This window comes from Procambarus clarkii, chromosome 6 (assembly GCF_040958095.1).
Source record: "Procambarus clarkii isolate CNS0578487 chromosome 6, FALCON_Pclarkii_2.0, whole genome shotgun sequence".
In the NCBI taxonomy this organism is placed as follows: Eukaryota; Metazoa; Arthropoda; class Malacostraca; order Decapoda; family Cambaridae; genus Procambarus; species Procambarus clarkii.
The window spans coordinates 14,603,538-14,737,554 of NC_091155.1; the positions used below are offsets into that span (position 1 = coordinate 14,603,538).

At 42.4% G+C, this 134,017-nt stretch overlaps 3 protein-coding genes across 6 annotated transcripts; 1 reads left to right on the plus strand and 2 right to left on the minus strand.

Annotated features, from left to right (window-relative positions):
* Positions 1-33,106: 33,106 nt before the first annotated feature.
* On the minus strand, positions 33,107-45,695 carry LOC123753936 (uncharacterized). The gene is made up of 5 exons (XM_045735931.2): positions 45,398-45,695; positions 42,016-42,208; positions 38,632-38,796; positions 37,401-37,571; positions 33,107-36,421 (listed from the first exon to the last, which is right to left on the minus strand). The coding sequence occupies exons 1-5, from the start codon at positions 45,538-45,540 to the stop codon at positions 35,819-35,821; spliced, it is 1,275 nt and encodes a 424-aa protein (XP_045591887.2). The 5' UTR covers positions 45,541-45,695; the 3' UTR covers positions 33,107-35,818.
* Positions 45,690-77,802, plus strand: LOC123753937 (protein NipSnap). 4 transcript variants are annotated; one of them, XR_006772336.2, is made up of 7 exons: positions 45,690-45,825; positions 46,424-46,600; positions 47,887-48,061; positions 49,022-49,162; positions 51,528-51,654; positions 64,903-65,111; positions 76,327-77,802. XR_006772336.2 is itself a non-coding variant. In XM_045735933.2 (7 exons), exons 1-6 carry the CDS (start codon positions 45,752-45,754, stop codon positions 65,049-65,051), a joined length of 843 nt encoding a protein of 280 aa, XP_045591889.1. In that variant the 5' UTR covers positions 45,690-45,751; the 3' UTR covers positions 76,327-77,802. The 4 variants fall into 4 exon arrangements, 2 of the variants coding, with proteins under 2 accessions (XP_045591889.1, XP_045591890.1); XR_006772335.2 differs by having other exon boundaries at positions 64,903-65,106; XM_045735933.2 differs by having other exon boundaries at positions 64,903-65,051.
* A 2,347-nt stretch (positions 77,803-80,149) lies between these two features.
* LOC123753599 (SET domain-containing protein SmydA-8) lies at positions 80,150-102,267 on the minus strand. The gene is given in 5 exon segments (XM_045735574.2): positions 80,150-81,868; positions 84,296-84,495; positions 98,846-98,941; positions 99,528-100,817; positions 102,021-102,267. Coding segments are annotated over 4 exon segments (1,686 nt in total). The 5' UTR covers positions 100,816-100,817; positions 102,021-102,267; the 3' UTR covers positions 80,150-81,766.
* Positions 102,268-134,017: the final 31,750 nt, after the last annotated feature.

The window sequence follows — 134,017 nt, forward strand, 5'->3', positions numbered from 1 at the left end:
GGAGCTCGGTAAGAACAAAGCAGCTGGCCCCGATGGCGTTTCACCATGGGTTCTGAGAGAATGTGCATCTGAGCTCAGCATTCCACTTCACCTGATCTTTCAGGCATCCCTGTGTACAGGAATCGTAGCAGACGTGTGGAAACAGGCTAACATAGTTCCAATCTACAAAAGTGGCAGCAGGGAAGACCCCCTCAATTATAGACCTGTATCATTGACAAGTGTAATAGTGAAAGTATTGGAAAAACTAATCAAAACTAAATGGGTAGAACACCTAGAGAGAAATGATATAATATCAGACAGACAGTATGGTTTTCGATCTGGAAGATCTTGTGTATCGAATTTACTCAGTTTCTATGATCGAGCCACAGAGATATTACAGGAAAGAGATGGTTGGGTTGACTGCATCTATCTGGACCTAAAAAAGGCTTTCGACAGAGTTCCACATAAGAGGTTGTTCTGGAAACTGGAAAATATTGGAGGGGTGACAGGTAAGCTTCTATCATGGATGAAAAATTTTCTGACTGATAGAAAAATGAGGGCAGTAATCAGAGGCAATGTATCGGAATGGAGAAATGTCACAAGTGGAGTACCACAGGGTTCAGTTCTTGCACCAGTGATGTTTATTGTGTACATAAATGATCTACCAGTTGGTATACAGAATTATATGAACATGTTTGCTGATGATGCTAAGATAATAGGAAGGATAAGAAATTTAGATGATTGTCATGCCCTTCAAGAAGACCTGGACAAAATAAGTAGATGGAGCATCACTTGGCAAATGGAATTTAATGTTAATAAATGTCATGTTATGGAATGTGGAATAGGAGAACATAGACCCCACACAACCTATATATTATGTGAGAAATCTTTAAAGAATTCTGATAAAGAAAGAGATCTAGGGGTGGTTCTAGATAGAAAACTATCACCTGAGGACCACATAAAGAATATTGTGCAAGGAGCCTATGCGATGCTTTCTAACTTCAGAATTGCATTTAAATACATGGATGGCGATATACTAAAGAAATTGTTCATGACTTTTGTTAGGCCAAAGCTAGAATATGCAGTTGTTGTGTGGTGCCCATATCTTAAGAAGCACATCAACAAACTGGAAAAGGTGCAAAGACATGCTACTAAATGGCTCCCAGAACTGAAGGGCAAGAGCTACGAGGAGAGGTTGGAAGCATTAAACATGCCAAAACTAGAAGACAGAAGAAAAAGAGGTGATATGATCACTACATACAAAATAGTAACAGGAATTGATAAAATTGACAGGGAAGATTTCCTGAGACCTGGCACTTCAAGAACAAGAGGTCATAGATTTAAACTAGCTAAACACAGATGCCGAAGAAATATAAGAAAATTCACCTTCGCAAATAGAGTGGTAGACAGTTGGAACAAGTTAAGTGAGAAGGTGGTGGAGGCCAAGACCGTCAGTAGTTTCAAAGCGTTATATGACAAAGAGTGCTGGAAAGACGGGACACCACGAGCGTAGCTCTCATCCTGTAACTACACTTAGGTAATTACACTTAGGTAATTACACACACATACATACATACATATATATATATATATATATATATATATATATATATATATATATATATATATATATATATATATATATATATATATATATATATGCAATAATGATCACAAAAACACTGATTCAATTATGCAGAATAACCACATGTGAAAAATAGAGAATGCTTAACGCGTTTTCGGTTAATTCGCCTTCATCAGAGCATCTCAACTACTTTACTTTCATCTTCATTCTACTTTGCTCTGATGAAGGCGAATTAGCCGAAAACGCGTTAAGCATTCTCTATTTTTCACATGTGGTTATTCTGCATGCATATATATATATATATATATATATATATATATATATATATATGTCGTACCTAGTAGCCAGAACGCACTTCTCAGCCTACTATGCAAGGCCCGATTTGCCTAATAAGCCAAGTTTTCCTGAATTAATATATTTTCTCTAATTTTTTTGCTTATTAAATGATAAAACTACCCATTTCATTATGTATGAGGTCAATTTTTTTTTATTGGAGTTAAAATTAACGTAGATATATGACCGAACCTAACCAACCCTACCTAACCTAACCTAACCGATCTTTATAGGTTAGTTTAGGTTAGGTAGCCGAAAAAGTTAGGTTAGGTTAGGTTAGGTAGGTTAGGTTGTCGAAAAACAATTAATTCATGAAAACTTGGCTTATTAGGCAAATCTGGTCTTGCATAGTAGGCTGAGAAGTGCGTTCTGGCTACTAGGTACGACATATATATATATATATATATATATATATATATATATATATATATATATATATATATATATATATATATAATGTCGTACCTAGTAGCCAGAACGCACTTCTCAGCCTACTATGCAATGCCCGATTTGCCTAATAAGCCAAGTTTTCATGAATTAATTGTTTTTCGACAACCTAACCTAACCTAACTTTTTCGGCTACCTAACCTAACCTATAAAGATAGGTTAGGTTAGGTTAGGTAGGGTTGGTTAAGTTTGGTCATATATCTATGTTAATTTTAACTCCAATAAAAAAAAATTGAACTCATACATAATGAAATTGGTAGCTTTATCATTTCATAAGAAAAAAATTAGAGAAAATATTTTAATTCAGGAAAACTTGTCTTATTAGGCAAATCAGGCCTTGCATAGTAGGCCAAAAAGTGCGTTCTGGCTACTAGGTACGACATATATATATATATATATATATATATATATATATATATATATATATATATATATATATATATATATATGTATTATCTTCCGGCATAGGTTTGACCAAGGCCTTACTGGATGAGGTTATTTCATTATTGTACTGCACTACAGTTGTTTTATACTCAGCACTTAAATATATTTTATTCAGATTTACAACAGATCCTTGTTATTCATAGGTTTTAGTTATTTACAGTTAGCAGCACTACTTTAACTTACAATTTGCATAAAAGGTAGAGATATTTTATTTTACCATTTTATTAATTACTTAACAAATCGGTCAATGAATAATATTAAACAAAAATATACCACTATATCAGACATCACTGTAAATTCTGCAGCTGCACACCACAGGGCTCTGTGATTCCTACATGATCCATTCACAATCTAACCATGTTACAACCATGCTTCAACCATGTTACAACAATGCTTCAACCATGCTGCAACCATGCTACAACCTAGTCAGTTACATAATACTGTAGCATACCTCATGTTCTAACATAGTTATACACATTCCCCTCCTCACCTCCCCACGCATAACACCACTGTGCAGGAAGTTTGTATCGTCAGAGCTTCCCAGACTTTAGTCTTAGACATCTTACCTAACCACTGCAGTGCGCAAGGCATTTTTAGGCGCTCTGAGAGTTGTACTATTTTTTTTGTTAGGTTTTATTTTAATGGTTTTTAATGTTTTCATTACTCTTTGTGTTTTAAAATAGAAATAGTTGAGTTTAGGAACATTTTGATATTAACTTTACCTGAACATTTATAAAAACAACAAAAATATGTCCTTGACAATTGCACTAAGAAGTTTTTGCTGAAAACAGGTGCACAGTGCAGTGGCTAATAAAGCAAGGCAGGTATTTGGTAGTATGTTGGTCATTAAGCTAGAAAAGTGGTAAAAAGGGTACAGAATTAGCAAAAGCAATAGGTTAGTTACAGTTGGACCTCTTTGACAACAGGGCAGCCATCTTTTTGTATATTGGTGCAGCCAGACCAATCATGGATCAGTTACTGTATCTTAACCACTGCACTGCACAACACGCCCTGAGGAGTTCGACGGGTGGTGCGCAACGCGCCTCAGGGATCTCATAGGTACAGGTATAGCGTACGATTCAAAACTGACGTGTGGTGACGTGGGTATGAAATGGATGCCTAAGGCCTCCAGTGATTGTCCACCATTTTGAAAAAAAAATCCCAGCATGCTTGGCAAAAAATTATAGGCCAGTTGCACTAACATCACACATAATAAAAGTTTTTGAAAGAGTGATTAGAAATCAAATTTCTTGTTTTATGGAAAATAATGAGTTACACAACCCAGGACAACATGGATTTAGAGCGGGAAGATCCTGTGTCACAGTTACTCAACTACTATGACAAAATCACAGAAGCTCTAGAAGAAAAGCAAAATGCAGATGTAGTATACACAGACTTTGCAAAGGCATTCGACAAATGTGATCATGGAGTGATTGCACACAAAATGAGGTCAATGGGAATAACTGGTAAAGTAGGATGCTGGATATTCAATTTCCTGTCAAACAGAATACAAAGAGTAACAGTCAATCAAATCAAATCAAGTCCAAGTGCAGTTAAAAGCTCTGTACCTCAAGGTACAGTCCTTGCACCACTGCTGTTCCTTATTCTTATATCAGATATAGATAAAAATACAAGTCACAGCTTGGTGTCATCCTTTGCAGATGACACGAAAATCAGTATGAAAATTACGTTTGCTGAAGAAGGGGAAAAATTACAAGCAGATATCAACAAAGTTTTCGATTGGGCAGCAGAAAATAACATGATGTTTAACAGCGATAAATTCCAGGTACTCAGGTATGGCAAAAATGAGGACCTGAAACATAATACAGGGTACAAAGCACAATCGAATCTGCCCATAATAGGTAAACAGCATGTCAAGGATTTGGGAATAATGATGTCCGACGATCTAACGTTTAGGGAGCATAACCAAGCAAATATTGCGTCAGCCAGAAAAATGATAGGATGGATTACGAGAACTTTCAAATCCAGGGATCCCATCACGATGGTTGTACTCTTCAAGTCACTGGTGTTGTCCCGTCTCGAGTACTGCTCAGTACTCACTTCCCCCTTCAGAGCAGGAGAGAGTGCTGAAATAGTGGAAATACAGAGAACATATACGGCACACATAGACGCGATAAAGCATCTAAATTATTGGGATCGTCTCAAAGCTCTCCAAATGTACTCACTAGAAAGGAGACGAGAGAGATACCAAATAATATACACATGAAAAATACTGGAAGGCCAGGTCTCGAATCTACACAGTAAAATAACAATGTACTGGAGTGAACGATATGGAAGAAAATGCAGAATAAAACCAGTGAAGAACAGAGGTGCCATAGGCACAATCAGAAAACACTGTATAAACATCAGAGGTCCGCGGCTGTTCAACATCCTCCCAGCGACTATAAGAAATATTGCTGGAACAACCGTGAACATCTTCAAGAGAAAACTAAACTGTTTTCTAAAAGACGTTCTGGACCAACTGGGCTGTGGTGGGTATGTGGGCCTGCGGGCCGCTCTAAGCAACAGCCTAGTGAACCAAACTCTCACAAGTCAAGCCTGGCCTTGGGCCGGGCTTGGGGAGTAGAAGAAGTCCCAGAATCCCATCAACCAGGTATCAACCAGGTATGCCCCAGGGCCATGGGGACCCTCAGGTTTCAAAGGAAGCAACCATGTCTGATGCATCGTCTACGAGCTCCGGTACACGGTCAGCTGCGGTCCAGCAAAATGACTCTCAGAGGACCACATTTGGGATGTATGATGATGGACCCATGGATGACGATTTAGACTACAGTTCTGAAAAAGACCAAACACAGAGGTCGGACACGAGTGAAGGGGAAAGTCGAGGTAGACGATGTCGCGAGCGTGTACAGTAAATGCGCCTCGCCTGGCCTGCCTTGCCGCCCTAGGTCAACACTGCTAGAGTCACCATTACCTTGTGTGTCCCCTGATGTGAGTTTATTTGGTGATACTACACGTGATGAGTCATTCTTGGGATTCAGTGACATAGGTGCCGATACAAGCAGTGTTGATGACCCAAATACAAGCAGCGATGGTGTTACTAGGCGGGGTTTTGCTGCCCCAGCAACACGGCGAGGCAAGCAGCAGCGTGTCACGCGGCCTGAGGACGAAAACGACAGTGTTCCCTCAACATCAGGTGTTCGTGGTAGGCCTACACTGCGCAGAACACACTCATCTCCTGGAATACCCATACTCAGCTCTAGCACAAGACGACGGAGCTGTGTTTTTGGTGCTCGTGGTGGTGTTGGCGCCAAAACCAAACCTACAGGTGTACTTGTGTGGGAGGAGTGAGACTTTTGTCCCACAAATGCCAACATTTGATGATACCGATGTTGGCGTGACACTGTTATTCCTCTATACAGGGGGATGATATGGCAGAAATAAATTATTTTATGGCATATTTTGATTAGGAATTCATGGACCATCTTGTTTACGAACAGATACGCTCACGTCCTCATTGACTCTGGCATTTTACCTGCCTCTTGCATGACACGTTGGAAAGACACGACAAATGAGTTAATGTATGTGGGTTTTAGTGTAGTGCATAATGATGAGGCATTCAGATAAACACGTGATCCAGGATTATTGGAGCAAAGACAGCCTTGTTCCATCCCCCGTGTTCAATAGGTACATGTCACGTGATAGGTTCCTGCTGCTGCTTCTCAGGTGCCTGCACTTTGAGAACAATGATAATGAAGACAGACACGACAGACTGTGGTAGGTGCTGAAGATATATAATGATATGAGAGGCAAGTTCCATGACTATTCTGTACCAGGACAGAATGTCGTGATTGATGAATCGCTAGTCCTCTTCAAGGGAGGACTGGCATTCAAGCAGTACATTTCATCAAAGTGGCACTGGTTTGGACTCTTTTTCGTGCTATGTGACTGCGAAACTGGTATCGCACATAATACTGGAAACTGGAAACTGGTATGGACATAATACTGTATTCAGGTACAGATGTTGACATACTAGGTCAAGATCTACATGGCTTCTCAGGGAGAGTCGTGAAAACACTCATGGAACCGTTGCAGAACAAGGGGCATATCCTGTTCACAGACAACTACTATACCAATGCCTTGCTGACAAGATTCCTCCTTGACAACAGCACTGGCGTATGTGGCACTGTCAAGGCCCACAGGAGGGAAATACTAGTGTTTGGCATTGGTATGGCAGTGGGTGATTGCCAGCTGCGAAAGTGTTAACAATTGTTATCAATGCGCTGGAGGAACAGACGCGAGGTGAATATGTTGACCACTATTCACATCGGTGCCATGTTGGACAGTGGCAAAGTGCATTTTGCAACATGATCCCCAATATATAAACCTAATTGTGTCATTGACTACAACGTAAATATGCGGCTAGTTGATAAATTTGACATGAAGGTTGGTGCTGTCAAATGCGTCTAAAAATCTGTGGACAAAGAAATTTTTTTCCACCTCATTGACGTTGCAGTGCTGAATTGTTTCAACATGTATCTTGTGAAATCTGGCAAGAGACCCCCAATACGTACATTCAGTGTTGCTCTAGTGTCCCAACTTCTCGTGAAGTATGGGATGGAGGACTGTGTTGGAACGCGTGGCGTGACAGCAGCAATGCCTCACACAGATCCTGACAGACTCAGGAGTATAGAACACTTTGCTGTACACAAGCTTGGTTATATGCCAGGCACAGGTTCACGGGACAAGGGTAAATGTGCCTGCGTTGTTTGCAAGAACACACAATGTAGGGAATGCAAGCGAAGATGCATCTGCACCTGGTGCGTTGAGTGCAAAGTTCCCCTATGCTCCGTTGACTGCTTCACTGATTATCACACACTCACGCAGTTCTAAGTGTGTTCATAGGAGCTGTATATAGTGTGTGATAGTGTACAGTGTGTAAATATGTTATAAATGTACATAATTGAACATAAAATATTGTAAATATGAACAATGTTTATGGACACATTTGTGATACATGTAACAAAGAGTCTTGGAACAGTACGGATGTTCTACTGCCAGAATATTGCAAATGTGTTCAATATACATAGGATTAGCCAGAAAAAACAATATAAATGCATTTGTAATTGTTCTGAAAAAATGAACAATAAAATATTTGTGGCAACTCGCGCTTGTTGAAGCTGGTGCACGACTGCCTCCAGGTGTCTACGGCACAGGCGCTCACAGAGCTGTGATGTCACACATCATTTTCTGGACACCACTGTGGCCAAACTAAGTACATTTGTGAATTTTTTTTTACATATATGTGATCAGGGAAGGGTATTTAACACTTTCAGAAGAACAAAAAATTTTTGCAAACAATTTATTTTTGGCGCACCACGGGTTTGTCATATTTAAAGGCGGAGCAGTGCAGTGGTTAACACTTAAACTGCGCAAAACATCATATGACGTGTTGAGTAACTTACCCAAAAGTGCACATCACGTCATATGACGTGCTGGAGTACTACGCAAAATTTAAATGTCATGCGGATACACGGGGTTCACCTCACCTTCATCAGGGCTCTTGTAAACAGACGCCATTTAAAAAAAAATCATGGGAAACATTCCCGGGTGTGAGGGCCTCAGTACTGAGTGAGCCACCAAGGCTGGTGCACACAGCATGAACTCACAGCACTGCTGTTCAGCTTGTGACCACAGTATCGCCTAAAAATGTCAAAATATGTATGTACATGCTATTATTTAGCGATGATAGTATTACAGAAGACCCCTGACTGATAAAAATGACCTGGATTCTGATAATAGCAGGATTGTTGTGATAATTAGCGCTGTAGTGGGAGGAGTAATCTTGGTGGGGAGGGAGGTAGCATTGTCTGATGACTCTGTGTGACCACCTTTTACTGTCTGGACTAACTATACCAGTTTAGTTGTTCGCTGTGGTAAACAAAACATGCAGATACTTATATATAACATCTGTATATAGTGAATAAAAGCAAAAACAATATGGTGGGAGGAGAATGTTGGCGAGTCAGGGGAGGTGAGGGTGGTAGCCAGTGACGGGCTGCTACTGGCTGCCACTGCCACTGCCACTCAGCATATCAACTTAATGGTTCGTTATGGTGAACTTGATATATTTGTACTACTTGAACAAGATATACTTGTACATACTGTAGTACAAAATATAAGTAGTAGTATATATATAATATGTATTTTTAAACTAATATTTTTGGGTGTGTGCAATGGATTAATTCAATTCACATTATTTCTTATTCAAAAATTTGTTTCAGTTTACGAATTATCGGTTTATGAACTGTCTCCGGGAATGGATTAAATTTGAAAACGGAGGTACCACTGTACTAAAGGATTGAAAACGTGTAAAGAAGAATAAAAGAAACATAGGTGCACATTGTAAAGGAGACAGAAACAATTAAGGAAATATGTTCTGTAGTCAAAAACAGAAATGACCAGTCAGGAACTGACAATAGACAAACAATCAGAAAAGAACTAGTCATATGACAAATAGTACCTGGAAGATGGGACACCATTAAAGTAGCTCTCATCCTGTAACTACACTTAGGTAATTACAGATATAAACTAGTACCTAAATGAATCTTAGAAATATTAGAAATAATAACTCATTGTGTCGGGGGACAGGCAACCATTTTATTCATATACCTGTAGTACATATTAGTTTTATATTGCCCCCCCCCCTCCCCAGGTCGAACTGCTGACCCTTTCCAGGATGCAACCCCCCCTCCCCCACAATAAGCTGACCAACTGGATACCTATTTACTACTAAGTAAACAGGATCATTAGGTGATAGAAAACATGGCCAACCATTTCTGTCCCCGCCCAGGATTCAAACCAGGAATTCTTGATTGTGAGTAGAGAACAAACCCGACTGTACTAATAGATGAACTATATCAGTGAAATAATATTTTCAGTGTCATAGTGTAGTGCAGAAATGGAATGCAATTTAAGTGAAGTGTTTAAGACATATACCATACACAGATTGAAATGTAGATATGACAAAGCTCAATAGACTCGGAAATTGGTATAACAGTTGATCAAATGCTGAGAGAGGGACCAAAAGGCTAAAGCACAACCTCAGCAATCACTATTAGGTGAGTACTCTCGTCAGTGCAATTCTATGAGCCGATTCAACCATGCATCCACCAAACCCTAACCTCCCCTGCCCCTACCCATTCCTACTCACCTACTTCCCTTCTCATACTTGACCCCACCAACCCCCCCGTCCCTACCATTTCTACATGTAGCCAAACAATGAAGTGGATATAGGCCCAATTTTACCAAGTCAAAGTAATAAGATTCTAGTGACATTGGACATGAAAGGGGAAGATGGAGTAGCTTTTAATTAAAGGCATTGCCACGTACAGTGACACTTCGGCTTACGAAATTCTTTACAAATTTTTCAGGTTAAGAGCCCAATTTTTTCGTAAAATTTGAATCGGGTTACGAACTTTGCCTCAAGTTACATAGTTCGTTGATATGCGTATGGGTAACCTAGTGTGTGGTTTCTGGTGGTACGGTCACCCGCGCTTCAGTTTACTAGTGCTTCTCGCTTAGTGACAATTGCGCTTGAATTCTTTGTAAAGAATTTCAGTGTGTTTCTGCTTTTTGGGGTTTTGAACAAAAAAGTAATTATTATATATCACGCCATTGGTCCTAAGAAGTCAGTGGTAAGGTTTAACCTAAGAAAACACATGTGAGGATGGTCATAGAGGAAAAACAAGAGAGCATTCATAAACATGAAAATGGTACACAGGTTGTTGAACTAGCAAGGCAGTTCAACAAATCTATGTCAACGATATGCACTGTAATTGCTAAGAAAAAGGACATTATAAGTGCTAAATGGGCAAAAGGTATATCAACAATCGCAAAACAAAGAACACAAACACTTGAGATTGTTGAAAAGTTGTTATTAATTTGGATTCATAACAAGGAGTTAGCAGGTGATAGCATTTCAGAGGCCATCATTTGTGAAAAAGCAAGGCTATTGCATGAAGATCTTATAAAGAAAACCCCTGGAATGAGTGATGCAGATACGAAAGAGTTTAAGGCAAGCAGGGATGGTTTGAGAAAGAAAAAGAAGTGGCACCAGTGTTGTGAGAGTTGTGAGTAATTACCTAAGTGTAGTTACAGGATGAGAGCTACGCTCGTGATCTCCCGTCTTCCCAGTACTCCTTGTCATATAACGCTTTGAAATTACTGATGGTTTTGGCCTTCACCACCTTCTCACCTAACTTGTTCCAATCATCTACCACTCTGTTTATAAAAGAGAATTTTCTCATATTTCTCCCGCAGCTTTGTTTCGGTAGTTTAAATCTATGACCTCTTGTTCTTGAAGTTTCAGGTCTCAGAAATTCTTCCCTATCAATTTTATCAATTCCTGTTACTATTTTGTATGTAGTGACATATCACTTCTTTTTCTTCTAACTTCTAGTTTTTGCATATTTAATGCCTCTAACCTTTCCTTGTAGCTCTTGTCCTTCAGTTCTGGGAGCCACTTAGTGACATGTCTTTGTGTTGTGTGTTATGAGTTGGTGGAAGAACACAGCGAAGAATTGACCACCAAGTAACTCCTAGCCTTTCACAAGGAGGAGCAGCAACAAGAGGCAGCTGAGGAAATTTTTTCACGGAATGAGAAGGCAGTACAGAATGTTCCTTCCTCAACAATTAAGAAGTGGTGTAGACAGGAAGAAATGCAAACTTTTGTTGAAACGACTCGCCCGTTTCAACAAAAGTTTGTTGAAATGGCTGTAGTAGGCTGTTGCCTTAACCTTTTTAATGACACTGAGATGCCTCACTTCAGACAAATGTTACAACTTAGGGAAAAACAAGTCTGTATGGAAAGTTTTTTTTAGGGAGAAAAACAAGCAACGAGCCATAACCAGGTCCTAGTGGTATGCAAGGAAAATGTAAGAGAGAGAGTACCCTAGAGAAGTCATCACTGCCTAATGTTATAATGGAAGGGGGATTTCCCTTCCAAACACTAACACCTCTCCTCCTTCCTCCCCCTCCCTTTCTCACTGTCTTCCATACGCCAACAAGTGTCATCAGTAAAGGTAAGCTATAACTTGTACATAGTATAGTATTAAATATTTGTGTTTATTAGGTATGAAAAGTATCTTGAAGTTAATATTTTTGGGACTGTGGAAAGATTTAATTCAATTTACATTATTTCTTACCGGAAAATTAGTTTCGGGTTGCGAATTTTCGGGTTACGAACTGTCTCTGGGAACGGATTAAATTCGTAAACGGAGGGGGCCATTGTTAATGACAAAGTGGTAAGTCCTATCAAGTGCTAGCCAATTTTTTAATAGTATTGGAGTACTGTACTATATATGGAAAGTGGTGTTATTAACTATTGTTATTATTTATATGATGCCACTGTTAGACTGTGCGGTGGTATAATATCCATAATGTATTTAAAAAATGTTGAATCTAAACTGGAAACAGTTCAAAGGCAACCAGCAAAAGGGATTTCAGAACTTGGGCAGATGACCTATGAAGCAAGGTTGGAATTTCTTCAGCTGCCTAAACTGTAAGATAGAAGAAAATATAGGGGCATGATCAGCACATATAAAATATTGTACTGACATGGTTTGGGAAAGTTGATAAACATGATTTATTATCAGCCCAACATAGAGCAATAGGACATAGGTACAAAATCAATTGACACTGATTTAAAGGGAATGTCAACATTTTCTTCAGAAGTAAAATAATTGAGGGTTATAAAAATGTTTAACATAAAGTTGTATGTGCCAAAACTACTGCTAATTTTAAAATTGCATTTGATTAAACTGACAAAGGGGAAATCATAACCAAAGCCATCTTCCTGTAACAGTAAAGTTACTACATTCCCACATATATTTATTTCTTATTCTTTCCATATTTACATTTTCAATTGTTTATTGTTTGTTTCAAACAGTTGTATGGTTAATTTTGTGTTCTGGCAAGCCTATCCCACTTTTTCTTATTTATTCTTAGTCTTTGGATTCACAGTTTTACTATTCATTTATGTCCCATGAATGTATCTGTGAATAACATTGATTGCTCCACTTACCTTAAAATGTGCAATAATGTATCTAACAGGGCATTATACTGTACCTAATGTGCATTACAGTGCAGTATAACTTGGTGGCCTAGCTACTGGAGATAATGATGGTTTATTTAACTTTTTCATACACCACTAAAAGGGGGGTTGCTTCTGCAGGTTTTCTTATACACGTAAATGATCACACCTAGGCTAATGATCTATGCTTAATGAAGCTGCATAAGTATATATTTAGGTGGGTAAATATGCCCTTAAATAAATAAAGATGAAAACATGATATAAATTCTCGACTGTTTACCCAGTTGATTGCCACAGGTGATCAAATTATATACTGTACTTATACAGTATATAATAATACACTATATGTTCAAATATTCATATACACTGAGTGTTGATAGTTTGTATAAATAAAATTTTAGGACCTGGAGCAACAGCTGGACTGGGGGAATAAGGTACAGACACCCCCAGCACAACCAGTCCAGCTGAAAGATTGAGGGCCTCGCGATCAGGGAACAAAGCCACACAGAGTGGAAGGGGACTAGGAGCTTTGCCCTCTTCCCCCAACTAGTCTGTGCTTGTTTTGAGAGATTCTACCATTTTATTGGTGGGGGAGTTCATTTGGCAGTTTTTGAGGATTCAGTCTCTTTGAACCCAGCAGTGATTTGTATTGGTTCCTCTGACTTTCTGGATGCTTTCCCATGAGGCAGTGGAGTGTCACCTGCTCTCTGTGCCTTTTTGAGGGGAGCCTGGTTCTGGCTCTGATCTCTGGCAGGCCAAACAAAAGTCTGCGTCTGATGTGACCTAGTACAGCAGTTGCGAGACATCTCGGAGAAATTGCTTCTGGGAGCCACTGGGGCTCACCCAGAAAGAGGCATTTCATTGCATTCAATGCTGGTGTTTTATCAGTTATGGTGATTGGCTGAGCAAGCCATACAAAGGATATTGTAATGTTTTAGTCTTTATTTATTATGTTTTTACCCAATGAAATAAACAATTTTGCAATTGAATTAAGCATAAATAGTAGAATAGGAAGTGAGATGCAACTCTCTTTGGCTTTAAAAATCCATTGCACCGCAAGATATTGTGGGTGTGGCTACACCAACTTGGTCATTGAAAATGGCGGAGACAGCAACAGATGTTTCCTGCTTGTACTGTTTCCCGAAGCACAGGTAGCATTCCGTGGTAGTAATTTATTGCTTGACTTTTCTAATGCCATGATATTAGTGTACAAATTAATGCTGCCTGTGATGGGCATCTTGCTATGATCAAATTTTTTTACCAAATACTAAGTAGACACTTTCTCTTGTATTATTAGTGTCATTAGAGGTTCTCTGAAAAAAGATTGTAATGATTTTAGCTGATGAAACTTTTTCACTCTTAAGATACCAAAGCTACTACTTGACCAAGAGAATTTCCAGTGCCTTCCCTTCTTCCTCCACCACCGTTGTGTACCATTTACTGGTGAATTAATTTCTGTCTGTTTTTACCAAAATCCCTGCAAGTGATAGCTGGTATGGGTTACTATCCACTCATATTTGGCTCCCTGGTGGTCCCAGTTTTAGATAGATCAGGTTAGTCCATATACCAGTTTGTAGCCCCTAGCCTAGGCTATGCCTGATCCATATTTTAGGTAGGTCCATAGAATTACCCAAATTTACCCAAATCTACCCAAATCCTGCTAGCATTACGTAAGTAATGAAGAAACATGGTATATTTACTCCCTATAATGTTGGTGCTGAATGCAGAAAATGATCAAACCAATTTTTACTATGAAATAATCAAATTTCATAACGAAATTAGAAGTAAATATGTAACAGGTGATGCCATGGGAAGTCGACAGTCCAAGCTACAATGTTGTGAAGCGACTTATCCAAGATATTATTGCCAATGGGTTTGAAAAGTTGCCTCTAACATTACCTAACCCAAACTAACCTTACAGTATAACCCAAACTAACCTTTCCTAGCCCAAACTACCCTTGCCTAGTCCAAACTAACCTTAAATAACCCAAACTAACCTTACTTAAATTTGTGACAGTTTGAGCAAAGAAGTGAGATGACTGGATCACTGTGTACAGGAGGCTGATATGCTAGCAAGCACTCTCCAGGCAACAATATATCTTGGATAAGTCGTTCCACAACATTGTCGTTTGAACTGTCAACTTCCTATGGCATCACCTGCTACATATTTACTTCTAATTTTGCTATGAAATTAGATTATTTCAGACTAAAAATAGGTTTGATCATGTTCTGCATTCAGCACCAACATTATAGTGAGTAAATATACCCTATTTCTTCGTTACTTACATAATGCTAGCAGGATTTGGTTAAATTTGGGAGGATTTGGGTAGATTTGGGTAATTCTATGAACCGCTTTAGGTTACTATGTACTGTATCAATTTTTGAGCAGTGTGTATAACCAAACAATTGACTTTGCATTAGTGAATGTACCAACACCTGTACATGGGTTTCTCAACCCATGCATGTTAGTCTGTCACACCTAAAATATGTCAATAAAGATACTATGAATACAATTCTTTTGATAGTAAACAGAGAGTACAGTACTGTATAACCAAAACATATTTTCAGTATAAAAAGAGAAATATACAAACTATTGGAAATAATTTAATTTGTTCTGTGTTTTAATAATGGATTATTATGCTTTTAGTATGAATAAATTTGATACTTTAAGAGAAAAACCTTATGTTTAGCAGTCAGAGAGGCACAAAATGAAACCAGTAGGAGAAATTGGCCTACATAATGGAGATTTTTAATTGAGATCCTATCTTGAGATGATTTCGGGGCCTTTTTTTAGTGTCCCCGCGGCCCGGTCCTCGACCAGGCCTCCACCCCCAGGAAGCAGCCCGTGACAGTTGACTAACACCCAGGTACCTATTTTACTGCTAGGTAACAGGGGCATAGGGTGAAAGAAACTCTGCCCATTGTTTCTCGCTGGCACCTGGGATCGAACCCAGGACCACAGGATCACAAGTCCAGCATGCTGTCTGCACGGCCGACCAGGATATCTCATAGTTTCTGAGATATCCTGGGATGGCCAACATTGTGAACTACACCAACTTTCTACTGAATAGTTCATGTTGCCCATTACAAAACACTGAATTTGAGAGCATTTTCTCTAAATAAATATATATACAGTACAGTATATATGTATATATATAATATATATACTTCACAACTGTGTTACCCAAATATCCAAGATGTTGGTTTTAGGTATGTTTGATAAAATTTAGTTTGACTACCTGAGTTATGTGTCCGCCTTTAGGCTTGGTGGGTTAGGGGTTTGGATTATGTTACACCCTGTGGCAGCTATACTCCATTTAGCATGTCTTAAAAGACTTGTAGTAAAAATCACTGTACAATAATTCTTCAAAGAACTCATCTAATAACACTAATAATATTGTAGTTCAAAAAGTGCTGTAAGATGCAGTACCAGCGAGATAATGTGTATTGTAATTAGTAGTATTGGAAGAGATTAGAGATTGTTAAGTGAACTGAATAGTCTCACTGATCCACTAAGTATGAATGAGGCCCTCAGTGCCAACCTCATCCTTCATGTCTTGGCATACGATGAATCTATACTACCTTCTGGCACTTGATGTAAGTAGAAAATATAATAAACTTTATACAAATTATCAGAATTTTTATTATACAGTATAGTATTAACATTTTTACATACAGTATAACTGAAAGATCAGTGTTATGGCCTTATATTATAGGCCATAACACTGCAACACCCAAGCCCTGAGACCCATACCCCCAGTCGAAATGCGATGACGAGTCTAAGGTTACGTAAATCAAATGCAATATAAAAACTTCTAATTGTTAATAATTAAGTGCAACTAAATACTGTATATGGTATAGACACTGAATATGGACAAAATCACAAGTCCAACAAAAAAGGGAGGAGGAGTGTCCACCATTGCCAGTCTCTTATCCAGCACTTCACTAGTACACTCCTGTTGAGGCTGTCATCCAGCGTTCCACTAGCACCTTCACTAGCACACTCCTGTTGAGGCTGTCTTCCAGCGTTCCACTAGCACCTTCACTAGCACACTCCTGTTGAGGCTGTCTTCCAGCGTTCCACTAGCACCTTCACTACCACACTCCTGTTGAGGCTGTCTTCCAGCGTTCCACTAGCACCTTCACTAGCACACTCCTGTTGAGGCTGTCATTCAGCGTTCCACTAGCACCTTCACTAGCACATTCCTGTTGAGGCTGTCTTCCAGCGTTCCACTAGCACCTTCACTACCACACTCCTGTTGAGGCTGTCTTCCAGCGTTCCACTAGCACCTTCACTACCACACCTTCACTACCATAGAAGAAGCAGTAAAGGAAGTCAAACACTGCAGCAACCAAGATAAAACAAACATTAGGCTAGAAGTGAGGAAAGAATTGGCATCTAACCCGAAGTTGGTGCAAAACACAGTTGATCGGAGTAAGTCCCTGATCATTTTTGGCTGCAAAGAAAAGGCGATAACATCTAGGTCAGAAAGAGCTGTAGAAGAAGCTAAAGTAGTAGATAAAATTGTTGGCCTCGTGGAAGGTCTTACAAACAGAGAGAATGTGTGCGACTACAGGAGAATAGGCAGGTACGTAAAAGGGAAAGATCGACCTTTGAGGATCACCCTAAACGGTGCCAAACAGATGGAAGAAGTACTAAGGAATGCTAGAAAATTGCAAAGGGATGAGGATGGGAAAGGGTGGTCATTAAGACGAGATCTTTCAAAAGAAGATAGAGAGAAGCTGAAACTGAACCTCGCCGAGGCAAAACATTTAAATGAGAGCAGGAATGAAGAAGAAATAAATTCTTTTTTCTACAAAGTGATAGGGGTAGGCAAACCAGTAAAGTGGTACATAAAGGCAAACCAACAAAATCAATAGAGAGAGGGGGAGTGAAGAATAAGGAGAGGGGGAACAAGTTCCTGAAGATTGCATACACCAACATAGATGGAGTGAGATCGAAGATACTGGAGTTAAGTGATGTAATACAGCTGCAGACACCAGACATTGTTGCACTCACGGAGACAAAACTTGAAGATGTAATTTTAAATGAGGTCATATTCCCAAGGGGCTACTCAATTTGGAGACGGGACAGAAAAATTAGGAAAGGCGGTGGCGTTGCTGTGCTGGTAAAAGAACACCTAAAGGTGAAGGAAATAATGACTGCCAATCCACAAGAAGTTGACATAATAGCACTAGAGATCTGCTATGAGGATGATAAACTAATGATGATAAATGCATATAGTCCACCGCCAAGCAGCACATGGTCAAAGGAGGAGCTAGATAGTAAACGTGAAGGTCTTATAACAATAATGAGAGAGATTATAGCGAGAGCGGATAACGATAGATCACGACTGTTGATAGTCGGTGACTTCAACTTGAAATCCATAGACTGGGAAGCATATGAAGCTAAAACAGAAGATTTTTGGACCTGTAAATTTGTAGACCTCATCCTGGAAACATTCTTGTATCAACATGTTAAACAAGCTACGAGGATGAGGGAAGGGGACGTTCCCTCCATGCTAGATTTGATATTTACCAGGAAGGAGGAAGAGATATTTGACATTCAGTACCTTCCTCCCTTGGGTAAAAGTGACCATGTCTTTTTGGGAATAAAGTATGCAATGCGTTATAAGCTGGAAGAAAATAAGGAGGTTGAAGCAGTTGAAAAACCAGACTTCAGGAGAGGACATTATGGTGACCTTAGAAATTTTTTTAGTGAGTATAATTGGACAGACTTGATGCTAGGCAAGGAAGTGAATGAGATGTATGGCAAGTTTTGTGAAATATATGATAAAGGCACAAAAAAATTTATACCAAAACAGAGATGCAGAACTAGGAAACAGGATTGGTTCAATAGAAATTGCGAGAGGGCTAGAGACCGAAAGACACAAAAATGGAATCAATACAGGAAGAGGCCGAACCCCCAAACATACCAGCGATACAAAGATGCGAGAAACAACTACACGGCAGTGAGGAGAGAGGCAGAAAGAAATTTTGAAAAAGGGATTGCTGACAAATGTAAAACAGAACCAGGTCTATTCTATAAATTCATAAACAACAAATTGCAGGTAAAGGATAATATTCAGAGGTTGAAAATGGGAAATAGATTCACGGAAGATGAAAAGGAAATGTGTGAAACACTAAACGAAAAGTTCCAAAGTGTGTTTGTACAAAATGAAATCTTTAGGGAACCAGATACAATAAGAATTCCAGAGAACAACATAGAACACATAGAGGTGTCTAGAGACGAAGTGGAAAAAATGCTCAAGGAGCTCGGTAAGAACAAAGCAGCTGGCCCAGATGGCGTTTCACCATGGGTTCTGAGAGAATGTGCATCTGAGCTCAGCATTCCACTTCACCTGATCTTTCAGGCATCCCTGTGTACAGGAATCGTAGCAGACGGGTGGAAACAGGCTAACATAGTTCCAATCTACAAAAGTGGCAGCAGGGAAGACCCCCTCAATTATAGACCTGTATCATTGACAAGTGTAATAGTGAAAGTATTGGAAAAACTAATCAAAACTAAATGGGTAGAACACCTAGAGAGAAATGATATAATATCAGACAGACAGTATGGTTTTCGATCTGGAAGATCCTGTGTATCGAATTTACTCAGTTTCTATGATCGAGCCACAGAGATATTACAGGAAAGAGATGGTTGGGTTGACTGCATCTATCTGGACCTAAAAAAGGCTTTCGACAGAGTTCCACATAAGAGGTTGTTCTGGAAACTGGAAAATATTGGAGGGGTGACAGGTAAGCTTCTATCATGGATGAAAAATTTTCTGACTGATAGAAAAATGAGGGCAGTAATCAGAGGCAATGTATCAGAATGGAGAAATGTCACAAGTGGAGTACCACAGGGTTCAGTTCTTGCACCAGTGATGTTTATTGTGTACATAAATGATCTACCAGTTGGTATACAGAATTATATGAACATGTTTGCTGATGATGCTAAGATAATAGGAAGGATAAGAAATTTAGATGACTGTCATGCCCTTCAAAAAGACCTGGACAAAATAAGTATATGGAGCACCACTTGGCAAATGGAATTTAATGTTAATAAATGTCATGTTATGGAATGTGGAATAGGAGAACATAGACCCCACACAATCTATATATTATGTGAGAAATCTTTAACGAATTCTGATAAAGAAAGAGATCTAGGAGTGGTTCTAGATAGAAAACTATCACCTGAGGACCACATAAAGAATATTGTGCAAGGAGCCTATGCTATGCTTTCTAACTTCAGAATTGCATTTAAATACATGGATGGCGATATACTAAAGAAATTGTTCATGACTTTTGTTAGGCCAAAGCTAGAATATGCAGCTGTTGTGTGGTGCCCATATCTTAAGAAGCACATCAACAAACTGGAAAAGGTGCAAAGACATGCTACTAAGTGGCTCCCAGAACTGAAGGGCAAGAGCTACGAGGAGAGGTTAGAAGCATTAAATATGCCAAAACTAGAAGACAGAAGAAAAAGAGGTGATATGATCACTACATACAAAATAGTAACAGGAATTGACAAAATCGACAGGGAAGACTTCCTGAGACCTGGAACTTCAAGAACAAGAGGTCATAGATTTAAACTAGCTAAACACAGATGCCGAAGAAATATAAGAAAATTCACCTTCGCAAATAGAGTGGTAGACGGTTGGAACAAGTTAGGTGAGAGGGTGGTGGAGGCCAAGACCGTCAGTGGTTTCAAAGCGTTATATGACAAAGAGTGCTGGGAAGACGGGACACCACGAGCGTAGCTCTCATCCTGTAACTACACTTAGGTAATTACACTTAGGTAATTACTCCTGTTGAGGCTGTCATTCAGCGTTCCACTAGCACCTTCACTACCACACTCCTGTTGAGGCTGTCTTCCAGCGTTCCACTAGCACCTTCACTACCACACTCCTGTTGAGGCTGTCTTCCAGCGTTCCACTAGCACCTTCACTACCACACTCCTGTTGAGGCTGTCATTCAGCGTTCCACTAGCACCTTCACTACCACACTCCTATTGAGGCTGTATCCCAGTGTTCCACTAGCACCTTCACTACCACACTCCTGTTGAGGCTGTATCCCAGTGTTCCACTAGCACCTTCACTACCACACTCCTGTTGAGGCTGTATCCCAGCGTTCCACTAGCACCTTTCAGATGGCTGTTGTTGTGAACAGTAGCCATCTTGGAAAAAATTACTGATATCGTTACGTATATCTCCCCTGAGCAGCATCTGGTTGCCCCGTTTATGCAGCATGACTTTTAAATCTAATGTGGTACTTTAATCAATATATTTCAAGTTCATATTAAGTTTTCAGCACAAAAAAAAATAATAAATTTTGACTTATTACATCAATTACAAATAGTTTTACATTATTCTTATTTTAATTTATATATGTGATTAAAACTAGATATTTATTTGCATTGTATTAATTAAGAGTTTGTATATACTTAGAGCCAACTAGCTGTATGTGTAGACTGTATTATTGATTTGGAAAGTTAAACATAATTAACTGTTGGACATTTTTGGGATCCATAAATGAATTGCTTGCCTTCGGAAGGTATTACTAAATATCAAGAATTATGTAATAATTATAACATTATCTATCTGTTGTTGATGTACACAAAAGATATTGTTAGTAATAAAAGTACTGTACCGTATTGCTAAATGTGACACATGTTGGACCAGTACAGCATGAAGTTATCACTGCATTGTCAAATCTTTTATACGGTGAAAATGTGCAAGTGAATTTTGCTAGCATGCTTATATTCATATACAGTACAGTACTGTATTTTCATAATAATAGCTTTAGATGTAGAATGGAAGGTAATTAATATCATTATTATACATTAAAGTAACAATAGGTTTACCTGATGCTGCAAGGCCCCCAATATCTTTTCTCTCTTCCTTCAGGCAGTTGATGTGAGAATAGGATCCAGCATTGTTACTTTACAACCTCTTCGGTCACACCCTCATACCACCCACACAAATCAAACTTCACTGGGAAGCGGCACAATGGCAGATCATATGCACAATCTGTCAACCCCAAGATCTCTTGATGGAAGAGCTTCTCCTTCATCTGTGTTTTCAATTTCACCAAGCAGCAACATATTTGCACCATCCATGATGGGAGGCAGTACAACTCAAGCACTAACAGAAACATCAGATGAATTTTCTCAAGATTTTCTGAAGTCTCTTCAGCAAGGTAGTGCAGCTTCAATGGAAGGAACATCCAATTTAGTGTGTCCCTATTGTGGTAAAATTAGCCGTTGTTTAAGCCATCTTCAGACACATATTAGGATTCATACTGGTGAACGCCCATATGCTTGCCATTATTGCGCTTTCAGAACAACACAGAAGGTTGCTCTGAAAGAGCATATCTATACACATACTGGTGAAAAACCACACTGTTGTCCACATTGTGACTTCAAATGTGCAAAGAAATGTAATCTAAATTCACATATGCGGAGACACCATACTTCACATAGTGTGAGCTTAACGTTGTAGGATTTACCGACGTAGGATAAATATTTTATTTTAGTTCAAATCATCATCACATCATCACAAGGTAATTACTCAGTTTTTGTTAAAATAGAGAAGTTTGTTGAATATGAAGACAGTGTGAACAGTCATAATTGTTTTATATCCATTGAATAAACTTGGTTATTATTCCATAATACTGTACACGTACTGTACATAGTTTGCCTCAGTTTGCATCATATACTGTATATACATAATTACTTAAGTGTAGTTACAGAATGAGAGCTACCCTTGTGGTGTCTCATCTTCCCAGCACTCTGTCATATAACGCTTTGAAACCACTGATAATTTTCGCCTCCACAACCTTCTCTTTTATTTGTTCCAACCGTCTACCACTCTGTTTGCGAAAGTGAATTTTCCTATACTCTACATGTTTTTCTACGGCAACTTTGTTTAGTTAGCTTAAGTCTATGACCTCATATTCTTGAAGTTCCAGGTCTCAAGAATTCTTCTTTATCAGTTTTGTTAAATCCCATTACTATTTTGTATGTAGTGATCACATTGCCTTTTTCTTTTATCTTCTACCTTTGGCATATTTAATGCCTCTAACCTCTCTTCATATCTCTTGTCTTCCAGTTCCAAAAGCCATTTAGTTGCATGTCTTTTCATCTTTTCCAGTCTATTGATGTGCCAACGGATATGGGCACCATACAACCGCTGCATATTCCAACTTTTGTCTCACAAATGTCAGGAACAGTTTCTTTAGTATTTCACTATCCATGTATTTAAAAAAAAATGGAAATTGAAAAGCATAGCATAGACTCCTGGCACAATGTTCTTTACGTGGTGACAGTTTCAGGTGACAGTTTTCTGTCTAGAACCACCCCTAGATCTCTTTATCAGAATTTGTTAAAGCATTTTCACATAGTTTGTAAGTTGTGTGTGGCCTGTTTTCTCCTATTCCACATTCAATAACTTTGCATATATTCATATTAAATTCCATTGAGACAATGAACATTACCGGTGCATGAACTGAACCCTGTGGTATTCTACCCATGACATTTCTCCAGTCCGTTACATTGTCTCTGAATTCTACCTTCATTTTTCTGTCAGTTTGAACATTTTTCATCCATGTTAGAGGTCTCCCTGTGTGTGTGTATAGCAGTTCCAGTTAACAAAAACAAGATTATTTAAAAGTTTAGTCAACTAAAAGAAAAACTGCTCTGGATAATAGTCCCAATTATTGATTGATTGATGAAGATTAAGCCACCCAAAAGGTGGCACGGGCATGAATAGCCCGTAAGTGGTGGCCCTTTTGAGCCATTACCAGTATCAAGAGATACTGGGGAGATCTGTGGAGGTGCGATTGCACCCTGCATGACGGGAGATGTCTCCCCCCAATTATTCTAATTCCACTTTGAGTAATTGGGACATCATTTTAGATATTCAAGATTTAGGTAATGTATGAAAAATTTAATGAAGGTCTTTTGGATATTTAGGATATTTTATAGATATTGAGGACTAAAAATTAATCTGTATTGGAAATAAATTTAAAATATTTAAATTAAACAATACACTAAAAACATATTAAACATTTAAATATTTATAGAATTTTAGTTTACAAAAATATACCAAAATGTGTTCCACCACTTGTTATTTATTTATTTATTTATATATATACCTCGCTAGTGAGGCCTCGTAGCCTGGTGGATAGCGCGCAGGACTCGTAATTCTGTGACGCGGGTTCGATTCCCGCACGAGGCAGAAACAAATGGGCAAAGTTTCTTTCACCCTGAATGCCCCTGTTACCTAGCAGTAAATAGGTACCTGGGAGTTAGTCAGCTGTCACGGGCTGCCTCCTGGGGGTGGAGGCCTGGTCAAGGACCGGGCCGCGGGGACACTAAAGCCCCGAAATCATCTCAAGATAACCTCAAGATATATACAAGAAGGTACATTGGGGGTTAAGAGAGAACATAGAGTTTAAGTTGAAATTACAATCTCGTAAAGTCACTAGCACGCATAGCGTTTCGGGCAAGTCCTTAAACTAACAGAAAGTTTTAGAGAAATGAGAGTAAAATTGATAAAAAGTATTTAACAGGTACTTTACAGCTTTACTTTACAAGTACAAATGATTTTAAGTGGAATAATTACAGTAAAATTGTCAAAAAAATGTTTACAGGTACTTTGCAAGAATTTTTGACCCAAAAGCAGATCAGAACAATACACAATAATAACAATACACAATAATGAACAAGGAATCCTAAGTACAATTAGGAAAACATCTCAGGGTTATACATTGGATCACTGAAGCACAATATGGGGATCATTACAAGGAGTAATGCAGTAGAATATGCGCTCAATACAACAACCATGATAACTGATGATCTAAGATTACAATGTTGAAGAATATGGCTTACGTACAAAGAATGGGGGATTGGGTAGCACTAGCAACAGTGTGAAGATAAAGCTCTAGGTAGAAGACTATGAAGATGAAATTAGGTACTTTTTGGTTTTATTTTTGAATAAGGCAAAAGTTTCAAAACTTGTGCTAATACAAAAAGTTGGGTGGGCTAAAAACAGTCATAAATTAAAGTCTAGAGTTTCCAAAAACAGTTCAATCTTAATTACTGTATTTCTAATACAAAAATAATACTCCATAATACTAATTATGGAGTGGACTGTATGCATGTATACTGTATGCATGTATACAGTATACAGTACTGGGCAATACAGTAGTATGTACTGACCTGCTCGAGGCAGTGTGTACTTATGGTGTACGGCCTGGGTGTGTGAGACATGCCAGTTGCCGATACTGGAGTTGCTAACAGGAAGTCACCTGCATGAGAAGGAAGCTGCTATGGCTCTTAAGTCTAGCAGTGTCCTGTGGTGTCATTGCAGCTTCTAGGCATGTGGCAGTCACTCGGTCTACAATGGGGCCGTCCCAGCTGGACTGCTTGTGGACTATAAAAGGGGGTGCAGGCGATGAGTCACAATAACGTGGCTAAAGTATGATGGCCAGACCACACACTAGAATGTGAAGGGACGATGACGTTTCGGTCCGTCCTGGACCATTCTCAAGTCGATTGTAAAGACAATCGACTTGAGAATGGTCCAGGACGGACCGAAACGTCATCGTCCCTTCACATTCTAGTGTGTGGTCTGGTCATCATAAAAGGGGGGTGGTTGGAGTGCTGCTTATGTGAGAGAGACCCATTTGGTGGTGCAATGTATAAAACTGAGATTGTGTAATCCTTGCCTGTTGACTTAGGTAATCTGGTAGGATTTCCTTCACCAGGTTGTCAGATGCCACTGAAGAGGACAGGAACGCATGTACAGTTGAGGCTTTCCGAGTCTGAAAGATAGCATTTATTAATTGTTTCAAGTGGGAAATGATATTACATCTGAACAAAATTCTTTCACACTGGACAACTTTATCTAATGTTTGGTCTTGCGGTGATAAAGTCCTGGGTATCAGGGTGTTTCCAAGCATTGGGTTTAAATCCCACTAGAGTTGAGATTTTTACTTGCAGTATAAAATTTGTACCAGTAAAATTGAAGTAAAGGATTTACTTCACCAAATTGAAGTAAAGGATGTGTATATACATGAGTTGTACATATGTGTAATTATGTAAATTTTCCAAAAAATTTTAAGTTGCAGGCAAGAACATGCTCGTTGATAACGGAAAGTGTTTAGTAAAACTTTGTATCCAGCAAAAATGGTTCATGAATTATTATCATTCAACTTTTCTAACATTACTAACATTTAAATAGATTTGTGACACAAAGATATCTAAACAGTCATAAATATACAAAGTTTGTACAGTGTCTTTGTTGAATGTAAGCTCATTAATGTAATTAAAAAAAAGTACTTTGTGTAAAATATGGTGTTTAATATACATACTGACCCATTAATTTTTTATGAAATCAGAAAATTAGCCTTTAGATTAATATACTGTATCTCATATCATGGGCATTATTGTACTAGTATGTGTACAGATATAATACCATTTTATTAAAATTCTACTTAATTTCATTATAAATTTATTACTCCATGTAAGCTATATTTTAATTTCAGCCCTTCTTGGATGGAGGATATGGTGACATGTATCACACCTCTTTTCTGGGGGGAGCCCCGTCGGCTCCCCGGAGCTTTACCGGCTGATATGCTAATGTCAGACTTTGGCATCAGTCATGTGTATGGAGTTCTAGGGCCTACCGGGGACCACGAGCCAGAACCTGGCCCCCTCAGAGAGGCAAGGGGAGCAATGGCCTATAGAAACCCCCGTGTGGTTGGAAGCATTCTATGTCTGCCATCGACCGGGTCAAGCATCCAGAAAGGTAAGCATTCCAAAACAAACCCCTATTCTGGTGAAAATTGCTACCTAAGCCGAACTAGTGAATAGAACTCTTCAACAGAAAACACGGAAACTAGTATGACGTCATACGTCACCGCGCCGCTGTCTGCGCAGCTCCCCCCTCCCCGGGAGGGGGAAGGGGGAGCCCCAGACCTCCCACGCCGGCTATCCACCCATCAGTTCTTCGGCTGATGCTATAGGCAATGGTTATGTGCTCCGGCTCCAGTGGTTGTTTCAGCACTGTACCTAGAGTGTGGTGTCTGTTTTCTAGGTGGTGCGTGAGCCAGGTGTGATTCTTCAGTACTCGGGCTGCATGCGCCTAGGGTTCCCTTCCCTAGGTGCCCTGTAAGTACTGCCCTTGGGGCTTGGGGCCACCTTCCACAAGTTCCTTGGGTCCTGCCCCTGCTTGGCCGTTTACCGCTTGGTTTTCGGCCGCTCTTTGTGTGCTCGGGTGTTCTGTCTCCCTTGTTCGCCTTAGAGTAAGGGGCAGTGTTTGCACTGGTGGGGCGCGGGGTACTGTGCAGCTTGTCTTTACCAATCATAGCGGCCGGCTCTGTTCCGCTTGGGTACGCTGTCCTCTTGCGGGGTTTTCTTTTTCTTTTGTTTATATACCTGGTGGGGGGGTCTGCCTTCGTTCTTGCCCCTTGTGTCCCTTGTGTTCTGAGTATTTCTGGTGGTACCCCCTGCTAGGTCCCCGTGAGTGTACACGTCCCGGGGGTTCAGCTCTTAGAAAGTTGTTTGGTAGCTTGGGTGCCGGTTAGCAGTACCCTGCCTGGGATTACCTGAGCGCGAGTCCTCTTAAAGTAAACGCTCGGGACCCTGGGAAACCCCTGGGGGCGCGCGGGTCCGATGGATGTGACCCCAGAGCCCCCCCCTCGCTTCCAGCGAGTTTGAGGGTTGCTCTCACCTTTTGTCTCTGGGTGACTCTCTGTTTTGCCTCCGTCTGCTGCCTGTGGGGTCGGTGACACCTTCGACCCGGTGTCCTGCGAGTTTGGTTGCTCGTTGTGGCTCGGTTACCCAGTTGTGCTAACAAAGCGGGTGCGGGCAGCAGGGGCGTTGCACTTGAGCCTTGGTGGTGGCAACGTTCTCGTGGTTTTCCTCCCCGGGAGCCCCGGGGCTGCCCCGTTGTATTTCGTTTTGGGACTTGGGGGTGTTGGTTGCTTCGGTTCCATCCACGCCCCCTTGTCTTTCCCCTGGTTCACCCTTCCTGCCTGTATCCGGTTCCTTACCGTCTGTAGGTTCAGGGCGGGGTGTTTGGTGGTGTTGAGACTCGGGCAGTCTCGGGGAATTCCCCTTCCGGGGTAGTGACGGGGGCATTTGGGCCTGTTCCTCCAGCCGTGTTGTATGAGTCTGCCAGTGGGCTCCCTTCCTTAGTGTTTTCACGGCTGCCCCGGTTTTCTGGTACGGCCGGGGCTTTGGGGGAACGGCTCGGCCCCGGGGCCTGTCGTGTAGGTTCCCGGGGCTGGGGAGGGGCTGACTTGGGGGGGCCTAGGCCCCGTTAGACCCCGTGGGGGGTTTTATCCCCCTCTCGGCGGGGCTTGTGGTTACGCGGAGTGGGGTCTTTCCTCCCCACTCGCCGTACGTGCTGTTGGACGTCGGCCCCTCCCCGGGCTCGGTTCCTTGGCCTTTGAGTCGGTTGGTTCCGTCCTGTGGGTGGTTGTTTCCTCCCCCGCTTTTTGGGACGGTGTTTTTGTCATGTTTCCCCGTTCGATGGGGTTCTGCGTGACTTTTGATCTCGGGTGCGCCTGCGCCTTCGTGTGCCTTCGGGACTAGTGTTGGCTTCTGTGTTCTCGAGGGTACGGGAAGGTTTTTCGCTACTTCCCGCATTATTGGAACGTCTGTCGGCTCCTAGTACTTGTCGCCCTGTTGGGCTACTTGTCGCCCTGTTGGGCTACTTGTCGCCCTGTTGGGCTACTTGTCGCCCGGTTGGGCTACTTGTCGCCCGGTTGGGCTACTTGTCGGCCGTTTGGGCTACTTGTCGCCCGTTTGGGCTACTTGTCGCCCGTTTGGGCTACTTGTCGCCCGTTTGGGTTCCCTTTTTTTTTTTGGGGCTCTTTGCTTCTTTGGCCGGTTTTATTGTTCCTGCTTCCTCTTTTGGCTCTTTTCTCGTGCAATAGTCCTGGCTGGCGCCTTCCCACAGGGAGGGTGTGCGGTTCGGCCAGCGTGTTATGCGCATGCGCCGTGGAGTTTGTTTTGGTCTGGGCGATGGTTCAGTGCTGGGGTTTTGCGCCCTTTTTTGCTACAGTGCTTCGCCTCTCGTTCTTCTCCCTGGCTGCGGTATGTGCCCCTTTGCGCCAGGGGTGTCCTGGTTCCCAGTTGTGGGGAGGACACCGCGGTTTTCTGTGTCATGGGTGTGGACCGCTTCCTTCGCCTCTCCGTTCTCCTGCGGGTCCGGCTCTGGCGTCTTCACCTGGCGGTGCTCCCAAGTTCTTCTGGGCACGGTTGAGTCGTGTCAAGTTCGAGCCACCATTCGCCAGGTGAGTTTCTGCGGTCTGGCGTCTTTTGGCCGGGCGCTGGATGCGGCGGTGTTCATATACCTGTCTTTATTTAGGTATAATTTTGTACGACTGAGACCGTTCGCACACCAGTGACTGTCCCTTTTATCACCCCTTCCTGTCCCCCTCATGTGCATGTCCAACCCATGCTGGAGTCGTTCAGGGGACCCTCCTTTTTTAATGTGAGGTGTGGGGGTTGTAGGGTTGGTTCTGTACTCACCTGGTGAGGCTCCTGGCTGTGCTTGCAGGATTTGAGCTCTGGCTCTTGGGTCCCGCCTATCTGGTAGAACTTGCGGGATAGTACCAGTGGAGTGCAGTGGTGCTATTGGCACTTTTGGGGAACACTGTATTACCATCAGTGGTCTGTGCTTGTTACACGACCTACTTGCGAGCATAAGCCTTCTTGCTGGTTCGTCCGTGGACTTCCAGGGCGCACTGGCCTGTTTTCGTATGGCAGTTCCGGCCCGTCCTGGTTGTGGGGGTATGTGGGCCGGTGGACTGCTCCTAGCAGCTGCCTGGTGGGCCATCCTCTGGCCGGTCTGGCCTGACCTTGGGCCGGGCTTGAGGTGTAAAAGAGCTCCCAGTACCTCATCCAGCAGGTATCGAGCGGGGTTTCTCCGCCGTCGGTCGCCTGGTGCAGGTTTCTGGGCCTGCAGGGTTTTGTCGTGTCTCCGTTGGCCCTGTCTGGGGTCTGCCTGCTCCGTTCTCTGCCTTTGCAGAGGGGAGTTGCTATTTACATGTTGCATGTTGCAGTGGTGCCTGTTGCTGCTGCTGCTGCACGTGAGCATTGGTACCGTGTTTCACGGTGGCGTGTCCTTGTTCCTGTGTCCGGTTGTGGAGTGGCGCTTTGCTGCCGTTTTGTGCCTGGGGATTGCGTGGGGTTTTTGTCCCTGCCTGATTGTCCACCCCTGGTTGTTCTCCTGGTTTTTTTTTTTTTTTTGTGCTTCTGCTCTTTCTTCCTGCCTCTTCTGCAGCAGGAATGTTCTGCGTGTGTTCTTAGGCGTTGGTCAGCCTGTGTCCTGTGATGTGCTTCTTTGTCTCGGTCTGTTGCAGTTGTTCGTGCCCCTTGGTTCGGGTCCTGTTCTGGCGGCGACCCTTCCGCCTTCTTTGGTTTTCCTAGCTTGCCCTGCCGGTTGTTGTTTTATTTTTTTGGGGGGGTTCTTGCGATGTCTCGCGTCGGACCCGTCGTTTCTGAACTCCTGGCGGGCTTGCATGCTTCGGAGTTTTTCTGTTCGGCAGACGTTCCATCTCCTTGTGCCGCCTGGGTTTCGGTGGTCGCGCCCGAGATCTTCTCGCGGCTCCGCCTTTTTCCTGGGCTCGGGGGGGCCTTGTCGGGGCTGCTTATGTTCTGCCTCGTGGTCTCGCCTCCGGTTGGTGGTCGGGTGGCTTCGTGGTAGGTGTCCCACCTGCGTGCCTTCTTGGCGGCAGTATGGGGTATTTTGGCGGTCCTTCCTTTTCCTGTCCCTTCTTCGGTGGGTCCTTCTTGTTGGCTTGGTTTACTCTCGGCTTGGTTTTCTAGTGGGGGTTGGGGGCCGTCGTCTTGCCACATACTGTCGCCTCTTTTCGTGCGGCGCAGGCGGAGCCGCTTCAGCTTGCTTTCGGTCTTGGTGTTGCTTCTGCACCGTTAGTCAGCTGTCTTGTGCGTCATTTCACCTCCGGCCTGTTCGTGCGCCGCTTGCACCATCCTGGTCTCTGGTCAGCGTGCTCTGTCTTCTCCTCGGTTGGTAGTGCCCCTTCGGTTCCGGTGTGTTTTTTCGTCGGCTCTTTCCTTTGGGCCTTTGCCTCTGGGGGTCGGTTCGCTGTGTTTTCTTGCTCCTTCGGTTTTAGCGTTTTGGTTGTTTGATGGCAGCAGTCTCCATCTTTTCTGGCGCGGGGTGGGGCTGCTGCATTCTGGAGGGGTCCAGGGTTTGTTGGTGCTTTGTTGGTCGGGCCGGGGGTGTGTCGTTTTTGTGTTCAGTGGCGGCCCTCTGCTGTTGTTTGCGTGCCACGGCGTTTGGGTCCGGAGCGCGTTTTGCGTTGATCCGGTTCTGTTCTTCCCGGTTCGCGGGTGATGGTGTCCCGGGTGGTCAGCCGTGTTCTTGCGGCTAAGCTGCCTGTGTTCTTCCCTCATGCCTGTGGCGTTCGTGGCTTCGCTGCTCTCGCTGCCGTCTGGGCGACGTGGCCTTGCAGTCTTTCGGGCATGGATTTTTGGTGTTCGTGCAGGGGCCTTGCTGCTCGTGGTTCTCGTGTTGTTCCCGGGATTTTCGGGGCTGTGGCGCCTTGGGTTGGCGTTTGCTGCCGGTTGTCTCGCCTCCTTGGGGGGTGCGTGGTGTCCGCCTCCCGGTTTTGTCCCTTTGACCTTCCTCTGTGGGTAGTTAGCTCCGGGGAGCCGACGGGGCTCCCCCCAGAAAACCAGCGTTGAATGTAATGAAACGCCATTTTCTGGGTGAGACCCGGAGGCTCCCCGGCAACCCTCCCTCCCTCCGGTCGGCGTTTTTCGCGTGTTTTGACATCCAGCCTCAGAACTGATGGGTGGATAGCCGGCGTGGGAGGTCTGGGGCTCCCCCTTCCCCCTCCCGGGGAGGGGGGAGCTGCGCAGACAGCGGCGCGGTGACGTATGACGTCATACTAGTTTCCGTGTTTTCTGTTGAAGAGTTCTATTCACTAGTTCGGCTTAGGTAGCAATTTTCACCAGAATAGGGGTTTGTTTTGGAATGCTTACCTTTCTGGATGCTTGACCCGGTCGATGGCAGACATAGAATGCTTCCAACCACACGGGGGTTTCTATAGGCCATTGCTCCCCTTGCCTCTCTGAGGGGGCCAGGTTCTGGCTCGTGGTCCCCGGTAGGCCCTAGAACTCCATACACATGACTGATGCCAAAGTCTGACATTAGCATATCAGCCGGTAAAGCTCCGGGGAGCCTCCGGGTCTCACCCAGAAAATGGCGTTTCATTACATTCAACGCTGGTTATTTTCAAGTGTCATTGATGCTTGGTTGATACCTGGTTGATGGAGTTCTGGGAGTTCTTCTACTGCCCAAGCCCGGCCCGAGGCCAGGCTTGACTTGTGAGAGTTTGGTCCACCAGGCTGTTGCTTGGAGCGGCCCGCAGGCCCACATACCCACCACAGCCCGGTTGGTCCGGCACTCCTTCAAGGAAACAATCTAGTTTCCTCTTGAAGATGCCCACGGTTGTTCCTGTAATATTTCTGATGCTTGCTGGTAGGACGTTGCCTGAATGAAACACTGAAAATAAAATTTGGATATTCTGAAAAGATTAAATTTAAATGCAATTGCAGGCACCAATCTTCATCATGGCCATCTTCTATTTAATTATATGAACTACTGTATATTTTTATTCACATGCAATGCAATTTTCAGTAATGAAAGGCTTGGGTTTCCCTTGTTTGCCATTTGAGATGCTAAATAAGGACACTGAACCAGCTATGTTTTTGTGATCAGTCTTCCCTCGGCCAATCCTATTACACCGCAAATCGCCTGTGGCAAACGTTAAACAGTAATATAATAATAATAATAATATTTTTTATGTATATAATGTACATTATTACATTATTAAGGTACTTTATTTATATATAGCCACAATGTATGACTGAGAACAATAGATTCTTTTTCACCCACAGGGTTATAAACCCATGGAACTGCCTAACCACCGAAGCCGTAAATGCCATAACTGTTAAATTTTAAAATCCAACTTGAAAAGATCATCAGGGCAAATGGGGGGGGGGACCTTTGACAAGCTGCAGGTTTCCTGTCCATGACGAGGCCAGTAGTGTTAGTGGCCTTCAGGTAAATTTAAACACTGATACTGTATAAGATTATTTGTAGGTATACAATTAATGTAATTTATTTAAAGTCACAAATACACAGAATTTTGGTCATTACCGAACATAAATAGGGAAATTATTTACAAGTTTAATAGGATAATACTAAACAAGAAGCTAAACATTTGAATTGTTAAACAACTTTATTAAATAGTTTACAATTTTTAAGTGATATTTATTCATGAATGGTATTGACTACCTAAATATAGAACCAGTGTTGAATTTTACGAAATGCCTTTTTTTCTGGTAGAGTCCTGGTGGCTCCCTGAAACTGTCTTGGTGATATTGCTCCATTTTATTGGGTTACAACAGTTGCTGGAGTTCTGTTTGATCTTCCAGAAAAGAGAGCCAGAATCTGGCATCTTCACAGAAGTGCAAGAAGCAAGTTAAAATCCAACACCCCAACAGGAAAATCTTACAGAAACTCAGTGAAGCTTTACAAACAATTGGAAGGTTCACAGAAAATGAAACTTCAAAACTGCTAAACAACACTGCAAATGATTCAAGCAAAACAATAGATTCACTCAAAACTGTCTCAGATTCATTACTACTGATAGCCATCCCCAGGTGACCCAGCCCGAGTCCACAGCTGGCTACCCTTCTTGATTCTTGAGTTATCTTGAGATGATTTCGGGGCTTTTTTTTTTTTTTTTTAGTGTCCCCGTGGCCCGGTCCTCAACCAGGCATCCATCCCCAGGAAGCAGCCCGTGACAGCTGACTAGCACCCAGGTACCTATTTTACTGCTAGGTAACAGGGGCATAGGGTGAAAGAAACTCTGCCCAGTGTTTCTAGCCGGCGCCTGGGATCGAACCCAGGACCATAGGATCACAAGTCCAGTGTGCTGTCCGCTCGGCCGACCAGCTCCCTGATCAGTTCTGGAGCAGTTAAACTGGTACAGCCACCAGGGCTCTATCACAAGAGGTGTTTCATTCCACCAGTGGCTCCCTGAAGCCACTGGATGATTAATTAATTATGGAGAATGAAAATGCTGGACTTATTAGGGAGGAGGAAAGGTGACAGGTACCAAGACAAAAGAGACATGGCCCAAAGCAACATAAAACCGACTGGGACTAGGAACATTAACCAAATACTGAGCTGCAACAACTCTCTTAGATGGTGAAAACTCCCAAGCCCAAAACAAGTTGGAAAAAGACTGCCACAAAGGCAGTAAATTTGCGAACATCATGACCCCAAGGGTAAACTGCAGGCTGTTAAGACTTAATGACACTGCAGATGACCTGGAAAATGCAAACCTCGGAACAGGGTGTGAAGGAAGCAGGGTCAACCAACAATGTGTCAAGTGAGGCAGAATCAGTGGCTCTCGGGTAGCTGCGAAGAGCTACCACCAGATGAAACGGATAATGCATCCCTGGCTGGAGCAACAAAGCATCAATCACCAAAGGAACCCTCTGGAAGCCAGCCAACTTATCTTCGTCAGAAAAGGAGAAGGTAGCAAATAAACTAAACATCCACCAAGGCCAAACAAACCAAACCCACACTCCCAGAGAAGAACATAAAGCTATGTCAGATGTCAGAACAGATAATAATAATAATAATAATAATAATAATAATAATAATAATAATAATAATAATATGAATTCATTGTGTTGGGACAGGCAGCCAGAGTGTATTCATACACATTAGGCATATATCAAGGTCTTCCCCCCCTACGTTGAATTACTGACCCTGCCCAGGATGCAACCCCACAACAAGCTGACTTACTCCTGAGTACCTACCTACTGCTAGGTGAACAGGTGCATTTGGTGGTAGGAAATGCACCCAACCATTTCTGTCCCACTTGGGATTCGAACCCGGAATTCTTGATTGTGCATCGAGAATGAACCCGACTGTACTACCGGGACCCTTATGTCATTAATGGTTAGTGAATGTGTTTGTGTCATTAGTGATTATAGTGATATGTAGCAGGCACATTAGAGATAATTAATGTGGTATGCTAAACTGCACAGATGATATTGGACAAATTAGAGTTTGAACCACACTGTGTATGTCAACACAGAGTTAAATTCAGTTCAAGTCTGCACATTGATGTTGAGAGATTAAATTTTACTCTCGGCTACTCTTACTTCATGAAAAGGATTTGCAACTGGTCGTATGTCATCAAACCTTACAGCTTGTCTTGTCATGGATAGGGTTCTGAAGGTACCGGGTTCAATTCCTGCAGGAGAGAAGCGCTTGAGCAGTGTTTTCTTTCACCTAATACAATTGTTCACCTAGTAATAAAGGAGTTAGGCAGTTGTGGTTGTATCCTGAGGAAGAATAGGAATTGGCTTAGGGAGACCTTGATAACCCCAAGTACAGGCACCCTGACAATGGGAGTCATATCCCCATGCAGTAAAACAGGAAAATGTTGCTTCAATATTTTGCATCATTGTGATCTGTTATTGAATAAGTTGTACATATGCTGTACTGAGGCTATCTCTATGCATTGATTTATGAGCAGGTATAAATGGAAACAAAGGAGTTGGGAGTCACAGCATTAGACTACCGACAATTAGACCAAACAGCCCCTGGAGTTAAAGCTAGATTCTGCAAACTTTGCAAGGTAAGATGTTGTTAATTGGTTATAATTAATTTAGGTGATAATTGTTGTTTCTCAGACACATTGTTCTGTTCCAATGGTTCACTACCGGATAGTGCTATTATACTAACATGTGCACTAGATCTATTCTTCAATAATTTTGAACAGCAGAGCATTGAATAAATTGTATATTTGCTCTGTACTTGGTATTTTATTCAAATTTTCAGTCTATTCTGTGCACAGGACCTAATGTATGTACTGGGAATTTAGGCTCTCTCCTTCAGTAGTGTTCATGCTGGAGTACCTGTGGTACTATCTTTCAGAATGGCCATTTTGCTTTCCATCTTGGTTAGCTTGTGGACGGTCATCTCCTTACTCAAGCCCTTGCAGTCAGGACTATCCCTTGCACCGGCCTTGATTTCCACCTCGTTTCTGGATGGTTTGTTGCTGGCACTTTCCTTGACAGATTTACTGGAGGTACTATCCTTTTTGGCACTATCCTTCTGCATGACTATAGTTGGGGTGTTGTCTCTCCTTGTTGGATTATTGAGACTGGTAGCGTTGGGTCTCAGGGAAGCTGGCTGGACTGCTGTGTGGGCAGCAGCAGTGACAGTCATTGCGTCTAGTAGGAAGTTGTGGAGGTGCTTTAAAACAGTGGAAGTTGCAGCACGGGGTCCTAAAGGGGGCAGAGAGCGCTGGTAGGCCCTTGCCACACTGTAGATGTTGACCAGGGCCAGGCGCACACGAGTGAGGTGTGTATGTGTGTGTGTGGAGGCAGTTTGGAGAGCTGTAAGACGTGCTTCCATCTCACCAAGACTGCGAGATGAGGTCCACCCTGAAGATCGCTCTCTATACAACTGCAGTAGTGCCTGACCCTCGCGCTCCTTCTCACTCTGTATGGATTAAAAAAAGCATGCTCAGTTTATTGTTTAATTCACTCTTAAGTTTCTGATCGCTTATTCTATGTGGTGTTCAGCCTAGAAATGGTAGACAAACAGGTTGGATCTCCTGTATATTGTTTTACTACATAAACAAATCCTAGTTACCAGTGAAAAAGTGGCCGACATACCTCAGAAGTTATCTAGCTGCAATACACACAGAAATCACAATAGTGTGATATATCAAATGAATAAATCCACAAGGCCCGTGATGAGGATTCGAACTTATGTCCAGGATGATCCCAGATGCACCTTAATCGACTGTGCCACGACATGGTATGAGAATTGCAACCGGGATTGCTACAGCTCTCACACAGATCCCGCAATCTCTCCGAGACACAAACCAGTATTGACAGAACCCGAGTGCATGGGAGAATTGTGTAAAACCCCGGTTTGTGTCTCAGAGAGACTGCAGGATCTGTGTGAGAGCAGTAGCAATCCCAGTTGCAATTCTGATACCATATCCACCTCCCTCATCACAATCGACTTGAGAATGGTCCAGGACAGACCTAAACGTTGTCGTCCCTTCACCTTGTAGTGTGTGGTCTGGTCAATGTTTAAATCTTGCGTAGTACTGTACTCCAACACATCATATGATTTGATGCGCAATTTTGCATAAGTTATTCAACACGTCATATGATGTGTTGCGCAGTTTAAGGGTTAAGTGAGAAATTTAACCGAGTCATATTAATAGTGCGTCATGGAACAGTACATTCCACTGTGTCAAGAATTGTTGTCCTGGACTCAGATGGTGGAAGTCTGCACTCATACCCATATGCACCATGGGTATGATTGAATAATAAATGAACTAAACTAACTTTCCTTTCACCCCAGAAATTATTCTTTATTTACTTTCATTAGCTAATTATTTTCATAGCTGGCCCTTTTGATTTTTTTCAACTGATTCATTCATAAGTGACCATACCCTACCTACCTGTACGAAGACAAGGAGCTGACGGCGTGCCTGGTGTAGTTGGTGGAGAGCGTAGTTCACTCTCAGTAGCAGTTGAAGACGTAGCGTCAAAAGGTCGCGGAATCGACCACACACGCCCTCAACTGTCACTGCTTCTGTGCCAAATGTTGACACACTCCGTTCCACGTACTCCTGTAATTCAATGCAGAGATATCATAAATGTATCTTTATTATATAATATGAGATACTGTATCATATTAATTAACTGTACAGTATCTTAAATGTATAATGGGGGTTCGGAATATATAAACACTCAGACTTGATGTTCTTTCTTTCCTCTCTCTCTACCATTTTCTTCCACAAAGATTGAATTTAATTATGAAATACAATACAATATACTGTAATCAATGACATTGCCAAGGTCAATGTTATCCTTCAACTTGATCTAGTAGTTTACATGTGGGATCCATCTGGAATTATGTGGTACTTTTATGCATTAAATAACTCCGTATTATGAGGAGACTAATAAAATTGTTTTTACATTCTTTAAACAGGTGTAGAGTAAGAGGAAACATGACTGAAGAGTAAAAATACTGTAGATGAAAGGGTAGAACAAGAAATGGGATATGAACAGTTAAGGTGCTAAAATTACTGTATCATCCTAACATAGAACCTAAAATAATAGATTGAACTTTTAATTTAATTTTTATTTTTAATAGAAATTGGCAAGTACTTGTTTCGAAAGAGTTTTGCAGACCTGTTAAACAAAGCATTCTAGAAGCAATCTCAATGGAAACTATTAATCATAGAAGGGATAAGTACTGGAAGTGATTGTACTGTATATAAATAGGAGCCATTTCTCATTGTACATTAGGCTTGCATATTTTCAGCCCGTCCTCCAAAAATGGGGTGGTAAATGTAAGGAGACAAATAAGTGCAATTATGTACTATTCATAGCAGTTAGGAATTGTACTTATTTTCACTTAGTATTAAATCGTACTGTCAAATATATTGTGAATATTTGAGTTTATTTTCGTATTAAACTCTTATGTCTTGCTTGTAACAGGTGGAACCAAGAATGATAATTATGCATGGAAAATGAAAATTGAAGGAGTTGCTAACTCCATGCACAGGTTCATATGCAAACATGACCAAATGCATAGAGTTACTAATGCATCGTGTGATTAAGAGGTGGACCCACTAGAACTGAAACTAATTTTCCCCAAATTTGAGTAAAGTCTACAAAACTGACCTTGTAGGTGGAATAGGTGGTGACTTTGGCTGTGGTGGCTGCTGTGGTCTTGTGTGCAGTCTGAATCAGCTTCTGAAGGCGCTGCACTTCATCTTCCTGGCTGCTTTCCTCTTCCTGTTGGCGCCGCAGCAGTCTCACCCCCTCCTCGCGACGTTCCTCCTGAGCCTAGGGAAACGACCAAGAAAAAGAATAAAGGCAGAAAGGTAAAGAGAAGGAAAGAGATTACGTAGCTGGACTGAAAGGACAATAGGATGAGAAAAGGGACAAAGGTAAATGTGGAGTAAGAGGGCAAAGATAATTTGGAAAGAATTAATGGTAAATGTAATTGAGGAGGAACAGGGAAAGGTAACAGTGTCATGGAGGGATATAGAAACAATAAAAATTAACTTTAGACTGCTCCCATAAGCAACTTTGTTGTTGCTGTTGGTAAATAAACTGGGATACTGACCTCAGTAATATGGTTGAAATCAATCCAGGTGTACAAACATTTCTTCACAAAACTAAGCCTCAATAATACTCACAGTCTCATGTTAACTAAACAAGTCATAACCAAAAGGATTAACAACTCTTGACTCATTAAAGGGATACTTAAATTAATAAATAAAAAACATGAATATGAGAAGAAATACAGGATAGGGGTCATTTCTAGAAAATTTTCTAAGAGGTACTCCTCACTAATCTCTAAGATAATAAAAAAGCCAAGACAACCTACTATGAAAATAAATTTATTAAAATAAAGGGTAACATGAAAATACTGTATATGGAACACTATTTCCCTGATATTAGGGTTATCTTGAGATGATTTTGGGGCTTAGCATCCCCGCGGCCTGATCCTCGACCAGGCCTCCATTTTGTTACACATTCCCAGGAAGCAACCCATAGCAGCTCTCTAACTCCCAGGTACCTATTTACTGCTGAGTGAACAGGGGCATTTGGGTGACATGCCCCTGAAAAGCTGGGTGAAACTCTGGCCATTTGTTTCTGCCTCTCCCAGTGATCGAATCCGGAACCTTAGGACTATGAATCCCCAGCGCTGTCCACTCAGCTGTCAGGTCAGGTCAAAGATGATTATGAATAAAAAAATATTCTTAGCTGGAAATGGTGGAAATGCTATCAGCCACTGACACCGCTACTAAATTCAATAATTTCTTTTCATCCATTGGCACACCCCATGCAAATGACATTCTGGCTTCTCAAACAAATGTAGTCGAATACCTCTCTCTTGTAGCTATCCTGAGTCTCTGTATCTATTTCCAACAAACTCATTAGACATTAATGATATAATTCTCTTAAAACTAAATCATGGTACACCTTCTGAGATACCAACCCTAATTTATAAAAAAAACTTAAAGATTTTAGGTCCTGCCATAGCATTGCTATACAACTGAAATTTACCTGATGGCCACCATCTCACTAGTGGCCTCAATGAGGAGTTAATGGTACTTCCCTTTTGTCCTGATGATTTTATCCAGCTGGATATTGAACTGAAGTAAGGTTGTGGCATTTACAGTTTCAGCCGGTAAGCAGTTCCTTTTTTTTTTTTTTAACACAGGTGGGTACAGGAACTGATGACTTCTGACTCCTGTTCTCTTGTTAGCAGGCTGAGAGCTTTCCCTTCCTTTATCTCATGGTAAGCCTTACCCACTGTTTCCCTCTAATACTACCCACCAATTGTTTAGCAACCAGGTACCCAATCACTGCTGGGTGAACAGAGGCATACAGTTAAGGATTGGCACCTAGTCAATCCTCCCCAGCCAAGATCGAGCCTGGTCCAAATCGCTCGCGAAGCATGGGGCGAGTGTGTTACCACTGTGCCACAGGTACTGTAAATTTATAACCCTATGGGTGAAAAAGCATCTCCTGTTTCTTGTCCTTCATTGTGGCTTGTTAAGCTTGAAGCTGCTGCTTCTTCTATGAGTTACATCTGATCTTTTAATGAAGTTGTCTGGGTCAATATCCTCCAAATTGTTCAGTATTTTAAAAGTTTCAATGAGATCAGCTCTCTCATGTTTAATTTCAGTGTTGTTAGCCCTGTGGCCTTCAACCATTCTTGGTATGAGAGTCAACTTAGCTCTGGGATTATTTTTGTCTCTCAATATCGGTTGAGAGTTCAACTGGTGTTGAACCTTCTCCAAAGTAGATACTGTATGTCCTTCTGAAGATGAGGTCTCCATGCTTTGATACAGTGGTCCAAATAGAAGCACACAAGAGACTTGTACAATTAAATAACCACTTTCTTTTCCTTGAAGTCAAAAGGTTGTTTGACTATTCCTAAGGTTTGGTTAGCTTTATTACTTCAGCTCCCACTTGTTATGCAACTTTCAATGATTGGTGGACTCTAACTTTTAGGTCCTTTTCCTCATCAATCTGCTGCATGGTAATGCTGCAGATTGAGGACTAGATTAAGGACCTGCCCAAAATGCTGCGCGTACTAGTGGCTTTACAAGAATGTAATTACTATGCTATGTATCCTTACAATCCCAATGTACCTTCTTGTATATAAATAAATAAATAAATAAATAAATAAATAAATAAATAAATGCTGTTATGATAGTTGTGATGTGCACTGTTATGCCCCAAATGCCAGGTCTTACAATTTTCAATATTAACAGCATTTGCCAGTCTTCTTATCATTTGTGGAGTTCATGTAGATCTCTTTATTAGGTCTTGGTATTGTTATCTCTTCCTACTTTATCATAGATCATAGTCTGCAAATTTTATGATGTGGTTTGTAATATTCTCATCTATGTCACAGATGTACAGTATGTGTATGTCAAAAAGAGTTGGCCCCAAAATGGAACCTTGCCTTACTCTACTCACCACATTTTTTCAGTCAGATTGATTTCCATTTAGGATGACACTTTTCTGTATAATATTAATAATAATAATAATAATAATAATAATACTGTATTTCATTCATAAAAAAGGAAATACATTTGATCCGTGAAATAGTGGAGAATTTGTAGGTAAGAAATGTACTGTACATTTACACAAAGCCGCTGATATGCAGTATGTTTCGGGCATAACATGAAAATAATTAGGAGATTTATTTACAAGTTTAATAGGGTAATATTTTAAAATAAATAAGTAGTTAACAGTTTGAATTGTCGAAGAGATTTTGCAAATGAGTGATAATTTTTAAGTGATATTTAGAAACTGCAGTTTTTTGTAACTAGAAACAAAATATGTAATTTTATAATTGTAGATATGATTTAACAAATCAAATGATTTACAATTTGTTATGATATTTAGAAATAGCACTTTTTAGTAACAGAACAAATATAGTAATTAATGTCCACAATAACAGCAAAACACAGGCTGATGTGTTGGCTAAGAAAATATAAGTAAAGTTGGTTAATTACATTTCATACCACAGTGGCTTACCTGGAGGTCTGGTTCGTGAGTAAGGATGTCGTGCACAAGTGCAGTGTAGCGAGAGTGAGCCCGCTGCCTCTGCTGGTGTATAGCTGCAAGGGAGGCATTGAAGGCAGCATGGTGAGAAGCAGTGCCTTCTCCACCAGTGCTGTACACTCGGGCTAAACTCTCAACGCGACCCCCACCCACCTCACACGTCTGTCTGGTGAGGGGCGGAGAAGTTTTGTTTAGTTAATTATGCACCCTATACTCATCCTGTAAGTAACAGTGGAAAAAAGTTACAGAGGCTCAGGAACTTGTTCTTATAACAAACTTAGGTGCTCACAGCAATGTGCTGCTATCCTATTCTGTATGAAGGATTCCAGAGTACCTGTATAGATAAAACCTATGAATTCATCTTATATCCCCTTCTCTGGTTGGTTAGTCATTCATGGAATCAGGAGAGGACATGAGAAGCAAGTCTAGTCTACAAGACTGCACTAGCAAGTTCTTGGTAAAGCACAATAATATCTTCCAATATTTATGAGTTTACGAAGTAGTTACAGAGCTCAGAGTCATTAACACTCACAAATATAATGTTAGAGAATGTTCTAGCTCTTGTTCACATAGTTTACAGTTGGAGTGTTCACTGTTGGGGTATTCATTACCTACAGCCACCTGCCATAGATATCCCACCCTAATTCTGGCAGTTACAATGTCATACTGTCTAGTGAATGTTTTGTCCTGTTTGTACACTTGGTTCTAAACATATCATAACTCTTTATACTATTACTTTCTGCCCTTTGATTGCTCTTCTGTCAGTCCTAGTTTCTTGAAATAGATCCAGGTTCATTTCTTGTAGTTTCTTGAAATGGATTGCACCTACATGGTAGACTAAAGACTGAAGTCAACATTCGGTAACAACCATATATGAGCAAAGATACAGGCAAGAAGAATATATGCTTATCTTGAGATGATTCCGGGGCTTTAGTGTTAAAAGATAATGACCTGGGAATAATCTGGAAGCGATACTCTCCCCTCAAAACTACATAAGGACTAAAATAAGATTTGCCTTTGTAATTTTTGCAAACTTAAGAGTTGCCTAAAAGTAAATGTAGAGAAATATTGAAGAAATTATTTTCAATGTTAGACCTAAACTGGAGTATGCAGCTGAGGTACAGGTCTTTAACAAAAATTATGCATTTTAAGAAGTTTGAAAAAAAGACACCAAGAAAACAGACAAGAACAATTCCAAAACCAGAATTAACACAACTAGAGCAACAGTTGCGTACTCCAGATGTAGAATGGATAACATGTTTTTTTATATAAATAAAGGTGTGAATGGTTGGATTATACCAGAGGTGGTAATAGTATTCTAAAAGACTAAGATATACAATTGTGACAAACATACAATTAAGGAAAGACAGTTAAGGAAATCATATTTGTAGCTACACACACACACACACACACACACACATTTTAAACGTTTCTTCCATTTACTATTTAAGAAACATGAATGAGTGGGAGATTTTGAAAGAGAATCTGATCACTCCCACTTTCTTGAAAATAGTCCCAGTTACCTTTTGTACTTTACAGTACTGTACCGTTATACTCACTATACTGTATTCACAACATACACAATTATATTTAAAGAAATGAAATACTATGAAGAGTATATTTTATTATCATACCTCTATTGGATTTCAATACAGTATGGCCAGATACCCATAAAAACCAGATACCTGGATGGACTGCTGCTGAATCTATGAATTAGTTTTTGAATACAATACAGTATACAATACTGTATAGTGAAACCAAGATGTAACCAACCATTGATCAATTATAACAGGAGAGATCTATCTTGAGGTTATCTTGAGATGATTTCGGGGCTTTAGTGTCCCCGCGGCCCGGTCCTCGACCAGGCCTCCACCCCCAGGAAGCAGCCCGTGACAGCTGACTAACACCCAGGTACCTATTTTACTGCTAGGTAACAGTGGCATTGGGTGAAAGAAACTCTGCCCAATGTTTCTTGCCGGCGCCTGGGATCGAACCCAGGACCACAGGATCACAAGTCCAGTGTGCTGTCCGCTTGGCCGACCGGCACCTAATTATACAAGAGTACTTGAATATTTATTTGATATTCCAAGAGTGCGACCTAACCAAAGCAGAAATGTTCTACAAGTCAAGGGTCCCAAAATGTGACATGACCGCCCTAATCATGTCAAAGACTGTCCTTCCCTCATCCAGTTTAAGAAAGAAGCTAAGAACTACCTGATAAACTCAATGTATTAATATTATTAGTATTAAGTTTTAGTCTTTAATGTTTTTCCTGCCCGAAACGCTTTACGTAATAGTGGCTTTAGGCATTGTATGTACTAGCTCTATCTATAAATCTATAAATTTTTGTATAACCTCTTGTATGTATGTACTTTACCTGAATAAACATTTGAATTTTGAATTTTTGAATTTGAATGTAGCCTTCCTAAATGTCAACCTATGTTTTGCTGTTATTGAACATTAAACTACTGAACCTGAACCTGTACTGAACCTGAGCCTGTACTAAGAACCTGTACTGAACCTGAACTTGTATTTTATTTATAGTTCTTTACCTCAATTCATTACTGTTTGAAGTAACGTAAATAACTTTCTGGTACCTATTTTACTGTTAAGTGAAGATAAGCATAAGGTGAAAGGAAACGCTGCCCAAACGTTTCTATCCTGCTATGGGGATTGAACCCAAAGTGCCTCAGTTATGCCTCGACGTATTAAACCACCTTAGCTGCAGTTATGTAAATAATTCATAATTTAGTTGATATAAATAAACATAATTCAGAGTTTATATCAATAAACAAATAAATCATAGTTTCTATAACACAGTATATTTGCAAGTAAATAGTTTGATATTGTATCTTAGAGTTGTAGACTACCATAAACAAGACATATATGCAGGATAGACTGAATCACAGTTAATAAGCAACTTACTCAATGATTGAAATTTAAATTGAAATAAGTTTATTGAGGTAAAATACACACAAAGGGATGAGGTAGCTCAAGCTATTCTCACCCCGTTCAGTACATCGTGTTAATACATACATTTTGAGATATATACAAGAGTTGTTACATTCTTGTACAGCCACTAGTACGCGTAGCGTTTCGGGCAGGTCCCTGGAATACGATCCCCGCCGCGAAGAATCGCTGTTACAACTAAGTACACATTTTACTGTTGAGTTAAACAGAGGCTACAGTTAAGGATTTGTGCCCAGTAAATCCTCCCCGGCCAGGATACGAACCCATGACAAAGCGCTCGCGGAACGCCAGGCGAGTGTCTTACCACTACACCACATAGATACACACCACAAGCAATACACGTATCACCGAACATTCTGAGAGATAAACATATACATTTCCTTACTCAATGATTGTGTTGTCAATTGGAGTCTTCTTGGCAACAGCATCATCGTACACACGTGTGTAAAAATTCTCAGTCTTTTGTCGCTCATTATCGTCGTGTTTCTCTTTGGCATTCATTTTCCCTTCATTTCTCTTGCTGTCCATGATCTATTTTTTCCATATACAGTTTGTTGGAGCCATTCAATAGCCGGAATTAGGTGTTTAGAGAGGGGGATGTGGCGAGTGTTAAGATAAGGGGAGCGGTGGCTTTGGTTACCATGGTAACAGCGGCTTTAGTTACCATGGTAACGGCGGCTCTGGTTACCATGGTAACGGCGGCAGTGCATTATGGGTCTGACGTCACACCAAGTCCATCATGGCTGCCAGGGCGATGTTGTTACGGAGGGCCGCCGTCTTCTCCCCGCCTGTTCAACACTTTCTCAATGTCAGGTGACGGTTATAAGACACTCTGAAGACCAATACGATACTGTAGAAGCTGTTGAAGTATCTTGGCTTGTTATTTGCCCGCGGTTAATGCTTTTTTTTAGTGATGTTTGTGAAGTCTTGGGGGGAGCGATCAGCTGTTTTTGGTGTCGTCTGCCGCCGTCCATGTAAACATTGTGGCCGGGAAGGTCAGGGTGAAGGTCAGGGCTTTGACCTGGCTCAGGGGTCAGGGCCACGTGCTGTGCTGGTGGCTGGGGTGGACAGTATCGCCAGGGGATAGTTGACGGGGGGGTTAATAGGTCACCTAGGACGACCCCTGGTGTAGGGTGGGTGGGGGGGGGCACTAGGACGACCCTGGTCTAGGGTTGGGGTGGCCCTCCTAGGACGACCCTGGTCTAGGGCTGGGGGTGGCTCTCCTAGGACGACCCTGGTCCAGGGCTAGGGTGGCCTCCTAGACCTAGGGCAACCCGGGTCTATGGCAGGGGCGGCCTCCTAGGACGACCCTGGTCCAGGGCAGGGGGTGGCTTCCTAGGGCAACCCGGGTCTATGGCAGGGGCGACCTCCTGTGTATAACTCAAACTTAAAACATAATTTTCTCTTGCAGATATTTGTCAACGGGATGCATTGCTCAGAAAGACAACTGGCTGAACAAGCTGCTGGTGCGGAAAATCGAGCCCACCAAAGAATCTCACTCTCGCATGTTGTCCGACAAAGAGGTTATATTTGAACTGCAAGCCCATAACCTCAAACCTGGTACAGGGAAACCTTATCTTGAGAATTAGTGAGTATAATAATTCTATAATTTTTGCTACTGTGTTTTTGTTTAAAAAGCGCAGTAATGAGTATAAAGATCACAGTTTGCTTTGTATCTTTTCAGCTTGTATTCTTAAAGATGGATGAGTGTATTCAAGAGGCTTTTTGTGCGGATGAATTTGTTTCTGACGATAATTGCTTCAGTGTACACCTGGTACATAATTCCCATTGTCAGGTTCAAGATGTAAACATTGTAGTGGTAGATGACATAAACACCAAATTTTCTTGACAATATACATTTTTATATTTGCTTAATGCCTTCGTGGATATAGAAAGTGCGCATAATCTTGCTTTCAATGATGAATTTAATATCGGCATTAATTTTCTTTCTTGGAAGGAGAGAGAAATATGTGATGTTGATAATTTTCTCATTGATGATCTAACTTGGTGCAAGACTATCAGTGATGGTGACAACTTGTCCAGATATTTTCCTGTCAGGGCCATCTTCTTGAGGTCATCTTGAGATGATTTCCTCAAGAAGTATACCTTATTTACAAGTTGCTGCAGCCAATGAGAACACAAACCTCCCTAGAAATTATCTAAACTGGGAGAAAGCCACTGTTGCTAATTAGGATAAGTTTAGACACCTACTTAATAGAAAAACTTTATATTATTCAAATTTCAACTGATGTAATTGCTCTAATCTTCCTTGTAATCTGCATCAGAACAGTCTGACATTTTTATGTCTGTCTTGTTAGTGCTATTTAGGGTGGGGGGGAGGGCAGTGTGTGTCCCTTTTAAAACATATAGAGAAGAGCTTGACCTTGATGGAACGATGACATTAGGGTATCCTAAAATAAATCTTCCTTTTGGCATAACCTCTGGAAAGATGCGGGTGCCTTCCCCCTTCCCCCACCCTCTCCACCAGATTGAACTGCTGACCTTCTGTGGGTTCAACTCTAAAGCAGTTGCCTAACTCCTGGGGTACCTATTTACTGCTAGGTGAAGAGAGGCTTCAGGTGAAAGTAAATAATGTTCCCAACCATTTTAGTTATGCCTGCGGATTGAACCCGGATCAGGTCGTCGGTCAGTAAGTCATTAACATAATCCACTGTACAGTACTAAAAAGGCCCAGGATGTTTGGGAAGACTGCTTGCTGAATACTTCAGTGAACAATACAGTATTATGAATGTTTAGAATAGCAGCACTCTTTCTTGTGTATGATTTGGAATATACAGTTCACATCACTTATTGTGAATGTGTGAATACTGTATGCAACTTGAGCAATCTTAATTCTTTTAATCACTATTACAGTGAAGAGTATGTGAAAGCTGTTGTAGACAAGTTTGCGGATAAGCCCGTTCACCCAGAACTGCAAGGATCGTGGACTGTTACTGTTGGAGATCAAGACCAGTGCCTTCACTTATGGAAGTATGCTGGAGGATATAGTTCTATAGACGCAGCTAACAAACTATTTGCGTCGGATCCAGTAAGCTATATGTATTGATAACTAGATGTTTATAGTTTTTTGGGAAATTCCAGCAAGAATTATGGTACTGTGTCCTATAGTGCTCTGCAACTTTAAGCTGGTTGACTACTTGTCCATTAAATGTTCCCCAGAGCATTCAACCCATTCTCACACTTGCTTATAGCCAATATTGGCTTATTTAATAAGTGCATATGTGACATACTAATTGATTGTGAATATTTTCGTTTACTTTGAAAAGCTTCATAGAAAACACCGACCTCACCTAACCTTCTTAGTTTAAGATAAGCATCTTATTGCTTCTTAATTACAATTATTACTTAACCTATACCATTGATAGGTTAAGTAATAATTGTAAATAAGAATTAATAAGACGCTTATCTTAACATACTAAGAAGGTTAGGTGAGGTCGGTGTTTTCTATGAAGCTTTTCAAGGTAAACTAAAATATTCACAATTAGTATGTCACATATGCACTTATTAAATAAGCCAATATTGACTGTAAGCAAGTGCGAGAACTGGTTGGAGCATTGTAGGTATCATGCTCATTAAACTGCATATCAATAAGTAGTGTACATTTTGTTTACATTGGGGGTCAGAATTAAGGCTGAGCAATGTTACCTTTGTCACATAGGAAAGGTATTCCCTCTGTACATTACCTCCAGTAGATTTTCTAGGTAAAAATAAAGATACTTGTATGACATTTCTAATATTGATCTGTACTTACATATTTTTTGTTTGATATTTCATGACTTACAATGATTAAATAAATTTCTAATGAATATAGAAACACTTTTGATTTATTTTAATATCAAGTTTCATATATATTTGATCAGTTCAGATAAGTGTTTTATTATTAATTCTTCACCTTTTTGATAATGCAATTCCTGTGTGAGGCTACCGAGGGCTCTGCTCGTCAAGTAGTGTTTCATTACATTGAGTACTCTTATTTTTTCCCCCTCAGGATTTGTCCAGACTGATTCAGGATAGAAATCAGTATTTACGACAACGCTCAAATCAGTACCTGCTACCCTTCAGTTTTTGGCCCCCAGTATCACCACGTGAGGGTGGAAATATATACGAGATTCGCTCGTATTTTCTCAAGGTAGTAGAGTCGGCCAAGTAAACTTTCTGGGGACTGGTTTATTAAGGTAGTAGAGTCGGCCGAATAAACTTTCTGGGACTGGTTTATTAAGGTAGTAGAGTCGGCCGAATAAACTTTCTGGGACTGGTTTATTAAGGTAGTAGAGTCGGCCGAATAAACTTTCTGGGACTGGTTTATTTTGTGATAGTATGATTTATCATAAATAAGCCTTTTGTATTTTTATAGTTCCTCAACTTAGTCTAATAAGGTATCTTCTGTAGGAATAGTTTAAATTTGAATTAAATAAGTGTTCTTCAAAATTTACAGCACAGATGCAATGTCTAGAGACGAATTTGTGTATTAGCTTGAACCTTACAAGTTATGTTTTGTGGTGTAAAGAAGTGCTGTATCTTATTGTTATTGAGGTATTTAACCCCCCCCCCTTTTGGTAGATTTTAGAACTATTTTAAAAATCCAGTGAAAGCATTGAGGGGATGGGAGAAGTTGAGATATGCCTAGTTGCTTCAGAATGTTGACATTAAAGAAGATATCCCACTAGTCTTCAGTTGCAAAAGATAGTTTAGTTCATTTCGTATGCACCCCATACCCATCCTGTGAGGGATAGTGGAAAGGGGTTACAGAGGCACATAATGGGCTCAGGGACTGAACCCCACAATTCATTTAGGTAAGCAAGTTAGTCTTAATGCGCTAGTTACAAAAGTCAATGTAACTAGGGCTCGAGACTGATCACGAGCACTGGTTCTAAATTAAGCAACTAACGTGTGGAGAACTAGTGCCACAATTGATTATCCTGCTCACTGCCCCCTCCCCCTCCCCCTCCATCCAGTGGGCAGTGGTGGAGAAGTTACAATCACTTAAAAGATAGCATTGAAAGTTTTGCAATAGGTCCACTCATTTTCTGGGAGGACTCCTGTGGAGACTCCTTGTTGTTGATCCGCTGGCGGGGCTTGACACTGCCCCGGGGAAGCTCCTCAGACCTCAGGCAGAGTGTGCCGGGCGCTGATGCCTCGACCACGCCCGCGGCCGCTACCATGACCAGGAAGCTTCGGCTGAGTCAGCGGCGGGAGGCGGAGGTCAGTGTCATAGTAAGTTAAGACCAAAATTGAAAGGTCTTGGCTGATGACGGGTTGAGGAAACTCGCCCTCACAACCTAAGAGGAGAGAAGAAGCAGATGGAATATAATCACTGCATACAAGATCCTGAGGGAAATAGACAAAGTGGACAAAATATATGTATTTAAATTAAAATTGTGGTTGAACCAACCCGTTCTCGCAAATTTAATAAGTCAATATTGACTTATTAGTTGCGTGCATAGGTGACATACTAAACATAATAGTTTCCCTTGAAAAGCTTCATAGAAAACACCGACCTTACCTAACCTACTTAGTATGTTAAAATAAGCATCTTATAGCTTCGTAATTACAATTGTTACTTAACCTATTATAGGTATAGGTTAGGTAATAATTGTAATTACGAAGCAATAAGATGCTTATCTTAACATACTAAGTAGGTTAGGTAAGGTCGGTGTTTTCTATGAAGCTTTTCAAGGGAAACTATTATGTTATGTCACCTATGCACATATTTAATAAGTCAATATTGACTTATTAAATTTGCGAGAACGGGTTGGGTTGAACAGTGGGACATTGGTGGAAGTTAGATATGCTATTGAGTTGTGCAGATGTAAGGAAGTTTTTGTTCCCTGTGTGGATGGTCGGCAAGTGGAATGCATGGGAGGAGATTAATGATGCTAATTCCATTCATAACTGAGAAAAACATACGATGAAAATGTTAATGTTGAGAGAGATAATCAATCCCAATCAACTGTTGTTGTTGTCATAGACAACCTCCTGGTGCTTCGGAGCTCATTAACTGTTTAATAATTGTAAACAAAGCCGCCAAAGATTGAGAAAAGATGGACAGGTTTGTAAGTGCTTGCGTAACTGCTTCGTGAATCTGGCCGCAGAGCTCTCGTACTCATTGCATCATGCTGCAACTTGGATACATTTTCACAATGACTAATGCCTCAAACTTACTCATTCTCTTCCCTTGCCTGGTTTTAGACAGGGAAAATCTCAGAAATGTAATGAAAAAAGTGTCATGGAATATAGCCAAAAAATGATACTATATCAAACACATTTTCTCCAGACAGCCATTTTAAATTCATGGAGATTGATTCATGGCCATAGTCATGGGAACTAAATTCATATATGTATAGAAACCCTGCATTAGTATTTTGACCTTCTACTGTTCATCACGTTTCAGTATTTACAGTGCTGTAGTGTCTGTTAATTTGAAAATATTCACACCATTTATTTATATTTTGAGGTTTAAGCTCGGTGCAAATTTATCATTACACACTTTGTAGCCCGGCACGATGATCGAATGGGGCAATAACTGGTCGAGAGCTATTCACTTCCGACAAGCAAACAATGAGGCCTTTGGAGGGTTCTTCTCGCAAGTTGGCCGCCTCTACAATGTTCATCACATCTGGTGTAAGTATTGTTTTTACTTTTGCTTACAAATGCTTGCAACTGTTTAAACTGCTGTAGAAAGCTTGGTCATAAGTTGTTTTTATATGTGTTGATTTGCTAGAAATAATGCTTCAGGACATAAGATACACTTGCAGTCGATGAGTCACAATAACGTGGCTAAAGTATGTTGACCAGACCACACACTAGAAGGTGAAGGGACGACGACGTTTCGGTCCGTCCTGGACCATTATCAAGTTGATTGTTAAGTGTTAAGATACACTTGTATACACTGTAAAATTCTAGTTATCTTACCTGTAGATAATTGACTTTGTTAAATATTGTTATTCTGAGCTTTGCCGTTGGTTGTCAACCAAGGTGCTATGTGTACTATCTGCACGTGCATGTTTTGCTGTGGATCAGTTGTCATCTGGGGGAGCCAGTCGGCCGAGCTGACAGCACGCTGGACTTGTGATCCTGTGGTCCCGGACTCGATCCCGGGCCCCGGCGAGAAACAATGGGCAGAGTTTCTTTCACCCTATGCCCCTGTTACCTAGCAGTAAAATAGGTACCTGGGTGTTAGTCAGCTGTCACGGGCTGCTTCCTGGGGGTGGAGGCCTGGTCGAGGACCGGGCCGCGGGGACACTAAAAAGCCCCGAAATCATCTCAAGATAACCTCAAGATAGATCTCTCCTGTTATGATTGATCAATGGTTGGTTATATCTTGGTTACACTATACAGTATTGTATACTGTATTCAAAAACTAATTCACAGATTCAACAGCAGTCCATTCAGGTATCTGGTTTTTATGGGTATCTGGCCATACTGTATTGAAGTCCAATAGAGGTCTGATAATAAAACATCTCTATATAGTATTTCATTTCTTTAAATATAATTGTGTATGTTGTGAATACAGTATAGTGAGTATAACGGTACAGTACTGTAAAGTACAAAAGGTAACTGGGACTGTTTTCAAGAAAGTGGGAGTGATCAGATTTTCTTTCAAAACCTCCCACTCTTTCATGTTTCTAAAATAGTAAGTGGAAGAAACGTTTAAAATGTGTGTGTGTGTGTGTTTGTAGCTACAAATAATATGGTTATTGTCTTTCCTTAATTGTATGTTTGTCACAATTGTATATCTTAGTCTTTTAGAATATTATTACCACCTCTGGTATAATCCAACCATTCACATCTTTATTTATATAAAAAAGCATGTTATCCATTCTATGTCTGGAGTACGCAACTGTTGGTCTAGTTGCAGGCGATGAGTCACAATAACGTGGTTAAAGTATGTTGACCAGACCACACACTAGAAGGTGAAGGGACGACGACGTTTCGGTCCATCCTGGACCACTCTCAAGTTGAAACGTCGTCGTCCCTTCACCTTCTAGTGTGTGGTCTGGTCAACATACTGTTGCTCTAGTTGTGTTAATTCTGGTTTTGGAATTGTTCTTGTCTGTTTTCTTGGTGTCTTTTTTTTTTCAAACTTCTTAAAATGCATAATTTTTGTTAAAAGACCTGTACCACAGCTGCATACTCCAGTTTAGGTCTAACATTGAAAATTATTTCTTCAATATTTCTCTACATTTACTTTTAGGCAACTCTTAAATTTGCAAAAATTACAAAGGCAAATCTTATTTTAGTCCTTATGTAGTTTTGAGGGGGAGAGTATCACTTCCAGATTATTCCCAGGTCATTATCTTTTAACACATTTCTTTACAATTTTCTCAGTTTGTAACTCTTATGGAGATGTTTCCACTCTTCCCAGTTTCCGATGTGGCATTTGTTAGTAGTGTTTTAATCCCCGGGCTGTGGCGTAACTGTCATTTGGACCCACCTGTGTATGAAAATCTTAAAATGTTTGATAATGATATATACATTTTTTTTAAATGTGATATGTTTTGTTAAAATTATTTACACAGTATCCTGGATATACAACATTTCATATTTATTAAATTCTTGAATCAACATCAATTCTCGAAATTTGTATCAAAAGTTACCACTTAATTTTCTTGCTTAATCATTAGAAAGAGAGAAAACATAAATTAAATATAGGTTACTGAAAAAAGTACCCAATGTGGTCTTAAACTTATTTTTTAATAAATATCATTGGGTGTAATGTTATAAGTTTCATTTTTGTCCCATTGTCATAGTGTACCATAGATAATGCATCCTTCCTTCCACTTGGTTTGGCAAGATGTATGGTTGTCCCAAAGTGTGAACCTCTTCGTGTTGGTATGACGATGTTTACATGGACCTGTTCCCCATTGCCAGTCTCTTGCGTAGGATGCCTTTCTGTTGGACTCGGGTCAGTGGGGATTTCTTCGTCTTTTCCCTCCGGTGTGGTTATTGCTGTTCATTCTTTCTAGAATGAAAATGTATGATGGCTGAGTTCTTCTGCCACCCCCAGCCTTTGTTTCCAGTCCTTTGGCCCCAAGATTTCTGTGGCTCTCACTCTGAGGATCGGTCTTAAGTTCTTCTTTGATGTCTTGGAACTCTGGGGATTTATACACCTGAAGTTGACTCATGTACCACTCATTGTATGGTCTGCAGGGGGGGTCGATCTCTTAGTCTCACTTGCTGCTTTCATTACGGCCCCAGAATGAGGTTGCTTGGTGATCCTTCTTTCTCTCGACGTTGCTTGGTGTTCCTTCCATCTTTTTCTCTTCGTTGCTTAGCGCTCCTTCCGTCTTTTTCTTTTCGCTGCTTGGTGCTCCTTCCATCTCTTTCTCTTCTTTGCTTGGCCCTCCTTCTGTCTCTTTCTCTGTTGCATGGCATTCTTTTCGACTCTTTCTCTTTGTTGTTTGTCCTCTGTTTCTGTGCCTGTGGATATTTCATTTTTGTCTTGGTTGTTTCTAGATAAGCTTCTCATGCCAAATACTTCACTGTTACGTCTTATCATTTGGCCTTGGCAGAAGCACTGTTAGCATTTGGTGTGTGTGTATTGTTGGCTCCATTTTGCAGGTTGTCTAGGCAGTTTTTCATCTCCGGCTGCTCATGCTGCTCCTGAGCCTTCTTGATCTTTGGACAAGGTTTTCTCTCTCCTCCATGGTTTTCTTTGTCCCTTCAGTCCCGTATTGCTTTTCCAAGACTCTGTTTTTGTTCTCTCTTGCTTCAAGTTGGGGTTGTGGGACTTCATACTCTCCTTCAGAAGTGGGGGTTTATTTTCTTTTGGCCTGGGAGCCGGTCGGCTGAGCGGACAGCACGCTGGACTTGTGATCCTGTGGTCCTGGGTTTGATCCCAGGCGCCGGCGAGAAACATTGGGCAGAGTTTCTTTCACCCTATGCCCCTGTTACCTAGCAGTAAAATAGGTACCTGGGTGTTAGTCAGCTGTCACGGGCTGCTTCCTGGGGGTGGAGGCCTGGTCGAGGACCGGGCCGCGGGGACACTAAAGCCCCGAAATCATCTCAAGATAACCCAGCTAATTATCATTTGTTACCTTGTTTGGTGGCTTTTTCTTGGTCCGAGGGACCAAGTCTCTTCAAGCACCTTGCACCTCTGTAGAGGCAGCCAGGTTTTGGTCTCTGGACCTAGGTAGGCTTAATGACTTGCAAAGGACTGACTTGGATGGAGCTATCCAGGTAGCAAACACCGGGGACCTACCAAGGACCCACCAGAAATGGACGTTTCATTAGTGTCATTTTTTTTCCTCCATGCAATGGTAGAGTAACTGTATAATTTATAATTGCTCTATCATGAAGTATTAGTAGTATTTCATTATCCTGCAATTTATTTCAATAAGGGTCTTATTTATTTTTTCCGCAACACAAGTGTCTTGTCCATTTTTAAATGTTTACCATTTTGTTTAATTGTTTTATTACATGTAAATGTACAGTAAAAATACAAAATAATTGCATAAAATAGATTTCCCATGAATGTTCACAACAGATACTGCAATAACGTCTTTATCAATGACTTCGACGATATTTTTGGTACTGATCCATGATAGTTATATATATAATATCCACTATATATGTCAAGCACCAGACATCACTAGATGGTGCAGATGGTGACATATGGGGTCCTGTGCAGTACTGACATATGGGGGTCCTGTGCAGTACTAACATATGGGGTCCTGTGCAGTACTGACATATGGGGGTCCTGTGCAGTACTGACATATGGGGTCCTGTGCAGTACTGACATATGGGGGGTCCTGTGCAGTACTAAGGAGTACGGCTTGCTGAGCTCCTTGTATGCATTACGCATATGATTTGAAGAGTGCTTCATGTTTTGACAAAATGCACATTACGAGAAAAATTAGATTTGCTGTCACATGTTGCATCATTATAACTAAGGAAATACATACACATGGAAAAAGACAAAAGCAGGCATACACATAGCAAAGAAAAATAAACATACTTATTGATATGTAGATAGATATACTGTACATAAAGGTATATATATAGTCATGTAAATACGAAGACAGTAAAGGATTGTGATAGGGGTGGATGCATCAGAATGTTAAGTTGGTGATAAAGACACTATGAAAGAGGAAGTGGTGGGTATACAGAAACAGAGATTAGGCAGACAAATGTTGATTACTGAGAGAGAGAGGGGGGGGGGAGAGGAGAGGGGGGGGGGGGAGAGGAGAGGGGGGGGAGAGGAGGGGGGGGAGAGGAGAGGGAGGGGGGGGGAGAGGAGAGGGAGGGGGGGGGGAGAGGAGAGGGAGGGGGGGGGAGAGGAGAGGGAGGGGGGGGGGAGAGGAGAGGGAGGGGGGGAGAGGAGAGAGAGGGAGAGGAGAGGAGAGGGAGAGAGAGGGAGAGGAGAGGGAGAGAGGGGGAGAGGAGAGAGAGAGAGAGAGAGAGAGAGAGGGGGAGAGGAGAGAGAGAGAGAGAGAGAGAGAGAGGGGGAGAGGAGAGAGAGAGAGAGAGGGGGAGAGGAGAGAGAGAGAGAGAGGGGGAGAGGAGAGAGAGAGAGAGAGGGGGAGAGGAGAGAGAGAGAGAGAGGGGGAGAGGAGAGAGAGAGAGAGAGGGGGAGAGGAGAGAGAGAGAGAGAGGGGGAGAGGAGAGAGAGAGAGAGAGGGGGGGGAGAGAGAGAGAGAGAGAGAGAGAGAGAGAGAGAGAGAGAGAGAGAGAGAGAGAGAGAGAGAGAGAGAGAGAGAGAGAGAGAGAGAGAGAGAGAGAGAGAGAGAGAGGGAGGGAGGGAGGGAGGGAGAGGAGAGAGAGGGAGAGGAGAGAGAGGGAGAGGAGAGAGAGGGAGAGGAGAGAGAGGGAGAGGAGGGAGAGGGAGAGGAGAGAGAGAGAGAGGGAGAGGAGAGAGAGAGGGGGGGAAAGAGAGGGAGAGGAGAGAGAGAGGGGGGGAAAGAGAGGGAGAGGGAGAGAGAAGAGAGAGAGGGGGAGAGGAAGGGAGAGAAAGAGAGGGGGGGGGGAGAGAAAGAGAGGGAGGGGGAGAGAGGAGGGGTGGGGGGAGGAAAGGACAGAGGTTGAAAGTTCATAAATTAAAGAATTACATGTGGGGGCTTCATCATGGTCACCTGATGGAACTATAGGCTAGGGTAGAGCAACCAGAGCACACAACTGCCTCTATGCCAGCAATTTTGGCAGGGCCTCCAGGTTCATAGCCAAGGTAAAGTGAAATTATGTGTGTGTGAACAGCACTGCAGGAAGCAAATGATCTTTTCTGGATTTCTAAAAACTGACTTCTAATAAAGTTATCTTTGTTGCTACTGTTAAAAGGCAGTCTTTCTTGACAAGACGAGTAGCCCGCCAAACACACATCGAAACTACGACATTGGTACAACGTTCGAACAAGTTTTAACACCACCTAACCAGTTATAACAACCAATATAGCAAGTTGTAACAACGTTCTAATAAGTCATAAACACGTTAAGTCAAGATGTAACAACTTTATTACAAGTTGTAACAAGAGGAAAATAGAGACAGTCACGGTTTGTGTTTCCAGGGAGATTACCTTAGCATGGGGCCCAGTTGGGAACAATTTGTCCAATTTGTCCATATATGTTTATATGTATGTACAAACACACACAATCTTATATCCATACACTTTACATTTTGTTGAGGATTGATTTGGTTAATTTGTTTTGTGAGGAATTTATTACAACATAGCGTTAATATTAGACCTAAATGTTTAGCATTGAGGTATTTAAATAATTTACAGATATTTTAAGTGAATTTGTTTACATTTTAAAGGACTACTGTATTTGTAGTTGTATGTGCTCTGAATTTATCTTGGCAAGTTCATATTCTTCTAAATAGTTCCAGTAATTGTAAGTGAGCTTGAATTATTGCATGGTATTTTAAGTATTGAAATATAGTACATGAATATTCAAATGTTCTGTATTGCATGCATTTACATATTAACGTTACTGTACTGTATTTAAAATGTACGTGTTTGAAGCCTTGATGGTACTGAAGGAACAAGACCAAGTATTCGTATCTTTTTGTTTAGATTATTATATAAATTTGCTGGGATACTGAATTAGGGTTATTGTACTCAAACACCCTAATGTGATAAACCGTATCTTGTGTTTGTGTAATGACTTTTGCATCAATAATTTGGTCAAATGTAGAATTGTAAAATTTTACTATTTTCACAAGAGTATATCTTGAGGTTATCTTGAGATGATTTCGAGGCTTTAGTGTCCCCACGGCCCGGTCTTCGACCAGGCCTCCACCCCCAGGAAGCAGCCGTGACAGCTGACTAACACCCAGGTACCTATTTTACTGCTAGGTAACAGGGGCATAGGGTGAAAGAAACTCTGCCCATTGTTTCTCGCCGGCGCCCGGGATCGAACCCGGGACCACAGGATCACATGTCCAGGGTGCTGTCCGCTCGGCCGACCGGCTCCCTTACATAGGGTACATAAGCTGTCATAATTAATTCTAACAAGTCTTCTGGTTAATGTATTACAGTGCACGTTATCACTGTATTTGCTAAATTCAGTTGGTATAAATTATATCATTTTTTTTTACTTTTTACTACAATATGTACAGCACAAAGAATAGTTAAAATGTCAAATCAAAACATACTTGGGTCATAATATTGCAGCTAAAGTACTGTTTTTTTTATTAACCTCTCCTCATTGTCTGCACATGAACTGGCTGTAATGAATTGTCACTCTTTATGTTAATCAAAACAGTTGTTTAAATACTGCATGTGACATCTTTTATTGCTAACACTCGTGACAAAACAGGCCGTTACCCAAAGGTGGAAATGCTCGTGCTTCCAAGAAACGCCACTACAATGATGGGATTTTTGTCCTCTACCCAACACAAGAGAAATTCCTTAATAACGTTAGTAATAACTTTACAGAAAAGGTTATAACGTAATGTGTGCCCTGTATTTTAATAGTTTTGGCTCCACATTTGAAACAAATGTTTGAAAGGGATAAAATATACTCAAATATATTTAAATGCAGTAAAAAAAAAACTCTTAATAGTGACTTACATTAAAATAGTAAAAAATTACAGTAAAATAGGTACCTGGGTGTTAGTCAGCTTCCTGGGGGTGGAGGCCTGGTCGAGGACCGGGCCGCGTGGACACTAAAGCCCCGAAATCATCTCAAGAAGAGAAGAAGATACATTAGTTAAATGGTATTCCCTGTAACCAGAAACTTCTAGTCTGTTAGATAAACACTCCTAGTACGGTGAGACTTCGTTATACCGTACTATGTTTTACTCGTGCAAGATTAAAATCTTATGCAATGAAGACAAGTCTTACTGTTTCTCAAATGCTTTTCCAGTAAAAATAGTTTAGAACAGAAGTTACAAAAGACTTTACATTCTCTGATTATTTGTGTATGATGAGAATGAAACGAAAGCCAAGGCTAAATAAACAGTACTGTGTTGAATTAGAGATATATACAAGAGTTGTTACATTCTTGTACAGCCACTAGTACGCGTAGCGTTTCGGGCAGGTCCCTGGAATACGATCCCCGCCGCGAAGAATCGTCGTTACAACCAAGTACACATTTTACTGTTGAGTTAAACAGGGGCTACAGTTAAGGATTGGCACCCAGTAAATCCTCCCTGGCCAGGATACGAACCCATGGCAAAGCGCTCGTGGATACTTTACATGGGCCAGCCTTTGTGACAAGTAGAATGTGACGTGTTATCAGTAAAGTTATTAGGTACTTGGTATTACGTCTTGTACCAGTATCATCTATGATAGGTGTATTAGTAGTAGTAGTAGGCATCCATCAGTCTCGGGAGACTATGGAGTTGCGCTCTGGTTGTCGGTCTGGAGTGGCCTCACCAGGGCGCAAAGTCAGGGTAGGTTGATTAGGTATTTATTTGGTGGCAGATAACAATGCAAAATCAAAAGACATTTTAATTTGATGTGCCTTTTTTGGTCTGAGGAAAGCATGCTCATTACCATAACCTTGTTGGTTGCATGCTCCTAATATGGTTGCCCTTTAAGTAGAGGTAGGTGTATCCGTGAGTTTGTAGTAATGGTTGAGGTGGTGCTCATTTTGGATGGTAAGTAACAACAATATGGTAGTTTAAATTGTGTTATATTTACAGTAGTTATGCCAGATTGTTGCACTCTTTTTTTTTTATATTACAGTTTTAAGTTTTCTTTAGAATTTTTTAATTTGTTTATTTCTAGTTTAAGATGCATCAGATGCCAGAATAGTGGCAAGAAGTTGTTTGAACTTTATGCTTTTCTCAATCCTCTTGTCTTGAGGTTTTCACCTTTCCTTCTCTGGCAACAACCCCTTTTATAATTTTTTTATTCCTTTACATTTCCTTGACAACCATAATTTTTTTGAGGACTGGCTTCTCAATGTAGGCAAGTGGCACCTGCTGTACTTCACTGTTGGCTAAAGTAACACACAATTTTCCAGCAAATATTTGATCATGAGAGTACGGTTACCAAAACTTCAAATTGATTAGTAGTAGTAAATTATTTGTGCAAGTTGGTGTGTGCTGCTTTACTTTTCAAACAGGGTAAGGTTTCACAATTTAAACTAGTTTGGGTAAATTTTGTTTATGCTGATGTGGACACGCTGGACTTGTGATCCTGTGGTCCTGGGTTCGATCCCAGGTGCCGGCGAGAAACAATGGGCAGAAGTTCTTTCACCCTATGCCCCCTGTTACCTAGCAGTAAAATAGGTACCTGGGTGTTAGTCAGCTGTCACGGGCTGCTTCCTGGGGGTGCAGGCCTGGTCGAGGACCGGGCCGCAGGAACACTAAATAGCCCCGAAATCATCTCGAGATAACCTCAAGATGTGGCCCCAAGTCCCATCAGCATGTAGTGCAAACAGCCTAACATCCCCTACAGTATAGGGGTGGGTGGGGATTGGGCAGAAATCCATCTTCTCTATTTCTTCACCACTAAGGGTATAAATGGTTTCAGCTATAGGATTTCTTTTCTCCTTTGACTCTAGAAAACAAAGGTTGACACATGGCTTTGCGCAATGTTTGTGATTAGATAGGAAAATATGTTGGAAGTTTATGGTGAAAGCGTGTTCGTTATGCTTCGTTTATGGGAGACAAAGTTGAGAGAAAGGGAGAATGAATGGGTTGGTGTGAGGATTTTAATGATATGGAAGAAAGTAAATGTAATTGGTGAACAGCAAAAGCTTTAATAATATTATTTTTTTTTTTTTTTTGAGATATATACAAGAGTTGTTACATTCTTGTACAGCCACTAGTACGCGTAGCGTTTCGGGCAGGTCCCTGGAATACGATCACCTGCCGCGAAGAATCGTTTTTTCATCCAAGTACGCATTTTACTGTTGCGTTAAACAGAGGCTACAGTTAAGGAATTGCGCCCAGTAAATCCTCCCCGGCCAGGATACGAACCCATGACATAGCGCTCGCGGAACGCCAGGCGAGTGTCTTACCACTACACCACGGAGACTGATATTGTGATGGGGTTTCATGGTGTTCAGTGAATACGTGACACTGGGTTTTGACTGAAGGATAAAAAACAAAGAAAAGTTTCATATTATTAATGTGTATCTTAAGAAATTTGATATACATAAATATACATGTTATCGAGTTCAAGATGAAAGGTAGATCAAATCTCGTAGCATGTTTGCTCAGTAAGAGGTATAGAGGAATAGAAGAGGTGAGAAACGATGGGCAGAGTTTCTTTCACCCCTATGCCCCTGTTACCTAGCAGTAAATAGGTACCTGGGTGTTAGTCAGCTGTCACGGGCTGCTTCCTGGGGGTGGAGGCCTGTCGAGGACTGGGCCGCGGGGACATTAAAGCCCCGAAATTGTCTCAAGTTAACCCCAAGATAACCTCGAGGATATTGATCTAGACTTCTTTTAAAGGTCAAATGTATCACATAGAAGGAGCAATGGCTTCAAGCTCAACAAGCTACAGTGTAGGACAGAAAATGGGAGAAGCTTTTTTACCCATAGGGGTTAAACACCAGATTGGTTTTATACTGCTCATTTGTCACATCAATATGCTTTATATGGTAGCTAATCACAGAGCATTTCTGATCTAGATAATTTCTTGGAATTCTTGAGTAAATTTATTCCCTTATTAGATTTGGATTTTTTTTAACAAATTGAGATTCAGGCCTATCATAAAGAAGTTAGATATCTCTAGGACTTTAATATCTGGGAGCCAGATAGTCAAACTTTCATTGTACGACGTTTGCTCTGAACTAGCTAGAGGGGTAGGCATGTGAGAGGTTGTGTGAGCATGGCCTTAATGCACTTTAAGATAGTATACGGCAAGCTGAATAAATTTGCTGAAGGTATGCTAAGGGTCTGTGCTGCCTCTTAATATCCACGGTGATGGGTTGGCGTATGCCTTTCCATTGGAGACTTTCAGCGCCGTGGAGAGGGGGGACCTGCTGCCTGGGTAACAGCTTCTCCCCTGAATCAACCTACCCTAGCTTTGCGCCCTGGTGAGGCCACTCTAGACCGACAACCAGAGCGCAGACCGACAACCAGAGCGCAACTCCATAGTCTCCTGAGACTGATGGATGCCTACTATGTGATGGGTTGTCTGGTCCGGTAGCCTTAGTTTCGTCTTGTGATGGTAGTACTTGGTACAGTACATGAATGGTAGTACTTACTTCCTCTACCATCACCTCAATATTTGACAGTCTCATCTAGGGTCTGGGTCTCGTATAGGGTCATCTAGGGAAGGGCCTGACAGCTGAGTGGACAACACTTCTGATTCGTTGTTCTGAAGTTCCGAGTTCGATCCTCGGTGGAGGCAGAAACAAATTCTGCTGATTTTCTTTCACCCTGATGTTGCCTTTTCATCTAGCAGTAAATAGGTACCTGGGAGCTGGACAGCTGCTACGGACTGCTTCCTGGGGTGTGTAACAAAAATTAGGCCCGGTCAAGGACCAGGCCTCGGGGATGCTAAGCCTGAAATCATCTCAAGAGTTAGGGTTATCTCATCTCTAACATTAGGAGATGCTCAGGCTCAGTTGTGAACACTCCATGGAAACTGTCATTTAGTACCTCATAAATTTATACCCCTTTCATTTTATGTAGTCTTATCACTGTATTTGTGCGTACTTGCCTAATTATACTCTAATTGTGCTCGTGGGGATTAAGCTTTAACTCTTTGGTCCTACCTCAGAACTATCAATCAACTGGTGTATGTGTACACATATATACAGACACACACACTGCCTCATGCATAGAAGTGTGTTAGAACAATAAGATAAAGATAACGAACCTGATTAGTATACACTTTGAGACTAGATGGAATTAGGAATGGTGATACCATTGAAGATGTTCATACAAGTTGGTGAATTGTTAGATTTAAGAGTGCATGATAAACGAAATGATGTAAGAGACATATCGAGTTGAGTTGAGTGAATTTAAGAGTAGGAGACAGGAAGAAAAATGACAGGTGAATGATAGAGAGGATGTTGAGATAAGGTATGAATAATACCTAAGTGGTAAGAGAACAATGGTGAATGAAACCAGTTTGTTAGAAGGGAGAAAGTGTTAAATAAAAGGGTCCTTGTCAACTTACAAGGGTCACTTTACGTATGTCTAGTAAGCATTAGAGATGCTTCTGCTACTGTTGATAATTAAACCCAAGTGTGGTAATGCTGGTACTCTGTAATACTGACGAGTTTGAAAAGTACTGAGTAGATGTGTCACTTGCAATGTCTTCAAATCATTCTCTATATTACTTTTACTTTTTGACATTGGCCTTCCCGCTCAGTGCAATTGAAAAATAGGGTAATAATGTATGTATGTAAATGTATGATTTGTCTATCAGTATTATCTATCTGCCCATATAGTACCTATATCTATTGACATTGTCCCATACCTAGTTGATACCTGGTTGATGGGGTTCTGGGAGTTGTTTTACTCCCCAAGCCTGACCCGAGGCCAGGCTTGACTTGTGAGAGTTTGGTCCACCAGGCTGTTGCTTGGAGCGGCCTGCAGCCCCACATACCCACCACAGCCCGGTTGGTCCGGCACTCCTTGGAGGAATAAATCTAGTTTCCTCTTGAAGACGTTCACGGTTGTTCCAAGCTAAATGGGGTACAGCAGATGCACCACACCTATCCCAACAATTTGTACAAGGCTTGAAATTTTGGAAGGTGTAAAGTTTGAATCAGTATCAGGTTGTATTTAATTGGTTGTGGATGTTATTAACAATACCAAATAATACTCACTGTTTCAAACTTCTACAATAAGAATTCTGTTATTGTGTTCAATAATATTCTCCAATATTTAGTCAGTTAACTAATTATTTGATAGACAGAGGTTTCTTAGATTCTTCTGTTGTTAACTTGGGGTTTAATAAAGGCTGTGACTACAATGGTTACTTTGAAGTTGGACATAATTTGAATACTTAATATAAGAATGATTTAGTGTTGGTAATGTTTAATGTTTTAAGAAGTCATAATTATAAAAAGATTTGAAAACTAAAATTTGTAATCACGCATTATTCCTAGAATTGTGCAGGCTATTAAATTTCATTTATATATCTGGATCTGTGAATCTAGGTCAATGATCTAGGATTCTTCCAGGTATTTCAAATTGACATCTAATAGTAATTTGTTAACAGTATGTGAAAATGGCCCCAGAGTAACCATAACTTCACATGCAGGCGATGAGTCACAATAACGTGGCTAAAGTATGTTGACCAGACCACACACTGGAAGGTGAAGGGACGACGACGTTTCGGTCCGTCCTGGACCATTCTCAAGTCAATCGACTTGAGAATGGTCCAGGACGGACCGAAACGTCGTCGTCCCTTCACCTTCTAGTGTGTGGTCTGGTCAACCTAACTTCACATCATTCACCTAAGATATGCATTGCATGCTCAGCTCTAATTTTGCTGTGTGGTGCTGCTTTCATGTCCAGGCTACAAGAGTTTGGAGGATCGTAAGGAGAATCGAGAATCTGCATGGCGTAAACCTGGTTGGGACGAGGTTGTTGCCTACACTGTTCCCCTCATAAAGGAGTACTACTCTCGTATCCTCCTCCCCACCTCCTTCAGCCCCACACATTAGGTCAGCCAATGCCAAGACCCATTTGAAGTGGTCACCTAATGTAAGGTTGAAGAAAGTAAGGTTTGCACTGGCTGTAATTAAGCCTTGTCATGTTATTTTAGTACTGTTCAGTACTTTATATTTTAGTTTTTTAAGTTTTATTAGTATTATTATTTTAAGATTTAGGAGCAGTACTGGTAATGATTTTCTTTTATAATTTTTGTTCTTGAATTTGTCTACTACTTGAAGTATTTCCACAAATTGGATTATATTGGAAACATGCATATAGCCACTTGAGTGCTAAAGGAATGAACATCATCCAATTCAGAGTCTTAAAAAAATATTAAATAGGGGAGTAGTTTAAATAGTGTTGTAAACATTACTCACTCGTATATTTTTTCAGCATTATTTTCTCCTATATCTTCATTCTCGCTGCTGGTGTTAGCTATGGGATTACTCCCATAGAGGCGTGGTCGGAGATCGGGCCGCGAGGCTGTTGATCCCCGGAAGCTACACAAGGGAGAGCCAGGAGGGGTGTCTATCTTAATGCATTACAAGTGCATATGGTTTACTCATCTTTATTCTGGCTTTCTAAATGAGAGAACATAAATTTAAATCCTGAGCAGCGTGGAACAGTTTGGACACCGTTCACTGCATTTATCAAGTGCACCCGGTGATAATTGTGTACCGAGATGGAAAATGGTTATGGTTTGGAACTAACATGACCTGTTGTAGTAAATAAGTCTTTAACCTGTAAAATACAGTTAAGCTATAGAGCTGCCGTCTGTGCTCTTCAAATGTATTAAACGTAGAAAAAATACAATTAAAATGCTTATACATAAGAAAATTGGTTTATAGGCATGCTATGGCATACAACCCAAGTAACTTTTTTTTAATCTGGAACTTTGGCATATAAGAGCATACCTTGCCTCTTGTCTTTCTGTATGTTACTCATATCAGTTATATCCTTGTTGAATGTCCTGACTTCCAGGACGAGCATGTGTCTTGTTTTCCGACTGTCCTTCGCGGTCGCTTGTCCCTCGATAGAATTCTTGGCGATTCGGATACTTTTGATATCGTTCGCCTTATGCGTTTTTGTTCTCGTATTGGCATCCTTGGTGATATTTAGCACCTTCTGATTATCCCGCACATTTGATGGTGCTACATAGCCTTCCCGGTTTGGTGCCTTCTTTTGATAATTACTTACTTATCACAGACTTTATAACATAGGATAAAAAGCCCACAATTATGTATTTATGTATTTTATGTAAAAATTTGAACTACATCTTTTGTACTCATGAGTGCCTTATCAAGGTCTGAGTATACAATTTAGACAAAACCTGATCACAACTACAGTACTAATATGGTTGTTACGTACCGAGGATTAGGTCCTCTTATTGTTGTTGACCTCTTGATCATGTCTGTATTCTCAGACATGAGAATACGTATCATCCTGATCTGTATTCTTTGAATACAGATCAAAATCTGTGTTCTCTTGAGCGCAGGCAGGAGAGATACATAATAATTTACACATGGAAAATATTAGAGGGGCTGGTCCCAAACCTGTACACAGAAATAACACCACATGAGACCAGGAGGCATGGCAGGATGTGCAGAATACCCCCGTTGAAAAGCAGAGGTGCAACAGGTACTCTGAGAGAGAACTCTATCAACATCAGAGGCCCGAGACTGTTCAACACGCTTCCACTACACATAAGGGACATAACTGGCAGACCCCTCATAGTGTTCAAGAGAGAACTGGATAAGCACCTCCAAAGGATACCTGATCAACCAGGCTGTGACTCATACGTCAGGCTGCGAGCAGCCACGTCCAACAGCCTGGTTGATCAGTCCAGCAACCAAGAGGCCTGGTCGACGACCGGGCCGCGGGAACACTAAGCCCCGGAAGCACCTCAAGGTAACCTCAAGGTAAGGCAAGGTATGTCGCCTACATTCCCGACTGTCAATGTTCCCGAGGGGATGCCTTCTAGGAAATTATGATCAGTTGTCCTTTGTCTTGGTGGGATTCTGAGAAATGGAGTTGTTATTAATAAAGGCATCTCTCCGGATGCTATCGCTCATAACTCCCCTCCATACCCAAAGGAAGAGTGGCTATTGAGACTACTTGGATTCATCCATCTATTCAAATAGATTAATCTTAAGCACTGTAGCCCCATTAACCACTCTCCTTTGGGTATGGAGAAAGTTATGAGGGTATCTTGAGTATAGGAATTCTGTAATCTCCTTTGTATGTTAGTGGTCTTTCTGGCTTGGTAATTAATGTGATAGTGGCATTCTTGAAGTAAATGGGGTATATTCCGGATGTAAGAGCCATGTTTAATATTTGAGTATATTGATAGATTGCCATCACTGGAAGATTTATCAATGCCAGTTTATTTTGCAAATCCCGTGTGCCTTGTTCCTGAAACCTCAAATTGTTTTCCTTATTTCCTAAGGGTTCTTTCATGAAAGGTGTTTCCTCAGTTGAGGTTCCCCTCTTTTTAACTTATTTTTTTTTTTCGTCCTTCCAGACCTTTCATGGGTTTCTGTGATCTATTTGGATTTGGCTTATTAGATCTTTTCATTTGTTGGTGTTTTCTGTTTGGCATAAACCTTGCAGCTCTCCTGAGCCGGGGAGCCGGTCGGCTGAGCGGACAGCACACTGGACTTGTGATCCTGTGGTCCTGGGTTCGATACCAGGCGCCGGCGAGAAACAATGGGCAGAGTTTCTTTCACCCTATGCTCCTGTTACCTAGCAGTAAAATAGGTACCTGGGTGTTAGTCAGCTGTCACGGGCTGCTGCCTGGGGGTGGAGGCCTGGTCGAGGACCTGGCCGCGGGGACACTAAAAAAACCCTGAAATCATCTCAAGATAACTTCAAGATAACCTCCCTGAAGCTCCCTCTACAGTCTTTTGTACTTTTCTCTCTATCCATTATGTGGTATAATTTGTAGCATATTGTTATATTTGGTTTGTAATATTTGAAGGCCAGCAGATGGTGGTGGGTGTGGGAGTATGTGTGGGGAGCTGTACTCACCTAGTTGTACTTGCGAGGGTTGAGCTTCGGCTCTTTGGTCCCACCTCTAAACTGTCAATCAACTGGTGTACAGATTCCTGAGCCTATTGGGCTCTTATCATATCTATATTTGGGACTGTGTATGGAATCTGCCTATTTAAACAAAATTGAAAATTTCACAATTTCACATTAAGTTAACAATACACACAAATCACAATAAAAAAACCCACTAAGAAAGCTTAGGAGAAGCTTGGGGATCCTAGTGAGGGCAGTAGCACTCCACGTTGCAATTCTTGACCATGTTGTGGTACAGTTGACTAAGGCGCATCTGGGAACATCCCGTGTGTAGGTTCGAACCCTCATCACGGCCCTTGTGGATTTGTTTTTAATTCACAAATTTAATATTTCACCAATTTTTATCTTATATGCCATTCTGAGCCCATAATGAATAACGTTCATTTTCATAAATAAAACTAAACTATAGTTTGAGAGTATAGTTTACTGTAAAAAAAATAGTCAATGTGGCCCTCAAAATATTTGCAAAATATAGTTGCAACAAAGATATAACTCCTAAAATTATGGGTTTATGAATAAACAGTGTTTATGACGCCTTAGAACTAAGAACATTGCACTTATGTTTATATGAACATGTTTGCTGTTGATGCTAAGATTATAGGGAAGATAAGAAACTTAGAAGACCTGGACAAAATAAGTATATGGAGCATCACTTGGCAAATGGAAATTAAAGTGAATAAATGCCATGTTATGGAATGCGGAATAGAAGAAAATAGACCCCACGCAACCTATAAATTATGTGAGAAATCTTTAAAGAATTCTGATAAAGAAAGTAACAAACTGCGTACTCTTAAGCGTAGTGTGTCCCTGTGGCCTTCCTCCTACCACCGTAGCCTGTGGTGGGAAACAGCTCTGGCAAGGTTGCGTATTGGCCATACGCGCCTAACTCACGGACACTTAATGGAGCCCCGCCCTGCTCCTTATTGTCCTAACTGCATTGTCCCTCTTACAATTGTGCTGAATGTCCTGACTTCCAGGACGAGCGTGTCTTGCTTTCCGACCCTCCCTCCCCCCCCCCCCCACTGTCACTTGTCCCTCGATTGAATTCTTGGTGAATCGGACACTTTTGATATCGTTCGCCTTATGCGTTTCTGTTCTCATATTGGCATCCTCAGTAATATTTAGCGCCCTCTGATTATTCCGCACATTTGATGGTGCTACTTAGCCTTCTCGGCTTGGTGCCTTCTTTGATAATTACTTACTGATAAAGAAAGAGATTAGGGGTGGTTCTAGATAGAAAATTATCACCTGAAGATCACATAAAGAACATCTGTACAAGGAGCCTAGGCTACACTTTCTAACTTCAGAATGGCTTTTAAATACATGGATGGCGAAATAATAGAGATTGTTCACGACCTTTGTTAGACTAAAGCTGGAATATGCAGCAGTTGTATGGTACCCATATCTTAAGAAACACATCAACAAACTGGAAAAGGTGCAGACATATGCCACTAAGTGGCTCCTAAGAACTGAAGGAGAAGAGTTATGAGAAGAGGTTAGAGGCAATAAATATGCCAAAACTAGAAGATAAAAGAAAAAGATGCGATATGATCACTACGTACAAAATAATAACAGGAATTGATAAAATTGATATGGAAGAATTCCTGAAACCTGGAACTTCAAAAACAAGAGGTCATAGATTTAAACTAACTTAACACTTTCGCTCACCCCGCGCGCCACCCCTCGACAGGGCGATATGGGCCCCAGCGTGTCACGGAAGCGCGCGTTAATTCCAAAAAGTGTATACTCTCCAACTTTGTCACCTCAATTCTCCTTCTACGAGATTAAATTTGGTATCATTGTGTTCGCAATAAAATTCTCTACAGCACTAAATGCATATAAACTCCAAAAGCCCGGCTAATTACCCGCAGCAAACAGAGAAAGTGCGAACGAGTTACCCGGGAGCGCGCAAACGGGATAAAATGTTTTCACTATTTTCACTCTGGTCACCACAATTTTTGTCCTAGGTCTTTCATTTTGGTCTCAATGGGTTCGTAATAAAATTCTCTAGAGGAACATTAGCATATAAAAAAAAAAACCTGGTCACGCTCCAACCGCCGTCGAGTTGAAGACGGGCCACGCGTTAGCCGTGAGTGAGTGCTCAGAGGCCTTCCTGCTACACTCCAAATTCCCACCCTTTTCAAGCCTTTCTTTCGCAATTTTCTTCCTGGAAGGGCCTTGTTCATGATTACTATCCATCGTGGAGTAAGCGTAGATAGTTTCTAAAGCTGCAGTAAGAAATATAGCTACGGGAAATAGCCGAAATGTTCACACGTTTGAGATGCGAGGGGAGGCGACATTGGTCACAACAGTGGAGCAAAGACAATGGGCCCACGGCATGTGCCAAGCCGCCTGAGGACCATGAGGCTCAACAAAGAAAATGGGAAGACATCGGCGCACATTTTAAAACCAGTCCCCAAAAAATCGGATAAAAACCTGATTTTTGGCGAATTTTTAAAGTGGATGACGCAATGCTGCGTCATCCCCGAGCGAAAGTGTTAACAAAGCTGCCGAAGAAATACAAGAAAATTCACTTTCACAGAGTGGTAGACTATTGGAACTAGTTAGGTGGCCAAAATGGGGCTACCTAACCCTATTTCAAGCTGGGTATTGATTCCATTTTTGTGTCTTTTGGTCTCTGGCCTTCTCCCAATTTCTGTTGAACCAATCTTGTTTCCTAGTTCTGCATCTCTACTTTGGAATAATTTTTTTGTGCCGTTATCATATATTTCACGAAACTTGACATACATCTCATTTACTTCATGTCCTAATAGCAAGTCTTTCCAGTCAAATTCCTTAAAGAAATGTCGGAGTTCCCCATAACAACCTCTTCTGAAATCAGGCTTTTCAACTGCTTCAATCTCATTTTCTTCCGGATTATAATGCATTACATACTTTATTCCCAAAAAGACATGGTCACTTTTACCCAAGGGAGGGAGGTACTGAATGTCAAATATCTCTTCCTCTTTCCTGATAAATATCAAATCCAGCATGGAGGGAACATCCCCTTCCCTCATCGTCGTAGCTTGTTTAACATGTTGAAACATGAATGTTTACAAAATAAGGTTTGCGAATCTACAAGTCCAAAAATCCTCTGTTCTAGCTTCATATGCCTCCCAGTCTATGGCTTTCAAGTTAAAGTCGCCGTCTACCAACAGGCGTGATCTATCGTTATCCGCTCTCACTATACTCTCATTATTGTTATAAGCCCCTCTCGTTTATTATCCAGCTCCTCCTTTGACCATGTGTTGCATGGCAGTGGACTATATGCATTTATGATCGTTAGTTTATCATCCTGGTTGCAGGTATCTAGTGCTATTATGTCAACTTCTCGTGGATTGGCTATCATTATTTCACTTACCTTTAGGTGTTCTTTCACCAGCACAGCAATGCCACCGCCTTTCCTAATTTTTATGTCCCATCTCCAGACTGTGTGGCCCCTTGGTAATATGACCTCATTTAAAATAGCATCTTCAAGTTTTGTCTCTGAGTGCAACAATGTCTGGTGTCTGCAGCTGTATTACATCACTTAACTCCAGTATCTTTGATCTCACTCCATCTTGAGAGTGATGGGGCCTCGATGGAAAGAGGATGGAAAGATGGATGGAAAGGGGCCTCGTAGCCTGGTATATAGCGCGCAGGACTCGTAATTCTGTGGCGCGGGTTCGATTCCCGCACGAAGCAGAAACAAATGGGCAAAGTTTCTTTCACCCTAAATGCCCCTGTTACCTAGCAGTAAATAGGTACCTGGGAGTTAGTCAGCTGTCACGGGCTGCTTCCTGGGGGTGGAGGCCTGGTCGAGGACCGGGCCGCGGGGACACTTAAGCCCCGAAATCATCTCAAGATAACCTCAAGAGAAGAAAATCTATGATGGTCTATGTAATCTTCAGGAACGTGTGTGTGTGTGTGTGTGTGTAATTACCTAAGTGTAATTACCTAAGTGTAGTTACAGGATGAGAGCTACGCTCGTGGTGTCCCGTCTTCCCAGCACTCTTTGTCATATAACGCTTTGAAACCACTGACGAAACTGGTGTGTGTGTGTGTGTGTGTGTGTGTGTGGAGGCCAATATAATACATTGTGTTGCATTATTTTGGTCATATTAAACTCTGGTTCCACCTTGTGGAGCTTCTGTATTAATTCATTCCATCCTGACAGTGGCTGAGGGGGGAGGAGGGGAATGGGAGGTGTTGGGTGTTAGGGAGGAAGGGGAATAGTGAAGAGGGTGTGGGGATGGTGGACAGTGGGGGGGGAGATGGGAGGGACCGGGTATGGTAGATAGGCAACCCAGCCAGCCAGTCCATGAATGTTCTAGTATTTTAGGCCAGTGTGGCAGGCTTTGTCAAAGCAATGAGATGCATCTCTGAACACACTTCATTGCCAGAAACTCTTGGCCGCCTGCCTGCCTGCCCACCACTCTTGGCTGTTTTTCATCCACTAGCCCGCCTATGATTGACATCCAACGCCACCCATAAACCATCCATAAAACTGCATATAAATGCTGTTCTGTATACATTATCCCCAATACAATGAGAATTTTTTTTTTCTGGCAGCCTATGTATCATGCCTAGGGAAGGCAAATCCCAACCCTGTCAAACTGCCCAGACAAGTGGGGTTTTCCGAGTGATTCTACCTCATGCCATTCAGTTACTGAAAGGTCTTCTTTCCTTAAATTTTTTGTTTAATATAAACAGATAATTTTTTAACAAAGACCATGTCTAGTAGCAGCATAATTTGATAATGCTGCTATGAGTGATTGAATTTTGTGAAAATGGCTGTTTCTTTTTTACATTCCTGGGAAGAAACTCGGCTAACTTGAAAATATGAAAGAAACTCAATTGGGGGTGTGCTCCTATGATTCGAATTAGTGTGTAGTCAATACATCACTAGCACCTCAGACAATTCCAACACCCTGTGACTACTCTCCCTATTCCTTCACCTGAATCCACCTTACACCCCACACAAAGGTCTTCCCCCTTGAACTCACAAGACAGTTCATGATTTCCTGGGAGTATATGGCAGGCTATGCGGTGGGTTCGTCTCCTCCAAGTGCCATTTTCCAACGTCATTCCACCTGCTCCCCAGTGGTTCATTGTTTATATCATGGGGAGGGTTGCTTTGGTCCTTTCCTCTTAGTAACTGGACTCTGTGAGTAGCTTTTTGGGATTCTTGTTTGGATAGAGAGCCAGTGAAGAGTAGTGCCAAAGGAACAATCAGAGAACACTGTATGAACATCAGAGGTCCAAGGTTGTTCAGTATCCTCCCAGCAAGCATAACAAATATTGCCAGAACAAAAGTGGAAGTCCTCAAGAAAAAACTCGACAGTTTTCTGCAAGAAATGTAGGGCCAACTGGACTGACGTGAATGTGGGCCTGCGGGCCACTCCAAGTAACAGTCGTGCCGCCACTTCAAACAGTTTAGCTCTCCATGTTTCCTCACCTCTATGTGGTTCCCAATCTATCCTTTTGTGATTGAAGTCCCCCATGATGTGTTGCTTCCTTTCTGGGGGTTTGTTTCTTTAGCGAGGCTTAATGGAGCGCCGCCCTTCTCCTTATTGTCCAAATTACATTGTCACTCTCATGGTCGTGCATATCCTTGTTGAATGTCCTGACTTCCAGGACGAGCATGTGTCTTACTCTCCGACCGTCCCTAGCGGTCGGGCGCTTGTCCCTCAATAGAATTCTTGGTGAATCGGATTCTTTTGATATCGTTCGCCTTATGCGTTTCTGTTCTCGTATTAGCATCCTTGGTGATATTTAGCGCCCTCTGATTATTCCGCATATTTGATGGTGCTACATAACCTTCCCGGTTTGGTGCCTTCTTTTGATAATTACTTTTTCAGCAAGGGTTATCATGAATTCCCTGCTTCCTGTGCCTCTGAGGGGCCAGGTTTTGACCTCTGGCCTCCTGCAGGTTTTTAAGGAACAGCTAGGGCTGATGTGACTTCAAGGTGGGAAGCATCTCAATGCTGCTAGCTACAGGGGGGGGCCACCAATGCACCCCAGTCCTTTCAAGATAAGAGGCATTTCATTACAATACTGTTATTCAAATAAATTCATTTATATTTACCAAATGTTTTGCTGAGCTTGTTCCATATTATTATTCAAACAAGATTGTTTGTGATGTTATTCTAGGGCATCTAGAGCTCCTGTGAGGCACATGAACCAATCATGTGTTTTTCTTGTTTGCGAGTGCTGTCTCCTCTCATTGTTTCAGTATTTCCACTGGCTAGCTCTTGATATTTCATTTTCTGTGAGTTAAAGCTATGCTGTGTAGCAAGAGTAATGTGGGTACATCAGACAAGGGCAAGAGAGCTTGCCATAAATATATGTGGGACCTGAGGGTTGAGTGGACAGCACTCTGGATTCGTAGTCCCAATGTTCCAGGTTCAATTACCGGCAGAGGCGGAAACAAATGGGCAGAGTTTCTTTCATCCTGATGTACCTGTTCATCTAGCAGTAAATAGGTACCTGGGAGTTAGACAGCTGCTACGCACTGCTTCCTGGGGATGTGTAACAAAAAGGAGGCCTGGTCGAGAACCGGGCCGCGGGGACGGTAAGCCCCGAAATCATCTCAAGATAGAAAGCAAGTCATTAGAGAAGCATGATAGTGACTGGCAGAGGAGCATGGCATTGGAACCATGGTAGTGCTGTTTCTACTGTAAAAATACAAAGTATGCAGGTTATATAGCGTGTGAATAAAATAGAGAGCAGTGGTGGATAGAAGTGACATAAGCACATTAAAATCTTCTAAACATGAGAATTTGGATGATTACAATGATTTATGTTGTGCTATCTTGAGGCTGGTTGTCGGCGGTGAACACTTGCAGACTTTTGTAGCCGAGAGGAGGACATTAACCAGTTCATAGTGACTGCATTTTGCTGCCTCTCTGTTATCAAGACCAACAAATAACGTTTTATTGACTTAATATTCACACAATCATTATATATTATTTGTGTATCTAAATATGCATAAACATGTACTGTATCTCTTGCTGTTATAAAAATGCCGAAAATTTGGTGATAAATAGCTTTCCCCCCAAAAAAAAGGAAATCCGTACTTCACTCAAAATCTGGATCGGGTAGAGAATATGATCCCAGAAGGGAGCCGGTCGGCCGAGCGGACAGCACGCTGGACTTGTGATCCTGTGGTCCCGGGTTTGATCCCAGGTGCCGGCGAGAAACAATGGGCAGAGTTTCTTTCACCCTATGCCCCTGTTACCTAGCAGTAAAATAGGTACCTGGGTGTTAGTCAGCTGTCACGGGCTGCTTCCTGGGGGTGGAGGCCTGGTCGAGGACCGGGCCGCAGGGACACTAAAGCCCTGAAATCATCTCAAGATAACCTCAAGATCCTAATTTTATAGGTGCTAATATAACAGGCTGCCTTATTAAAGCTAAGAAATCCCTTTTTCTCTCCTTCAGAGTGCTCTTGTTTAGCTAATAGAATAAATACAGTAGAATGAGAGGTGTAGTGAATGCCAAGAATATTGGAAGCTTCAGAATGTTACTTGATTATGTATAGGAAAGACAACACCGTGAGTGCAGCACTTGTAACTACGCTAGGTAGTTACACGCACACCACACAAGCTTACCACACTCCTTTGTTGCTGGCATTCACTCACCGCACTCGTCACACTTATCTCACTCGCTCACCACACTCACGCAGCACACTTACTCGTGGTTCATTAGATGATACGCATGTTATTTGGTGTCTGGCTATTCATCAACTGGTCTGAGTGTCACTAGGTGGGTGACAGTGTGGAAAACATTGCCATTTGCTGTGGGTAACCATGATGAGCATAATAGGGCTGTTATCAGCAACTCTTACTCTAATATAATTTATTTTAATAATACTGTATACATACATACCTGTACATATTTTTTCAAATTTTAATATATATATATATATATATATATATATATATATATATATATATATATATATATATATATATATATATATATAATATATATTATATATATATATATTATATATATATATATATATTATATATATATATATATATATATATATATATTATATATATATATATATTATATATATATATATATATATATATATATATATATATATATATATATATATATATATATATATATAAAATTATTATTATTATTATTTTTTTTATGAAATTTGAATGTTTATAACTAGCCATTTTCAAAATGTTAGTGTATTCTCTCTTACAGGTTACAAATCTTTGGCAGCAAGAAAGGAAGCTCGGGAAAGTGCGTGGCGTCATCCAGGATGGGACGAGGTCGTGGCATACACAGTGCCTCTCATTAGCGAGATGCATGCCAGGATCCTTGTACCAAATAGTATTTCCCCCGCTCAGTAATAATCAAATGGCCTCTGGTTTAAGTACTCCCAAAGGGATGTTGATATCTGGCATTGTGTGTATATATATACAGTATATCTAATGTGAAACAGAAGAATTACATGAATGATTTGTATGTTCATCAAAAAAGTAAATACAGTAGAGTATCAATTACCAATGTATAAATGGCACAATGTACAAATCTCTTGATACCTCCTCTAGAAATAACCCTTTCATTTTTTGTGCAGTTGCATATACCTGTATACATATATAGTTATTGGGTTGGTAACTTCAACTTTGTAATAGACGTGTTTCGAACATTTCCTGGAAATACAAAAAATCCCTTATATTGAGTGTTAACAACGTTTTAATGGAGGTTACGCATGATGGGGCACGCGTTATATTTGCCAACCTTTCTTTTTTTGTTTTCTCTGTTGTGATTAAAGGCTATAGTTTATAATTTACACTGTTGGGTAAATCTCTTACTTGGGTAAATCTCTCTCACTCCTTTTCCCTGCTACAGCACTTCACTTATCTACCTAAATTTAAGAAATTTGTGTAACGGTTCCTATACCTGTGACCACGACTTGTGCTTTGCAAATTTCTGTTGAGTCACATGTACAGTCACAGATCTGTTTTATTTGATATATTTTGAGGGAACTATTGTTGTTACCTTTAATAACACACAAAGTACAAAGCAGCCTCATAACCGAGAGAATCCACTGGAGCCGTGATGAGGCATCTCATCGATACATTACAATGATGTGTTTTCTCTGTCTACTGCATTTGTTATACTGAATTATAAGTGGTTTCTTCGTTCAGAGTTTACAGAGAATATTGATTATTATTTAGAAATAATATATATAATGGTAACATTAAATTTGAATGTGACATTACTGATCTTTCAGCAGTGTAAGTGGTAAACAGATGAACCAAGTCATTAAGTCGGTCAAAGTTTTCAAGCATTCATGTTATCAGCTGTAGACTAAGTTGTTGTTTTTTAGCTGTTTTTTGAATAATTTGGTTTGTAAATGTTAATTTTTTTCAATTTTGTTTTGAATTATTTAATGTGATAAAATTACTTAATGCAAGATGTTAGTGTTCAAAAACATTTCCTTGTATTAGTTTTACATAAATGGTAATAACATAAGTTTGTATATCCGAGTTTTATCTGACAGTGTTCTTAAGCCTCATAATTTGTTCTGTTATCCAGAGAATTGGTGCTTGGAACATACATCCTGGAAATTTGCCGAGACTTGAACAGTACCAGCAAATACCCTGATTGAAACAATGTGATAAGTGATTGTACATTTCTGTGTATCTAGAATACAAACTTCAATCTTTTCCATTCAGTGAATTTATTTTTACCTTGCTCCAGTACTCAAAGTAAGGTAAGTTGCATAGACACGCACAGAGATCACACTAACGTGATGCATCAAATGAATCTGGGATGCGTCTGGGATGCTCCTGGACGCAGGTTCGAATCCTCATCACGGCCCTTGTGGATTTGATCATTTAAGTTGCATAGAGTTTTGTAAATCACAAGACAATGAAAAATATAGCAAACATCTAACAGAACATTCAATTGTTAATGTAATTTTTTTTTCTTCGATCCCTGCAAGTCTCTTTCTTTTATGTGTCGAGGAAGTACTAGCATACTGTGATGAGTGGCTTCTAACCCCTCTTCTGCCTGCTGGGAGAGAGTGCAACAAAGATAATAGCTGAAAGAGGATTTCTGTTTGGGTCACTTGTCAACCTGTCAGAGGTTTCCCGTTGTGAAACGCTACCCTGAGTGGATGGACCAGGTTTCTGGCATGACTAAACAGTTAAAAGGAGTTAACACAACAAATGTATACAAAACATAATTGTACAGCGTAATGTACAATTGTAGGGACAGGCGTTACACAATCTACAAAGTCGCTGTTGGTCCAAAACGTTTCGGGCAAAAGGCTCTCCTCTGCTTGGGACGAGGTAATCCATCTTGTGGCCTCACACTCCATAACTGCTCTTGTAGGTGGTATCCTGTGTTGCAAAGAGGGATATAACCTTATCTCCATATTATGAGCAAGCTTTACTCTTACTCCTTTTTCAGTCTTGACAGGTAACCAGGCTCACAAGTAATTGTAGTTATACAAAGGAAAGATGTTATGCATATGCAGGGAGGCTGGTGAATGTGACACCTGGACGATTGAGTTCCCTGAAACATAAACTGACCTACTCTACCCCAATCTACCTGAATTGCGACTAACTCCCAAACATACTTTGACTCACAAACTCTGTATATTGACTAAACAAGACACTTTCCATAGTACAGCAACACTTCGCTACCACCAACAACACATTGGTTGTTAATGTGTTCCTGGTTGTTAAGTGATTTGGTGGGTCATATTCTGGGTAAAATTAGGATTAAGGACCTGTCCGAAATGCTATGCGTGCTAGTGGCTTCACAAGAATGTAAGAACTCTTGTATATATATAAATAAATACATAAAAATAAATAAAAACTCAATTCCTTGCCTTTGCCATCCTGCATCACATTGCACTTATATGTTTGTCATTATTCTCACAAATAGATGATCTCAATAACTTTCATACTCCGCCAAATTATGAACATTGATGCGGCACTGTGAGTGGAGCATTTTTTCATCATTACTACTAGTGCAGTCATCGGGAGGAAAAACCTTCATGCAAACTGCACGTATTGCAAAGAAAAACTTTTTTTTAAAAAGTTAATACCGAGCCTAGCTTGATGCAGTTGTTCTCCCCCATTAAGTATGACGATCACTTCACCTTGGTTTTTCTCACCATTTCCCAAATTAGTTTACTATCTTTTTTAACTTTTTTTTTTTGTGGGATTTTGGGAACATAATCGTTCCCTATCCAATTCACAATTTGGTTTACATAAGTGTTGCAGCAAAACAGATATCTTGGTAGATTTGTAACTGCAAATAATAAATTACATCAGTGCTATCAAATGTGATCTGTTCCCATGGCTGCCTTCTATTGACTGAAACACGAATTGTGAAATCAGGGATTACACATTGGCTGCACACGATTTTGTGGGAACTTTGTTAGGAGCACCTCTCTGCTCCAATATCGGCACTGCAGTGTTCTGCTACACCTACCTCTTGCTTTTCCATTGCACCTTAGTAGTGTTCTTCAATAAACTTCTTGGTGAATTTGACTCTGCAGAGCTTGTCTCAATATTATGGCTTTCTGCACTACAGTGCAATGTATCCTTTCGAGCTTAGCACACTTTTTAATTACAGGGCTACTTATTTCTCCATACTGTAAATAGGAGCTGCCTCAGTGTGGACCAATAGGCCTGCAATTTTCTCTATCCTTATATATGTTCTTATGCTCAGGTCTAAAAGCATCTTCAAAGAATTTAAAAGTAAGAATTTCTGAATTATTTTATATTTTGAGCTGTATTGGCCCTTTATACTTGAACCCAGATTTCAATAGTTTTTCACTGCAAACTAGTTTATTGTTGTACTCTGTACTCATCCTGTGAGCGGTAGCACAAAAGTATTACACTACACAAAGATCTGAACTTCAGTAGATGTTTAACATTAGCAGTTACAATTTATCTACTCACCTTGTACTATAGTTTTATAAATAACAGATTATATCCTCCCCTGCAACTGCTATACAGTATAAGACAATGGGCATTAGAGGTGGAAATAATATGGAAAATATTTTGGTGTATTTTATTAGTAAATCAAATAATCTTTATATTGTATATGTAAATGTAAAACTGCACATTTTCAGCTAGTTGTAGAATGTAAGTGTACTAACTACATTAACAAGCTTACTTTATACTACATATGTTTTTCTGCTGCTTTTGTCCAAATGTTTGCATATATCAAAGGGTTTTTGTGTGTGTGTGTGTGTGTCCTATAGTACAGTAATTGCATATTTATTAATGTCTTTGTCGTGTGTGTGTGTGGATGGCACTGTCCTTGTGTATTTGTTTGTGTAGATTTGAATAAACAGCTTTGAATATTGTTCTCTGTTATGATGGCTCTATTTGATTCCAGTTGTCTGTCACATGATCGAGGGGCCCAAGAATCGATTTCGTATGTGTGTGTACCGTCCGATGTCACCCAAAGGCCAGAGAGCTTGGTGTGTTGTGGTCTTGAATGGACTTTTTTTTATGTATGTATATATGCATGTTAGTGTTTTAATTTTTAATTTTTATTTATTTTCAATAAAAAATATATTTTTGTTTTACCTGAATTAAAATATTGATCAAATGTTGCAGTTACAAAATAAATCCAGCTCTTGAACTAATGTTCTATACAGTATATAAACATTGAATATATAATTGTATATTTCTAATCTGCATTGCTAAAACAAATTATTAAACAGAACTTTATTTTAAGGTACTGTAGTAGCTTTTTGACATTTTCTATAGCTTTCCGAATACAGCACTACTTTCCGTGTAAATACTACAGAACTTCATTCTTGTACGATTGTTTAGAACAAGATGGCGGTACATCCACATATTTTTCTATGACTCGACATTAGTGCATAATAGAAAAGCATTAATTAGGATTGGGGGGGGAGGGGTAATGTTAGCTGGAGGCTCTGGAGAGCAGCTGTTGGCTGTTAGTGTTGATGGATGTTAAGGAACAGCATCTTCAACAGTTTTGAGATTTAAGCTGCTGCAGTATCTTGAGGTTATCTTGAGATGATTTCAGGGCTTTTTAGTGTCCCCGCGGCCCGGTCCTCGACCAGGCCTCTACCCCCAGGAAGCAGCCCGTGACAGCTGACTAACACCCAGGTACCTATTTTACTGCTAGGTAACAGGGGCATAGGGTGAAAGAAACTCTGCCCATTGTTTCTCGCCGGCGCCTGGGATCAAACCCAGGGCCACAGGATCACAAGTCCAGCGTGCTGTCCGCTCGGCCGACCGGCTAACTGTATTATTACCTCCCTGCAGTAGGCCTTTGAGGTAAATCTACAAAATTGCCCTGCAGTACTTTGCTACATAACTTTTACTGAAGTGGATTATTACAGGAGCTTTAACATCAGTGGCAGGCAAAAGACCTCACAGTAACAAACAGCAGTGAGATTTGATGGCAATTAAATCCTATGGGTTTCATCATTTATCTAGCCGAGGCTCCTAATGTTACTTTGCTATTCAGACCTCATTGCTTTTCCACCACTGCAAATCTGATTCAGCCGCTCTCTGGGGCAAAGTTACATGTGCAATTAATACAGTAAAGACATGCACAGTGCTGCTCTAAGGCAAACCAAACCCACAGTCCCCTAGCAGGAAGCCTCACAACAGGCCTTTAATGTGGATCTTTATAGGAAGCATTGGAGGTGTTGCTTGAGGACGAGCACCTCTGGCAGGCGACAGTCATACTGGAGAATGTCCTCACACTCTTCTGTCAGCTTTAGCAGGAACTGGAATTAAGAATAAAGTAGAAAACATACAAGAATAAGCATTTCATGATGGACGTGGCCATTTATAACACCAATGTGGGGGGATTTGTTTATTGACTTGAGTTGGCGAGTGCGCTTGTACTGGCTCTACTAACAAACCATGTTTGTTTCTATTCTAGACGAGAATTGTTTAGCCTTAAACTTTGACTAACAAATATATAAATTATGACTTCGGTTTACAACCCTTTGTGATGGTGGGAGGAGAGGAAAATGGCTTTGGTAACTGGTTCCCTGTATTTAGCCACAATGAGATAGCAACACACCTATAAATCACATCAGCACTTACAAGTCTGAATGATTCTATTATTCTATTGGGGACCAGAGGCCAAAACCTGGCCTCTTGCAGAGAGCAGTAGATTCATCATCATGATATTATGTCATTTATATAAATGTACACTACGTACATACATTTGATACATGATATGGAGGAGAATGCGTAGATAAGAAATGTACATTATATAAAGCCATTAATGTGCACTGTTTTGGAAATAAAGTAAACCTAATTAAGGAATTTATTTACAAGTTTAAGGGGGGGTTAAAACTTAAAATGAAAAATAAGTTAACATTTGAATGTTAAGAGATATTTAGCCATTGGTGTACAATTTTTACGTGATATTTAGAAACTAGTGTTTAACAACAGTACAAATATTACAAATATGGAAAATAATGTTCACAACAACACAGGTTGTGTGTTGAACACACAGGTTGACGTGTATGATGAGGAAATTTGAGTAAAATCGGTTACATAATGTTAAGCAGGTATTTCTTTGTTTCTCTTAAACTAGTTGAGAGAAGTACAATTTTTAATATTATTTGGAATGTCATTCCACAGTGTAGGACCCTTAATTTGTAAGGCATTTCTGCTTTGGTCAAGTCAAGATGAGTACCGAGAGGTTCCATCTTAGGGCCGACCTCTTTTTATCATTTATTGTATATCGATGACAGATATGAGAACCACATTATAAAATTTGCAGATGACACTTAAGATTTGTGATAAAGTAGGGAGCAAAGATGATATTGAGGTCTTACAAAGAGATCTACATGAACTCCACAAATGGTTGGAAGACTAGCAAATGCTTTTAAACATTGACAAATGCAAGACCTTGCATGTGGGGCATAACAATGCACATCACAACTCTACCATGCAGCAGATTGAAGAGGAAAAGGACCTAGGAGTCAAAGAGTCCACCGGTCATTGAAAGTTGCACATCAAGAAGGAGCTTCAGTAAAAAAAGGCATCCAAGGCTTGTGTGACTTTGGGGTAGTTAACTCATTGTTAATTTCCACTTTCATGGGGGATTACTTTCTGCAGCCCTGCAGTTCAAGGGCCAGATTCACGAAAGCACTTACGAACCTGTACATCTTTTCTCAATCTTTGGCGGCTTTGTTTCCAATTATTTAACAGTTAATGAGTTCCGAAGCATCATGAAGGAGGCTGTTTATAACAATAACAACAGTTGAATGGGAAGTTTTCATGCTTGTAAACTGTTTAATAAATGTAACCAAAGCCGTCAAAGATTGAGGAAAGATGTACACGTTTGTAAGTGGTTGCGTAAGTGCTTTCATGAATCTGGCCCCAAGTCTAGAGGATTGAGGATGAAGGTGTGTATTCCCGTGGTGGTACGCTGGTGGAATCAATGAAAGAACTGCATCATGACTCATTTGGTTTACAAATACAAATATAATACTTTTGTTTAGTTTGCTGTTTGTATGTTTTGGTTCACCCACTTTTCTAGTGGCCTTTTCTTGGTTAGGGGGATCTAGAATCCCCTGCTTCTTGCACTTCTTTAGAGGGGGCCAGGTTTTTGGTCTGTGGTCCCTACTATGCTTACAGTGACTCGCAAGGGCGGATGTGGATTGAATTGGGTGGAATGTTCTGCGTAGCAAGCACCACGGATCCACTATAGACCCACAAGAAGGTGTTACATTACATTAAATGCTGGTTGTATTCTCACCTGAACTCTGTCAACTTCTGCTTTGTGATACTTTTCCCAGTGTAACTTTATTAGCGTTTAACAGTCGTTCCAAGTCGTCTTTGTTACTAGGTTGACTATTAGAGCCCATCTAGATAATTACTATTGTGTTTCTCAAATACTGTACATAGTGTTACATTTACATTACTATATTTTAATTTATTTAAAAAATACTGTACTATCCCTATGCTTTCCATTTCAGTTCCCAGAAATAATGTACTGTAATAAACACAAAATCTATTCCAGCTTTTTGATATCTATGATCTCGTATCAGTATGAATACATGTATAGTACAGTAATAAAAATTAAACCTGTCAGAAATCAGAAACTATATGGTTAATTGAGGTAGCTCAAGTAGTTGCTCAAAGAAAAATCCTTCAAGATGCCTAGTCAGGAGATGCAAAGGTGTTGTCACCTGAACCTTGTGTTGGCAGGCAGCTGTGGTGGTGGGATGTGTGTTGGTAACGGTGGCGAGGATGGTAGCGATCTTTCTATCATCGGTACAAGGGAATGTTTCCATAGCAACACCACTGGAACCATCATTAGAAGTAGCCAGAGTGCTTCCACGCTCCAGTAGCTCCGTTGAGGCCCGTACCAGCTCCAGAAGTATCACGCCTGGGGAACCATGTGCAATTCATGGGAGTATTTTTAACTTCCTGTGTTCTGTTGTGTGTTCCTTGCTGTATGGAATATGCTGTCTGGAGTAATGGGGAGGGTGAAATTGTACATGAAATGGGGGTAATGACAAAAATATCGATGGATGATGGAAATATACATAATGGAGAATTCAGATGGGGAGTGTAGTGGAAAAAATAATGGGGAAGGTGATGCATGTTAAAAGGGGTAAAAAATTAATAAAATTAACTTAAACATTCAGCATCAAATACTGTAGAGTAATATTAATGGATATATACAAAAAAAATTAATGCAAACATTTGTATATTTTCTTACACGAACAAATCAATATACTGTACTAAGTTGGAAATTTATCACTTGCTCAATATTTACTAAGAACAAGTAATCAAGCAAGCTGGTATCTAGAGGATTATCTTTTTTTTTTTCTCTCTCTCTCTATCAGCTATTTTTTTTCCTTGAGTTAACAGAACTCCTAGTCTAATATACTGTACTGTTTCATGACATGAAAAGTAAGCTAAAGTCAACAGCTCAAAATAGCTAGACAAAACATCAAGTAGGTACATTACATAATTCAACAGTCTCATTGTTCAAAATTCAATTGATTTGTTAACGTAAGTAATTTAATGTCACACCTAAAATTCTGTTGAGTCAAACAGAGGCATCAGCTATCACAAAGCAAAGGTGGGCAGAACTAGGCTCCAAAAGAACCGAATTCCTGGATCTTAGTCTATTATGACAGGGAAAGTTGACCCTTTGTCCAGGTAGGCCCAAAATAGGGACCAACAGTTGATTTTACCTGAGTATACCTGAAGGTTACTATCTCTTATTGCCTCGACGGGGGCAGGAAGCTGGCAGCTTGTCGAAGATCCCCCCCCCCATTTTACCTGAGGATTTTTTCCAACTAGATTTTAAACATTTACGGCTTCGGTGGGTAGGTGGTTCCATGGGTATATGAAACCACCCTATGGGTGAAAAAGAATCTCCTGTTTTCTGTCCTACATTGTGGCTTGTTAAGCTCGAAGTCTTTGTTTTTTATTTTACAATTGACCTTTTAAAGAAGTGGTCTGGATTAATATCCTCCAACTTATTTAGTACAGTATATTGTACTAAAGTCCGTCCAGACTTTATCTATCTCAGACATGAGATAGTGCTAATCTCATCTCAATGAGATTAGCACTATCATGTGAGGTTTGTAGTGTTAGTACGAAGGCCCTCAGCTCAACCATTCCTGGTATGAGAGTGGATTTAGTTCTGGGATGATTTTTGTCACTGTGAACATAAGAACATAAGAAAATACCAGTCCCTGTGGCACAGTGGTAAAACACTAGCCCGGGTGCCAATCCTTAATTCTAGCCATTGTTCATCCAGCAGTGAATGGGTACCTGGTTGTTAAATTTATTTGGCAGGTCGTATTTTGAGGAAAATTAGGTTGGACCTGCCCAAAATGCTATGCGTGCTAGTGGCTTTACAAGAATGTAAGAACTCCTGTATACAGTATATAAATAACTAAAAAAAATCAAGGGAACTGCAGAAGGCCTATTGGCCATTACGCAGCAGCTCCTATTTACAGGTATATCCACCCAAACTCATTCATATACATATATGCCTAACCTACCCTTGAAACATTGCTGACCTTTCTCCAAAGCAGCTAGCTATGTCTTTTTGAATGGTGCTAGGATACAGTATCAAATTTGATATAGGAAGAAATTATGCACCAAATAGGACAGAGAGAAGATAAAAACTGAGACCAAGTTGGAGAAATGTCTCAGTGAACATAAGAAACCCTGTGAAATGGAAACCCTGTGTCATCAACAACGAATTGCTCCCCAGCCCTGCGTTGGTGGACTTCAACTATTAACGGCATTAATTTATTTAGTACAGTGAGCCTGAGCTTCAAAAAAATCATAAGGTCAAAGGGGGGGGGGCTTTGACAAGCCGCCGGCTTCCTGTCCTCGTCAAGGCTACTAGTGTATTTGCGGTCCTCGGGTAAATTCAGGTACTTTCAATATACCTATTCCCCCTCTAGTGCTGCTGTGGAGAGGTAATAAAGGACTTCATCAAGCCCAAGCTCAAAAGTTCAGTGACATCCATTTTGAAATGATTGTCTTCTTGAAAGGAAATTGGAGCATTAATTTACTGTTATATTTTTCCTAGTTTCATTACATGTATCCACTTGATTTAATTAAGGATCTGCTGTTTAGGGTTCCGCAGGTTCAAAATGCTATTACAATAAGTGAGCACTTCTAGAAGTCATGCTGAGCTCGCCCATGCTGAATTTCCATCGACAAGTCATGCAACATCCGCTGATGATGATATAAAATATGACTGAAATAGTGTAAAAAGTGAATTATTAGGGATGATCGCGACAGACAGACAGACGGTGGACGGTCGCCATGGGAAGGGACATGTCCGCTCCCACACTGTGATAGTCGGCAAGGCGGGTTACACTAGGAGGTCAGCGCACATCCTCATCCTGTACATCCTGTACAAGATGGAGGTCCTCCCTGTGTAATGGCCATTGTCAGATGGAGCACCACCAAGCCTGAGCCACTCCACAAGACACCCAAAGCCACTGCGACCCGTAGAGGGGGGGAAAGTACAGGAACTCTGCAGACTACTATGGTCCAGAGGCGAGATTCACGAAGCAGTTACGCAAGCACTTATGAACGTGTACATCTTTCCTCAATTTTTGACGGCTTTGGTTACACTTATTAAACAGTTAATGAGCTCCGAAGCACCAGGAGGCTGTTTATAACAATTACCATAGTTGATTGGGAGGTTTTCATGCTTGTAAACTGTTTAATAAATGTAACCAAAGCCGTCAAAGATTGAGGAAAGATGTACAGGTTAGCAAGTACTTGCGTAACTGCTTCGTGAATCTGGCTCCAGGCAGTTAATCGTCTCCTGGAGAACCTCAAACTCTCCACATAAGAACATAAGAACATAAGAACATAAGAACAAAGGTAACTGCAGAAGGCCTATTGGCCCATACGAGGCAGCTCCTATTCTATAACCACCCAATCCCACTCATATACTTGTCCAACCCGCGCTTGAAACAATCGAGGGACACCACCTCCACCACGTTACGCGGCAATTGGTTCCACAAATCAACAACCCTGTTACTGAACCAGTATTTACCCAAGTCTTTCCTAAATCTAAACTTATCCAATTTAAAATAAAAAATAAAATAAAATGTTTATTTAGGTAAGGTACATACAATAAATTTTTACAAAGATTGGTTGACTTATAGGTAGAGCTAGTACATACAATGCTTAAAGCCACTATTACGCAAAGCGTTTCGGGCATGATAAACTTAAATGACAAGCTTAATACTAATTGAGCATAATGAGTAGAATGAAAACAAGAAATGAAAACATAGCTGAAAAAGCAGCACAAATACAATTATGTCGACAAACAGCGCTCTTTAAAAAAAACAGACATTGGTTGACAATAGAAGGGTAAGGTAGGTTACAGGGAATTTATTAGGTATAGCTTCGTTTTTATCTAAAACTGGTTGAGAGAGGTACAGTCCAATTTATACCCATTGTTTCGTGTTCTGTCTTGTGTTGATATTTTTAATACCCTATTAATATCCCCCTGTTATGTCCATTCATCCACTTGTAAACCTCTATCATGTCACCCCTAACTCTTCGCCTTTCCAGTGAATGCAACTTAAGCTTTGTTAATCTTTCTTCATATGAAAGATTTCTAATTTGGGGAATTAACTTAGTCATCCTACGTTGGACACGTTCAAGTGAATTTATATCCATTCTATAATACGGCGACCAAAACTGAACTGCATAATCTAAATGGGGCCTAACCAGAGCAAGATATAGCTTAAGAACCACACCAGGTGTCTTGTTACTAACGCTTCGATTAATAAATCCCAGTGTCCTATTCGCCTTATTACGAACATTCATGCATTGATCCTTTTGTTTTAAATTCTTACTAATCATAACTCCCAGATCCCTTTCGCAATCCGACTTCGCAATCTCAACACCATCTAGCTCGTATCTTGTAACTCTATCATCATTACCTAGCCTCAGAACTTTACATTTATCAGCATTAAACTGTATTTGCCAATCCTTTGACCATTTCAAAACCCTATCTAGATCAACTTGAAGTGATAGTGAGTCCTCCTCCGAATTAATTTCCCCACCGATTTTCGTATCATCGGCAAATTTGCAAATGTTGCTACTCAAACCTGAATCTAAATCATTTATATATATTATAAACAACAGAGGTCCCAGGACAGAGCCCTGAGGTACTCCACTAACAACATTATCCCACTCTGACTTAACCCCATTTATACTAACTCTCTGTTTCCTTTGGAATAGCCATGCCCTAATCCAAGTTAATATAGCACCCCCAATACCATGAGCTTCTATTTTTTAAATTAGTCTTTCATGTGGCACTGTATCAAAAGCTTTGCTAAAGTCAAGGTATACAACATCACAATCCTTACCACTATCAACTGCCTCAACTATGCTGGAATAAAAAGTTAGCAAATTTGTTAAACATGAACGGCCATTTGTAAAACCATGTTGCGACTCATTTATTAATTTATGTTTTTCAAGATGGAGACGAATTGTATTTGCAATTATTGATTTAAGTAACTTTCCCACAATAAACGTTAGGCTAATTGGCCGATAGTTTGACGCAAGTGATCTATCTCCTTTCTTAAAAACTGGTATCACATTAGCAACTTTCCAAAACTCTGGCACTCTGCCTGACTCTATTGATTTATTAAATATGGTAGACAGTGGCTCGGAAAGCTCCTCTTTGCATTCTTTAAGCACCCTGGCAAACACTTCATCCGGCCCTGGGGATTTGTTTGGTTTGAGTTTTTCTAATTGTTTAATTACATCCTCCCTGGTAACTGCTAAACTCGTCAACCTGTCCTCATCCCCACCCACATAGACTTGTTCGGCTGAAGGCATATTGTTAAGTTCTTCTTTAGTAAATACAGATATAAAATATTTGTTAAAAATACTACTCATCTCCTTGTCATTATCCGTTATTTGACCTGTCTCAGATTTTAATGGACCTATCCTTTCCCTAGTCTTAGTTCGATATAACTGAAAAAACCCTATAGGATTTGACTTTGCTTGCTCTGCTATGCGAACTTCATAGTTTCTTTTTGCTTTCCTAATCTCTTTTTTAACATTTCTAACCAGTTGTATGAATTCCTGTTCTAAACTGACTTCCCCATTCTTAATCCTTTTGTACCAAGCTCTCTTTTTACCTATAAGGTTCTTTAAATTATTTGTTATCCACTTTGGGTCATTAGTATTCGACCTATTCAATTTGTATGGTATACTACGTTCCTGTGCTTTGTTTAGAATATTCTTAAATAAGTTATATATTAAATCCACATCGAAATCCCCTTTTACGTCACCTGTCGCTGGGTTCATGTCTCGCTCCAAGACCGGCCCACACCCCATACCCAAGAGTTTCCAGTCTATTTGACCCAAAAAAATTCTTAAGCTATTAAAATCAGCTTTTCGAAAATCTGGCACTTTAACAGAATTTTCTCCTACAGGTCTATTCCATTCTATGCTAAATCTGATTACTTTGTGATCACTGTTCCCTAACTCACTCCCTATTTCGATGTCATTAATTTGTGTTTCCCTGTTAGTTAACACTTTCCCTGTTTCCCTGTTAGTTTCCACCACCGAGATCTTAGCACAGATATTGACCTTCTCTTCGCCAGCGTCTGACTTGCAGAAGATATTCACCACCGCCGCCACGACCACCCTACAAGACGCCAGCCTCACCCTTCAAGCCACCACGACTCTACCTGGCGGACAGGACCGGGTTTGTCAGGAACCTCAGTTCTTGGATCACCGACTGCGGCGACGACGATGACATCCCCGCCACCATCAACACCCAGAACCCAGACAGTTAGGCGCGGTCGGTCACAGTGAGAGGGTGTGTTACCTGCAGTTCCAATTGTCTTGATACTGAAAATGAAAGGTGTAATGAGTGAACTGCTGCTAGTGAGGGAGCTATGTGGAGCTCTGGAGATAGAGTTGGATTCCCTATGAGAGGAGCTAAGACAGAGGAAACAAAGATGGAGAACAGCAGTAGAGGGCCTACGTCTTGGAATATCGTAGGGGACAGGGGTCTTAAGAAGTCTCTGACGAGGCCATCTACAGCTGTCATCATAGACTTCCAACTCATTTGCCGTGCTGGAAGATGAGTGCTGTAGGAAGACTGCAGTTCGCTCGAAAGGCAAGGCAACGAAAGGAGCGCTGGTCCCTCAAGGTACTCACAAAGCAAAGGAAGCAACTAAGCGAATTTTGGTTGTGGGAGATTCCCGGGTGAAGTATTTGGATAGAGCTTTTTGTGCCAGAGATAGGGTGGGACAGATTAAGAGTTTGCTATCCGGGAGCAGGAATTGGTGATATTGTTAACAACATGAATAATATTATGACTGGAAATGGGAACAAACCTCATTATTTGTATCAGTGCCAGTGGAAATGATGCAGGACGAGTTAGGAGTGAGACACTGATACAGAGGTTTAAAACAGTCATAGAATTAGTTAGGGGCAAGGTAGGAATCCCGATCAAATGTGGCATTCTTCCAAGAAAGGGAGTTGGAGGGCACTTGGTGTCAACTGCCGACTAGGCAAATATTGCAAATCAAATGCACTATCATTCATTGATAACTGGGAACAATAATATGGAAGAAATGACATGTATGCTCGGGATGGGGTGCATTTATCTAGGGCTGGGGTTCTTACTGTTGTTAACTCGTTGGAACCTGTGGTTGGAGGGGTTTGTTTGGGTTTAAACTGTTAATAGATAATGACATGGGAATTAATATGGGAAAAGAAGGCAATAAAAGTGTGTGTTGGTGAGGAAAAAAACTTGCAAAAATAAACAGGGAATGAGAAGTGCCTCAAAATAACAATTCACTTAGACAAAATTACACGAACAGTTGGAGTCTTAAACAAAATAAACGATTTAAATGCTCTTGTCTACATATAAACAATAGATATTGCACTTATTGAAATATGGATGAATGTAGAAAACAGAGAACTATTAGCTGAATATCAAATAAACGGATTTAAACTATTTCACACAGATAACTATATTAGACGAGAAGGAGGAGGAGTATCCATATATGTTAGGGAAAATTTGAGATGTAATCTCAAAGAGGGAATCAAAACAGCCCACACACAGAAACTATTTGGTTATAATTAAACGAAAAAGCTAAAAATCTTATAATTGGAGTTATACAGCCCACCAAACTTAGACGGAATGGAAACACTGCCTCTATGGAGTGAAATATCTAGAGCAGCTAGGTCTAACAGTATTTGTGTTATGGTTAGAATGGACCCCCTCCCCCATATGCCAAAGACTGTCTTAAACCTCTGTATCAGTGTCTCACTCCTAACTCGTTCTGCATCATTTCCACTGGCACTGATACAAATAATGAGGTTTATTCCCATTTCCAGTCATAATATTATTCATGTTAACAATATCACCAATTCCTGCTCCCGGATAGCAAACTCTTAATCTGTCCCACCCTATCTCTGGCACAAAAAGCTCTATCCAAATACCTGGGAATCTACTACAACCAAAGTTTTCTTAGCTGCTTCCTTTACTTTGTGAGTACCATGAGGGACCTGCGCTCTCACTGTTGTCTTGCCTTTCGAGCGAACTGCAGGTTTCCTACAGCACTCATCTTCCAGTCTCCGTGGTGTAGTTGTAAGACACTCGCCTGGCGTTCCGCGAGCGCTATGTCATGGGTTCGTATCCTGGCCGGGGAGGATTTACTGGGCGCAATTCCTTAACTGTAGCCTCTGCTTAACGCAACAGTAAAATGTGTACTTGGATGAAAAAACGATTCTTCGCGGCGGGGATCGTATTCCAGGGACCTGCCCGAAACGCTACACGTACTAGTGGCTGTACAAGAATGTAACAACTCTTGTATATATATATCTCAAAAATCTTCCAGCACGGCGAATGTGTTGGAAGTTTTTAGGACGTTCGTAGGCGGCCTTGCCAGAGCCTTCTTAAGACCTCTGTCCTTTGCGACACTCCAAGGCGAACCCTTTCTAATACTGGTCTCCTCCTTTGTTTCCTCTTGAGGTTGTTCCTGCTGTCGAAGCTCCTCCCGTAGAGAATCCAACTCTGTCCTTAGAGCTCCACATAGATTCATCAGTTCCTTCACTACACCTTCCATTATTACTATGGTAGCACAATCGGAGCTCCCGGTAACCCACCATTTGGTCACCATTTGGTCCGGGAGACATCTCCCGTCAGTCACGCAGGGTGCAGTCGCACCTCCACAGATCTCCACAGATGACTCAAAAGGGCCACCACTTACGGGCTATTCATGCCCGTGCCACCTCTTGGGTGGCTTAATCTTCATCAATCAATCAATCCCGGTAACACACTCTCACGGTGAATCTCTGCGCCTGTTTGTACGAATCGACGAGGTAGGTAACCAAGGGAAAAGGCGACAAGAGCCCCTGCTATGCCATCTACGTTGCCATCGCGAAAGGCAAAAGACAGTTCAACGGCAAAGCCAAGATCAAGAAACAGCTGTAAATTCAACCGGATAATCCGCACCAGGAACCGCGCTAAGTACCCGTAGCCCATGTTTGTCCACGCCGTCTCCATGCAAGACCACACCGACCTTTCCACGCTGAAGAGGTGGAAAGACCCTACGACCCTGCCTTCTACAAAAGACACCCGGAGGGGGGCAATCCGCACTGACGACCCTGAATGCACAGAATTACCAGAAATACGGTGCGCAATAGTCAAGCACCGCCTCGAACAGTAGGCTGCAAACATCGGGGCCGACCCTTATCTGGGACAAATAATGCGAGCAGCCACGAACCAATCCATTCACCAATCTACAGCTGCAGCTCCTATCAAAGGTGATTGGACCACCGAGCTCTATGTCTCCGACTGGTTCCTGATCCTTGTCCTAGTCTTCCATCCCCTGCGTAGCTGCCTTAAGGTCCTTGGAATTGGAATGGAATTATCAGCCTTGACAAAAAGATTTACTGTACACAGTGGAAATAGAGAAATAACTTTGAATTATACAAGTGGGTTACAGCTGTTAGTCAAAATTTTGTATTTAAGTGCAGTGCATTACTGAGACGCGAATTATCAGTAGGCCTAGTGGTTATGTGAAGTGAAGGCTTGAAAATAAGTGTAAATACTATATAGTTTTATAAAGGGAATGATAGAATCCTTGTATAGTATACACTGTCAACAGTATTGTACTACATTATACTGAACGATACAATATAAGCGACGCAGAGTATAAACTAAACTTGGATGACGTAATCTTCACAGCTTCGTGAAAGGATCTTCACAGCTTCATGAAAGGATCTTCACAGCTTCGTGAAAGGATCTTCACAGGTTCGTGAAAGGATCTTCACAGCTTCATGAAAGGATCTTCACAGCTTCATGAAAGGATCTTCACAGCTTCGTGAAAGGATCTTCACAGGTTCGTGAAAGGATCTTCACAGGTTCGTGAAAGGATCTTCACAGCTTCGTGAAAGGATCTTCACAGGTTCGTGAAAGGATCTTCACAGGTTCGTGAAAGGATCTTCACAGCTTCGTGAAAGGTAAGTCACTTTGTCAATTTTATTACAGTATTACTACATATTAATTATTTTGTTCAACAATAGCCATACATTAGTAATGCATGATAGAGCTGATAAGTTAGCCAAAGAATCTGCCTTTAAAGGAGCCGTTGAGTGTAACCTTGGATTGTCAATGAGCAATCTGAGAGCAGCAGTACACCGAGAACTTCAACAAGATCTTGTAGATCTGAGGCAAAGTGAAATTGACACCAGTAATTTCATCTATCATCATACTATCATGCAAGAGGAGAAACACATATATGGATCATCCAATAAAATCAGCAGACTTCTAGATGTTACTACTGCTCGGCTTAGACTCGGTTACAAGTATCTCTGGGAATTCTCATTATCTGCTGATGTAGATCTGACCAAATGTAAACTGTGTCAACAAAATTATTCGCACACCCTCCGTCACTATGTGATGGAGTGCGAAAAGATACGTGAATTTAGAGACAATTCTATAACCAATGTTCCAGCGATGTGTCAATATTTCATTCAAAATGATCTGCTACCAGAAATTTTAGCCAAATATCCCCAGTTTGCTAACTGTAGGTAGTAACTGAGTGATTGTAACCTATCCACCGCTGCCCACTGGATGGGGGGCGGTGTGCAGGACAAACATATAAATTGTGACACTAGCTCTCCACATATGTCAGTTGCTTAATTTAGAACCTGTACTTGAGGTCGATCTCGAACCCATTGTTGATGTGATGACTTATATTGAATTTTGTAACTAGCTCATCAAGATTGTAACTTGCTTAGCTAAATGAATTGTGGGGTTCAGTCCCTGAGCCCATTATGTGCCTCTGTAACCCTTTCCACTACCGCCCACAAGATGGGTATGGGGTGCATAATAAATGAACTAAACTAACTAACTAATTAGTCCGTGTAAGTATATTTTCTGTCATTAGCACAGGAAAACTGAACTCACAAGATGTTCGTCTTAGTACTTGGTTAGTGCCAATTAAGTCTCAATCACCATTGAATGGCTGCCACAGCCTATGTCGTAACTAAAAATAAAAAAAAAACATCACCTGTACAGGGTCAAACAAAACACTACGTTGAGATTTCTCATTTCCACATTTCTCACATTGAGAAAACACTAACAATCATTGATTGATACACTTGAAATATTTCGCAATACAAAGGAATTAGCCGACTTTTCCTCCCATTTGGAATTGATCAGTTTTGTTCTTATTAATAAGTTTAGGTATACATAGCAATGTGCTGCTGCCCTATTCTGTATGGAAGCTTACACAGTGGAGATCAACAACTAGCTATAAGTTCATCTAATACTCCCATCTCACTGGATGGTTTGTCATACAGATCTACACCAACGTTCACATATCAACTAGGTGACTGCACAGCTAGGCGCAGCTAGATGTAGTTCCTCACCTAGGAACTAGGGGCCAAATTCACGAAGCAGTTACGCAAGCACTTACGAACCTGTACCTCTTTTCTCAATCTTTGGCAGCTTTGTTTACAATTATTAAACAATTAATGAGCTCCGAAGCACCAGGAGGCTGTTTATAACAATAACAACAGTTGATTGGCAAGTTTTCATGCTTGTAAACCGTTTAATAAATGTAACCGAAGCCGTCAAAGATTGAGAAAAGATGTATACGCTCGTAAGTGCTTGCGTAACTGCTACGTGAATCTGGCCCCAGGCGAGCACATCAGCTGTGAAGTCTCCCAGGGGTACGAACGCTTCCCACGCCAGACGATTCGACAAAGCTCGTTTTCTGTTGGTTCAAAACGTATATATTGTGACCCTACGCTGTATTAGCGTAAGTTAGGATGTATTGGGCTCATTTGGGTTGGTTAGATTGATTTGGGTTAGGTTGGGTTGAGCTAGGGTAGGTTAAGTACGTTAAAAAAAGATCCGCTGGCGAATCGTCTTGTGTACGATGTGACTTATACCCTTAACATTTCTGCCTAGTGGCTTTACAAGAATGTAATTACTATGCTATGTATCCTCACAATCCCAATGTACCTTCTTGTATATATATAAATAAATAAATAAATAAATAAATAAATAAATAAATAAATAAATAAATAAATAAAACTTGTATCCAGTAGCCGACCGGTGGCTTAATTCATTGTTGGCGCCTCACTAAATTGGAACGCAATTACATACTGGAATTATACAGTAACTTTGTACACTCTATACAACTTTTTAGGTGTTTTAGCAAGTGAAAAGGCTAGAAGGAAATGTAATTTTTTGTTTAATAGTTGTATATTATTTGGTTTTAAACTTTAAATGATAAAAATTTTATATTAAAGATATCTTCAACTGCATATTTCAGTTATATTTAATGTAAGGACCGAGAACTGAGTCGACCATAATTACTTTTTTTTTCCTAAAGTCCCCGACCCCGTGGCGTTGTGGTAACACACTCGCCTGGCGTTTCGCGAGCGCCTTGAGCAGGGTTCGTATCCTGGCCGGGGAGGATTGACTAGGCGCCAGCCTTTACCTGTAGCCTCTGTTCACCCAGCAGTGAATGGGGAACCTGGCTGTTACACGATTTGGCGGGTTGAATTCCGGGAATAATTAGAATTAAGGACCTGTCCGAAACGCTATGAGTGCTAGTGGCCCCATATATATATATATATATATATATATATATATATATATATATATATATATATATATATATATATATATATATATATATATATATATATATATGTCGTACCTAGTAGCCAGAACTCACTTCTCAGCCTACAATGCAAGGCCCGATTTGCCTAATAAGCCAAGTTTTCATGAATTAATATATTTTCTCTAATTTTTTTCTTATGAAATGATAAAGCAACCCATTTCATTATATAAGAGGTCAATTTTTTTTATTGGATTTAAAATTAACGTAGATATATGACCAAACCTAACCAACCCTACCTAACCTAACCTAACCTATCTTTATAGTTTAGGTTAGGTTAGGTAGCCGAAAAAGTTAGGTTAGGTTAGGTTAGGTAGGTTAGGTAGTCGAAAAGCAATTAATTCATGAAAACTTGGCTTATTAGGCAAATCGGGCCTTGCATAGTAGGCTGAGAAGTGAGTTCTGGCTACTAGGTACGACATATATATATATATATATATATATATATATATATATATATATATTTTTTTTTTTTTTTTAAGATTTTTTTTGTACCACCTCTAGCTGGAAGAAGGGGGACCCATAGCCTCGGAGGAAACCACGCATAACGCATTAGAGGGAATGTTTAGATCCCCTCCAATACAGTTTCTGTGTGCTTTTCTCCTACCACCCCCTTCCTTTTTTAATTTTTGTGCTTTATTATGCATTTGATGGTTACAAGATATACATGGGTTGATATATATATATATATATATATATATATATATATATATATATATATATATATATATATATATATATATATATATATATATATATGACAATGTCAGACCACGGAGGAAAAATGAAACAGGAAATTTCCTTAAGTACTTTCGTATATTAAATACATCTTCAGAAGGTCCTTCCTTCTGAAGATGACTTGGACCTTCTGAAGATGTATTTAATATACGAAAGTACTTAAGGAAATTTCCTGTTTCATTTTTCCTCCGTGGTCTGACATTGTCACATTCTTAATCACGTGTTTATTTTCGTGATATACACACATATATATATATAACTGAAAACTCACACCCCAGAAGTGACTCGAACCCATACTCCCAGAAGCAACGCAACTGGTATGTACAAGACGCCTTAATCCACTTGACCATCACGACCGGACATAATGAGGTGATAGCCGAGGCTATATGAACCACCCCACCGCCGGCACTCGGATAGTTATCTTGGGCATAGCATTTTACCAAATCACCTCATTCTTTGGGGCACACGTGAGGAACACAAATGCGAAATTTGTGTTCACAAATTTCGCATTTGTGTTCCTCACGTGTGCCCCAAAGAATGAGGTGATTTGGTAAAATGCTATGCCCAAGATAACTATCCGAGTGCCGGCGGTGGGGTGGTTCATATAGCCTCGGCTATCACCTCATTATGTCCGGTCGTGATGGTCAAGTGGATTAAGGCGTCTTGTACATACCAGTTGCGTTGCTTCTGGGAGTATGGGTTCGAGTCACTTCTGGGGTGTGAGTTTTCAGTTGCATATGTCCTGGGGACCATTCAGGCTTGTTCGCATATATATATATATATATATATATATATATATATATATATATATATATATATATATATATATATATATATATATATATATATATATATATATATATATATATATATATATATATGTGGACTATATGTTCATTGTGGTGCACAGGTAGCACAGGTACCTGAAGTGTGTGGTACTGTATGTGTGGTACCTGATGTACTCACCTAGTTGTACTCACCTAGCTGTGCTTGCGGGGGGGTTGAGCTCTAGCTTTTTGGTCCCGCCTCTCAACTGTCAATCAACTGGTGTACAGATTCCTGAGCCTATTGGGCTCTATCATATCTACACTTGAAACTGTGTATGGAGTCAGCCTCCACCACATCACTGCCTAATGCATTCCACCAGTTAACTACTCTGACACTGAAAAAGTTCCTTCTAACGTCTCTGTGGCTCATGTGGGTACTCAGTTTCCACCTGTGTCCCCTTGTTCGCGTTCTGACCACGCCTTACAGTTTGTTCTTGTCCACCCCTGTCAATTCCCCTGATAATTGCTTATAGACGATAGCGAAAATCTTACCAACCTCTAAACTTGGAGAGGCCAGGGTCGACTTGAGCAGCCAGCCCCAGCAGCTCCTGGGTCAGGGCCACCACCCGCAAGAGGTCATCCACACTCACACCTGTAGGTCAAGGAACATTACCTTTGTGGCTAACGTGGATCTTAACTGATCTTTCCCGAGCCCAAAACCTAGCTTAGATGATTGCTCAGAAGCGGGCACTCTCTGTCTGTTCTGTCTATCTGTTTCTCTGTTTCTCTGTCTCTGTCTCTGTCTCTGTCTGTCTCTCTCTCTCTCTCTCTCTCTCTCTCTCTCTCTCTCTCTCTCTCTCTCTCTCTCTCTCTCTCTCTCTCTCTCTCTCTCTCTCTCTCTCTCTCTCTCTCTCTCTCTCTCTCTCTCTCTCTCTCTCTCTCTCTCTCGCCAGTTAATAAGGTTCACATTTAAAATCCATAAGATCTACCGTAGAGAGCGTATCTACCTCTGACCCATTTCTGACCCAAATAATTGCACCTATCTTTCTTCCACACACAGGTACCATTTTTCAGCATTGAGTAATGTGTTTCCTAAATTATCGTACCGAAAACACACAAATTCTCAAATTTGGGAATAAAATACTCCCGGGGGAGTGGGGGGAGGGAGGGGGATTTTTCCCTTAGGAGGAAAAGGACTTGTCAGGGAAAACCCACTTCTTTGGGTGGGGAAAATTTACCTGATAGTTTGGGTGTCATGAGAGCCAGTACCAGGGCGAACTTCAGCTCAATGGTGATGTAGTGCTGGCCTCCCAGTACCCTTGTTAAGTGCGTCACTGTAGCGTCTAGGGCAGTTGCGTCTTCCTGCGGCACGCGGCTTGCTGCAATTCCGGCAGCTTGAAGTAAGGAATTTAGGGCGGGCGAATCCACGGCGGCTCCGCAAGCATTGCAGACCCAAGCCACTTGGGGGTCAGGAGCGGGCACCAGTAGGCCGCCCTCGCACTTCCGACACGACACGGAACTCAAGTGTGAGCCCAGTTCTGTGGGGTCGACGCATCGCTCACAGGTGCAGGTGAAGAATTTGGAGGACTCGATGTACGCCGCCCTGGCGTGAGTGCCCCAGAGCGTAGGGGCGTAGGTGTTGGTGATGGGGGCGCCCTCTGGGATGGCCGCCAGAGAACGGACGATCAACACACCGTCTTTGTACCAGTGCTGTGTGTTGGGCAGACAGGAGTGGTTCATCAGCGCCCCCAGCGGGAAGAGTGCGCGACCTCCTCTATCTCTGGCGAGGCTGATTACGAAGCAGTTGGTGTCAAAAATCCCACACAATTGCTGCATCACTTCCGAGTTGACAGGCAGCCCCATGTCCCGCTGCATTGGCCGTATCACCTGTTCCTCTACCAAACGACCAACAGGAAGTTTCCTTCGATTTTCTACATTACTTTGTAGAGCTGCGATAACCGCTCCCACGCCTGGTAACTCCTGTAGTAGCAGCAGCGTTCGTAGTGGAGACAGAAGGACATTTAGCTGCTTGATCATAAACCTGTTGTTTGGGTCTTGTTGCAGTCCTAAACGTTTCACTATATTGCATTCTTTATTTGTATGGCATATGCCGTCACAAGGGGGCGTGCAGCGCGGGGCGCCGCACCCTCCACACCCTCTCCACGCCTCCTTCAGTATACACAAGCAGGCCAGGCAGGTGGGCCCGGCTTCAAGATTCGGAGAAACCACTAGCGGTGCCTCCCTGAACACCACCTCCCCGGCACTGATATCCTGCGAAGCTACCAGGAATCTTCCTTCCGTAGAAGTCCTCTCGATCCTCACCGCCGCCTTGAAAGGACCTCTGGCCAGGGAATCTACATCATTGTTTCAGCGTTCGACGACAGGGCGCTTGGAGGTGTATTCTCGCTGTAAGCGGTCAGTAAAAGTGCTGGATGGTTGGCTCTTGTTCTGTAACTGGTGCCAGGACGGATTGCTGGGTGCCAGAGACGACAGGTAGGACTGGAGAGCCTCCACACTCGCATCCATTTCTGTGCCGACAAAAGTTTTAATATTAATAATTTTCCCATTTAAATTAGAAGTTATAATGTAGTTAAACAGATAAACGATTTTTGTTTGTAAATTTACCCAAAGTTAAGACAAATATACTCATGTATGCATGTACGTAGACACTGTAGACCCGACCTCCTAACACCGTGTCGCATTTTGACCTTTACCTAAGGCCAAAAACGGATATATATATATATATATATATATATATATATATATATATATATATATATATATATATATATATATATGACCGAAAGGGTAAGATTAATGGTTCTAACATGAATCTTCTCAACATTTCTTACGTTTTTCTACACTGTCGAGGGTAATTGAAAAATTAACTTTCCAAAGTTCATTTTCACAATTTATTTATGGTCTGACACTTAGAAGCGTTTCGCAAAAGACTTCTTACATTTTCAAAGAAAAATTTTACATACTCCGTTTTCATGCTTATATTCGTTTTTGGGTGAGGTGACGGGACACGAATGTTTTTGGGTGAGGTGATGGAACACAAATCAATGGGTACACTGCGCATTTTCTCCTCTTGCTTCTGTGTTGGTTCGGGGTCTTGAAGTGGGTAGAATGTAATGATGTATTAATTGGCTGTTGATTGTTGGTGTTTACGTTTTAATGTGATGTGCCTCGCTGATGTCAAGTCTCCTGTTATCGTTGTATCTGTCGATAATTTCTGCGTTGCTTGTTAAGATTTCTCTCGTGATGGTCTGATTGTGAGAGGAGATTATATGTCCCTTGATGGAGCCCTGTTGCTTGAGCATTGTTAATCGCCTAGAAAGAGACGTTGTTGTCTTGCCTATATACTGAGATCTTTGGGGCTTACAGTCCCCAAGTGGGTATGTGAAGGCGTAGACGACGTTGGTTTCTTTGAAGACGTTCTGTTTGGTGTCTGGAGAGTTCTTCATGAGTAGGTTGGCCGTTTTCTTGCTTTTGTAGTAAATTGTCAATTGTATCTTCAGATTTGCGTCTGTGGGGATAACGTTCCTATATCTTTCAGGACACTTTCCTCCATTTTATGAACCGTCGAAAAGAAGTTCCTGTAAAACAGTCTAATAGAGGGTACAGGTGTTGTGTTAGTTGACTCTTCAGAGGTTGCATGGCGTTTCACCTTTCTTTTAATAACGTCTTCAACATAACCGTTAGAGAAGCCATTGTTGACTAGGACCTACCTTACCCTGCAGAGTTCTTTATCGACTTGCTTCCAACCAGAGCTGTGAGTGAGAGCACGGTCGACGTAAGCGTTGACAACACTCCTCTTGTACCTGTCTGGGCAGCCACTGTTGGCATTGAGGCACATTCCTATGTTCGTTTCCTTAGTGTAGACTGCAGTGTCCCGCCCCTCCCTGTCCTCACATGCCCCCCACAGCTCTGTCCTCGAGGGCAGGAACGCCACAGGTTGCTGCTAGACAGATGGGCTGCCATGTGTGTGTGTCTGCGGTCCTCTGATGCTGAGGACGCGCCAAAACCTTCACTATTGTCCACTGTGACGTGGGAAAAATGTACATGACAGGAGGAGGGGGGGGGGGGGCTAGGGGGGGACTATACCCGCCAAACACACACCGGAACTACGACGTTGGTACAACGTTCGAACAAGTTTTAACACTTCCTAACCAGTTATAACAACCAATATAGCAAGTTGTAACAACATTCTAATACGTCATAAACAGGTTAAGCCAAGGTGTAATAACTTTATTACAAGTTGTAATAAGCGGAAAATAGAGACAGTTACGGTTTGTGTTTCCAGGCTATCAGGGTGGGGGGGGGGGGGGGGGAAGCACCAAGCCATTACGACTGTACCTGAAAGGGATCAGGGTTAGGATTTGGGATGGGACGGAGGGAAGATATGGTACCCAACCACTTGTGGACGGTCGGGGATTGAACGTCGACCTGCATGAACCGAGACCGTCGCTCTACCGTCCAGCCCAAGTGACTGGTGGAGAATTAGGGCGTTTCGGGGCACTCAAACCCCTGAGTCACACCGCTGACAAGAATATCACTCCCTCGCATGACTGAAAGGTGTCATGCAGACTTCAAGAGCGAATCATGAATGGAATTTCCTTGTCTACAAGTTTGTTTACATTCCCCTAATCTGAGGGGAATCCCCTCTAATCCCCTAAATCTCCCCTCTAATCCCCTAAATCTTGCCTCACAGGTTTAATAGAATTCTGTGAACAGGCAATACAAATTAAACACGGAAGAGAAAGGTAGAGACAGACTGCATATTTTGGAAGTGTCAGAAAGCCTTTGACACAGTATCCCAAAGGAGACGTGTCAGGCCAACACTCTCCAACTGCTCTCTTCTACATTTGATGAGTTGGGGGAGCTTCTACAGTCTCTTAACACAGGGGAACATTTATGGACTGGTGCCTGTGGAAGGGGGCGTGTATGGCCCAGTGGTTGGAAAAGGAGAGGTAAGTGGACCGGTTCTTGGGGCGGGGAAGATGTTTGGACCGGTACTTAGAGGGCAGAATATGGCCCAGTGGTTGAGGGAAAAGAGAGGTGTATGTGCTAGTGGTTTGGGAGGCATGGAGGGAGCTGTCGTTCCTGGTGACGGCGCAGGGGCGCGTGGTCTGGGATGGCATGCCGCCGGGGGTAATGACTGAGGCATCTGTCAGTCAGGTGATGGAGCTGTCATGGCGGCCGTGGTGACACCATCCACCTGTGGGATTCCGTTCATATCCACTGCTATATACAGCCACTAGGAGGGCCGGCCCGGCCCGGCGCCGCGCGAAGGATGCTTCAGTGTCAGTCCGAATATAGAGTCCAGCATGTGCTAATATATGTTTTATGTAGGGACTGAACTAGTACAGTCCCGTCACACTTGGTGTTCGAGATGGGCTCTTCGTGATGCTGAGTTGATTCATAGTGTGCTTGCGTCACACCATGTTGTGTCAGGTTGTTTCCCAGGTGATGGATGACGCAGGTTAATTGTCACCCTGCGTCTCAGCTTGCGTCTGTCTGTTCTCTCTCTCTCTCTCTCTCTCTCTCTCTCTCTCTCTCTCTCTCTCTCTCTCTCTCTCTCTCTCTCTCTCTCTCTCTCTCTCTCTCTCTCTCTCTCTCTCTCTCTCTCTCTCTCAAGTTGTCCCTCTTCTAATCATGGCTGTTCTTCTTCTCGGTGACTAATAGTAATGGCTCATTTATAAGGCATAATAATAATTCTTCATCTCGCTGAGCTGTGACATAAATATTATTGAGCATGTGCTATGTGGGCGGCAGTTATGGGCAGCGTTGGATCAGGCACTCGGGGACACTGCCAAAGTTTACAGAAGGCACTTTAATGCAGCTTGTCATGTGCTGACTAAGCCAGTGATAGGTCAGGCGACGCGAGTATGGTGACACAAGACACACACACACACACACACACACACACACACACACACACACACACACACACACACACACACACACACACACACACACACACACACACACACACACACACACACACACACACACACACACACACACACACACACACACACACACACACACACACACACACACGCACACACACACGCATACACACACACACACACACACACACACACACACACACACACACACACACACACACACACACACACACACACACACACACATATAGATCTTTGATAATAACAGTCCTTATATAAGCATGTTGGCCAGCCTTAAGATGACATGGGGAGACATCTCCCGTCACGCAGGGTGCAGTCGCACCTCCATATATCTCCCAGTATCATTTATTGACACTGGTAATGGCTCAAAAGAGCCAACCACTTACGGGCTATTCATGCCCGTGCGTTTTGGGTGGCTTAATTTTTCATCAATCAATCAATCGACCTTAAGAAGACATGATTGCTACTCATGCTCTCTGGTAAAAAAAAACCTTGGTAGGGAGCCGGTCGGCCGAGCGGACAGCACGCTAGACTTGTGATCCTGTGGTCACGGGTTCGATCCCAGGCGCCGGTGAGAAACAATGGGCAGAGTTTCTTTCACCCTATGCCCCTGTTACCTAGCAGTAAAATAGGTACCTGGGTGTTAGTCAGCTGTCACGGGCTGCTTCCTGGGGGTGGAGGCCTGGTCGAGGACCGGGCCGCGGGGACACTAAAGCCCCGAAATCATCTCAAGATAACCATCTCAAGATTGGTACAGCAACATCTTGAGTAAGAGAATAGTACATGATCCAGGTTACATAATAATCTTTTCTTAGTTGAAATGATTGTTTAAACAAGATAATTATTTTATCTGAATAAACATTTGATTTGATTTCAGGTACTGTTAGCTGAAGTTATTGCTTGTTTAAGGGAGAGAAATCAATTATTAGCAGCTAGTGAGGAAGACGGTTGAGAGAGAGAGACTCCTCACAGCACCTCACACAATACGGGTGTGAGGTGCCTAACCTGCGTCTGGGATGCTCCCGGACGCAGGTTCGAATCCTCATCACAGCCCTTGTGGATTTGTTTACCTCACTCAACACGGATGAGAGGACGCGGGTGTAACTAAGCTCCTCCACTATTGAACATCACTTCATGATGTAGTTAAGTTACCCCTCACACTTAGAGAAGTTAGTTTAGTTCATTTATTATGCCCCCTATACCGATCTTGTGGGCGGTAGTGGAAAGGGTTACAGAGGCACATAATGGGCTCAGGGACTGAACCCCACAATTCATTAAGCTAAGCAAGTTACAATCTTGATGAGCTAGTTACAAAATTCAATATAAGTCGTCACATCAACAATGGGTTCGAGATCGACCTCAAGTACAGGTTCTAAATTAAGCAACTGACATATGTGGAGAGCTAGTGTCACAATTGATATGTTTGTCCTGCACACCGCCCCCCATCCAGTGGGCAGCGGTGGATAGGTTACAATCACTCAGTTACTACCTACAGTTAGCAAACTGGGGATATTTGATTTTATGCAGTCTCCGTGGTGTAGTGGTAAGACACTCGCCTGGCGTTCCGCGAGCGCTATGTCATGGGTTCGTATCCTGGCCGGGGAGGATTTACTGGGCGCAATTCCTTAACTGTAGCCTCTGTTTAACGCAACAGTAAAATGTGTACTTGGATGAAAAAACGATTCTTCGCGGCAGGGGATCGTATTCCAGGGACCATAGGATTAAGGACTTGCCCGAAACGCTACGCGTACTAGTGGCTGTACAAGAATGTAACAACTCTTGTATATATCTCAAAAAAAAAAAAAAAAAAAAAAAAAATTGGCTAAAATTTCTGGTAGCAGATCATTTTGAATGAAATATTGACACATCGCTGGAACATTGGTTATAGAATTGTCTCTAAATTCACGTATCTTTTCGCACTCCATCACATAGTGACGGAGGGTGTGCGAATAATTTTGTTGACACAGTTTACATTTGGTCAGGTCTACATCGGCAGATAATGAGAATTCCCAGAGATACTTGTAACCGAGTCTAAGCCGAGCAGTAGTAACATCTAGAAGTCTGCTGATTTTATTGGATGAACCATAGATGTGTGGCTCCTCTTGCATGATAGTATGATGATAGATGGAATTACTGGTGTCAATTTTACTTTGCCTCAGATTTACAAGATCTTGTTGAAGTTTTCGGTGTACTGCTGCTCTCAGATTGCTCATTGACAATCCAATTTTACACTCAACGTGTAATCTTTGATTACACTTTGAGAAGAGAAGATTAGGTTACTTCTAATAGGTTAAGTTAGGACTGAAAGATTAGGTCTGAAAGATTAGGAATGAAAACCTAAATCATTAGGTTAGTTGTCATTAGGTTAGGACTTGCGGACGTTAGGTTACTTCTAGTAGGTTACTACCTACAGTTAGCACACTTTATCTTCTCTAAGAAGAGAAGATGAAGGATAAACTAAGAAAAGGAAGACGCATTCAACCCAAGATAAAATATCAGAGTTACGTAGTGGATAAACAGCTGACGAGTAACTATCTTTAGTCTGTTTAGTTAGAGCAGTTATAAGTAGAGAAATACCCCCCCCACCCACTCCCCCCACCCTAAAAAGAACCAAATTAATTACAAAGATATTTACCTTACATCATTCTTAATTGACTTGAATGTTGAGCTGATTCCAGCAGCCATAGTTAACCCGCCAAACACACACCGAAACTACGACGTTGGTACAACGTTCGAACAAGTTTTAACACCTCCTAACCAGTTATAACAACCAATATAGCAAGTTGTAACAACGTTCTAATACGTCATAAACACGTTAAGCCAAGATGTAACAACTTTATTACAAGTTGTAACAAGCGGAAAATAGAGACAGTTTCGGTTTGTGTTTCCAGGGAAGAGTGTTGCTTTTATGCAATTTACATCTACCTTAGACTATATATAGACTATCAATCGACTTGAGAATGGTCCAGGACGGACCGAAACGTCGTCGTCCCTTCACCTTCTAGTGTGTGGTCTGGTCAATATACTTTAGCCACGTTATTGTGACTCATCGTCTGCTTAGACTATATACCTTAGACAACCTTAGACAAATAGTGTTGACCAGACCACACACACTAGAAGGTGAAGGGACGACGACGTTTCGGTCCGTCCTGGACCATTCTCAAGTCGATTGTGAGACAATAGTCAAAGGTTGTCTGGTCTGGAGGGCCAGTTACAGGCACTCAGAAGTCCCTTCACTTCAAACTTAATTAAAAAGGCAAACAAATTTCCCCCACACACTGCGTGAAGAACATAAAACTAACACAGTGCAAGCAAACTCGTTTTTACCTCGTCTTTGTGTACACAATCTCGCCTGAAAGCAACTTTAGAATTGTAATTAATTTACAGGATATCACACGGGTTCTGTGCGATACACACCTGCTATACGTATTCGATGTATTCGATAACGTATTCGATGTATTCGATGTATTCGATAACGTATTCGATGTATTCGATAACGTATTCGATAACGTATTCGATGTATTCGATGCTATACACATCTGCTATACAACACATGTAAAATTTTAAGGGTTACGTAGTGTTTTGTTTAGGAAATGACAGAGGAGACAACGTTGTGGTTTTAGAAGAATATGCAGGTCAATAATGCCAGCATGAATGTGAGTCTCTGAAGATACTTAGTCGTCTCCTAGCACTTGCCAAATTGTGCTTACGGGGGTTGAGCTCTGGCTCTTTGGTCCCGCCTCTCAACTGTCAATCAACAGGTGTACAGGTTCCTGAGCCTATTGGGCTCTATCATATCTACATTTGAAACTGTGTATGGAGTCAGCCTCCACCACATCACTGCCTAGTGCATTCCATCCGTTAACTACTCTGACACTGAAAAAGTTCCTTCTAACGTCTCTGTGGCTCATGTGGGTACTCAGTTTCCACCTGTGTCCCCTTGTTCGTGTCTCACCCGTGCTAAAGAGTTTGTCTTTGTCCACCCTGTCAATTCCCCTGAGAATTTTGCAGGTGGTTATCATGTCTCCCCTTACTCTTCTGTTTTTCTTACTCTCAGTGTTTGGAAGCCAATGACTGGTAAAGAGGGGATTGGGGGTACATGGAATGGGGGATGTGGGATGGGTAGGGGGGGAGGAATGGTGCCCAATCACTTGTGGACGGTCGGGGATTGAACGCCGACCCGCACGAAACGAGACCGTCGCTCTACCGTCGAACCGAAGGTGGTCATAAGGCGCTAGACCTCACTTCCCAGTAGTCACTGATATGTAAGTACTATCAGGTTCCTCTTAATGCACCTTCCAGTACCCACTACTGGGTTTTCACATGGAGTCAGTCAACTGTTGTGGGTCGCTGTTCGGGGGGGAAAGCTCAGTCGTTGAGTTGATATGTAACTCATTAAGCTCACCGTACACCTCGTCCTCACCGTGGGCAACAGTAGTGTCCCAGCCACGCTGCAACTCCTGGACTTCACAGTACGACACCTCTGCTACTAAACCTATTCACAGTAGCATACCTCCATTACTAAGCCTATATCACCGTGACCAACTGAGTACTTGGTGACCAACTACGACACATCGACACACGTGGACACATGTGGAAACACATGGATACACGTCGAAACACGTCGAAACACGTCGAAACACATGGATACACGTCGAAACACGTCGATACACGTCGAAACACGTGGATACACGTGGGTGGGACTCACCGTGGCCTCGAAGCAGCTGGTTCAAAGGCAACACATAAACAATCACTCCTCATGTGAACAGATTAGCATTCAGGTGTTCCCAGCTCGACTGGCGTGAAGTCAAAACTAAATTCAAAATAGCCTGAAATTTGAATTAGTTAAGAAACTCGGTTTAAGCTGGATTTGAAACTCGGGTTTGAATTTCGGGGAAACTTATTTAAACCTGGAGCTCCACGTGGTACGTCTGGAGGCGGAGCCGAAGCTGTTGGTTAACTGGTAGTGTTCAAATGCCTTCCCAGCTGGTGGTGGGTGAGGCTAGTACCCCCCTTTCACTATCCTCCCCTCCCATTACCCCTCTCTCTCTCCCTACCTATCCCACTACCTCCCCCTTCCCCTCTCCTAGCCTTGGTAATTGCCATCCATGAGTATCTCAACTACAGTATGTGTGTCTGGGGATCTACAAGCCAGAATGACATTCCACCCTTAATTACTCAATATAATTCAGCCATTAAAACAATAACTCAACCATTAAAACAATAACTCAACCATTAAAACAATAACTCATCCATTAAAACAATAACTCATCCATTAAAACAATAACTCAACCATTAAAACAATAACTCATCCATTAAAACAATAACTCATCCATTAAAACAATAACTCATCCATTAAAACAATAACTCAACCATTAAAACAATAACTCAACCATTAAAACAATAACTCAACCATTAAAACAATAACTCATCCATTAAAACAATAACTCAACCATTAAAACAATAACTCAACCATTAAACAATAACTCCTTATATAACCCCTTATACCCCAGACCTTATAAGTAAGTAAGGTAGCCGGCCGGCCGAGCGGACAGCACGCTGGACTGTGATCCTGTAGTCCCGGGTTCGATCCCGGGCGCCGGCGAGAAACAATGGGCAGAGTTTCTTCCTGTTACCTAGCAGTAAATAGGTACCTGGGTGTTAGTCAGCTGTCACGGGCTGCTTCCTGGGGGTGGAGGCCTGGTCGAGGACCGGGCCGCGGGGACACTAAAGCCCCGAAATCATCTCAAGATAACCCCTACCAGACCTATAAGTAATTGAACTAAATAATTAAACCAATTTATAAAATAAAGTCCCTAATATTCCTTACGTATTACGTATTTTTTTACGCAAAGAACAAATCCACAAGGGCCGTGACGAGGATTCGAACCTACGCCACGGCCCTTGTAGATTGGTTCATTTGATGCATCACGCAATTGTAATTTCTATGTGTAATTTATTTACATATTTACGCATTTACCAAGGCTTTAAGGTATTATGGTGTTAAGGATATTAGAGACATAAAGGTATTATTTACATATTTACGCATTTACCAAGGCTTTAAGGTATTATGGTGTTAAGGATATTAGAGACATAAAGGTGTTAGCGTATAATAACACGCTTTGCGTATTAGTGGATTTGTAATTTTAATATAATTGTAAATACTCTGTAAACAAAAATCATTAACCTCTGTATACTTTGTAAATTATTTTTATTATTATACAAACCGTAACTTGAAACTTGACTGCTATAAGTGTAAAGTAACCATGGACGTGACACGTAGGATCTTGTGGTTATCTTGATATGATTTCGGGGCTTAGCGTCCCCGCGGCCCGGTCCTCGACCAGGCTTCCACCCCCAGGAAGCAGTCCGTGACAGCTGACTAACACCCAGGTACCTATTTTACTGCTAGCTGAACAGGCCATCAGGATGAAAGAAACTCTGCCCATTTTGTTTCTGCCATCAGTCGGGATCGAACCCCGGACCCTAGGATTACGAGTCCAGAGCGCTATCCACTCAGATATCAGGCTCCCACACGTGTAGGGGGGTGGGTGAAGGGATGTGGGAGTGTTTGGGGGTGTTTGGGGGGTTATGGGGGTGTGTGGGGGTGTTTGGGGGTGTGTGGGTGTGTGGGAGGCGTTTGGGGGTGTGTGGGTGTGTTTGGAGGCGTGTGTGGGGCGTGTGGGTGTGTGTGGGGGCGTGTGGGGGTGTTTGGGGGTGTGTGGGTGTGTGGGAGGCGTTTGGGGGTGTGTGGGTGTGTTTGGAGGCGTGTGTGGGGGCGTGTGGGTGTGTGTGGGGGCGAGTGGGGGTGTTTGGGGGTGTGTGGGTATGTGGGAGGCGTTTGGAGGTGTGTGGGGGGCGTGTGGGTGTGTGTGGGGGTGTGTGGGGCGTGTGTGGGAGGCGTTTGGAGGTGTGTGGGGGCGTGTGGGGGTGTTTGGAGGGGTGTGTGGGTGTGTGTGGGCGTGTGTGGGGGGCGTGTGGGCGTGAATATTTAGGTGTGTGACGAAGAGACAGAAGAGGTAGACGGGGTGCTGGCTCAGCGCCCAGTGGACGAACAGGTCATCTTCAACTACCAAACGGGTGAACACCGTCAGGGCCTCCAAGACCCCCGTAGACCCGTAGACCCTCCAAGACCCCCGTAGACCCGTAGACCCTCCAAGACCCCCGTAGACACTAAGTCCTGGAGAATCGGGTGTTTGAGGTCTGCCTAAAACATGACACTCTTCATTACTACCCAACCACTTGGGCTGGACGGTAGAACGAGCGTCTCGCTTTATGCAGGTCGGCGTTCGATCCCCACAAGTGGTTGGCCACTATTCCTTTCCCCCCGTCCCTTCACAAATCCTTATCCTGATCCCTTTCACAGTGCTATATATAGTCGTAATGGCTTGGCGCTTTACCCAGATTTCTATTCCCTCTATGACTGGTTGCTCTTGCATCAATTTTAGCTTTAGCTTGTTGTATCAAATGCGACATAGATTGAATATTAAGAAGTTAGTAAGACTGACACACACAGAGATCACACTAACGTGATGCATCAAATGAACAAATCCACAAGGGACCGTGACGAGGATTCGAACCTGCGTCCGGGAGCATCCCAGACACTGCCTTAATCTACTGAGCTACGACAGGGTAAAACAGAGCTACGACTTTACCTTGTCTTAACTCAGTCGATTAAGGCAGTGTCTGGGATGCTCCCGGACGCAGGTTCGAATCCTCGTCACGGCCCTTGTGGATTTGTTCTAGTAAGACTGGTTCTTTGAAACACAGAATATATAACAATATCTACTTATATTACCAGAGAAAAATGATTACTGTGATTTCATTTATAATTCCCATTAGACACCTTACGCAAACATCTGAACATAAAGTGGCGATGTTTCGGCCCGTTCTGAACTATTCTCAAGACGTTTAAAGAATGGTTGAGAAGGTCAGTAAAGAATGTGAAGGGGGAAGACAGGAAGGGTAAGAAATATACCATTTAAGTCAACAGCAATGAACAAACTACAAAAGCCATATGCAGGCGATGAGTCACAATAACGTGGCTGATGTATGTTGACCAGACCACACACTAGAAGTTGAAGGGACGACGACGTTTCGGTCCGTCCTGGACCATTCTCAAGTCGATTGTGAATCGACTTGAGAATGGTCCAGGACGGACCGAAACGTCGTCGTCCCTTCAATTTCTAGTATGTGGTCTGGTCAATCTACAAAAGCCATAATGGTGAAGAGAACGAGATGAAATTGAGACAAAAGAGAGAGAATAGGAAGAGCTCAAATAACGTTTGTTAACAAAGTTAGATCTCTTGAGGTTATCTTGAGATGATTTCGGGGCTTTTTAGTGTCCCCGCGGCCCGGTCCTCGACCAGGCCTCCACCCCCCAGGAAGCAGCCCGTGACAGCTGACTAACACCCAGGTACCTATTTTACTGCTAGGTAACAGGGGGGGCATAGGGTGAAAGAAACTCTGCCCATTGTTTCTCGCCGGCGCCTGGGATCGAACCCAGGACCACAGGATCACAAGTCCAGCGTGCTGTCTGCTCGGCCGACAGGCTCCCTAGATCATCGAAGTATGTAGTCAAGAAGGTAAAAATTTGACCCAGGACTAAAGATCATAGTCCTATGGTTGTCTTCTTACTTTCTGGCCATTCACCACAAGTTTCTAACCTTACACTGTCCTCTTCCAGTCTTTCCTTACACACCATAATGGCCCGAAATGGAGCGAAACGTCGACACTTCCTATATTTTACAGATGTGCTCATTAGGTATTTAATCTTCAGTCCCATATATTGGGACTTAGCAACATAATTCTCATTGCTCAACTGAAGATTTAAAGATTTCAGAGACTAATTCTTTGAGACAAAAACAGATGTTATCATTAAACACAACCAACTGGGCCTAATTACCGGTCTTTAGGACCCGTAGCTATGTGGTCCTCGAGGAACTGCAAATACTGAACACAAATGAACAACAGAGACGTGTTTCAGTAATGTTTATCTCAGAAGGAAAGTCTTGTGTTTCGCTCCTCAACTTACCATTCGACGTTTAGGCAGATGTTTAGTATAGGAAACTTGCCTCGTAAAATTTTTAAGATGGTGTGGAGAGAAGAGAAGGGGGAATTGGTTGTATTTCAATGCCCCTGTTGTGGACACTGTCCCTGGAGCTAGTGACGGGTAGACAGTCCCCGTAGCTAAGGAACATTCTCTTCTGTCAGAGAAAATCCTAAAGTTTGAAATATTTACCCAATCGTTCCAGCCACATAATCCTTGTGTCCAGTCTATCCTCTATGTACCGTTCCCCTGCCGTCTTTCTTATCCGGACTCGCCTCCATTATCCGGCCACGCCTATTTCATCCGGGCGACCGCTATTAACCGCGTAGCCGGAAAAATGCCAAGCTTATGAAAGTTGGCCGCTTTGATCCCACGGTATTCATCGAAATTAAAAGTTTCGTCAAAGTGGGCAGCGAGACCCTTCCCTCTTGGACGCCTGGCAGGTCCTTGGACCGCCTGGTATTTTGGTTGGGAGAGAGAGAGAGAGAGAGAGAGAGAGAGAGAGAGAGAGAGAGAGAGAGAGAGAGAGAGAGAGAGAGAGAGAGAGAGAGAGAGAGAGAGAGCGAGAGAGAGCCAGAAGGGGAGAGAGACAGACAGAGAGAGACACACATGAACTTCAACAATACTTTATACCACATACGCACAAAACTATCTTAACTAACTCAATACCAAATATTTAATGAACATATCTCAGCTTATACAACCCCAAGACCAGGGAGACAGACCAAGAAATCAACCAATTATGAACGAGTTGTATCTAGAGATTTACACACCTGTTGTGGATTTGCATCTTGGAGAAGGCCAGTATTTACCCTAGGTAAATCTCGCTAAGCATGACCGCGTTCGAGTCACCGAATATCGGAAACCAACACACGAATAAAGTTACACACACGCACAACAGGCTCTGATATCAGCATCTAGAAGAAGGGAACAGTATCAGCATGGAGACTGAACCACTCAGCAGATTACAAGATGAAGAGATGTCGACGATTCAGTCCGTTCTGAACTGTTATCAAGTCGATTCTGGTGTTTGGTTTAATAGTCATGTCTTCAGTTAGGTTATTGTGACCCCTCGTCTGAGTAGCATCATTCAGGGATAAGTCCTGTCCAACCATGTGACCATTAATGGACACAATGGATAATAGCGAGTTAGATGAGTCTACCCTTAAATTTGAAGGTTATTTGTGTATCAGTGTGGCAGCCACTCTGAACATAAGAACATAAGAACAAAGGTAACTGCAGAAGGCCTATTGGCCCATACGAGGCAGCTCCTATTTATAACCACCCAATCTCACTCATATACTTGTCCAACCCGCGCTTGAAACAATCGAGGGACCCCACCACCAGCACGTTACGCGGTAATTGGTTCCACAAATCAACAACCCTGTCACCGAACCAGTATTTACCCAAGTCTTTCCCAAATCTAAACTTATCCAATTTATACCCATTGTTTCGTGTTCTGTCTTGTGTTGATACTTTTAATACCCTATTAATATCCCCAATACCCTATTAATATCCTCTGGTGGGCAGTCTTGAACTAGATGGCATCTAGGGTGGGCAGCCTTGTACTAGATGCCATAAGGATTATGGCAATCCCGTTCTCTCAACTAATAGGTCGCATTTATTTAAGTAATGGCAATGAACGTTACAAATAGAGCCTACTATGAGGAGTAACTTCCCATAAATATCTACGTTTTCTATGCATCGCTCTCAGTAGATTAGGGGGGACTTGCTTGGGTTTGTACGTTTCTGGTTTGGTTGGGAGGTTGGGTTTTTGACGTAGAGGCAGATCAAAAGAACAGGCTGGTGCATAATTAGCTCGATCAATCTTTGAGCAGAGTGGAACAGTTAGGTCATATTGCGTTACCATCTATGCAAGTTGCAAAGTTTGAACAAATCCACAAGGGCAGCGACGAGGATTCGAACCTGCGTCCGGGAGCATCCCAGACAAAGTTTCACGGAACTCTATATTCGTGACTATTGACGGTCGTCACAATAGGTGCTATCTAAACAGGAGGATGAGTTGATATCACCAACATCCAACACGCTCAATGTTTTAATAATTTGTTGATCATTTCACGATTTTTTTAGAAAACGGCCAAAAAATCCCGTTTTCTTAGGCACTCTTTGCTCTATGGGCCTAAGCATGTTTTTCCAACCCGTTCTCGCACTTTCTTAGTCAATATTGACTTATTAAATAAGTGCATATGTGACATACTAATTTATTGTCAATATTTTAGTTTACCTTGAAAAGCTTCATAGAAAACACCGACCTTACCTAACCTTCTTAGTATGTTAAGATAAGCATCTTATTGCTTCGTAATTACAATTATTACTTAACTATACCTATAATAGGTTAAGTAATAATTGTAATTATGAAGCAATAAGATGCTTATCTTAACATACTAAGAAGGTTAGGTAAGGTCGGTGTTTTCTATGAAGCTTTTCAAGGTAAACTAAAATATTCACAATCAGTTAGTATGTCACATATGCACGTATTTAATAAGTCAATATTGACTATACGAAAGTGCGAGAACGGGTTGTATTTTTCACAACCAATTTGCATATTCTCAAGCTTTTTATTTTATGGACATGTTACCAAAGATCAGTTATCCTGCTATTGCTCGAAGCACTTCGCTAAACATTATCTAGTCCGTCAACAGGTTAGTTAGGTCATTATGTACACACACACAGTGCATTTTACTACTGTTTAGTAAATTCATTTCTAGACTTTGTCTAGTGATTCTGGCGAGTGTTCCTCCTCCCTGTTTAAACCATATAAATTTATATATTTGTGATGTTCTGGAGGCCTATTAAGGTTCCATTAATAGTCCGTTGGTCAACTGGCTAGTAAACCTTTGTCTTAAACAGCGATTATTCTCAAGTTATAGCCGTATACTATTTTAAACCCAAACTTTATAATTAACTAAGCTCTTGGTAGACAAGTTTTCTTTGATAATGCCGATGGCCAACGTTTTCCTTTATGTTAAATTTCTTGGTATACTCAAGCAGGTCAGAATTTCACATGTTTAAGTATGCTATACAGTGGCAATATACCTAGCCTAATCTAACTTAACCTAACAAAGGACAGGAAGTACATTAAAGCACTAATTGCATAGTGCATTGTGTTACTGTTAATATAGTGCAAAAATAGACACTGTGTGGTGCATACCAACCCGTCCTCCGAATATTGGGGGGGGGGGGTAAATGTAAAGGCACAAGTAAGTGTAATTATGTACTATTTCTAGCAGTCATGAACTGTACTTATTTCAACCCGTTCTTGCACTTTCTTTAAGTCAATATTGACTTATTAAATAAGTGCATATGTGACATACTAATTTATTGTGAATATTTTAGTTTACCTTGAAAAGCTTCATAGAAAACACCGACCTTACCTAACCTTCTTAGTATGTTATGATAAGCATCTTATTGCTTCGTAATTACAATTATTACTTAACCTATTATAGGTATAGGTTAAGTAATAACTGTAATTAAGAAGCAATAAGATGCTTATCTTAACATACTAAGAAGGTTAGGTAAGGTCGGTGTTTTCTATGAAGCTTTTCAAGGTAAACTAGTATGTTTAGTATATCACATATGCACGTATGTAATAAGTCAATATTGACTGTAAGAAAGTGCGAGAACAGGTTGACTTATTTTCACTTAATATTAAACCGTACTGTCAAATAATTATCAGAATATTTGAGTTTACATGAAAAGCTGAATAGAAAACGACCTAACCTAACCTTCTTACTGTATAAGAACAAGCATTTGATTGCTTCTTATTTACAATTAGTACGTAACCTATAGCTATATTGATCTTACAGTTTTATAAAACTAATAAAACAAAACAAAAATCTTTCAATAAATTGTAAAGTAACTCAGGAAATTATAAAATTTTGTATAAAATCTTTATTGTTTAATAAATCAGAAAAAGAAATTCTTCATATTTAAAACTTGTATATATAGAATTGAGCATGAAATCTTGGTCCTAAAATTGTGAGTAATTTAACAGAAAACGAGGAAAATATATAGGGATGTAAAGGTACAAGAAAGTGTAATTATGTACTATTCCTAACAGTCAGGAATTGTACTTATTACTTAGTATTAAACTGTACTGTCAATTCGGAGGATGGGTTGCAACTACATACCCCTTTGAGGACGGATTGCTGCTATCATAATAGGATTGACAAAATAATCAACATATTTGCTGCTATCATAATAGGATTGACAGAAAATAATCAACATATTTCGCTGCTATCGTCCAATGAGAGTAGAGCTTTGTAGATAACATAATACAGACAAAGGATTTCACAAGAAAGAGAGCAACAACCACACTTAAACCTTAGTAGGCCAATTATAGCACATATATAAATATACTAAGATATCATATATTATACCTAACTCTGTTTATTTACACCTAGGGCAGGTTAAGTTAGTTCCACTTTTTAGTATTTGGAGTATTCCAATAGCACAAAAGTGAACATTTGTGGGGGGGGGGGGGAGTTCAACAGTACTTTTTTAATACGTTTAACCAACAGTTGGCATAAGTACTACCATGTTTGGGTGATGGTTGAAGTCTCAATGTGTCTGTACTTTCTAAAGAGTTTATATATATTAAGGTTTGAGTTAACATGTTGTATTAGTGATTATCTTCACCTTGAGCGTTGGGTAATTAGTCTTCTTCTTCTTCTTCTTGTTGATAGTAGGTGCAGTTTGCATGAAGGGTTTGTCCTCCCGATGACTGCACCAGTACTGATGTTGTTGGACGCGTTTATGTTGAGGATGATCGGAGCTACCAAGGTGCTTGTTGCTTTGTGCTGTAGATAGAGGAACGGTGATTAGAACAGAGGTGTGTGTTAGAGGGAGACTTGCCGCACCGTAGGGCGGTGTGTTGTGTTTATGGCGTCAGCTGATCCATGGTGTTGCGACGAGGCAGTTGTTGTCTGTGTTTAGCTGTTGGTGGCGCCAGGTATAAATGTGGCGCGGGTCAGATGTGACCCAATTTGTTGGTCGATTGGAGATATTTAGCCAGTGCTTTGACTATTTGGTATTTTTCTTGTGACGAGTGGTCACCGCCTCCTAATATATGCTCGATGGTGAAGGGTATTTTAAGTGCGATAAAGACTTGTTTGAAATTTACTCTGGCACTATAATGTCGGAAGCAGTGCAGGAGATAGTGTTCGACTGTTTCAGGCACCTGACAGTGAGTACAGAGTTCGTTGATGTCTGTTCTGTACTTAGAGCTGTGTGCTGCTAGTTTGGTGTGTCCCAGCCTTAATCTGGTCATCGTTACATCAATTTCTCTGCTTTTATATCGGACATGTTTCCAAGTTTCCCATTTCTTTTTAATGGACCCATAGTGCAAAGGTGAGCATAACGTTTTCCAGTTTGTTGCAAAATCCTGGGAGATGGTATCTTTGAAGGCTCCTTTACGTGCAACATGGGGCATTGGATGACGGTGAGGTGAGGCGTGTCGTGCATCGCTTTGGCTAGTGTCTCTTGGTACACAGCCCCAGGCTTAGGCCAGGGCCCAGCGACGGCCTAGACAGCCCCAGGCTAAGGCCAGGGGCCAGCGACGGCCTAGACAGCCCCAGGCTTAGGCCAGGCGCCAGCGACGGCCTAGACAGCCCCAGGCTTAGGCCAGGTGCCAGCGACGGCCTAGACAGCCCCAAGCTCAGGCCAGGGGCCAGCGACGGCCTAGCCAACCCCAAGCCAGGGGCCAGCGACGGCCTAGCCAACCCCAAGCCAGGGGCCAGGAATGTGGATAATGGCGACTTTCCAGGAAAAAGTTTTAAAGTCAAAGGTAAAGAGAGATTTTAAGCCTTAAAGTCTCGATGTAAACAGATTTTCGGGCTAGTCTGGTGACGTAGACCTGGTGACGTAGGCCTGGTGACGTAGTCCTGGAGGCGTAGCCTAGTGACGTAGCCTGGTGGGCCTGCGGGCAGCTACAAGCAACAGCCTGTTGGACCAAGTTATCACAAGTTGAGCCTGGCCTCAAGGCCGGCCTCGGGGAAGTAGAAGAACTCCCAAGACCCTCTACAGGTAAACTCCAGGTTAACGACGTGTGTGTGTGTGTGGGGGGAGGGGGAGTACACACAAGCAGATATAACAGACTATTGTGATTGGCATATGGTAGACACTCCCCCCCGTTACACCAAGCCACTGTTCACACTAACTTCAGGGAACTACTCACACTAACGACCATTCACATCTTACTCCGAACAATTCCCATCTGCCAGTAAGCCAATCCACTCCCAAGCCTCTCTGTACCTGCCTGCAATACCGTTGGATAACGGAACTATATCAACAGAGCCGGGCCGCCCGTTAACAGGCGCTGGGGGCTTGCTAAATGTTCAATTATTGGGGAGAGAGTAGGTTCCTAGCTGCTGTGTCCTAGCTCCTAGCTATCTGGGAGGGGCGCACCCCCGTCCTGGGATGGGACTATGGGTTATCTTGAGGTTATCTTGAGATGATTTCGGGGCTTTTTTAGTGTCCCCGCGGCCCGGTCCTCGACCAGGCCTCCACCCCCAGGAAGCAGCCCGTGACAGCTGACTAACTCCCAGGTACCTATTTTACTGCTAGGTAACAGGTAAGAGCAAGAGTAAGAGCAAGAACAGGGTAAGAGGGTAAGAGTAAGAGCAGGGTAAGAGCATTGGGAGAGATGAGAGGAGTAAATGGAAGGGTAGTGGAAAAGGAGAGAGAGAGAGAGAGAGGGGAATGGAAGGGGAACAGTAGTGAGAAATATATAAGAATGAGTGACAGACTGCTGGAGTGGAGTGGTGAGACATACTGAGAGATCCGCAGCCTTCAGAAGCACATTGTACAACCCGTTCTCACACTTTCGTATAGTCAATATTGACTTATTAAATAAGTGCATATGTGACATGCTAATTTATTGTGAATATTTTAGTTTACCTCGAAAAGTTTCATAGAAAACACCGACCTTACCTAACCTTCTTAGTATGTTAAGATAAGCATCTTATTGCTCCGTAATTATAATTTTTACTTAACCTATACCTATAATTGGTTAAGTAAGAATTGTAATTACGAAGCAATAAGATGCTTATCTTATCATACTAAGAAGGTTAGGTAAGGTCGGTGTTTTCAATGAAGCTTTTCAAGGTAAACTAAAATATTCACAATAAATTAGTATGTCACATATGCACTTACTTAATAAGTCGATATTGACTTAAAGAAAGTGCGAGAACGGGTTGTACCACGGGGAAACATTTGAAAGGGATTTGTAGTTTGAGAAACAAACTGCACTTTCTAGACCAGTCGAATTAGATATTACAGTAACGTGGATCTGTGTTTCATTAGGCAGTTTGGGAAAGCTTGACCCATGGGGAGCCGGTCGGCCGAGCGGACAGCACACTGGACTTGTGATCCTGTGGTCCCGGGTTCGATCCCAGGCGCCGGCGAGAAACAATGGGCAGAGTTTCTTTCACCTTATGCCCCTCTGTTACCTAGCAGTAAAATAGGTACCTGGGTGTTAGTCAGCTGTCACGGGCTGCTTCTTGGGGGTGGAGGCCTGGTCGAGGACCGGGCCGCGGGGACGCTAAAGCCCCGAAATCATCTCAAGATAACCTCAAGATAACCTGTTACCTAGCAGTAAAATAGGTACCTGGGTGTTAGTCAGCTGTCACGGGCTGCTTCCTGGGGGTGGAGGCCTGGTCGAGGACCGGGCCGCGGGGGACACTAAAGCCCCGAATTCATCTGAAGATAACCTCAAGATAACGTATGCGTTGTTGCACAGTTAAATAGAAGCGAGAATTGACTGTCATCCTTTCGACTGCCAGAAGACGCCAGGAAATCGTCTCTAGGAAGGTTCAGAACAGTTAAGTTAATCAGAATTATGTACCAGTGAATAGGCTTACAATTGATGCCTAATATTATAGTTGGAGTGTGATCATTCCGTCACGTGGTTCAGCTAACAGCTCAAAATGCATAATTATTTCTGTGAATTATGAGTTCTTAATTAATAATGTGTATTTTAATGTATTATTTTAAGAAGAGGAAGGGGAAATATCAGGGGAAAGCGCCAAGCCATTACGACTATATAGCACTGGGAAGGGGCTAGGATAAGGATTTGGGATGGGACGGAGGGAAAGGAATAGTGCCCAACCACTTGTGTGGACTGTCTCGGGGGATTGAACGCCGACCTGCATGAAGCGAGACCGTCGCTCTACCGTCCAGCCCAAGTGCTTCTGTAAGAAGAGGAGGTGCCCAAGAGACAGTCCTGGTTATGTCGAATGTAACGAGACGATACAAAACTCTATGGAAAACCAAACCATCATTTCAGGCTTCAAAGAAATCTTGGTTGTCGCAATAGGATCCAGTCCTACTTCAGGTGGGGCATTGGGGTCGACCCACACATTGACAAATGACCAAGACGAGTTGAATGACAGTGATTATAGGTGTCTTGTCTTCAACTTTGCACAGGCCTGGCCGAGGACCGGGCCGCGGGGACGTTAAGCCCCGAGATTATATCTAGATAACCTCAAGATGGTGATAACCAAACAGACAGATGTCAGAAACACAAACAGACTTGATATTGCTAGATAGCCACGGGCTATCATCACGGGATAACCTCACAGTTCGTTATCAACGCTAACAAGAGTCCTTCGTTAGTCCTTCGTTAGTCCTTCGTTAGTCCTTCGTTAGTCCTTCGTTAGTCCTTCGTTAGTCTTTCGTTAGTCTTTCGTTAGTCCTTCGTTAGTCCTTCGTTAGTCCTTCGTTAGTCCTTCATTAGTCCTTCGTTAGTCTTTCGTTAGTCCTTCGTTAGTCTTTCGTTAGTCCTTCGTTAGTCCTTCGTTAGTCCTTCGTTAGTCCTTCGTTAGTCCTTCGTTAGTCTTTCGTTAGTCCTTCGTTAGTCCTTCGTTAGTCCTTCGTTAGTCCTTCGTTAGTCCTTCGTTAGTCTTTCGTTAGTCCTTCGTTAGTCCTTCGTTAGTCCTTCGTTAGTCCTTCGTTAGTCCTTCGTTAGTCCTTCGTTAGAATGTATTAAGCAAAACTAAGGTGTTAGTATCGTGAAGGAGGAAGTGTGTTATAATCTCTCACTTGTCTCTACCACAAGGAGGAACACACACACACTAGTTTTTATTGTATGATAAACCAGTATTTTAAAAGATACTACACGAAGTAAAAATGTTGTTTTATGGTTTGTTTGTAGCGGCGTGGGAGGTTTTGGGCCTCTGGTCAAGTGCGGGAACTCGTTAGGTCATTTTGGGCCATGTTTTGTGTACGGAACATGGTCCGCGGGTCGTTTAACATCCAGGTGGGCAATTACTGCTGCGTACACAGGGGCGAACTGCGTACAATGCTGCGTACACAGGAGCGAACTGCGTACAATGCTGCGTACACAGGAGCAAACTGCGTACAATGCTGCGTATACAGGGGAGAACTGCGTACAATGCTGCGTACACAGGGGCGAACTGCGTACAATGCTGCGTACACAGGGGCGAACTGCGTACAATGCTGCGTACACAGGGGCGAACTGCGTACAATGCTGCGTACACAGGAGCGAACTGCGTACAATGCTGCGTACACAGGAGCGAACTGCGTACAATGCTGCGTACACAGGAGCGAACTGCGTACAATGCTGCGTACACAGGGGAGAACTGCGTACAATGCTGCGTACACAGGGGCGAACTGCGTACACTGCTGCGTACACAGGGGCGAACTGCGTACAATGCTGCGTACACAGGAGCGAACTGCGTACAATGCTGCGTACACAGGGGAGAACTGCGTACAATGCTGCGTACACAGGAGCAAACTGCGTACAATGCTGCGTACACAGGGGAGAACTGCGTACAATGTTGCGTACACAGGAGCAAACTGCGTACAATGCTGCGTACACAGGGGCGAACTGCGTACAATGCTGCGTACACAGGGGAGAACTGCGTACAATGCTGCGTACACAGGAGCAAACTGCGTACAATGCTGCGTACACAGGGGCGAACTGCGTACAATGCTGCGTACACAGGAGCGAACTGCGTACAATGCTGCGTACACAGGGGCGAACTGCGTACAATGCTGCGTACACAGGAGCGAACTGCGTACAATGCTGCGTATGCATGAGCGAACTGCGTACAATGCTGCGTACACAGGAGCGAACTGCGTACAATGCTGCGTACACAGGAGCGAACTGCGTACAATGCTGCGTATGCATGAGCGAACTGCGTACAATGCTGCGTACACAGGAGCGAACTGCGTACAATGCTGCGTACACAGGAGCGAACTGCGTACAATGCTGCGTACACAGGAGCGAACTGCGTACAATGCTGCGTACACAGGAGCGAACTGCGTACAATGCTGCGTATGCATGAGCGAACTGCGTACAATGCTGCGTATGCATGAGCGAACTGCGTACAATGCTGCGTACACAGGAGCGAACTGCGTACAATGCTGCGTACACAGGAGCGAACTGCGTACAATGCTGCGTACATAGGAGCGAACTGCGTACAATGCTGCGTACACAGGAGCGAACTGCGTACAATGCTGCGTACACAGGAGCGAACTGCGTACAATGCTGCGTACACAGGAGCGAACTGCGTACAATGCTGCGTACACAGGAGCGAACTGCGTACAATGCTGCGTACACAGGAACGAACTGCGTACAATGCTGCGTACACAGGGGCGAACTGCGTACAATGCTGCGTACACAGGGGCGAACTGCGTACAATGCTGCGTACACAGGGGCGAACTGCGTACAATGCTGCGTACACAGGAGCGAACTGCGTACAATGCTGCGTACACAGGGGCGAACTGCGTACAATGCTGCGTACACAGGGGCGAACTGCGTACAATGCTGCGTACACAGGGGCGAACTGCGTACAATGCTGCGTACACAGGAGCGAACTGCGTATAATGCTGCGTACACAGGGGCGAACTGCGTACAATGCTGCGTACACAGGGGCGAACTGCGTACAATGCTGCGTACACAGGAGCAAACTGCATACAATGCTGCGTACACAGGAGCAAACTGCGTACAATGCTGCGTACACAGGAGCAAACTGCGTACAATGCTGCGTACACAGGAGCAAACTGCGTACAATGCTGCGTACACAGGGGCGAACTGCGTACAATGCTGCGTACACAGGGGCGAACTGCGTACAATGCTGCGTACACAGGGGCGAACTGCGTACAATGCTGCGTACACAGGGGCGAACTGCGTACAATGCTGCGTACACAGGGGAGAACTGCGTACAATGCTGCGTACACAGGAGCAAACTGCGTACAATGCTGCGTACACAGGAGCAAACTGCGTACAATGCTGCGTATACAGGAGGAACTGCGTACAATGCTGCGTACACAGGAGCAAACTGCGTACAATGCTGCGTATACAGGAGGAACTGCGTACAATGCTGCGTACACAGGAGCAAACTGCGTACAATGCTGCGTATACAGGAGGAACTGCGTACAATGCTGCGTACACAGGAGCAAACTGCGTACAATGCTGCGTACACAGGAGCAAACTGCGTACAATGCTGCGTACACAGGAGCGAACTGCGTACAATGCTGCGTACACAGGAACGAACTGCGTACAATGCTGCGTACACAGGAGCGAACTGCGTACAATGCTGCGTACACAGGGGCGAACTGCGTACAATGCTGCGTACACAGGGGCGAACTGCGTACAATGCTGCGTACACAGGGGCGAACTGCGTACAATGCTGCGTACACAGGGGCGAACTGCGTACAATGCTGCGTACACAGGGGAGAACTGCGTACAATGCTGCGTACACAGGAGCAAACTGCGTACAATGCTGCGTACACAGGAGCAAACTGCGTACAATGCTGCGTATACAGGAGGAACTGCGTACAACGCTGCGTACACAGGAGCAAACTGCGTACAATGCTGCGTATACAGGAGGAACTGCGTACAATGCTGCGTACACAGGAGCAAACTGCGTACAATGCTGCGTATACAGGAGGAACTGCGTACAATGCTGCGTACACAGAGGCGAACTGCGTACAATGCTGCGTACACAGGGGAGAACTGCGTACAATGCTGCGTACACAGGGGTGAACTGCGTACAATGCTGCGTACACAGGGGCGAACTGCGTACAATGCTGCGTACACAGGAGCAAACTGCGTACAATGCTGCGTATACAGGAGGAACTGCGTACAATGCTGCGTACACAGGGGAGAACTGCGTACAATGCTGCGTACACAGGGGCGAACTGCGTACAATGCTGCGTACACAGGGGCGAACTGCGTACAATGCTGCGTACACAGGGGCGAACTGCGTACAATGCTGCGTACACAGGGGCGAACTGCGTACAATGCTGCGTACACAGGGGCGAACTGCGTACAATGCTGCGTACACAGGGGAGAACTGCGTACAATGCTGCGTACACAGGGGAGAACTGCGTACAATGCTGCGTACACAGGGGAGAACTGCGTACAATGCTGCGTACACAGGGGAGAACTGCGTACAATGCTGCGTACACAGGGGCGAACTGCGTACAATGCTGCGTACACAGGAGCAAACTGCGTACAATGCTGCGTATACAGGAGGAACTGCGTACAATGCTGCGTACACAGGGGAGAACTGCGTACAATGCTGCGTACACAGGGGTGAACTGCGTACAATGCTGCGTACACAGGGGCGAACTGCGTACAATGCTGCGTACACAGGGGAGAACTGCGTACAATGCTGCGTACGCAGGGGAGAACTGCGTACAATGCTGCGTACACAGGGGAGAACTGCGTACAATGCTGCGTACACAGGGGAGAACTGCGTACAATGCTGCGTACACAGGGGCGAACTGCGTACAATGCTGCGTACACAGGGGCGAACTGCGTACAATGCTGCGTACACAGGGGCGAACTGCGTACAATGCTGCGTACACAGGGGCGAACTGCGTACAATGCTGCGTACACAGGGGAGAACTGCGTACAATGCTGCGTACACAGGGGAGAACTGCGTACAATGCTGCGTACACAGGGGAGAACTGCGTACAATGCTGCGTATGCATGAGGGAACAGTGGAAGGAACGACGCCCACTATTCCCACTTTGCATAGGGTTCGACCCCCCCCCCAAGCAAGAAGACATGGAAGATCAACCGGGCTGTGGTGGGTATGTGGGCCTGCGGGCCGCTCCAAGCAACAGCCTGGTGGACCAAACTCTCACAAGTCAAGCCTGGCCTCGGGCCGGGCTTGGGCAGTAGAAGAACTCCCAGAACCCCATCAAGCAGGTATATGTGGGCCTGCGGGCCGCTCCAAGCAACAGCCTGGTGGACCAAAGTCTCACAAGTCAAGCCTGGCCTCGGGCCGGGCTTGGGCAGTAGAAGAACTCCCAGAACCCCATCAAGCAGGTATATGTGGGCCTGCGGGCCGCTCCAAGCAACAGCCTGGTGGACCAAACTCTCACAAGTCAAGCCTGGCCTCGGGCCGGGCTTGGGCAGTAGAAGAACTCCCAGAACCCCATCAAGCAGGTATATGTGGGCCTGCGGGCCGCTCCAAGCAACAGCCTGGTGGACCAAACTCTCACAAGTCAAGCCTGGCCTCCGGCCGGGCTTGGGGGGGTAGAAGAACTCCCAGAACCCCATCCAGGTACAATCCAGGTACAAATCGTTCCATAGGAAGGATGGATTGGCTGTTCCCTTGCTTCCCACCTAACCTGGATGGTAAACAACTGGTTCACCATATTGGCGCTGACAGCAAGTGGAGATAGACAGCATTCATCTGAAGAAATCCACAAGGGCCGTGATGAGGATTCGAACCTACGTCCGAGAGCATCCCAGACGCTGTCTTAATCGACTAAGACAGCGTCTGGGATGCTCTCGAGACGTAGGTTCGAATCCTCGTCACGGCCCTTGTGGATTTGTTCATTTGATGCATCACGTTAGTGTGATCTCTGTGTGTGGTGTATTCACCTAGTTGTGTTTGCGGGGGTTGAGCTTTGCTCTTTCGGCCCGCCTCTCAACTGTCAATCAACTGTTTACTAACTACTATTTTTTTTCCACACCACACACACACCCCAGGAAGCAGCCCGTGACAGCTGACTAGCTCCAAGGTACCTATTTACTGCTAGGTAACAGGGGCATTCAGGGTGAAAGAAACTTTGCCCGTTTGTTTCTGCCTCGTGCGGGAATCGAACCCGCGCCACAGAATTATGAGTCCTGCGCGCTATCCACCAGGCTACCAGGCCCCCCTGTGCTGACTTTCATGAAGGGGCCTGACAGCTGAGTGGACAGCGCTCGGTATTAATAATCCCAAGGTTCCGGGATCGATCCCCCGGTGGAGGCGGAAATAAATAAGCAGAGTTTCTTTCACCCTGATGCACTTGTTCACCTCGCAGTAAATAGGTACTTGGGAGTTAGACAGCTGCTACGGGCTGCTTCTTGGGAGTGTGTAACAATAAGGAGGCCTGGTCGAGAACCGGGCCGCGGGGACGCTAAGCCCCGAAATCATCTCAAGATAACCTTAAGGGAAATAGACCTCTTGTGTCAAGCTATCGTCCAATTAGCTCTAAATCTATTGTAGGCAAATTACATGAATCGTAAATCACAAAAACCTTTCTTTCACACCAGGAAAATAATCACGATTCCCCTTAAAACAGCAGCTGATGTTTACCACATCTAGTCTCTCTTCTCGTGTATAATTGATGGCCTTAATGACACAAAGGATTGCGACATTCTCTGTCTTGATTTTAGCAAAGCCTTAGATACTTATGAGAAACTTAGAGGCACAAGGTATTGGGGGGGAGTCGACTTAAGTTGGATTAAACCTAAGTTGTCTGAGATGAAGTTGAGAGTTAGCATTAGAGTTGATGTGAAGTGGGCAACCGTTGTATATGGAGTGCCTAAAGGCTCTGTTCTGGACCTCTGTGGTTTTATATATATATATATATATATATATATATATATATATATATATATATATATATATATATATATATATATGCGAACAAGCCTGAATGGTCCCCAGGACTATATGCGAATGAAAACTCACACCCCAGAAGTGACTCGAACCCATACTCCCAGAAGCAACGCAACTGGTAACTACAGGGCGCCTTAATCCGCTTGACCATCACGGCCGTCAAAAGGAAGTGATAGCCGAGGCTATTTTAGCCACTTCCCCGACGGCAACTCGGATGGTAATCTTGGGCATAGCATTTCACCAAATCACCTCATTCTTTGGGGCACACGTGAGGAACACAAATGCGAACAAGCCTGAATGGTCCCCAGGACTATATGCGAATGAAAACTCACACCCCAGAAGTGACTCGAACCCATACTCCCAGAAGCAACGCAACTGGTAACTACAGGGCGCCTTAATCCGCTTGACCATCACGGCCGTCAAAAGGAAGTGATAGCCGAGGCTATTTTAGCCACTTCCCCGACGGCAACTCGGATGGTAATCTTGGGCATAGCATTTCACCAAATCACCTCATTCTTTGGGGCACACGTGAGGAACACAAATGCGAACAAGCCTGAATGGTCCCCAGGACTATATGCGAATGAAAACTCACACCCCAGAAGTGACTCGAACCCATACTCCCAGAAGCAACGCAACTGGTAACTACAGGGCGCCTTAATCCGCTTGACCATCACGGCCGTCAAAAGGAAGTGATAGCCGAGGCTATTTTAGCCACTTCCTTTTGACGGCCGTGATGGTCAAGCGGATTAAGGCGCCCTGTAGTTACCAGTTGCGTTGCTTCTGGGAGTATGGGTTCGAGTCACTTCTGGGGTGTGAGTTTTCATTCGCATATAGTCCTGGGGACCATTCAGGCTTGTTCGCATTTGTGTTCCTCACGTGTGCCCCAAAGAATGAGGTGATTTGGTGAAATGCTATGCCCAAGATTACCATCCGAGTTGCCGTCGGGGAAGTGGCTAAAATAGCCTCGGCTATCACTTCCTTTTGACGGCCGTGATGGTCAAGCGGATTAAGGCGCCCTGTAGTTACCAGTTGCGTTGCTTCTGGGAGTATGGGTTCGAGTCACTTCTGGGGTGTGAGTTTTCATTCGCATATAGTCCTGGGGACCATTCAGGCTTGTTCGCATTTGTGTTCCTCACGTGTGCCCCAAAGAATGAGGTGATTTGGTGAAATGCTATGCCCAAGATTACCATCCGAGTTGCCGTCGGGGAAGTGGCTAAAATAGCCTCGGCTATCACTTCCTTTTGACGGCCGTGATGGTCAAGCGGATTAAGGCGCCCTGTAGTTACCAGTTGCGTTGCTTCTGGGAGTATGGGTTCGAGTCACTTCTGGGGTGTGAGTTTTCATTCGCATATAGTCCTGGGGACCATTCAGGCTTGTTCGCATTTGTGTTCCTCACGTGTGCCCCAAAGAATGAGGTGATTTGGTGAAATGCTATGCCCAAGATTACCATCCGAGTTGCCGTCGGGGAAGTGGCTAAAATAGCCTCGGCTATCACTTCCTTTTGACGGCCGTGATGGTCAAGCGGATTAAGGCGCCCTGTAGTTACCAGTTGCGTTGCTTCTGGGAGTATGGGTTCGAGTCACTTCTGGGGTGTGAGTTTTCATTCATATATATATATATATAGAAACGAGTTAGATATAGGAGTGAATAGTGAAATATATAGATATAGGAGTGAAATATATTCAGAAGACACTGCAAGATGATATAGATCACACATCAACACTACCCTACCACTACAACACTGTACCACCACCACACTACCACCACCACACCACCACACCACACCACCACACCACACCACACCACCACACCACACCACCACCACCACCACCACCACCACCACCACACCACCACCACCACCACCACCACACCACTACACCACACCACCACACCACACCACCACACCACACCACCACACCACCACACCACTACCACCACACCACTACCACCACACCACCACCACCACCACACCACTACCACCACCACCACACCACCACACCACACCACCACACTACACCACCACACCACTACCACCACACCACCAACACCACCACACCATACCACCACACCACACCACCACACCCCACCACCACACCACACCACACCACCACACCACTACCACCACCACCACACCACCACACCACACCACCACACTACACCACCACACCACCACACCACTACCACCACAACACCAACACCACCACACCATACCACCACACCACCACACCACACCACCACACCACCACACCACACCACCACCACCACACCACACCACCACCACACCACTACCACCACACCACCACACCACCACCACACCACTACCACCACACCACCACCACCACACCACACCGCCACACCACCACACCACACCACCACACCACCACCACACCACCACCACACCACCACCACACCACTACCACCACACCACTACCACCACACCACTACCACCACACCACCACCACCACACCACACCGCCACACCACCACACCACACCACCACACCACCACCACACCACCACCACACCACTACCACCACACCACTACCACCACACCACTACCACCACACCACCACCACCACACCACACCGCCACACCACCACACCACACCACACCACACCACACCACACCACACCACCACACCACACTACACCACCACACCACACCACCACCACACCACCTAACCCCCCTCACCACACCACCACCACCACACCACCAACACCACACCACACTCACCACCACACACAGAGTGAGACAAGACGTGTCAAGAGGCAGAAGAAAAGAGCCACTGGACACCACACAAAGAGCGCCGACTCTTGACAGTATTGACCGTAAAATGCCGCTCTTGGCCTCTATGTTATATTCTTTAAATACATAGTAGCAGTGTAAGGGTTAGGGAGATGTAAAGAGATGGAAGGTTGACGGAACTTAATGGACATAACAGAAAATCAGAGAACTCTTAGAACTCTGAACTCTTAGAACTCTGAACTCTTTGAGCTCTGAACTCTTAGAACTCTGAACTCTTTGAGCTGTGAACTCTTAGAGCTCTGAACTCTTAGAGCTCTGAACTCTTTGAGCTCTGAACTCTTTGAGCTCTGAACTCTTAGAACTCTAAACTCTTAGAACTCTGAACTCTTAGAGCTCTGAACTCTTAGAACTCTGAACTCTTTGAGCTCTGAACTCTTAGAGCTCTGATACTCTTAGAGCTCTGAACTCTTTGAGCTCTGAACTTTTAGAACTCTGAACTCTTAGAACTCTGAACTCTTAGAGCTCTGAACTCTTAGAATTCTGAATTGTTAGAGCTCTGAACTCTTAGAACTCTGAACTCTTAGAACTCTAAACTCTTAGAACTCTGAACTCTTAGAGCTCTGAACTCTTAGAGCTCTGAACTCTTAGAGCTCTGAACTCTTAGAAGTCTGAACTCTTTGAGCTCTGAACTCTTTGAGCTCTGAACTCTTAGAACTCTGAACTCTTAGAAGTCTGAACTCTTAGAGCTCTGAACTCTGAACTCTTTGAGCTCTGAACTCTTAGAGCTCTGATACTCTTAGAGCTCTGAACTCTTTGAGCTCTGAACTCGTAGAGCTCTGAATTCTTAGAAGTCTGAACTCTTTGAGCTCTGAACTCTTTGAGCTCTGAACTCTTAGAACTCTGAACTCTTAGAACTCTGAACTCTTAGAGCTCTGAACTCTTAGAACTCTGAACTCTTAGAGCTCTGAACTCTTAGAAGTCTGAACTCTTTGAGCTCTGAACTCTTTGAGCTCTGAACTCTTAGAACTCTGAACTCTTAGAACTCTGAACTCTTAGAGCTCTGAACTCTTTGAGCTCTGAACTTTTAGAACTCTGAACTCTTAGAACTCTGAACTCTTAGAGCTCTGAACTCTTAGAATTCTGAACTCTTAGAAGTCTGAACTCTTAGAGCTGTGAACTATGTTACGCTAAACAACGTAACTGCGGTCATAGGCAGCTAATGGCCTGCTTACAAAAGAAAATCATACAAATTTTAGCTGTATTAATCAGACACGGAATTAAGACTGTAAGGGAACTCTAACCTACATTTATATGCTACATGTCACACTGCCCAGGATTCGTAGTCCTGAGGTTCCGGGTTCGATCCCCGGTGGAGGCGGAGACAAATGGGCAAAAAGTTTATTTCACCCTGATGCTCCCCTGTTCACCTAGCAGTAAATAGGTACCTGGGAGTTAGACAGCTGCTACGGGCTGCTTCCTGGGGGGCGGGGGGTGTAACAAAAAAGAGGCCTGATTGAGGACCGGGCCGCGGGGATGCTAAGCCCCGAAATCATCTCAAGATAGGCCCACACATATCTTCCACATTACACATCTTCAATCTTCCATATCAGGATCATGTTCCTCGCTCACCCTTTTCATACACCCACCGCCCAATTTCCTGCCACCCAGCCGACACAAGTCACTGTTCCACATCCTCCTAGTCCCTTTCCTTTCCACCCAACCCGCCCACTATCACTAGAATTGCAGTATTTTCTCGCGGCTTCGTTCTCAAGGGAAATTATCAACTGAATTGAACTCGCATTACAAAAAGAAATCAATCTCATTTCTGCTCCAGAAATGATCAAGGCGTCAGGGCGGACACCACCTCGAAGGCTCACCAGACACGCTTCCTCACTTAAGGAGATAATTAAAAGTATTGGACCCAACTAATGCTTCGTATCGACGGGTCTTGAAGTAGTTCGAACGCCTTCGCGCGCCAGGAATCGATGCCGCGGTTCAATTATTGACCCTAGTTGTTCGAAGTGGTGGGTTTTCGAAGTCGTAATCTATTGGGGATTCTTTGATAGTTCGGTCGGTCAATTAATAGTATTGGACCCAACTAATGCTTCGTATCGACGGGTCTTGAAGTAGTTCGAATATCTTCGCGCGCCAGGAATCGCAACCCGTCCTCGACTCAAGTCCATTACATCCAGCGGTCAACCCCACAGACGCATTCATAAATTTTAACATGTTCATTTAAAACAGGAATTTTCTCAAATATAAATTAATATTATGATATATTAGCATATTGTGCATATATAGGCATAGGTTAGGTTAGGTTAGGTGGTTGGGTTCTGTTGGCGATTATTTGTATTTGTAGTACGTGGGTGAAGCATTTATAGCGTTGTGGTTCGAACAAAATTAGTCAGTGAAGCATTTGTTCCGGAAGTGTTCGAACGAAATGAGTTGTGAGTCGTGTGTAAACCGTTTTTCATTCATAAACAGGGGGTTTGGCGGGTCCATGGAATCACTTTTGGATCTTTGTTTGGAGGACGGGCTGGATTAGCACACATTCACAGTGGTGGAAAGAGTCGCTTGCATATGGGAACTTGCGTCTGGTTCGGGTTTTTGAGTGAAGCAAACGCATCTTGTATACACAAATTCCGTGCGTCATGCAGTAAACTGAGTCTCAGTTCAATGCTGCGTCAGCTAAACGCTTCTGTAGTGAACTGATGCAATAAGGAAGAAAATGCTGAGAAGAGATCTGAGAATCATCTTCCTAAGTGTCGCATCTTGCACTCCATCTCCGATCCTCTCATCTCCCCTCTCACACCCCCTCTGTCTTCCCCCTTTCACCATCTCCTATTCCTTCTTTCCGTCTCTCCATTCCTTTCTATTCCCCTTTCCTGCTCCTCCTGTCCAGTGGAATTAAGACAGAAGCAGATGCTCGCTTTCTTCAGATCTGGAGATGCTGTCATCTCCTCCCAGTTCATCTTCCACATCTGGTACTGCTCGGAGGCTGAGAGGAACATGTGTGGCCTGAGTTAGATATGTCGAGCGTTAGTTCTTGGGCCCCGCCTTTCCCCCCGATCAGTTGAATACAATGACTCTTCCTCCTTGGAATCGTATC

Coding starts and splice junctions, on each gene's coding strand:
- LOC123753936 (XM_045735931.2), bottom strand. CDS start 45,540: ATGGACAGCAAGAGAAATGAAGGGAAAATGAATGCCAAAGAGAAACAC. Junction 42,209..45,397: donor ATTGACAACACAATCATTGA/GTAAGGAAATGT, acceptor GCCCCTCACCAG/ACAGACGTGTGAGGTGGGTG. Junction 37,572..38,631: donor CCACCTATTCCACCTACAAG/GTCAGTTTTGTA, acceptor ATTGAATTACAG/GAGTACGTGGAACGGAGTGT.
- LOC123753937 (XM_045735933.2), top strand. CDS start 45,752: ATGGCTGCCAGGGCGATGTTGTTACGGAGGGCCGCCGTCTTCTCCCCG. Junction 45,826..46,423: donor CAACACTTTCTCAATGTCAG/GTGACGGTTATA, acceptor TTTCTCTTGCAG/ATATTTGTCAACGGGATGCA. Junction 46,601..47,886: donor AAACCTTATCTTGAGAATTA/GTGAGTATAATA, acceptor TCACTATTACAG/TGAAGAGTATGTGAAAGCTG.